A 139336-nucleotide genomic window follows, 5' to 3' on the forward strand; every position below is an offset into this window, starting at 1 on the left:
GACATTTTGCATGAATTAAAGAACAATATAATGAAGTTTTAATGAATACAAAGTCACAATTAATGTAAAATTTATATACAGCAAGCCAGAAGGGGAAGGAATTAAATAGTATTTTAAACCACAGGTTAGTGGCAGTTTGACAGCCCCTTTTTATCCTTTCCTATTGGGTGCTTGGGATTTTTATTATCACATCAGCATGGCCTGACTTGGTAAAGTAGAGAAAGTACCAGCACAGAAAGCTTTGGACTAAGTTAAACTTGGATTAAACCCATTAAAATGAGTAACAAACTAAGTTAAAATTTTCTTCATGACACCCAGTCAAAAGGAAAATAAAGACAGCAACAGCTGAGATATGTAATATATAATTATATATATAAAGAACTGATTCCTTTTAATTAACTCTTTATCAACGCTGAATGCATTCAACACAATTCTAAGTACAATAATATTTCACCCACAAAATTCAAATAGTGCAGGAGACACTGAATGCCAGAGGGTTGGTACAACTACTGCAACTGTACTTTATGAAAAACAAAACACTTGAGTGCTTCCATTTCACTGTTTCAGTAAGCTCAGTTTTTTAATTACAGTATTTTTTCCCTTTATAAACTGGAGGGTTACAGACCTAGAAAAGGGGTCTCTCACTTTCAACATGACATTTAGTACAAAAAGTTACAAAACCCATCAGCTTTTAATAAAGAAACACCCTGGAATTCCTCAGCTAACCTTTGAGCCAATAAGGGACTTCAACCAAGGAAGCAAAATATCTTCCTCAACTGTAATTATGTTAATCCACAGTAATGACAGTAAATTCCATGGAAATAACCTGGAGTTACCCCAGGAGTAAGGAGGGAAAAGCTCCCTTCACCTTCTGAGCCCCCAGAAGTCTCTCAGCCAACAGCTTAAAACAATGGAAGGCTACAGCACAAAATGAAGCAGCAATTACCCTCAAAGGTACCACGAGATATTTCAAGACTGAAATGATTCTGAGCCAAGTCAAATGGGTTTAGTGCATTATGATTTGGCTTTATAAAAACATCTTAATGCACATTACACACAGAACACTTGCATGGTTCAGGGGCAAGAGGTTAAAATCACTGTGCATCCCTTACAGGGGACAAACACAGGGATTGAAAAATGTTGCTAAAAATCCAGTTTAAAAAAAAAAAAAGAAAGCAAACATTTTATCAAAGAAATATTCTATCTGCAACTAGTGGTGCTCCCATTTGATGGGCTGCTGATGTAAAGCTAAGCAGAAAAGATGCACTCACACATATATAAAAATCAAAACAGGCAGGTTTCTCCTTCCAGGCTGGAAAAAACCTTCAAAATATATGGCATATTTAACCAATAAAAGGGAGCTAAGCTTTACCCAAGCCTTTCATAATGCACTTCATGAAATATTTTTTTCCTTTTAAAAGAACCACTGGTATTAAATAGAGCTTTTTTCTTTACATACAGTATTGGTATATACAAAACAAATACAGAACAAAGACAGACACAAAAAACCCCCAAACAAGTGTCTTTAATAGTCTTGAAGCTCAGGAATATTTTGGTACAGGTCCAAAGCCTCTGGGTTTGAGAAGGCTCCCCGCTGCTCAACTTGTTTCCCTGCAATTATTTGCTTCACAGCTACTTCCACTTTCTTCCCATTTACTGTATACTGAAAAACAAAACCAGCAAAGAAAAATTACATTTTTCATGCAGTGGCTTTATGAAAATATTAATGAAACCCCCCACCAATTCCAGAACTCTATCAAAACTTAGCAGAATGCCTTCTTTTTTCTTACACTTGAAGCACTTCCTTCTGAAAATCACTTGAAGAGTAGGTAGAACTCAGAGTTTGTGTCAGTTTATTACTCCTACTGGAAGTTCTGTGAGAACATGATCAATCTCCAATATAAAACAACAAAACCAGATCAGAATCATGGTATAAACACAAAAATATTTGGTTTTTATGTTGTGACACATCCAACGCTCAAACGATTTGTTTTTTTAAAGGGTGGGCTCAAAAAACAAAGCCCAACTGCACTGGGCTTTAGAAGAAAACCAGGATTTTCTCATCTGAAAAGGACAGTTTTTCTAAAAGGCTGAAGTACAATTGAGCTTAAAAATTGTGCTTTACAGTTTTCAAGACAAACCATAACAAAAACTGTAACCAACAGAGTTCATCTCCACTTGTGAATCACACAAATTCCATTACACTGTGTGCCAAAGTAAGGACACTGCAGAAAAATCCCCAATTCCTCTCTTAGCATCAGAGCACTTATTTCTGACACAGCAAGGAGGATCTGCTCCAGTGTGCCAGGAGCAGCCAAGGCCCATCTTGGGTGATCTCTGTTTTTAGGGAGGCTTTCTGAGCCCCTTCCTTGTGCTGGTACCACTGAGACATTTTCTGGGGTGGCAGCTTGGAAAAGCTGGCACACAAATCCCTCAAAGTTTTTGGCTGCTCTGGGAACAGGACTCCTCCTGCTTTACTGAATCTGCCAGGCTGCTCCTGGCCTCCAAAGCCACTGAACCTCCTGAGTTCCAGGCACCACCACTGATCACTGGAGATCGTCCAGAGCCTGGTAAAATCATCCTCAGCACACCCTTGCAATATTGTCTTGATAAAAAAAAACAAAACCAAACTTTTCCTTACAAGATCTGCTGAAGACATGTATAATTCTACCCTCCTGAGCCACCTTCATCTCTCTTCTCAACAACCAGCATCCTAATTTTCACAGGTACCCAGAAACCACAACAGCTCAGCAGCCTGCAAGGGAACTGCCCCCTTTAAAAAAAATAATAAATAAGGCTATTCAAAGTAAGTTAGTTCACTTTAATCAGTAAATCCTGGGGATGATGACCAGCATGTTTATCTGGTCTGGACAGAACTAGACAGACTCACAATATGGTTTAAACACTGAATGTCCTACTGAAACCATGTTTTGTGCTACTCAATCATCTCAGCACAGCTGTATTGTTTCTAACAAAATAGTAGATCAGGATCAGATTGTATTTTCAGAGAAGGATTCAAACATTTCCAAAAACACCAGAAAATAGGCAGTTTCACTTCCAAGCAAAACTTTTAAAAGAAAGATGGGTGACAGCTTTGATCCCTTTACCACTGGCAGATGTATCTGGAAGGTAATTAAAATTCACTTAATTCAGTCAATGTGTGACCTAATTAATGATCTAAGCAGGCTCTCCTGAGGGGCAGCCCATCCCAAACACCTCCCTGCTGTACTTTCAGGTGATTCACACAGCTCACAAGTTCAACACTCCACTCAGAAGCTGAGCTGCAGCCCAGAAAATGGGAGCTTCAGGGAATTTTACACTCCTGCAACAACACTTTGAGCCAAGGACTATCTGCCAACAGCATCCTGAAACAAAATATACTCAAGAGATCAGGACCAGATCTTTCTGTGGACCATACAGTATTCCTGAACACTACAGCATTTCCACATGGAAACCCTGACTGCAGGAAGGGGTACCACTATCAAATGATGGCTCTGAAGTATCAAGTCTCTCCTCTAGACATGCTCAAATCCGTGCAAATGGACCTGGGGAAACCACACTCTGCACCCCCATTCTGCTGCTCAGTCATTGAGGAGACTGTAACATCAGAGAGGGCTATAAAATAGACATTCCAACTAAAGAGCTCACACAGAGCTCCAGCAGAACAGCACCAAAAGACTGAGCATGCAGAACCTCCAGCTACACTGATTTCTGCCCCTGAACAAGCACAATAATTTCATTTTAATTACTGTTACAGCAAAGACAGTGATAGAGCTAGATTTAAGTGTCTAAACAGATGTGAAAGTGAAATGGTTTACAAAATGATCTTCTGGATTTGCTGAGTGCTCTCAGCATTCCCAAGAATGTCACTTGTAACAGGAACACAAAAGGAAAATATGCTTATGGACAGCCAGAAAAGCCACAGTTAAAAGAAAATATTAAAAAGGTAATTTAAGAGGTTTAAGTACATATTACTGAGAAAACTCAACCCATTTAAAAAACAAAAAAACAGGCTTAGCTGAAGAGATGAAAAGATGTTGCTAGGCAACATAGACAAACTATTTATAAAGCTCGAATACACTTTCGAGATGCTAAAATTTCCACGTATGTGGGTTTGAAGAGCAGTGACAACTGCTCCTTAATTGCTATTCAAGGTGACAAAGAAAACAGCAGGCAGCCTTTTCCCTGACATACCGGGATGCCTTTGGTTTCCAGGATGAGGCTGGGGACGTGCCTGGCGGAGAGCGCCACGCGGATCGCGTCCTGGATGCGCTTCACCAGGCTGCGGCTGAAGGCGTGGCTGGAGGCCATCTTCAGGAACAGGATCACCCTCTCCTCCCCGTCCTTGTTGTACTGGGGGACGCACAGGCTGTCAGACACCTCCTCAAAGGCTTCCACTGCAAATGGAATCCTTGTTAGAGCCGGGGTTTTTTGGGTTTTTTTTTTTTTTTGGGCCGAGCTTCGGGTTTTTGCGGTTGTACGGGAATGAGAAAGTCACCTCCCCTGCGTGGGTGAAGGGAAGCTCTGCCTGGGTTGTCCTGCACTGAGCTTCACCTCTGCCTGCTCCGCTGAAATTTCAGCTCTTATGTGACAGTGCCAGGTTTAAGGAGCATTCGGGTTCGCAACAAAAATTTACTATTACTTCTGGGATAGATGTGGTTTGACACTAAGCCATTTTCTCTGGCTTTCCCCACTGCAGCACAGACAGGAGACAAAGTCCTGCTGACACAAGAACAAGGAGGCAACAGGTCCTCGAGTCTCAGATCACCACCTTTGCAGGGACAGCTTCCCCACCCTGTCACAACACTCTTTGAAATACAAAGCACAAGCTCGAGAAGGTTTCTGAGTTCTAACACTTCTAATTATCAGGAAACGCACAATAAAAACAGTCAAGAGCTTACTTTTAGGGGAAGAAAAGCCTCACAGGTTAGGGAAAAAAGAAAAAACCTGCTCCATAAAAGGTTGCTTTTGTATATCCCAACAGGTCACCTCCTACCCTACAGATACTTCAGGAAAGCAGCCAGTTTTAAGTTTACAAAATCAACTTTTACCGATGCTAACACTCTGTACTGTCTCACTTGAAAAAAGCAAGTTTTTTTCTTTCTTAATCCTTCTAAACACCTTTGTAATGCTTAAATTTCAGATTTAAGGCAATGTCATAGCTGGAAGAGGTGGAAAGTTGATTTCATACCTATGTTATAGATTTCAGAACTTCCAAATCTTACTCCATTTGGATTTAATGTACCATCACTGGAAAAAAAAAAAAAACACAAAAAAAAGCATTAGAGTGTGATTACAGCTCAATCAAGAGGAAAAATTGATGCAATTAACTAAGTCTCTAGTGAAAGCAAAACCACATCAGAAACAGAATTTTAGGAGAATTTGAATCAAAAAGGCATTTTACTCACTAGACTCAATCTGTACAGTGACCAGCAACATTATTAACTCACTGAACTCTGTTTCAAACAGCAACTTGGAAATTCAAACAGTAAATTCAATTCCAATTGTAATCCAGTAAATCCAATTGTAATTCCAGTAATTCCAACTGTGATCCTGAATGTCTGATCACTGACACAACATACCTGACCTTCTGTAAGGAAATTTTGCTGTAAAACAAGGGGGTGGCAAAGGCAAGGCCACAAAACAAGTTCCCAATTCACCACCTCCAAACTCCTGAGACCATTATGAACCATAGAACACAAAACCAAGACCAGTACAGCTCATAAATACAGAAGTGGGGCAGAACCTCAAAACGAGCTCCCTTCTCCCAAATTCAGCTGCTCTGATTAATTTAAGGGTGGAAATCTACAATGTGGGATTCAATAAAATTACCAGGAAGCCAAGAAGGGTGACAGAATCATTTGCACTTTACTCCTAGGTGAAGACTGCAAATTTGAACACTTGTTTCCTCCAAACTCTCCCACCAGAACACTGTACCTGCGACCCAGCATGACAATTCCTCCAGTCTTGGGGTTAATTTTGCAGAAATCACCATGGGCCCAAACACCTGGCAGGGAATGACAAAGGTTAAGCAGCTGATTTCTCCACGCAGTCACAGCAGACATTGTGTAACTCAGCTGGCATTAACTGAGTGAAATACAACTGATGTACTCTGAGCAATGCCCCCAGCAGTGGAAGAAGTTTCCACATCCAAAAAACAGCAGCTGGAGATGCTGCTCCTAAAAAATCCCTGTCCCAGAGGCACCAGGGATTTTGGCATTGCTGTGCCACATCAGGAAAAGCCCTGGATGAACAGAGTCCTGCACAATTACTAAGAAAAGCCTCTGCTCCACAGGTGCCTGTTACTTTATTCTGCAGAAGGCTAAGGATGCAGAATATGCATGTCTGAGGCAAATTGTATTTAATATCTATTTAATCCTCACGCTAATGAGGTAGCAGGTCAGCACTGATCCCTTGGGACTGACTCCTGCAGGCAGGCAGGAGCAGCCTGGCAGAGGTGCAGCAGCACTCATTAACAGCTGATTGCTACCTGACCCATCCCATCTCACACCCAAGCTGTGCCAAGCAGTCTGTGCCTGCACTGCAGACTGGGACAGGCAGATCTGCCCAATGAGAGCAGCAGCAAAACTGGATGAGAGCTTTGCAGAGATCCTTACTGGGTTTATTTGGATCTCTGTTCAAAACAAAGCACGAGAAAACAGAGTGAGGTATTATGAAACACCGTGGAGTTCTCACCCTGGTGGGACTCAAAGCTGCACCTGTGGCTGTCACTGGGCAGCAGAAAAAAAATCCCTGGGCCTCCCCTTACAGTGTGCCTCATCCAAAGGCCTTCCTTACACACCTGGGAATTTGGAAAAATAAGCCTTTCTGTATTTGTTTCCATTCTCATCGTTCCAGAAGTGTGTGGGCTGACAGGGAATGGGCTTGGTGCAAACCAGCTCTCCACTTTCACCCCAAACTGGTTTTCCTGTTGGTAAAAAGAAAAAGGCATTTTCCACATTTCCTTTCTGTAGTAACAGAGTAACAAAGCAAAAATAACAGTAACAAACCAAAGAGCAACACTTATTGCTTGTTGTTAAAGACCATCCAGCTACGGTTTTATTAAGTGTGCACAGTGTTCTGAATCATAGTTACCTTCATCATTCCATGCTTCTACAGCCATTCCAAGATTTCTGGCCTGAATTTCTCCTTTGTAAACAGGAACCGTAACATTGTGACCCATAAAACATGAAATTATATCTGTTCCACCTGCAACAAAAGAAATCCATTTAGAATATACAGTATTTTCTGGGAAAAGCAAACCTGAAGACTACCTAGGAACTCTGGCACAGCCAACTGCCAACCTTTGCCAAAGGCTTCTGATCCACAGTAAGCAGAATAGAATAAATAGCATTATCTAGGATGTTGTGACTTTTATTAAAAGGTTTCCTTCCTTACTTTACATATCTTGTTATATGTGTATGCCTTTCATGCAAAACTATCCCTTAAGGCATAACTTCTCTTTTCAGTCTCTTTAATCTCATTTAAGGAAATTTCCATTTATAGGAGAGAGAAAATAAACAGGCCCTACTTTACAGAATTCAAATATTTACAGAATTACTTAGAAATGTTTTCTTGTTTGTTTTCATTAGTTTTAAGTGACCAGTCAAGGTATCCTACTACATTTATTTAGCTTTTATACCTTATCAGCATGGGAAGAGGGGAGCCAGGCCTTCAGGATGAACAGTTATCTTAAGAAAAATAGATACTGTCAAAGTGCTTACTTAACTGGAGTATTTATAGTCTTTCTAGGACTTCATGGAAGAGAATTAAGACACAAATCAATCATGTCAGCTTTTCTCAAAAATAGGCTTCTGCATTTGAGTCTATTAAAGACTGTAGTAGCAAGTTCTAGATTCAGTACTACTCTTGCTGAGCCCAGAGTCTGAGATAACTTCAGTAGCAGAAGAGTTGTATTTTTATAAAATCAAACTGAGTTTAAAAGCCCTTTGAAAAAGCCAGTCCTTGTTACAAAGCAAAATGAGGAGTGCTGTGGTGGACCTGACATGAGCAGAAGTTGCCTCAGCCAGCACTGCTCACAACAAACTACACAGCATGGGGGCTTGATATTTCTCTAATTATATAATCTACTAAAAAAAATCCGTCTGCAGTGCCAATTACTTGGCACAAAAGAACTGAAATGGGAACTCTCCAAGAGGTATTTTCTGCTAAAGTCAGCTATATGCAGAACAGTATGTTCTGTAGGTTAACAGACTCTTTGCTTGATCTCACCCTGCCACCCCTAAGGACAGCCAGTCAAAATAAATGATCATACTTAAAATCCAAAACATCCACCAAAAACACTTTGGAGTGCTTGAGTTCCATTATGGCACAGTGAATTATGCAGAAAAACCTCAGAACTAAAGACAGCTCATTCCAGTTTAACTACAACCAATCCCAAATGATCCAAAGGCTTAAGCTTCCCAAACAAGCAGGAAGGAACAGCACAGGCAATCAGAGAATTTACTGAGATGCTGCAGCACAGAAGCCTCACCTGAAATGGATCCCAGGAGGACACTGCTTTTTATGTGTTTGTAGACATACTCATAGCTTTGAGATTTGAGAGGTGATCCTGTCGACAGGATAGTGTGGAGTGTTTGGAGATTGTGTGTTTCACCTTTAAAAGGAGAAAAGCAACACAGGTTAAGGCAGCGTTTTTCTAAGTGTTTGGAACTATCTGTCATTACAATCCAGAATAATGACAAAGGACTGTGACAAGACAGGGAGCCAGAACCAGGAGAGGAAAGCTAGGAGGGAGGACAGAAGGGATTCACCAACTTTTTGAAGCTTACATGGTTTTAAATTTTTCTCTTCTAGCACAGCCAGCCACTTTGCACCAGTCCCAAGGATGGTGATCCTAGAGTGGAAAAAAAAAAAGTTTACTTGTTTTGCATATTTAAATATGCTAAGAGCCTAAAGACCTGCAATTCCCACTGCAGTGAGCAGAGACTGTTACACACTCTGTACGTGCATTAGACAAACAATGCAGCCTCTTAGAGCTTCCCAAGTGCAAAGCACATCCTTTTGAACTATCAAAATCAGTCAGATCAAACGTCATCTCTGCAGCTTTGAAACTTTTAACTCTATCTTTAAATATTAAGCAAAGCTTTCCCATCTCACAAAGACATTCATTTACATTTACAGGAATTTGTAACTGCACAACACTCCAAAGACATCACAAAATGTTATGATGTTTACTTTATTAATGGGCCATAGTTTTCCAAGAGTGCCTTGGTATAGTCTTCCACAGTAAAACTTTTTTTCAGGGCACAGTTTGACAAAAAAATTACTCTGGAACAGCAACCAGTGATTTTCTGGAGATACCTGTTCAGGTTCCAGTGGTGAAAGCCTGAGCTGCCCATGCCTACATGAACAGGAAGCTTGGCCCAACTGAACAATCCTGCCCTTGCAAAGCGTATTTAGAGCTCTTCAATGCAATACAATTAAAATTTGAAACAAAGACTGTTTCTTCCATCTGCCAATGGAATTGCCAGTTTAATGCTCCTGCTGACATTCAGGAAATCCTCTTGCCCGGCTTCTGCTAATTCATTTTACATTTCAGCAATAAACTCACTCAAGATGAAGAGGGAGATGAGGATAAGGGACACAGCCTGAGTGCACAGAGCACAGGCAACACCAGCAGAGCTTAAATAAGATTCTGCTAGGTTGGCTGTGACTCCAAAGGCAGGATGGGAGGTAGGGCACTGCTCCAGGCAAGAAGGGAATATTTCAAACACTGCCAAAAGGGGATCCCTTCCTTTGCAATGCTGGGGGAACATCCCCTCAGGTAGGAACAGGTTCCTTGCATAAACACATGAGCGCACACAAATTTATCAGGCACATGGGGAGGTCACACAGAATGGTTTGGACTGGAAAGAACCTTAAAAGGTCATCTGGTTCCAATCCCTGCCATGAGAAGGGAACCTCCCCCCCTAGATCCCCCAGCCCAGTGCTCTTCAGCTACCCTGTACACTGTTCATACCAACTATTTTTACTCTTGTGTAACATCTCACTTTGCTTCCATGCCTCAAACCAGTGCTTATTTTACATTAGAATACAAAATACTTCTCTATTTTAAGCTCTTTGACACTTCCTCTACAGCACATGTAGAGCCAAATCTCCCTTTATTTCCTTCCAAATGCTACATAACTGCATTTAGTCACCATCCACCAATTCCCCTGCACAGATCATTACTGGGTGACCACTTGAGTCGTTCTTGCCACGCAGGATGAGATATCCTGATGGCACCCTGAGAATATGCCCTCTGAAGGAAACTGTGGTGCATCTCCAGAGAATAAGGTAATCTTCACATGTTGGAGCCTTTTTTTTTTTAACATATTTAACATATGAGTGAGCTGGGAACAGACTGCATGATGAAGCAGCACCCAGATGGTCACCGCTTTTAGCGCCAGATTACAAAAGTGAGACATGCAGACACGTTTATCTTCACTTGTTTTTGGCATGTGGAAACAATGCTTAAAAATAAGATGGGTTGTTTCTCAATTCTCATTTTTTAGCCTGTTGTTCTATCAGGGTTTCTTGGGGGGGAGAATGAAGAATGGTTGAATTTTGTAGGTTTATTTTGTGCCTTTTTTTTTTTAATTTACTGGAAGCATTTTGACTTGGCATTAAGCTTCAGTTATAATAGCCAGAGACAAAATGTCAGTCTTTAAATATTACATGTCACAAAAGACAGTGAAGTTTAAATTATTAATCATGCAGAGTCAGAAAGTGAATCTTTTGTCATCCACTTTCCACCACAAACAATTTTAATTATCAATTAAAAATGACACTCATTTTACTGGTAATAAAATTTAAATTTACTCCTTACGTGCAGCTGGAAAAATAGCAAAGTTACAAAATAAATTTAAAAAATTGAAGTTTAACAAAGTGTGCAAAGCTAAATGAAATCACAGGGTTTTACAGCTGTTTATCTGCTACCTGCCATTTCTCTAAGCTTCAAGAAAGGGTGCTGTGAGCATTTTCAGGCACAAAAAAATGGCATGAAACAATTACTGAACAGCTTATCAGCATGAATTAGGCATTAAAGATTAAAAAGCAAAATATGAAAATATAAGCAGCCCTGCTGAGCCCTTCCAGACAATTTATGTCTTTAAGTCAAATTTCTATATTAAAATCTTAGGTTGAGCTGCTTGGAAAAAGAATTCTTATTTACTAAGTTCTGAGTGTGCTGAGAAATTACTCTTCAGATTGCTCCCAATTACTGCCTTTTGAAAAGGTTGCTCTTGAAAACTATTGAACCAAGAGTCTTTGTTTGCCTGCAATTCTAATACCTGACTCCAATTTGAAACAATCAGCTCTTTGTCTCTCCTCCTCTCTCAGAAATGTTTTAGTACAAATTTTTAAAAGCAGTTCCACCCAAGGCTGAGCCAAAAGATAAACTGCCTCATGCTGTGCATGAGTTCCTGACCAAGAGAACAGCACTTTTCAGTGAGGCTGCTTGGGTCAGTGTGACAGGAGCCACTGCCATCACCCTTTATTGAACCCTGGATACGTACCCTAGCCTGTCAGTCAGGTCCCAGAGCACATTTGGTGAAGGAATTAGAGGAGATCCATCATACAGGACCACTGAAGCTCCTGTAGCAAGTGCAGACACCAGCCAATTCCACATCATCCAGCCAATCTGGAGGAGAGAACACCCCTGTGAGTTTGTCACTGCCTGCAGTCCTGGCAGCCCCAGCACAGCCCCAGCAGTGCTGCCTGCTGGCACAGACACTTCACCTGATGCTTTTTTTTAAACTCTTTAAGACAATCCCTTGCAATAAAAGATTTTAACACACAAAGCGTACTTTTGGATTTGTATGAAAAGTTGTCCCACTTTTACAGAAAAAGCAGGAGCTACAGGCAACTCTAAAAGGATTCAGTGGTGCAGATCTTGGCAGAAGCTGGACCCAAGCATGATCCCTGCCCTTATGCAGGAGGTGCCACCTTCCCCTCCACTTCCTTGCCTACAGTTTCCTTGCTGTTAAACCCACACCACTGATTTTGTCTGATCATATCAGCAAGCAAGGCTGAAGCTCTGCTCATCCTCTCACCTGTCCCAGGCCTGCATCAGCTGCAGGCTCCTGATGGATGCTGATCTAACTGATCCTTACAAACACCTCATGAGATGGGGATTCCACACCTCCCTGCACACACAGCTTTGGAGCACGAGGCAGGAGACAGGACAACTGGGAGACAAGGCAATTACCATGATCCCTCCATGGAGATACTGCAAACTGACTAGTCGTGTTAAAATTCAGAGGAGAACTCATGAGGAAAGACACCAGCCTTCTCAAACTGCTGCAGTCACAGAAGGCTTAGGAATCATTTTTCTTCATCACAGCATTAGGGAAAACACCCCCCACCACATAACTGAACTCCACACAGATGAGGTTTATCCCCTTTCCTTTATCAAACTTAGAGCTGGGCAGCTTCTTTCCTCAAAACCAAAACAGAAACATAACAAATTCTCATCTTCAGCATGACCTAGCCCTGTGGGAAGGTGGAATCTGATTTGTAGGTGATATCGATGAGGCAGCTTGATCAATAACCCTAAGAGACTAAAAATCAATCCATTTTCTTCACCAGTTAGGTCAAAAACATTTAACATGGGTTTGACCTTTCATCAGAAAGGTCCCTGTTGCATTTTGTTATTTTACCCAATTTTTTTTTTTAACTCGGATGGGACAACCCCTTACAGTAAAAAAAAATTAACACACAAACAAGTATACTTGTGGATTTGTATGAAAAGTTGTCCCATCTTTACAGGAAATAGATGTTACAGTGTTTTTAAAAACCCCTCAAGCCCCACTTGCCGTTGTGTAGTACATAATGACATCATTGCTGCTCATGTTGCCATGAAGAATGTGTTCCTTCAGGTGCTGTATTAGGGTACCCTGCAAAAAGAGTGAAAGGAAAATAAAAGATCACATAAATGAAAAGCAAAATTCTGACAGCACAGTAAGACTTTAAAAAACACTAACACAATCAATAGCTTGCAGGATGTACTCCAGGATTACAGCAAGTATTTCTTTTAACTACAACTGAAGTAAATCCCAGGGCCTGTCTAACAGCAGCAGCAATTGCATTCTCTATTTTCTCACATAACTTTTCAGCCTCTCTCATTAGACCTCAGCAACTCCCACTACACATCACTTTCAATCCATGGAATAAACAACTCCCTTCCCTCCAACTCCACACAGCATCACAGTTGCAGAGTACTCCATGCAGACCCTAATTTTAACAGCAGGCTTTCAGCAGTCAGATTTTCAAGAGAAGCCCTTTGACAGATTCATTTTCAGTGTATTTGGGCAATAGGAGGAGTGAAGGACTGAGAGCTGCCATAAAATGCAGCAGCTGCTAAACATTAGCACCATGTGTCCAAATTATCTTATCTATTAACATCTAGGAGACAAAAGATCTGACAGTACAGATCTCTTGTAAACACTGGAGTGACTAGAAATGTGAAATGTCTCAGTGCTCACAGCATCAATATTAATAATGTCCTGAAATCTATTACTTCCTTTTGTTGGAAATGCTACTAAACCACCTTCCTGATCATCAGTAAAGCATAACTTGCTGGGATAAATAAATTTACAGACTACTTCATTAAGTCACTTCACTGCAGTGACAAATTAATGTAGCCAATGTTAAAATAAAAAATGGTTTTTGCGTTTATGCAAGGAGTCACAGTGAAACTATTAAGAGCCTCATGAGCATGAAACAAGATTTACACTGAAAGAAAACAGATTACAGATAAACATTCGAAATGAAAAAGGAGACTCATAAAACTGGCACACGCTTTGGGAGAAAAAGCAGAAAACATTAAATAAAAATAAAGGAGTAAATCTTATTTTCACTTCACTGCTCAAAGGAACCAGGTCTGAATTCACCTACTGCTGTTTGAACACCCTCAGCTGTCACAAGGCTGCCATCTAGCTACAGCTGCCATCTTATACAGCTGAGAACCACCCGAAAAACCGGGATTTGGAACCACTGTGTCAAACTGAACTGGGAAGGTTTGCCAAAAGAATTGCAGGTGTTGGTGTAATTACTGCATCTATAAGTGAAAGCACATTGTCCCTGCAGGAGATTCTGAAAGAGCCACACAGAACAACAAAATTAAAAGTCATATTCAATTCAGATAAATACTGGTTTTCTTTTTCCTTCGTTTAGTTTTTGCTACTTCAGTTTTGGAGCCAAAAGGGGATTTTAAACAATGGTTTTAGATACAGACTATGAACAATTTCCCTGCAAAACCTGGCACATCTCAGGCTGGAAACAAAAGGACTCTGGGAGTAGGCAGAGCTGCTCTAAACTCACAGCCCAAAACGCTCTCTCGAGTTAATTTATAGGACTCGTTTATTTCTAGGACTTTTATGATTCTCCAAATAAACCCCAAGCATTTATCACTTCACACTAGACCTGGCAGCTGATAAAACTCCCTGCTCTGCTGGTCCTCCTTGGGACCAGCCTAGGGCTGGTGAAGTGCTGAGCATCTGGAGTGTGAGAAAGCAGCAGGCACAGCTGCTGCTGAGCCCAGCACAGCCCAGGAGGGACCAGTGCTGAGCACCTGCACAGCTCAGAGAGCCAGGAGCAGCTCCTCAGGGCTGGCTCAGAGCAGCAGTGCTCTCCAGCAGAGTCTGAGCATCAAAGGGCCCCAGAGTGATTTTCCTGCAGCTACACGAGGAGTCTGCAGCAGTGCAAAGGTTTAAGCCCAAGCCTTGCAAGTCCTTGAGATGGACAGACATGAACTGAAGAGGATTTCAAAATTCTCTTCTTAGCTGGGAGCATGGAATAACTGGAAAGAGGCCTGATATGAATGAGGCAAGAAGAAGAATCGATGTTTTTAGGACTAAAAACATCTTTCTGCAGTATATACCCATAAAAGCAGTCAAACATGCAGCTTTGCTTCTAGGATCCCAAAACAAAACAATTCCTCTGAGCCAATGTTTCTTAAATGATCTCCCATGACCTGGCTTCATTTTCTTTATTTATGTATGCCATTTCACTGTGTAGCAAGAAAAGAGACCAGAAACATACTGCAGAATTAGATAAACTGAGCTGTGGATTCAAAATAAGCTGCCTATTGGCATCTAAAATCAGTACAGTAACAAACCAGCATTGGAACATACTATAAATAAGCAATAATTGAAATGTCTTCAAAATGTCATCTCTTCTTGCTGTTTTCACTACGAGAAAAACACTTGGTTTAAACTAAGGCTTAAGGAAAATAAAACAATGACAGAAGGATAATTCTGCCTTTTTTTTTAATCAAATCAATGCAAATCATCCTATTAATTCCAGTGGAAACAAGATTAAGCTTAGAACAAACAGATAAACCCAAAGAAGTGTGTAAAAGGCATCTAAAAATTTACTTGGATGGACTTTGAGTAGGCCCTATTCAAACAGGTCCCTAATTCAACAATTTGCTTTTCAGCCAGAGGTGTTAGCACCAGAAAAGAAATCATTCTCCACAGCTACAGAGCTGCTCAGTGGGACGAGAATCATCACAAACAACAGATCTTATTCACCCATCCATCCATCCATCCATCCCCTGCTCTCCTCCCCAGCAAGGATGAGTAGTCTGGACCTAAACTCTAAGGTAGTTCTGTACATGATTCAGCTGGAGGGCAGAGTTATGACTCAGGGCAAACTAACACAGGTAACATGGGAAGACAAAAAACTCTGCACAAGAAAAGTCCTATTGACTGATCTACAGGTATTTTTCATCTCTTCTGTTTATCACCCATCATCACAAAACACCAGTCCTGTTTTTGCTAATCTACCTCTGCAAGTATTTATCCAGTCTAAAGCCAGCACAGCTTCAAAACAGCTGTCAAACTTCAAAACACACCTCCTTTCTTCCTCACAAACACTGGATTTGTGTCCCAAAGGGACAATTTCATACATCATGTGCTGCCTGGTATGATCTCCTACTGACTGATAATACATAAAGCAGGGTTTACAGGCAGCAGGGGATTTGTCTGGGGGCAAATCCTTCAGTCCCAGCCATCAAAGAGAGGCAGGAAACACACACTGGAGGCACAGCAGCAAAGTATCCTGCCCTCAGGCCACCCAGCCCTGCAGGATGCTCATCCTGACTTGCAGAGCAAACAGCAGCAATGTGCAGTTGCATTTATACATATTGGTACCAGTGCTCTAGACATCACATCCTGCCTGCCTTAAATAGGGAACAAACTGCCTTTTATTAAGGATTATATTCAAGTTTCAACACTGCTGCAGTCTCTTCCTCTACTTTTAGAGCTTTAGAACATCAGAAGCAAGTGGAAAGCATGTGAGCAATGGTCATTCTGGCACCAATACCAGATATTATCTTTAGCCACAAGACACTGCCTCAAGCAGTTTCCATACAACACAAAACCTACACTCAAGGAGATTGTAGCTCTCTGGCTTCCTTCCTGAAAGGACTGATGAGGATGACATACTCTAAACCAATAAACAAAGTAATGTTCAAGGTAAAAATATCATCCAGATAAGAACTGCAAGCTCCCCATGGGCCTCAAGCTAACAATGTCCAAAAATCATTTGCAAACACCCAATTCAAGTTCTTTGGCTTTTCTTCAAGTATCAGTCAGGCCACTTCTACTGGTGCTTTTGTGAATGACACTTGCACTCAAAACACCTGGCATCTGAAAGGCCTCCACACACTGACTTCTAAACCAAAATATCTTGTATCCTTACCAATCCACACTTGCTTTCAGACAGCCACTAAGAAATAAAAAAGGTCCAGCGTCAAGTTACTGAAAAACTGTCAGCAATCAATTCTTCCTTAAAATACACCATGGTGTGATGCTGTTAAAGGAAAAATGTAAGCCAAGCAGTCAGGCAGAGCCAGTGCAGCTCCAGGAGGGAGGACATACCCCTGCTGAGTGAACCATGCATTTTGGTGCCCCTGTGGTGCCTGAGGAATACATGATAAAGAGAGGATGGCTGAAAGGCAGCTGCTCAAACTCCAGCTGGGGAGCCTGGTCTCCTTTCCCAGTGGCAAGGAAATCTTCTAAAAAGACACTGCATAAGGAGGAGAGGAAAAAAAAGGAACATTTCAAAACTTTCTGAAAGCATTATCTCAGCCCATGTGTAAGATGACCTCTGTACCCAATAGTGTTCCCATTACCTGTTTGGAATTTTAGAAATATCTATGGTTTCTCTTGAAGATACATATGGAATCACCACCACTTTTTTTAGGTCTGGAAGCCCTGGAAGAATGAAGAAAACAATTCTTTCCTACATTCAGTTACATCAGCAAAGTTTTTTTTTCCTGCCTGATTGAGTTGTACAGTGTAACACACTAAGTAACAGATATAATTCTGATGCACTGAGCACTGAAACCCCAGAGGACTGGATTGTTACCCAAGATGTAATTTACTCAATGCTGCCAGCCTTTTATGTGTAAATCTGCAAGCTTTAATGCTGTAATATCTCCCATTTATCTTCACCAGCACTTTGCTAGAGCTTAAAAACACCATCTCAGCCCCTGCTCCCACTGTTGGCTAATTTCTGATGATCTATTAAAGTTAAGCAAGCAGAAGACTGTTAGAATTACAGAAAAAAAAACCATCCAGCTTTCACCCAGATCTGTTCTGAAAACTTCAGTGACCACTGTGCCACTGTAAAGGAAGGAAGGACAGCAACAAGCAGTGGCAGTGCAGCCTCTGAGTGCTCACAGAAGCACAGACCAGGTGGGATGCAGTGAAATACCTTTTACTACCCTCAGCAGCTTTTCCAAGTGGTTGTGTTCTTTGCCGTTGTATATAACAGCTTCGACAGAGAAGATGAGCTTAGGCTGAATTTGGGAAAATCTGTCCAGTACACCCTAGGCATAAAGAGAAAAGTGTGTTAAAAAAATGAAATTAACTGCTACAGTAGGAAACTTCAGTGGGTGCTAAATGCAAGTTTCAAAACAAGCTAGGAATAAGGACAATAATTACCAGGAGAGTTGTTGAAAGACTGCCTGCTTGTCTTCCACTCACACAAGACCTCTGAAGAAGAGGTTTGTAACAATCTCTTTCATGACCCCCACACAGATCAACCAATGATAAAACCCCCACAGATCACAGAACATGCTTTAGGGAAGGGCCCAGCTCACAAAGTTCTAAACAGCTAAAAAAAAAAAAAAAAAAAATCACCTTGCAAGTCAGGTTAGACTTCTGTAAAGAGGACAAGCAGCTGTGATGTGAGCAGGAATGGTTGTCCATGAGGGTGCACAGAACTCCTGGCTGCACCTGCAGAAGGAGCTCCACGTGCCCCAAGCCCTCTGACAGCACCAGGGCTGGGGGGGACAAACACCAGTCTTGGGGGAGATGGATTTGTGTGCTGGGATGGCCCCCCACATGAACTGCAGCTTTGTTCTGCCACCATTAACAAAGCTAAACTCACCACTGGTTTTTAGTAAAATAAATTGATGCTGAACACACAGGCTACCAACAAAAGATAGCACAGCTCCTTCACAATCTCTGCAGCACAACACATTCAAAAGCTAAGTTGTCAGGTGTCTCCTCCAGCTTATACTGTGTTCAGGAGTTTACCACAGCTATCATCCTATTTGAGATTAAAACCCTTGTGGCATTTACTTTTTTCCCATGTACACTGCATGCAGCAGCCTACCAGAAATGGATCTTTTTGTATTCAACAGCAAGAAGCAAATCCTTTCAATAAAAGCTCTCAGCACACTGATGTTCAAACCTCTCTAGCTCCATTACTTGAAGCATTAAGAACTACAAGATTACACAATACTGTAAAATTGTCAGCTAAGTGTTCAAGAACAATCTCCTAAATCATGTTGCAGAAATCAGACTTGAGTCATCTGCTTATTCTTCCCAGCATTCTTTATTCCTCTGTTTTCTATTTTGCCCTCTACATTGCAGCCAAAATGAGAAACAAATTATTACCAAATCAGAAGATAAAAGCAAAAACATCACAATCAACTCATCTGTTACAAACTCCTCTCCAAGCTGGGCTGCTCAGCATTGCAAAAAAATCTGCTGCAAAAGGACAGGAGTCATGCCCTAGTGATTTCTCCATGCTGTCTCCTCAGCAAACCACAGGTAAGGTATAGGGACATGGCTAAATAAAATTGTATTAGCTGACAATGTCACTTAACAGATTTCCCTCCTGTTAAAGACATACTTCCATTTCCTTGTTCACATAAGACAACACAGCAACAATATACTGACATTCAAATTTATCCATTACTTTAAAACAAAAAAAAACCCACCAGAACCTGTTCTGGTAACAGAAGTAGTTTTCAAGAAGCCCCTAGTGTGTTACCTAACTAACCCAGAAACAGATTTCATTAGTACATTACAGTATTAATGCATCAAGTCAAATTCCCTGCTTCTTTGGTTTATCCTCACACCTTCTCCTTTGTAGCATTTCCAAGGAACAGACCAAGCAGCCACACATGTGCTGTGTGCATTTTTATCTGTGCACATACCCTCATGCTGAGTGCAGAGTGCACACACCCCTTTCCCATGCTGCCTGATGTTTAAAAATTAAGACCAAGGAGCACTAAGGGTACTCTAAAGAGAAGAATCACAGACTATGAAGAGAAGTGTGAATCAGAAGCAGAGATGACTCCAGTTCCCAGGTTCCTACCAAATCTGCTAACACACCCAGTTAGATTCATTAGCACTGGCAGGATCAAATCCCACAGGGCAGCCTGATATGATACAAAGGCAATACAAACAGATGGAACATGTAATTGCTACACTGGAACTTTAATCCAACCAGATGGCTCAGCAAGGAATTCCTTCCACAAAAAAAGCTCAGGTGTAGCAGACATGGCTCATTCTATTCCATGAGCCTCCAGCTCAGTCCAAAAAATTGTGCAGGGCCCCACAAATGGAGCAGCACTGAGCTCACCAAAGGCTCCTCACCCAGTTCTGGGAGCAGAGCTTCTTTATGAACTTATAAACCCAACCCTTTCTCATGCACAGGCCACCAGTTTCCCATTAATTTATGGAAATGGGTAACAGGGAGTAGAGAGATGAAGCAGCAGCTGCCAAGAGTGGCGTTGTGCGTGGGAGGCAGCTCAGTGGCTCTCTGACAGCAGACTTCCTCAAGGCTTGAAGCCTTTGGAGGGATGGCATTCAGAGCCTGCAGTGTGTAGGCAGCTCTGAGGAGTGACATTTCTGAGCTTCACAAAACACACACACAATTGGACTTCAAATGTTGAAAATGCTGCACTAATTCTCCAAGCACAAAAAGTCTTTGTTTGCATTAACAGGGCCAATGCAACTTCACAAATGGAGGAATAGCTTTTCCTCAGAATAGAAGCCAATGTCTCTGAGGGCCTCAGCTGATCTCCCTCAGGATTTTAGGATTTGAATTCACGCCAATACATGCTGCCAAAGGAAAATAAACAATATTGATGGCACTGCAGCTTCAAGGCCAAGCTTCATTAAAAAGCTATCACAAAAAACTACAAGCTGGGCACTGAAAACAACAGCACACCAACATGGATAGAAAACATACCAGTCCTTTGCAATGCAAGTAAAGTGAACAATCTTCCCCAGATAAGAGATTGAATCATATTGCACAGAAAATACTCCATACCATCATTTTCTGAGCAAGCAGAAAATATCTGTAGAACAGATTGATCATTACATGCTGTAATGATTTTTTTAATAATATTTTTCCCAATGATACACCCTCAAGTGTAAGAACATGGAATGCTGCTGCCCTCTAGTGCTAATCCAGAAATGATTATTCCATACATTTCCCCAGCCAAACACTGGGGTTAAACACCAAAATTGAGGGTTTTATCTAAAAAACATTTTTTCTCTGCACTGTGTAGTCAACAACATTGACTTTTTCATATGTAAATTTTTAGACAGAAGACAGGTTGAAAACCCCGCTTAGAAATTATTTAGATCTGTGCTAAAAACTCTGCAAAATAAGCAGAACATATTCCCAAAGCTTCCATGGCACAGCCATTTGGATGTCAATCTCACACACGTTTACTTCTACACTACAGAGAGTTAACCAGGATAGTGATGTTAGTATGAAATTACTCACTGTTGGCAAACACAGCCTTGTGGAAAAGACCAACCAGGGTGGTGCTGAGCTCACCCTGACAGGAGGCAAAGGATGGGACAACTTAGGCAAAGAAATTGGGGTGTGGAAACTGGTGTGGCTAAGCAGCCTAGGGCAGGGGTTGGGAAGAAGAGCCAAGACTCAGTTGCACTGCTGCTCACTTGCATATTTAATACAACGAAAGCTCACCAAGACCATGGAGTCCATCTGAAAATATCCCAACAGCGAGCGGCTAAAGCCACTCAAATCACCAAGCTGAAAATGAGCAGTGACAACTGGAAGCGAGTTGGGTTTGTGCAGTTCGTGGCAGCTGGAAAAGCTCCGGAGTGCTGGGCTGTGCCAGGAGGTGGCAGCAAGACTGAAGGGAACAGAACCCATCTGCCACCCGAATTTATCAGCCTCACATGGGGCTGGGACACAGCGAGGGCTGCTCTGCACTGAGGCTACTCACGTTGATGCCAAAGTCTGGGGATGTGGAACTCCAGATGGCACCGATGCTTGCAGCAGCCAGCATTGCTTCCACGGCGTGGATGCTGTTGGGCAGGTAACCTAGGGCACAGTGGAATGGTTAGAGATGGAACAACACACAGAAAAAATAAATCTACATAATATATACAGTAAACTGGTTTTAAAAATGTAAAATTCTAGACTGAAGCATCCTTCAAGGTTTCTTACGCAGTCCATGTCACACCTTGAAGCCAAATCAGTTACACAAGTAATTACTAATAAATCCATTTATAAAAACGTTTGTATCAGGGTTTTTATATACAGTATTACTCCCAATTTACAAATGTTCCTGCTTAAGCTTTTCAGAATAAGAGTGCAGCACACTGAAAAAAGTAACTGGGAGAGAAATCAGTGGACTGATCAGGATACACAAAGACTAAGAACACAGCAGCATGCAGGGGAATAGAACAAGACTGTAGGAACAGCCTTTAGAAAAGAACCAGTATCTGTAAGGAAAAATCATAAATAGCTCAAGAGCAGAAATTCAGCTTCACAAAGCTAAACATTGTCTGGTAGAAACTGCCAGAATTTTAAGCACAAACAAGCAAAACCAGTGTCTCAGCTGATAAGGGAGTAACAGAGTGGGACAAGCCCTGGAACATTCCCACACAAATGTGGCTCTTCAGGTTTCTCTCATTAGCTTGCAGCAAGATTTCAAGATTTAAATTCAATTTATCATGACATACAGAATAAATTAACGTCAAGAAAGTCAGGTTTTAGTTTCAGTGAGCCCAACTTGAGCAACTCTCCAGAAGGTGCTGGGTGGCCGAGTCTGACTCTGCCCTGCTCAGAATCCAGCTCACAAATGAAAATGTGCAACTGGAATTCACAAACTACACTGAGGTGGATCAAAGACCTGGAATTTCTGACCTTCCTTAAGCAACCAAAAAAGATGCCCAAGTACTTTTAAAAAGCACAGGATGGGCCTAATTGCAGTATTCTGACATTTAATTAGAATTCTACATATGAAGGCAAAACTTAAAAGGCAAAAATCCTTTCCAATCTGTTCAACAGCAGTTGAACACTGAGATCTTGAACTGCAGGTGCATCATGACTACCTACAGAGAGCAAACATTCACCAGTGCAAGGCACTTCCCAAAGAAGGATATTTATGGATGGACATTTCAGGACAGAAACTGAGACCACAGATCAATTTCTGCTATGTTAATATTACCAAGTAGGAAAGCACCAAGACGGATTTTTGTGAGGTTTTTCTACATTGCTCAGAAAAAAAATCCACCCTTTTTCAACTTCATAAAAAGTTAACTCGAAGTCTGAAACTGAGATTCTTCCTCATTCAAAAATGAGTGAAATCAGTTTCTTAAACAGGAGTGCCACTGCAGTTACTGAAAGCTGCTATGCTTTTGGGAGTAGTAACTTTTAAAACAGCATTATGACTTAAGCCAAACAACTTCTAGAAAACACATCACTGAATAAAAGCCTCATGCCATGTTAATAGATACATTACTCCCTAGAACTGCCTACAGCTTACAGTGGTTTGTTCAGTGAAGTTCTTAAGCACATAAAGTACAGCAAAAGCTCATGCCCATGAAAGTGTTATTTATTTTGCAATTTTTCCCTTGGGGTCAAGGTTTATACAAGGCACACTATCCCAAAATCTCAGTGATTTTTCTTGTAAGACAAATATTCCTCCCTAAATAATTTGAAATGTATGAACCAGAACAGACCAAAATGTAATTCTGTGTGACAAAAGCAGTTCTTTAATTGATGCCAACTATTTCCACTGAGCATTTCTTGCATGGGATCATCATGGGGCCAGAGGGCAAGGAAAAAAAGCTCTCTCCCAGTGTTTTGGAGCAGTTATTTTGCCACAGCTTACAAGCTTCAGTTCTGTTCTAAGCAATTCTCCTTTTTACCACAGAAAGCCCTCAAGCCAAGATCACAGCCTCTGCTGATTATTGTGAGCCAGACAATTAAATCATTACTTTCATTTGTCAGCTGGCTTTGAGGTGGTGGCTGAGTTTTGGAGGATACCAGCCAAAAGTGCCCGAAGGTACAAAACACACACAGCAGCTGACTCTGCATTTCTGTGCCTTCACCTGATCTTGCTGCTCTCTGGGATCTCAGATTTATCCCAACACCACCACAGATAAAAACACTGGTCTGTTCTGGCTGGAGATCCTCCAAACACAGCAGTGTAAGAACTCATGATCCTTTTCTCTCAACAGCTAAAGGACACCAACTATTTCTCCTGTCAGTCTTTCAGATTAAAACTGGATTCTCATTTAGAAGTAAGTAAAATCAATTTTTTCTTCTTTCCACATCTGAGATTCTCAGCTGATCTTAACAACTGCCATACATGTAAAGCTCCCTGCATTTGACTGTGCCCCTCGAGATCCCAGCCCACTCCAAAGGGCGCTCAGTGGGCCAGAACTGGAGAAACAGGAATGCTGCTGACAAAGAGGATGAAAAAGGCAACTTCTTTAGCTGGATTAACATCAGGCAGGAGTCACAGAGCAGTGACCTATGTACAAAAGCTCTGTATTATAGAGGAATAATGGTACTGTTCATTTAAATATTTATCATGTATTTAACTAGAGCCTCCATGTTCCTTGAGAGATTTCAGCTAAGGATCAAAACTAGGATTTGGCAGCAGGGGGAAGGCTACACAAGCTATTTCTCTGCATCTTTCTTTACCCCTTCCTTGAAGCTGGTAAGAAAGGTGGAAACTACCTTCTGTTGCCAGAAAGTAAAGGATCTTCCTCCTTTGGGTGAACTAGAAAGGAACTGAATAAAGGGCTCAAAACACAGGAGCTAGGAACTCATCAAGCAGGAACAGCAGAGTATGACACAAGGGTCCCAGCAGCACTCCTCCCGACTTATAAAAATATACAGAGGCTCCATAAAAATGGAGAAGTGAAAGCTTTACCTGACATAAAACCAGTGAAATCTCTAAGCAGGGTAAGTGGCATTTTAAAAACACTGTCTGGATTTTTTTTTTTTTAAGAGGCACTTACAGCCTGATCTTCTCAGGACTAAGTGCCTCAGCATTTTCTGTCAGTTGCTATTTGCTTAATCTAGCACACACCAAGATTACACTTCCATGTGTTCACTTACACTGCAGCACTTTACCAACAGAACAGGCAAAAACTGTAGTCCAAAAATCTGATATAATCATGCTGAAAACTATAGAAAAAGTCTGATTCTTCAGAGTGCTGAGAACACACTCCATGAAAGCACTTAATGCCTTCATAAAGTTTAAGAAAGATTTCCTCTTGGAAAAAGAGGCACCCAAACATTCAGTTATGTGCATGGAAGAAAAAATCAACAACTGAACTCGGACCCTGCACCAAAGGTTGTCTGAGCCTGGAAAGAACACATCAAGAAGAAGGAAAATAGGAAGCAGCAACTGAAATATCTTCTCAATGTCTTATATTTGAACTACACCAGCTCTCAAACTGCACAGATTTCAGAGACCAGACTCCCATTTCCCTTCTCAGCACTCCATACTCCTGCAGGACTTGCAAGTGGCCACCCTGCCTAACATGACTGTGGCCTGAAGCTATTAGAACCCCACTAATCTTCTTACAAAGCTAGCTTTAAAACCCACGTAAGCAACCAGGGCTAATACAGTGCTATAGATAAAATAGCTTTAGACAATGTAATTCATTGCTGTTTTGTTCAGGATGTTTTTGTGGGAACACATAGGGAAGATCAGATTGTTTTCAACTGTTGACTTGCAACAGTAAAGCTGGCTACAGGGATAAAGTAGAAGCAACCTATTCAGAGAGGAGAAACATCCTCCCAGTTGTATTTTATTCTTATTTTGGTCATTGTTATTTGCCAAAGAGATGGCCAGTGGGAGACCAGGAGTACCTCAGGTGTGGATCTGGGCAGCTTGCAGTAGGTGTTCTATGCCTCTTCCAACTGTTCAAGCATCACTGACAGTACTGCAAGACATCTTTAGGGGAAGAAATAAGTTCCACAACACATCTGCTTCAATTATGCTCACTATTAAGTGCTCTCAGTGATGGAAAGGGAAGACTGGAAAGAAATCAAGCTGAAAAAGTGCTGACACCACTGCCTGTCCACCCACACTCGCCCACCTCCAGCTTCAACATACCATTACTGTCATGATGCAACCATAAATTGCATTGAACAAACTAGGGGGTATGTTAAGTGTAATGAGAAGTTAAAGCAGTCTTGTCTTAGAGGCAGCAAAGCATGGAGATGAAATTCACAGGCAAACAACAGTAATAGTCTCATGTGTAATTCCAACAGCTCAGATTTTAAGAGAAAGTGTCAACAAAGGGTGTCAGAACCTGACAGGCTGACTACATGTTAGGCAGCTGTAATGAAGTTCATAGAATATCTCCTTTCTATTACAAAACTGATTCTGCAGAAGCAGTAGAAGCATGCCCTGTGTTACTACTAGGAGCCACAGTGAGAATTGCCTTTCCCTCTGCCATCTGCTCTAAATCTAGGGACAAGTTATATCCCCACGGATTCTGGCAAGTTCTGGAGAGCCTGATTTTTGACAGCACAAGTGTGTGTAGGACTCCAGCTTCCCCACCCAACACTTAACATCTCTTCCCCAGCTCAGCCTCTTTGGAAAGCTTCAACCTCTGACTGCAATGTTACAGTTGAGTTCTTCCAATGACTGCCAATATCCTCTGGCTTAGCAGAGAAATGTAGCAAAGAAGTTGAGACCCCACAGAAGTATCTAAAGTGAATTTATTAACACTTAAAATAAGTATCAACTAAGCCTTTTAATTTAAAGTAGACAAGCCAGCCACAAGAGCAAGAAAAATTCACAAGTCAGCAAGCCTGCAGTGTTAAACAAGACAGTCATTAACAAAAAGTAACTGTTACTAAAACTATAATAGCATTATTAGCAACACAGGCTACAGCTATAGTTCAAGACCATGTTTTCTCCAGCTACATTTTCCCTGCTGCTGCTGCTCAGGAAATGGTCAGCTACGAAAAAGACAGCATTAAGGTTGAAAATTGAGATAAAATAGAGCATCTCCATTCAGACAAACCTTCTCAACTTCACTGTATGGTTCATACCTAATGAAGAATTTACCTCTAATTCCATGTTAAAAAACAAGCCACCAGCTGTTAGAATTTCATGTTTGACTGCCAGTTCCACAGAGCATACTCATCCCATATCCAAGCAATGAGCTCCAAGTACATTTACATTTCCAAGTCATAGTTGTGGATTTAAATTGGGTTTTAAGACACAGGTTCAAGTTGGTAGCACGCAGAAAACAGTTTCATCACTGAGGGTTTGCATCATGTAAGAATTTACACACATTTATTTAGGGTAATGGCCCAGTGTTGCTCAAAGAACATGGGATTCCAGCAGTACAATGGCACAAACACCAGAACTGCCAGGTAGGAGCCAAGAAGCTTCAAGGATCTTGCAGTCCTGACTTGCATTACACTAACAAATTAAAGAGTATCACAGAGCACACAAAACAAGAGGTGAAGCAGCTCAGCTGGAAGATCAAACCCAGCAATTTAGAAATAAGTGTAACTCCTTTCCAAGCTGCTCACAGGTTCATATAGAAAAACACACACCACAGTCTCTTGACAGAGAATACTGCTGCAGAAATGCAGTGAGCTGCTGAAAGGGTTCTGTGATCTCTAATCTCTGCACTGGCGACTTGAAGAGTTATTGCTCACCAGCTGCTCACTGTCACCATTCTGGTGGGACAAGTTCTCTCCTCCAGACGTGCAGCTCACAGAGCACTGGGTCACCTGGGGCCACAGGGTCAGGAAGTGCCAGTGGCACCAGGACAGCCAACCTTGGGCCATCACCTCCTGCCCCACACAAATCTGCCAGACCTTGTGACTCAAGGCTCAGCTAGAGGTACAGCCTCCATCACCTTTGATTCCACAGAATGTTTCTGAAGCAGACCTTGGTGAATGAAACATTTTTTTTTTCCCCCCCTTGAGTGCTAGGGAACCAGCAGGCTAAGCCAGGTTCCTTCCCTCTAGAAATGCATTTCCTACAAATGTAAATACAGCAGCACAAGAGCCTTTTCTTTAGAATGTTTATGTGAAATTTTCTGTGAAATGCTATTTCACAGTCATGTTTCTGTATCTGACTACTCACTCACACATTTAAAAAAAATCTACTTCTTGTCCCTTAAAAAAATGACTCACCCACAACTCTGTCTCCTACTTTTACTCCCATCTTCCTCATGGCTGCAGCATACAAAGCTACAGCTTGTCTCAGTTCTTCAAAAGTAACTTTCAGGATTTCTTCTTTGCCTTCCCCTGAGGAAAGAAAATTAAAGTAATCAGTCAGAAATCAGGCATTGGTATATGAGTGTAGTACAAACAACTAAACCTAGAAGAACAGAAAGCAATTCTATGAGAACAGCTTCCACTAATATTTATATTTTTGCTTTTGAAGTTCTTCTTATGCTTCACCAAAACCACTCTTTTTAATGGGAATCAAGTATTAATCAGTGGTATTTGTTAGGAGGCATGAGGACATTTCTAAAGATAAACACGCTGCAGACACACAAACTATTCACTGGAGAAAGGGGTGCTCTCAAGGAGGACTCATGGTAAATAGATTGCACTCACTAAGGCTAATTTCTAACATGATAAAAAACCTCATTTTCCCTTTTTGCTCAGTTCTCATCAGGTCTAGGAAGCAGCACAAGCTGCCAAGTTCAGGTTTTATTACAGCAAGTCAGTGACTAGAAAATCATGCACACCCAGGCCTGACTTTGTGCTTTTGGAACATCAGCCTTTGCCAATGTAGCACAAAGCAAACAAACCAAACTGGGCTCCACTCACCTCAAAGATCTGCAGGGTGTTTTCCCTACCATACTGAATGTCAGGTGTTACATAAACTGTTCATAAATCACTCGTGAAACAAAACAAACCAACCTGAATGTTATGGAAGCACAAATCTGTCACCTTGAAGTCCCTTCCTCAGTGTGACTGCTGCAAGCATGTGGTCTGTCCTATTTCCAGTGTCCAGCACTGCTCATGAAGACACACATGCCAAGGATGCCACAGGAAAGGTGAGCTGCACACCCTGCTCCTTCCAGAATAGCTGCCCTCAGTCTGACTGCCTCAAGCAAGGAAGAGGATTTTTTGCTCTTTTGCCTGCTTAGACCTTCACACCATTAAATCTGGACTTACACAGAGCAAGGGAGCAGGTCATGATGCAAAATAACCCAAGTCCCTTTTACATGGAGTTCATAAACTGAGCAGGGACTGCCAACAGAGCCTGGGTTCCCACAGAACAACAGGAAATGAGACACTGATCTTGCTCCATGATTAAAGCCCCAGGAGAAGGGAATCAAAAAAAAAAAAAGGATTCACCATGGGAGCCAGTGACAAGTGATATTGTTTAAGAAAGTTACATTTACATTCCTACGCCCTGTGACATCCAGAGAGCTCCCACAGAATCATCCCCAGCAAACACAAAATTAACCCCCCAAACCACCACTCCAACCTAGCAGCAGGGAGATACCAAAAAATACTCTGACTTAAGAGGTCTTAAGAAGATTAAACACAGCAGAAGGTCAGGAAAGAAATGCAGGTAGAAGTCTGCTCACCAGAGAGGAGCCAATTGCTCACTCTAGCATTCATGCAGTAATCAGCTAGGAAATAACTTAGCTCCTTTTGCTATCACCCCCTGTGACTAATGTGACAAAGCAGTCTCTGATACACTCCGTGGCTTCCTAACAAAAGGACCTACAGAACAACCTAATCACATGTCAAACCGAGCAATTCACTGAATTGCTAATAATTCCTGGGATAATCTCAAGTGACAATATTTAACTCCACTTCCTCAAGTCTCATGTTTAGCTTTTAACATGAACAAATTAATCACGTCAATTCTCCATATGTTCAGAGTTGACTCATTAATCAATGTTTGGCTTTCAGGTGTTCCACAAGATGCACTCAACTACACTGACTTTTTTTCTCCACTAAATAATACATAAGAAGCTTTTCTAATGATCTCAAAAATCTAAAAGTGATGCCTCCAATTACTTAAAAACCAGCTTTGGGTTCCAAGCCTCATTTCCATCAGACTTCACCAGATCAATTCTTACTCCACCAAAACTGGGTCACAGATTTCACCAGTCTCTTTTACCTGGTACTTGATTTTAATATATATTAGATCAGAGAGGTCTCTTTCAATACTTCTAACCAGTGAAATGCAACTGGAAAGTATTTCTCCAGCAATGACCTTGCAGAAGGTGACTGCTGTCTCTCAGTTGTTTCAAAACAATTTGTTTTTAACTCAAACTGATTCCCATGCAGCTAAATTCAGAAAGTAAGTTTTTTAACACCAACAGAATCAACACAGAGTCCTGCACCATTTTCTCTACTAAGGAGCTGCAAGGCTTCATTGTTCATTGATAAGCCAATAAGAAGCATCACTGCTTGGGCAGTCCCATGATAAGGATTAGGTCCAGCAGCAGGGAAGCCCCAAATGCAGCTCCCTAAGGAAGCACTCACACTACTGCACAGAAACTAATCCCACCAGCAGACAAAAAAAACAACAGTCTCTTCTGTGTCTGATCATGACCTTCCTTAGGAGTGTACACAGATTTTACTAGGCTCAAATCTTCAGCGTAACAAAAATTAGACAGATTTAGTGCTCCAGAAAAGTTAAATACCAGGTCTTCCAGGCTTTCTGTGGTGCCAAAAGGAGGGTTAATCCCTGCCTAAACCCCATGTGGGTCTCAGTATTCCTAAAATAAGAAACACAAGAAAAAAATGGAAGGATATTATCAAGCTACAAAGCCAAAATACTTCCTGAAGGCAAGCAGCAGGTGAGTGTTTAGGACAAATGTAAACTAACACCTCAAATACTGAGTGATGTTAAACACAGCATGACCTCCACTACCTTAATGCAGCTGAGCACACTCTAAGAAAACTTCATTTAGTTTGCCAAGAATTTTCCAGATCTATATTTGCAGAGCATGTTCTGCTGGTGTTTCTTGGCAGAGCTGTATCACAGATTGTGCAGTGTTACTGACTCGATCACCCTTTTTTCTCCTCATCCAAACCAGTTTATTTCCATGTTTCATAAGGCCTAGTCCTGTGAGCAGCAAACAAATACAAGGCATTTATTTCCCTTACTTGCTGCGTACAGTGCAATCTTATCATTGTCCTTGTGCTTCAGGAGATTCTCTGCATAGTTCATCCGGCTGCCCTTGAACCACTCCGGGACATCTGCAATACTTTTGGATGTATCCACCACCTGAAAGAAATACATCAGTCATTCCTGGAGAACTGTAACAGAATTGCTTTTTACAGCATTGTACAGCAGTGAGCTCCAAGCTCTTTGCAGACTTTATTAGGCAAGAATCACTTCTCCCAGCTTGCAGATGGCAAGCAGATACTGATCCTGTAATTAGAGGCCTGGAAAGTTTAATTATTTGTCAACTGTCACAAGCAAAGACGTCATCACAAACAAAACCAGGGAAAGTTTCTTGCTGACAGTTCTACCTTTGGACCAGCCTTTAATACACAAATAAAACCAAACCATTGGGACTACACCCAGAGCAGGAGATCCCTCAGGAACACTGGGGGTTTGTCCCTGGGAACACCCCAAACAGGGACTGAGCTACAGCACACTTGAACTCTGTGCCAGGCCATACTGCCCAGCCTCCCTCTTTGGAAGTGAGCATCCACTCTTCCCCACCAACAGCAGGCACTACAACAATGGCAATTAAAAATAATTAATCATATAGTCAAATGTAACTGAAGAGCTCCAGCTTTTTCTTCAAGTTCTCAACTTACAGGCTTAACAGGACCCAAAACCTAATGAACCTGTATTAAGTAACTCCCCACTTAGGAATACGACATGCAAAGATTTGAGAAACTCAATTAAAAAAAACAAAAACACAGTCAGCTGGAATATCTTCCTCCATCTTGAACTAATAAAGCCTCAAAGTATTGAACTACCCCTTCCTAAGTCACAGTTAAGACTAATTTTAAGAACATTGATAGGTAAACTCCTTCCAAAATATCCCTCTGCTTAGTGATTCAGCTGCTCAGCAGCACACTTCTTTGGGAATCTTTAAATAGAAACTTTATTTTATAGTTGTGTTTTTGAAAGCTTCAGTTTATACCCTCAGGTTCTCTCTCATGGATTGCACATACATTACAGAAACAGCTTTCCTTCAGCCCAAGTGAAAGGCTCTTCTGAAAGCCAAGCAAGCCTCAAAATACATCCCATTCCAGAAAACCCAATGGTTTTGTGCTTCCAGAGCAGTGTATGTGTTACTGGAGGCAATCTTAAAATTAACTCTTAAGTTAAAACTCATGTAGAAGCGCACTACTGCATTATTTTATTCCTAATGTATTTTCTAAAAAAGGAATTCAGATTTCTTTGCTCCTAACAACTGGCAAGAACCGAGTTGTAACATTTATACTTTATCAACTCAGCCTGAACAAATGATTTTTATAATAACATACCTTACTGCAGCAATTAGAAGCTGCTCTTAAAACTGACTCATTTCTGACTTCCTCAGCTTGAAGAAAACTGAGCAGAATGTTTTCAACATTTTCCAGGACAAGATCCAACATAACTGTTTTTTCTGAAGTGGAAAAAATCCTTCACAGAGCCTGTAAGAACTGCACTAGCACAAGGAGCTGGACTCATATTCCATTATTTCCTCCCCAGGTAACACCTGTGACCCCAGTTACGCTCAGTCTTTGGCACTGGTACTTGGTCAGATGAACAAGCTGATCCCTCCCTTAGAGGCCCCACCACAGGACCAACAGGTGTCAGGTGCTTCTTATAGCAAAAAGAGAAATTCAGACACATCCCTCATTTAAAAACAGCTGCTTGTAAGCTGACATTCCAATGCCAGGGCTGCCCTGCCAGCACAGCTCTGCACACTGAAGTACCTCTGTTCATGTCCCAAGTGACACAGATGTCAACTGCTACACATCACATACTTAAAACCTTCACTAGGATTAAAGAAAATCCTGGCTGATTTTATTCTCTCTGCACAAGGTTTTATTGTTTTTCTTAGAATGACCTGTGGAAATAGAAGCTTGGGAACAAGAGAGTCAACTCTGTTCCATTAAAAATTTTATTTACTTCCAGCAGACAGCCAGAAGCAAGTTGTATGACACTTCAAATCAAATTTCTCAGCCCTCTAGCTACCACAGACCAGCTCAGTTACTCTGACAATTCCCAAAGTTTGAGCTAGCACCTACAGAAAATGTAAAATTTAAGAGTTTATAGTGCTCAGATCACACTCCAAAGCAGGCTAGCTCTTACACTCCTGCTGCATTCACTCTTCTGAAGGGTGGGTCACATTAAATAAGACACCTGAGCACACAGTCCCATGGCAGAAAGAACCACTTGATCTATCATATCAGTACAGAAATCAGCAGAACAGGAAAAGCCAAAAGAAGCTTACCAGTCCCCTCTACAGGGCTGCCAGTACTGAGGGCTCTGGGACACAGGGACTCCAGGTATTAAGACAAGTCCAGTCCTCCCTACTAAATCCCAGGAAGGTTGCACTGCAACAAGCTTTTCAAGTAATTAACCCAACATCTCCCTCAGATGGAAAACCACAGGATGATGGTGATATCCTACACCAGGACTGTCCAAGGGCTCCATTTGCAAGATCTGCAGAGTTACCTTTCTTCAAAGGAACTCCGTGGCACTGTCTGGTGCTCAACCACCACCATTCCTTCAGAGATATTTCAAGCCTACACCAGACTGCAGAGCTTCCATTACCAGTTCTACAAAGCCAGGGTCTAACAGGTGTGCTTATTAGGTAAGCTGACTCAGGGAAGGCAAACATGAACTTGACAGAACGCCAGCACTTACAAAACCAGGATGATATTCCACCAGCACAATCCTAAGGCAGCAGGCAGTGCATTGGCAGACTCCTCACAAGCAGCCAGGACTGACAAGGTGTGCAAGAGCACATGGCCATAAGGACACTACAGCAGAACTGCTCAGGACAACAAAACTCAAGGGTTTCACTGTCCTGAAGTATACCAGCAACAGAACATACACCAGGAAACTCATGACTAGACCAATTCCTCTTATCACTTGCCAGAGCTCTAAGAGGAGGTCAAAAGACTGAGTGTAACATCAGTTTATTTCCGCCTTGTGTGGCACTTGCTGGAAGATAAGCACTGAACTTACCTCATCGTAGAGGCGAGAGCAGACAATGTTACTGTACTTCCAGAACTCTGCCCAGAAGTCTGAGTAGGACTCCACTGACCACTGGTATAAATCATCATAGTTGGCTGGAAGGAAGAGATATGTGTCAGCATCATGCAGAGTATTACAGGGATCCACACAAGCTACAATTAGGGATAACCTGGGTAAAGAAAATTTGTGGCTAAAACAACCAGGAAGACAAATCTGACCACAGAGTTGATCATTTCTGCTCGAAGCAAGTGACTGTAGACCCTACCTGGACACCTGAACATATGGCATCACTTCACCTGATAGTGTTACAAGCCATTTGCCCCCACAGAGACAGTGACCTCTTCCAATAAGTCCCTGCAATATCTACACACAATCCCCTGCCATCAGTGCAACTGAAGATTAAACAAGTCCTGCTTGTTGACACTTGCTATCTATCAACATGATACTTTAACACAGCAAAAGATAAACAAAGCATCCTGACAAGGGACACTTGCTGTAAGGTCCCAGTCTGGGGCCAAAGGCCTCTGATAGCTGAGGGACACAGAGATTAGAGGCACTTGTTATCCAAGCCTGGTATCAACACCACTTTCACAGGAAACACAGCTGATTTCCAGTGAATATGAGATCTGGTACACTCAGCTCACCTTTTCATGAGGAAACAGCATGAATGAAGTCAAACAAGATGTTTACTAGCTAGACATTAAAAACATGGCCTGTCATTAAAACATGGAAATAAGCAGTTTAATTCTTACCTGATTGTGAGACAAATGGAGTAACCTGAAGCACGCATAACAAAGGCCACAGCTCAAACCAAATGCTGCAATCTAGTGTAAAACATTCTAGGTATGAAGAACTGAAGCCAATTCCTCATCCCAAGCTTGGATGTGACATTTCCTCATGAAGTCCACAATATCTGAAGCTGCGCCAGCAACCAATTAAATGTTTCTGCCATCAGTGACAGTAAGTTTCCTGCTCTGCCAACTGTTCCCTATGTGATGCTTCCAGCTAAACCCCTCAAAGGCATTTTCAGCAATTATCTCTGTTTTTTCAACCTCTTATCCAGCCAATTGCTGCAAAAGTCATCTTTGTAATCCCTCTTCTACAAGGAGGGCATCTTCCAGCTTTTTAAAACATTCAAAACCATGTCTGCACTGGTATTCACACTTAGCCACTACTTAACTGCTTCCTCACTCAGTCTGTCCCTTCCACATCTTATTCCCACATGAATCCTTCCTATCAAAGTGAGATAATCTCCTAGCTGTTATTGATAGACAAGGCAAAGTCTCTTCTCCGTAACAGATTTTATCTGCACATGGCCCAAATCCCAGCCTCTACACACCCTTTTTACACCCCAAAATTACTCATCACTATCTTCTACTCCCCACATCAGCTGCACAGAGATAAGACTTGACACAAGAAGAATTCAAGTCTCTACCTCCTCCTTCAAAACCCTCCTTCACCTGCCCCAAATCATTTGATACATGCAAGAAGCTAGAGGTCACTACTGATTTGGTTTCTTACAGCACAGTTTGTTGTGGTTTGTCTACACAGTTTGTTCCAAATAAGCTTCAGCACGCAAGTCCTTCAGGGCACAGGCCTGTTACTCAACAATCAAACACTGCATTTTGTTGCTACACTTCCAGGGCCCAGCAGAGTCATTATCTCAGGGGCTATACTGCCCTCAGCTCCCCTCAGAGTCTACATCTTAATGTTACAGACAGCATCCATTCTTTGTTGTGACCAGCACTCATGCTGCTGAGCACCAGTGCAAACCTAATGGAAGCTGACAGAAGCGTCTAGATATACACAGGAATCCACCTTCCAATAGAGAAAGCCAATTCCAAGTAGGATGAAAAGAATTCTAGTTGTTTTAGCTATAAACACAGGCAGCCCATCTGAAATTGCATTTGCTCTTTATCACATGTGTACCAGTTTCATCACTCCACTCAGGCGTTGCCTAAAACCCTGGATTAACTTGCTTCCTATCCAGCAGGAGAGTTAAGACACTACATACCTGGATTCCAATGGGAAATCACCAGCAGCCAAAATAATGACCTGGATTACCCACACAGTAATCGAGGCAAAGGAAATGTTTCCTAGACATGAACTACCAGAAGCACTATTGACACTACTACCACTCCAGAACGTGTCTGCTCACACCACTGACACCTGTCCTGGACTGACAGACTTCCAAGCCACTTGCAAGCACTACTTCTTTCACCCTTCATCACACAAATGATTACAGGAAAGCGACACAAGCAACTTGGTCCCCAGTACCTAAAGAGAAAAAGATAAAATGAACTGGTCAGAACTGAAGGGTTTGACCTCCACATGCACTGAAGTTCACCTGGTCCATGATCTAGCCGAGCCCACAGAGCCAGCACCACCAATTGCTGACAGCCTGGAGACATGACCTACAGCCCACAGTGATGGAAAAAACAACACTCTGAGTTGGAAAAACATTTAGACATCAAAACTCTACTCAAAGCAGGCTTCATATCAGACGCAACAGGTTGTTTCCAAGAACCACACGCCTCGTTGCAGCCATACAGGTATCTCTGAACAAGCACAACGCAGGGATCGCAGCTCAAGAGCCATGGCATATGCACAACAAAACCCCCTTACCAAGCTTATACATCACCGTTCACTTCCCAGCATACCTGACTATTACAAGACACACACTGTCCATAATGAAACGTGAGCATGACCATAACGCCACCCTCACCCCCTCTGCTGCTCAAGTATCGCGCTAAGGCACACACTCCCCTCAGCCATGGCGACAGCGATCCCGCCTGCCCGCATCCCTTTAAAACACCAAGTCACTCCCGTGCCGCAGGAGTGCCCGCACGCCGGGAGCCTCCGCAGGTAGCGCTGCCCGGGCTGACGGCCAGCCGCAGCAGCGGGCACAGATAAGGCTGTTTGCCTTTCACCATCGGTACGTACCTTCACACCAGCGGATGCTGCCCCGGAGGCCTCTGGCTCTAGCCCAAGCAGAGCATCCCGCCCGCAGCTCTGTGTCCCCCTGTCCCGGGCACCCACAGCCGAGCGGCACACGGACGGGTCTCACACCCGCCGCGGGCCCACGGCGAGGCCACCCCGGGGAGGCAGCGCCTGCCGGCCCCCACAGCCCGAGCACGGCCCCGGGAAGCGCCCGCCTGCCCCCGCCCAGCGCTCACCCAGGCGGAGCCCACAGCTGCCAGCCACGGCGGCGCGGAACCGGTCCATGTGAGTGTTGCGCTTCGTGTCGGGCTCCCACATCACCTGCGACTCCATAATCTCGGGCTCGCGGGACATGGCGGCGGTAGTGGAGCGAAGCGAGCACCGTCCGTCCCGCAGGCACGCTCGCAGCCCGGACCCGCACCGCTCCCGCCGCGCCCCGGGGCTGACTGCGGCCCCTCCTCCGTGCGCACGCTTTAAAGGCGCCGCCGATCGCATCACTCCGTACCCTTCCGCCGCAGAGAAAAGTTCGGGGTGGTGCGGCCTGCCCCGCCCGCCGAGGGGGCGGTGGGGACGGGGGGGACAGCGGGGACGGCCCGGGGACGGCCCGGGGAGCACCGGCACCGGGGGCGCGGGGAGGGCGCGGGAGGTGCGGGATGAATGGGGGAGCGGACACCCGGGAGCCGCCGCCCGGTCCCTGTCACCTCCAAAGGTCACCGCGTCGGCACCGGGAGGAACCATCGCTTCACGCTCTTCACCGCATCTCCGCAAAATCGCCGCCGCTCTATTTATTTTTTCTTTTCCCCAAGGAGGCCTGAAGAAGTACCGAAAAGTATCTTTGACCCAAAAATGAGGCAAGAAACGCGTTTCTCCCTGGACTCGCCATCCCAGCTGTGCTTGTGTAACGCTCCCAGCCTACACGGCTTGCACCTTGGATTAAAACTTCCTATTGCTGCTCTGCTTTCTAATGCTAGTGACCATCGAGATTTTGTAGCAATCGATTTCAGTCGGGATCTGGTGGTCAATAAAGCACTTAACGTGCAACTCACTGCTAGTCTGTGATCTTTAAGGGTCTTTTAGAAGCTAAATGACTCAACGATTCACTCACGGTGTATCCAAGATGCTTATGTAACTTATTTTCAAGGTCATGGGTTTGCTTCTAACTCATGGAAACCTCCAAAAATGGGAGTTTGATGGGAAATTATGCAGGCGTCCTGTATATGAAAGTAAAATATATGTAGTAGATTGTATACTTGCTCTATATGTCATTTAGATTTTTGTGCTACAAGAATACAACTCCTTTATTAAATATGAAAGCCATGGAAACGTGATTTAGACAATCAACGGTTTTTATTTGCCTCGAGACAGACTGTGAATCTGGAGTATTTTTAAATAACTCTCCCCAGAGCCTAAGGGACTCGGGGAGGTGGAGGTGGAACAGGGACACTGGGGACACGTTATCTGCCCGATGTGCCTCCCTCGCTTTGGCAGCGCTCAGAGGTCAGTGGAAGTGTGAAATCCATGGGCAGACACTGCCAAACACAGAGATAAGGGAGAAGGCAGGACGGCAGCTCCAGTGTCCGGGACCCAGAGGGTTCAATGGGCTTGGGATCCACAGCCCGTGGTGGCGAAACTGCCTGGAGAATGCATCTTCCTGCAATCTGCGCCAGAGAGAATTTCTACTGGTGTGCAGTGGATGTACCCAGGCAGGTTAACGCGCTCTTAGTGCCATAAACACCTCCACAACCCAAAAGGGGCAGGAGGGCTTTGCCCTCAGAGCTCCAGGCAGCCCCTCCGTACAATTTACCCCCAGGGATGAACAGCCTGCCCTGCTCTGGTGTGAGCTTTGGGACAGGTGGAGAATTACACCTGAGCAAACACCTGGTGGATGCCTTCTATGGTTGTGGCAGTCCTTGCAGGACTGGAAGCAAAGCAGAAATTTCTCATTTTTACTGAGACCACCCCATGTACCAAGGGAGTGACAGCTCAGGAGGGTGAGGCTGACCCCTGTGCTTAGGGGAGGCCACACCACGAGACCTGTGCCCAGTTCTGGGCCTCTCAGTTCATGAAGGACGTTGAGGTGCTGGAGAGAGACCAGAAAACGGAATGGAGCTGGGGAAGGGTCCGGAGGGGTGGAGGGAGCTGGAGAAGGGGCTCAGCCTGAGAAAAGGAGGCTCAGGGGAAACCTTATGGATCTGCACAACTCCCTGAGAGGAGGGGCAGTGAGGGAGGGTCGGGTTCTGCTCCCAGGCAACAGGGACAGGACACGATGACAGCGCCTTCAGCTGCGCCACGACAGGTTTAGGTTGGACATAAAAAAAAAAAATTCTTCCCAGAAAGAATAATTAGATACTTGAATGTACTTCCCAGCGAGGTGGTGGAATCACCGTCCCTGGCGGTGTTCAAGGAAAGGCACGGAGGGCTCTGCTCTGGATCACAGCGCGGTGCCGGGTCGCAGGCCGACGCTCGCAGCGGCCTTTCCCACCGGAGCGATGCCGCGACACCGAGCCCCGCCCGCCGCCGCCGCCGCCGCCGCCGCCGCCGCCGCCGCCGCCGCCGCCGCCGCCGCCGCCGCCGCCGCCGCCGCCGCCGCCGCCGCCGCGCCCCTCAGGGCCGGGCGGGCCCGCGCTGCGGACGGATCCCGCGCGGAGCACGGCGGCCCGCACGCCGCCGCCTCTGATTGGCTGCGGCGCGCCTGGCCCCACATCAGCCCAGAGCCCGCTCTCCTCGCGGCTGGCCCGACGGGGGAAGAGCCGACGCCAGCAGGGACCAATCGGAGCAAAGGTTTCTCAAGGCCCTCTTCCTGCCGACCAATGAGCGGCCGGATCAGGGGGAGGTGTGCCCAATCAGAGGAGCGCTCTCATGGCGCCGGGCGGGAGGGCCGGGGGTCCCTCCGGGGCTCCCCTCGGCGCTGAGGCGATGCCGAAATTGCCCGTTTTAGGATAAAAAAAGCACAGAACCGCGGAACCAGCTCGGCTGCAAAAGACGCCTGAGGTCATCGATTCCATCCTATGACTCAACACCACCCTGTCATGGCACTGAGCGCCTCGTGCAACCTTTCCTTAAACGCCTCCAGTCCACCACCTTCCTGAGCAGCCCATTCTAATGGGCTAAGGACTAAACCACCTTCTAATGGGTTTTAAGACTAAAACACCCCTTTCTGCGAAGTGTTTCCTCCTGAAAGCAGCAGCAAAACTGCCACTTTCTAGCACCCAAATCAACCTGCACTCCTAAAAAGAAAATGAGCAGCTAAATCACCAGAGAAGGGACCCAAAAATCCTCTCGCTGAGCTGAAAAAGTTGTAATTTAGAAAGGATTGACCCAGTTACAGCTCAGGGAGGAAGGGTAGGATGGTTTTGCTGATAAAACTGGGCTTTTAGGAAAGTCTGATAGCACTTTCTCACTTATTAGCAGCAGTTTTACTATTGCATCCTTATTTAAGAGGGGGTTATGCATCCATGTTCCCTGCTTTAATTCCAGTTTTCCCTTATCCAAACCAGTTTTTCCTTCTTTCAGAAGTGACTTTGGAAAAACGGCAAGTAAAAGAAGGAAACTTAAAGAAACCTTTAATGAGAAAACGGACATTAAAAGGACTGCAGTGACCACTGCAATTAGTTTGGATACTAGATTAGGATAGCCAGAGGAAAATAGCCTGAATAAGATTAACTGGAATTGTCCATTTTCAAATCTTTTTAAGCCCTGCCTTACGCCTGCTAATAGCAGTAATAGGGTAGAAATGAAATCATGTTTTCTGCCTCAGATTAGATTAGGGGCCACTCAAAAGATGCTTCAGAGCTGATGAGCAGCGATAATGCTGCTGATGGCACTACCCCGTTGTGGGCTGTGAGGTAACCTGGGGTCACCTGTAAGACTAAACTGACTGATGAAATGCCTGGATCTATGAGATAAAAGTTTTGTAATAATACCTCAGGGTGATCTCTGCAATACGCTGAGGCCTGACCATGATCCATTGAACCAACAACTGGATTAGGAAATTTAAAGATTTTGGAAAGTTTTGTTTAAAAAATCCTATATTCAGAACCTCGGCCAGCTGGTTAATGAGTCTGGATAAGAATAAGAAACTTCTGGCTCATTTGATGTCCATGATCTCTGCAACCTCTATATGGTGTCAGGGGTACAAGTAACCAGAATCAAAGGCGTTTTCAGAAAGGGAAAAAGAAATAAAAATAAAAGGAAAGGGGGGAAAAAAAGAAGAAAATAAACAGTGACAGTTAGCAAGAAAAATCTCATGGGGAGGACATTAAGGAAAAAAGGCCCAAAATTACAAAATGGTCATCAAGATATCAGCTGTGACAGGTTGAGGATGTGAGATGAAACAAAGACAGAAATGTAAGGGTCAGTGAGGTTAAGAACTGGTCCATGGTAACATCAGCCTGGCTTTCTTTAAGGCCATGACACTTTTTTGAGCATAATGATGATTTTAAAAGAGAGAACCCTGCGATCCGCTAAAACTTAGACACCTACAAGCCCCCAATTTTTTCTAAACACTGTTCCAATTGTTGTTAAATCCCTAACTCTGAGTAAGACAGCTTACAGAGCTTTTAGTGCAGATGAGGAAATAAGAGATCACTCATGCCTCCTCTGTACAGCGAGACCCTCACCAGAGGATCTTTCTAGAAACCTCCCAGCTCTCCTCATTAAGAAGTTTGGTGTGGCTGAGATCTGTGTTCCATGCCATGACGCAATGTATTCTTTGAGCAGAAGCTATTTCGTTTATTTAAACGAGGAGGGTGAAATACCACGTAATTTCATAAGAGCTGGGCATTTGGAGAGATAAATGTACCTGAAATAGGCTCGGTGAGACATTTCAGGACATCAATTAAATACCAGGAAGGTTTCCCAAATTATCCTGACCTCGTGCAAACGACAGCACTGACTGCTGGCCTTCTAAGGCAGCCACGACCACAGGTCTCTGGAATTCTGTGAAGAATGGATGGGAAGAAACAACAGGACCTTTGGAGGAGGGATTTTGACGGGATTCCGCCATGGGAATTCACACAGAGAAATAGGAACGTTCCCCAATTTGCACAAACAGGACCCCTTGGACCACAAACAGCACAAGGGAACACAGAGAAGGCCATGCCAGCTGGGAGCAAATCAAAGAATTATACCAGGCACAGAAAACAACACCCATGACAAGGGTTTTTCGTATCATGAGGCTCTTTACATGCAAGAAATGCCCCAGAAGCTGACATTTAGTGTGTGCTCAGAGTATAAGCACAATGTGGAATTGAGGGCAGATAACCAGAAACCTCATAAGAACCTCAAAACTACCTGTCATCAGTTACCAACCTGTTCTGGAAGAGGATGAGGCTTCAGACTACACACAGGTATCAACAGATCAGCAAATCTTAAATGAGAGCACCCTTTATAAATATGTGAAGCACCTATAGCCTGCTGAAATCAAATCCTAAGTACCTTCCTGGATGTGGGCCCAACCCTTCCAGGGCCAAATTGAAAGCAATGCTGAACGGTCTAGGCCGTTCTGCTAAATGTGAAAATAAGTGCTTTGGCCAGACTAAAACTGGGAAAAAGGCCATAACAGAGATGTCTATATGTTAAATGTCTACTCAGCTACCAGGCTTAGCTGAGCCGCATAGTTTAAACACCAATGGAGTATAAAAAAATCAGACTCTCCTCATGAGAGATGCTCCAAACCCCAAATGATCTGTGCTGGATCGTGCCCAGCAGCTCCTTATCTCTGTGTACTCAGGAGCCCCGAGCCGGGCACAGCTCTGGCCTGTGCAGGGCGGAGCAGAGAGGAAGGCTCTGCTCCCCGTTACCTCCACACCGTTCCCAATCCCGCCGTTTTCCCGTCATTTCCCCAAACCCTCGGTCTGTGCAGGGCGGAGCAGAGAGGAAGGCTCTGCTCCCCGTTACCTCCACACCGTTCCCAATCCCGCCGTTTTCCCGTCATTTCCCCAAACCCTCGGTCTGTGCAGGGCGGAGCAGAGAGGAAGGCTCTGCTCCCCGTTACCTCCACACCGTTCCCAATCCCGCCGTTTTCCCGTCATTTCCCCAAACCCTCGGTCTGCGCAGGGTGGAGCAGAGAGGAAGGCTCTGCTCCCCGTTACCTCCACACCGTTCCCAATCCCGCCGTTTTCCCGTCATTTCCCCAAACCCCGCGGCTCGGCGGGCGCCCCGCCCGTGCGGCTGCGGTGTCGGGGCGCGGCCTGCGGGCGGCGCTGCGGCGGCGGCGGGAGCGGCGGGGCGGCCATGGCGGCGGCGCGGCGGGTGCAGCTCCGGGGGCCGCTGCTGCTGCTGCTGCTGCTGCTGCTCCTGCTCGGCGCGGCGGGACCCGGCGCTGAGGCCGCGAGGAGCCGCGGGGCCGACCGCCAGAACAGCCTCCGCCGCGCCGCCAGCGGCCTTTACCAGGGCGTCAGCGGCCTCTTCGGCGAGGACAACGTGAGGGCCCTGCAGAAGGTGAGGCGCTGGTTGCCGCTCGCTTCACCCCCCCCCCCCCCCCCATCCTCCTCTCCATCTCCCCACGCTTCCTTCGCTTCTTCTCCTTCCTCTTCGGTGCTCTGACGGCGAACTGGCGGCTCTTGGGCCGCAGCCCCATCGCTGCCCGGTGCGGGGCTCGGTGCTGGAGCGGCCGTGGCCTCGTCCCGGTGTGAGGCGGTGGAGCGGCCGGAGCGCTGCTTTGGGGAGAAAAACGGGAGGCCAGGCTTGTAGCAGGCTGGGGGAAAAAAAAAAAAAGCAGCTAAATGCTTCAGTCGATGTGGTTTTAGGTGGGGGGAGATGGCCAGAGCCGCTCGCTGACGGCGAGGAGCCCTCCGGCTGAAATCCGGGGTGCCTGCATCAGCAGAGCATCCTGTGCTTTGGGGCCGTCGGAACTTGCAGGAGAGCAGGCGTGCGGGAGCTGTGCATTCCTCTATTCCTGCTTCCCTCAGGCAGCAAGACGAAATAATAAATTCTGTCGAATTGACCTCGGAGTACACCTGAGACATTTGCGTGTGGTGCTGGGGACATCTTTCAGTTGCTTGATAAAACGAATTCTTTGGTTTGCTGTACCAGTTGTTGGTAGTAGTGTTTTTTCTGAACTGCAAAACGATAGTAAAGCCAATAAAGTGCATTTTAAAATCCTGCCAACGTATACATTTACATGCCAAAATACCTACAGTAACGATAATTGCAGCGCATAAATTCATGATTCACGGAGTTTAAAAAAAAAAATCAGATTTACAATCTTTCCCATGGGGACTGTGAACAATCTACAATTCTTGCTTAATGAATTATAGTTCTACTCATGACAAATAAGTCTCAAAGTGTTACTTTGGGAATTGAGGATTTTTTTAATTTTCAATTTTATTTCTCAGTTTTTCTCAAGGTTGACAGAGAGGTTTGTGAATGGGGTGGATGTATTAATGGACACATTCTGGAGAATATGGACTGATTTGTTAGATGTTCTTGGAATTGATGGTAAGTGTGATGCCTGCTCACCCTTGAACTGTCTCAGCCTGTATCAGTGTTTACCAGCAAATGGGAAAACTATTGTATTTTATCATGCTTCTTAAACATCCATCAGTGGTGTCTCTCTCTGCTTCACATGGCTTTGATTTTCCTATTATTACCTTCAAACAAGAAGACTGAACCCCACCATTCCATTTTTGTGTGTGTATCTACAGGATGTGTATAGAATGAATTACAGGTCACAGTTGGCTCCTCGGTGTCACCATTAAATGGATTCACACAGCCAGGAACAGTGCAGGGGGATCAGTGAGGACTTGAGGAAGTAAAGATGCAGTTGAGAGCCTTTAGAATGTAGCTTTTACAAAGCAGGATCTGTAGCCCCAGTATGGATTTTGACCTCAGGCTTTACAGTGGTTTGTGTTTAAAGAGCCTTTAGCACCTTTCCTGGAGTGAATTCAGTTGAATCCTTCGAGCTGAGCCAGTGATTTGAAGAAGGTTCATCCAGAAATAGGTGAACCAGCTGTACCCCTTATTTTAGAAAGCACAGCACTACTGTGGGGCTTTGACCTTTTGGAGCTGTTCTGGTGCTTTTGCCCCGTGCCCACCCTCGTTAACATCCTGTGCATTTTCCTTTGTTTTTCAGCCTCCAACCTGACTCATTATTTCAGCCCAGCAGCGATTGCCAACAACCCCACCCGCGCCCTCCTGCTGATCGGTGCCATTTTACTGGCCTATTGGTTTTTATCTCTCTTCCTTGGATTCTTCTTCTATCTCCTGCACATGCTGTTTGGCCGCTTCTTCTGGATCGCCAGGGTGGCGCTGTTCACCCTGTCCTGTGTGTACATCCTGCAGAAGTACGAGGGTGACCCGGAGCACGCCGTGCTGCCCCTCTGCTTCGTCGTGGCCGTCTACTTCATGACGGGGCCGGTTGGATTTTACTGGAGAAGAAACAGCAACAGCAGCCTGGAGGAGAAGATGGACCACCTGGATAGTCAGATCAGACTGCTGAACATCCGTCTTTCCAGGGTCATTGAGAACCTGGACAGGGGCAGTGAGCAATGAACCAACCCCTGCTGACCACCGTACACCAGCTCCGGGAAATTCCTAAGCACTGTCTCACCCGAAGTTACAAAGCAACAAAACATCACATGGTAAAAAGTGTGCAAAGTTATAACTTTTCATCGTGTCTGAGACTAATTTATCTAGGTTAAACACGTTAGACTTCTAGGAGAAAGAAAAAAAAAAAAAAAAACATTTACAAAATTCAGCTGTATATTCCGAGTTTTATCCAGTACTAGAATTTTCTCAGTAGACAAACGCTTACTTTTACAAGCATTTAAAAACATCTTTTGTAAAGTTTTTATAAAAGCAAATTGAGTAGTCTTTCAGATATTGAAATTGAGTTAAACGTATGCAAATTTGACACTTTAACGGTTAAAAAGAAAAAAAAAAATCTTAAGCTACCAAGCACTTCCATTGAGAAGTAACTGCTGTGGGTCCATATTTTTTCTTCAGAGTTGTGAATGTTTTTGTGTTTTTGTTGGCTTATTTCATTGCCTTGAAGTTGCCTTTCATAGAGTATCAGATGAGGAATTTTCTGGTATCCAGGCCAAAAAATTCACACCATAGCTTTTAACAGGAGGTGGGGAATGAGGGAGAAGGAAGATCTGAAGTCCTTAAATGCCAGTCCAGTGTGAGGAAGCGCACGTGTGGCATTTCACCATTGCATTTCATCCCAAGAACTTAAATTTGTTAGTGTCTGGAAGGAAATCTGCTTAATAAATTGGCACAGAAGGAAGATGTAGTGTGACAAATTGTAATTCATATTCGATCTGCACAGTGAAGCATTTTCCAAGATTAAGTGCATAGACTAAAACATGATTTTTAATCTCAGGACCCACGTACTTTCTCAAAAAAGACAGCAGTTAAAACACGTGCTAATGTATTGTTGCTTAAAGCTTTCTCAGGACCAATAAGCGGCAATAAATTATCTTCAGGAAGATCTGGATTTTTTTCTAAAATTATAATAGTTTTATAGGAGCTTTTTGCTTGAAGTCTGTGTCCTCATTAGGATTTGGGCAAAGCGAGTCACCTTTAAGAGGAGGGTGCAGGAAACAGTTCTCTTTCAAAGCAGTGCAGCTTTGAAGCAGTTTTATTTTGCAGGATTTCTGTCTGAATTAAAACTAACGAGCTTGGTAGGGTATCAGTGGCTGTGCTGGTTTACTGAAACACAGTGGAACAAAGGTAACCTCAGGGAAAGAAGCCTGGAATGTGGTTTCACCTGAAAACAGCAGCATCCAAGGACACAGATGCGAGGAGGGAGGGGAAGCATCTACCCCATAGTGATGAATGAGCACAGTTCTGATACCACGAGGGGTAGGATGGAGCACAGCTGGAACACTCCATATTCCATAGGGTCCAAACGAACAACCACATCAAAAAGCGCAACAAAATTGGTCTGTGATGGGGCCTGGCTACAAAGCAAGGGAAGGAGGAGGAGGTTCCCCAGGTCCAGCTCCAGTGGGACAGGCTGAGCACAGCTTGTTCTTCCACTGGGCAAAGATTTTGTTGGATGTGATGCTTAACTGAATGTAACTGTGGGGCAAAGAATTGATTTTTCTCTTTATGCTGAAGTTTAATGTTCTTCTTGAAATGTGTGTGTTACTTGCCTAACCTCTTTGGGTCTGTTTGTGACATTTCCATGGGGGTTATTTTTAAATCCATGTTAATGGCCTTTACTCCTGGTGATCACTTTGGTTCAACACGGTTGAAGTTCATATGCACTTGGCACGGTTGGAATGCATTTTAATTTTTTATGTCACCTGTAAATCCCCCTGAACCCCAGTTATTAACAAGTACAATGTTTAGAGTTGTTAAATAACTGGTTATTGCAACTTAAAATCTTTCCTGTGAACAGATAGGTACTATGGCAACAATTAGTCCACTTTGTCAAGCTGAAAATGTAAATTACAGTAAATGCCTTTTTCCAGCTCATTTTCCATAGTATTACAGAGTCTTCCCTGTAAACTCAGTTCTCCTTATCTTTGTGCACAGAGGACTGGGCTAAAACACCAACCTGGACATTAGGAATTGACTAGTAAAGCATGTCAGGTCTTGATGTGTTTTGTCAGATTTGAGACCTGAGGACCAAAGTTTGCAAACCTTGCTCATGTCAGCAGCTCCATCGCCTTCTTAGGACAACGTGCATGGGTCAGTTTGCATAGATTGTATTTTATGTAATCCATATTTAACGTTGAAGTTAAAAATACTGAATCATTTATATATTAAGAGATGTCTATGGTAAAGATTTCTTTGAAAATATTATATAAAAGCTAATTTGGACTATAGTTTCTCCTTGTCTCAGTCTAATAATTTATCTTAGTTTTGTAAAACCAGCCCTCCTATATTAATACTCTTCATTTCGATCACCCTGCTGCTTGAAAAATTGTATTTTTATATTTACTTGCATCCCATGTATAGCAAAATGTTATGTGAAAAGCAGTATATATAAAATTGGGTATTTTTAATCAGTATTTTTCCCAGCACTCTGTTTTCACATTAGTCAAATTCAGAAGTAATGATTTTTTTAAAGCACAATCTAATCTTCAATATATATATATATATATCTATAAATATATACTTTAAAAATGCTCTGTATTTTTAAACATGCACTGTAGTGAAAGCGCTTTTGGGGACATGAATGTGGTATTGTACTTAATCTCTTTCAACTTTTGTAAATACCTTTTACAAGTATTTTCCATACCGGGCCATCTAGTTTATCCATGGAGGTTTTTTGCTGTTTTTTAGAAACCCATACCAGTGGCTGCACTGCTTTTTATTATCCCACAGAGCGTCCCAGAGATGGGCAGGACTCTGTGTCACCTGTGGACGAAGCAGGTGACACCTGCCCAAGGTGAGGGTGACAGGGACAACCCTCAGCAGGTGACACCTGCCCCAGGTGAGGGTGACAGGGACAACACTCATAGCTCCTGCTTTTTGCTGTGACTTGGTAGAGCGGGAGAGCCGCTCTGCCACAGGCGGGGCACAGGTGACAGGGGGACAGCCCCACCTGGCTGCTCCTGCGGGACGGATCTCGCTCCTGGACCTTCCTGCAGCCTCTGGAGAAGCCATCACTGCGCGTGTGGCTGGCACGAGCGCTGAGGATGGACGCTGGCATCCCGGGGAGCTCCCCGGGGTTCTGAGGGTTTCCACCTGCCTGCTCCGGGACCCGGCCGCTGGAAGTCGCGCCGTGTCCTCCCCGCTGTCGCGGAGCGGCCGCTGGGGACGCGCAGGCCTGTGGGTAACCCACGTGTCCTGTGGAACGTGACGCTTTCCCGGTGCTTTGGGTGTCAGAGTGCAGTGCACAAACCTGCTGTGGCTCAGTGCTGTACTTCTAGCGCGTCCTTCACTTCGTGATTTGCTTCTCAACACTCGTTGCGTCGTCGGTGTGGAAAATAGACCAGTATCAACCTTAGCTCTTCAGTGGTGTAGAAGTGTTTCAGTGTGGTTTGCCTCACATACTGATCCGTATTTGGCAGCTAATGGCGTTAAGTGACCATGAGTTCTCTTAGTCTGGGTTGGAAAATAAGAGGTTTTATTGTATCCGCATGTATTTTAAACTTTTTGGAGAATTCCATTGACCTGTGATGACAGCACATGTAAAAACTGATCTTTTCCTTTTATTCAGAAGCTATATTTGCTGTGGTAGCACTTGTTGTTGGCACTGATGGTAGTGATTTCACATCCTGTTTTGTACATCAGGTTTCATGATTACAGTGTTTAAGTTTGTACAATTGTTTATGTAAAAATGGTTTGGTCTGAAGAGATGCTGTGTGTTCACTTCTGATCCTAGACACTTACGAGATCCTAACGGTAATACTGTTAAGTAGTTACAGCTGTACCAGACTTAATTTTTACAGAGCTTTACATGCCTTTATTTATTCCTTTATCGGACCATCCAAACCATGTACTCCGTAGTTCAGTATTTGTAGACCAGTTTCACAAATCAACTTAAGGTATTGTGGCAGAGCTTCGAATAAACGTTTACTGAGACTTTGCACTGAGCTGCGAGTGCGTGGTGAGGCTGTGAGGGGTGGGGTGGGATCCGTGGGAAGGGGAAGGGGAAGGGGAAGGGGAAGGGGAAGGGGAAGGGGAAAGGAAAGGAAAGGAAAGGAAAGGAAAGGAAAGGAAAGGAAAGGAAAGGAAAGGAAAGGAAAGGAAAGGAAAGGAAAGGAAAGGAAAGGAAAGGAAAGGAAAGGAAAGGAAAGGAAAGGAAAGGAAAGGAAAGGAAAGGAAAGGAAAGGAAAGGAAAGGAAAGGAAAGGAAAGGAACTGGGATGGGATGGGATGGGATGGGATGGGATGGGATGGGATGGGATGGGATGGGATGGGATGGGATGGGATGGGATGGGATGGGATGGGATGGGATGGGATGGGATGGGATGGGATGGGATGGGATGGGGCGGGATGGGGCGGGATGGGGCGGGATGGGGCGGGATGGGGCGGGATGGGGCGGGATGGGGCGGGATGGGGCGGGATGGGGCGGGGCGGGGCGGGGCGGGGCGGAGGATCTCGATTCCCGCGGAACTTTCCCGCCCCTTTCCCGCCCTTTCCCCCTCTCTTTCCCCGCCCCTTTCCCGCCTTTTCTCGCGAGACCCTGCGTGCCCGGAAGTGGCGGCAGCGCGAGCAGCACGTGGGGCCGGGGCCGGTCGTGCCGTGTCCGTGTCCGTGTCCGTGTCCGTGTCCGTGTCCGTGTCCCCGTCACCGTCACCGTCACCGTCACCGTCACCGCCGCCATGGGCCGGGCGCGCCGCCGGCACAACTGGAAGGCGCGGCTGCCGCAGGGCCCCGCTCCGCCGCCCGCCGCTGCGCCGCTGGAGCTGCCGCTGGAGCTGGGAGGTGCGGCGGGACCGGCGCGGCTCTTCCCGCGGCCTCCGGTCATTCCTGACAGCTCGGGCCGCAGAGCTGCTGCGAGCCGAGTTGCTGTCGTGTCTTTGCTGTATTTTTATCGTGCTTTTATCGGAAGCGTTGTTATATTTAAAAGTGCCCAGGGAGGCGGTGGATTCACCGTCCCTGGATGTGCCGTGGTTGGATGATGATAATCCCCGAGGTTTTTTCCAGCCGAATTGATTCCCGCATTCTATGATCTCGTTTTGCATTAACAGCTCTGTTACAGCAGTCGCTGCCTCCAGGGAGTTCTGCAGTTGGGTCCCTTCTGAATCACGACACTCAGTGATTCCGTTATTTATTAAAGCGGCTACTAAACGTATTTCTTATGTTAAACGCTCGTTTTCTCAAATGTCACTTTAAAAAAAATGGTGTTCTTTATTCTATTTTTATTATTCCGAATTTAGTAATGCAATTTTTTTAGTATTAAAATTCACTGGTGCCCGGGTGAAGTAGGAAGCTGGGGAGTCACCTCAGGGCACACTGTGCCCTGACCCTGGGGAATTGAGTAAAAAGGCAAAAAATTGCATAATGTTGTTACATAAACCATGGAAAATCGCCCTCAGGGCTATAGAAAGCTCAGGGTTATTGAATCCCCAATTTCGAGGTCTTTTGCCCTTGCTGATGTTGCAGGATTTTTTTTTTTTTTTTTTTTTTTGGCTGGGCATGAGGGTTGTGCTTGTTTGAAACAGCTAAATCTGGCCTGGTGCTTGATAAGCCTGCTAAGCAGTGTGCTGAAAATAATCCACCTGGCACGAGTGAATAATCAAAGCCTTACCTTCAGATGGAGCAACGCTGAAGGGGATTGATGAAAGTAATGCCCTGGTCCTGCCAGCAAAAAAAGCAAAGAGGAAAAAAGTTGCGTGTGTTGTGCAACAGCAGAAGAAACCCCTGAGCAAGAAACAGAAGAAAAACCTGCAGAAAGTTTTGGAGCAGAAGGAAAAGAAAAAACAGGTATGATGCTGTGTCTGACAACAGCTTTGTGCTCTCCTCTTGAAATGCTGGTTTGAAGTTGTTGTGTGGAGAAGGGGGTGGTGATGAGGAGCTGTGAGGGATGTCACTGCCAGGGCATGTCTCAGGTGGGAGCTCCCGGGGGGGTGCAGGTGCTGAAGGTGATGGTACAGCAGCATCAGCCCCCCCTTTGCTGGGCACTGTGGCAAAGCTGCACCACCCGTGGGCTCCTGAGGGCAGCTCCCGTGGGGGAAGGCATTCCCTGCCCTCTCAGTGGGTCAGGTGTGGCAGGAACACGTCATTTCTGGGCCCAGGTTCCTGTTCTGAGCCAGTTCACAGGTGTTGTGGAGTACATCACTGGCAGTCAGTGAGGTTATTGCATTTTAAAAGCACTCTGTCCAGCAGGTGCTGTGAGCAGCTGAGGCCTGCAAGCCTCCATGCACCCCTCACATTGGCACGTCAGTGCTTCTGAAATGCTTTCTGTATGGAAATAAGAGCTTTTCTGTCTCTGTGAAACCTTTCCAGGCAAAATTCCCGGTCCTGTTAGTGTCTGAGTAATGGCTTTCACAAAGGAACTCTGGTTTTGGAGGGAGTTTAAAACTGTGGCTGCCTGACCTGCAGTGCCATATCCCATGGGAGGGATTTGAGGGGAGGCTCCCATTGCTCCAGGCCACATTCCAGTGCTTAATTCAAATCTATTTTCTTTGCTGCTGTTTTTAGGGTGCAGCTGAGCTGCTCACTGCAGTGATGCCAAGTCCCCATTTGTTTTTGCTCTGGTACAGGGTTGAAAAATCTTCACCAGGACTGACCCTGCAGCAGCAGGAAGGTTTTACAGCTGCACAGCAGGATTTGCCAGAGCACAGAACACACCTTGGAACGCTCAAATCTTAAAATGAAATCACTTCCTGGTCAAAACAAGCACTGATTTTGGTTGTTTTCCCCAAACAGAGAGCTGAGCTGCTGAGCAAGCTGAATGAGGTCCAGGCTTCTGAGGCAGAAATGAAACTCCTGTACACTACTTCCAAACTGGGGACTGGGGGGCGCATGTATCAGGCTAAAAGGTAAAGTGCTTTTTGGGTAGAACCCTTGCAATTGATGACTGTGTTTGAGCAGCAACATTCTGAGCTTTTCCTTGTTTGTTTTATTTTATTTTATTTTTTTCTTCTTGGTGCATACAGGTTCTTCAGAATGGGTGGAGTTAAATAATTTGCGTTTTATCTGATAATGTGATAGTTATTTTCTTGTAGGAGAGGATGTTAGTTAAAAGAACATACGGGGTGGGTGACACAATCTGCAGGCTTTTAGCAATTATGCTCAACTACAAAACTGGTGGATAAACATTTACTTATTTTCATGTACTGGAAGATGTCTACTGATGTCGACCAGAGTTGGTGGATTTATCATGAGATGGATTTATAGATTAAACTACAAAGATGCCTTCAGAAGAAATTAATAAATCCCAGGACAGAAAATGCATAGATATGAATCCATCAATTGGATCAGCAGTTTACCTGGCAGAGTTGTGAAAACCTCCAGGAGTGGAGATCCTGGTTTTTGGGAAGGGTATGTCTGGTTTGAGGTGCCAAAACACGGTTCACGTGTAGATGTTTTGTTTCCAGGGTGACACAGGAGCCAAGGACTGATGTCCCTGAAAAGATCAGGAGCATCAGCGGTGCAAACAAGAGAAGGCACAGCTCAGGTTCAGAATCAGAGCCTGAGGAAGAGCCCAGCAGCTCTGAGGAGGAGGAAGAGCAGAAACAGGACACTGAGAAGTCCTCAGCCAGTGCTGTGAATGCTGCTGAAAAGGCAGAGGGAGGAGTGGGGAAGGCAGGGGCTGAGCAGCCTCCAGCTGCTCCCAGTGCCCCAGCTGCCCAGGCTGCCCCCAGCAAGGCACCCTGCAAACCTGCAGTGTTTGTTCCTGTGGACAGGAGTCCTGAGATCCAGGTGAGACTCTGTGAACAGCACTGCTTACCAAAGGGGCTGGAGAGGATGGCAGCTCCAGCAGCTGGGTGCACTCAGGGTCCTTGTTCTGGCAGCTGCTGCAGTTACAGGACTGAGCTTTAAACCTGTCTGCTGCAGCAGCAGGGAAACTCAGTTTGGTTTAGGATATAAGCATTTGTCTTTAGTTTTGCATACAGAATCTATTAACTGTCCTTTGCTGGAATATCTCCTGAAGTCCCTTTAGCTCTCCTTTGTTTTGTATCTTATGCTGCATGGGTTTGTCCCATTTGTTGGGACAAACAGGAGAAGCAGGAGAAGAAACAGGAGAAACAGGAGAAGCTCTGCATGAGTCTTAGCAGATAAGAGTTGTGATACGAGTTTTCCCTTGAAGTGCTGCATTAAGAAACTCAAGGGATTCTGAAGTTTCACAAATTAAAGTGCAGGGCTTGCCCTCTGCTTTCTGGGAAGCTGCTCTGATGGCTCTGGCTCTCACACATGCTTGTGTGGTGTTAACTGGTTCAGAGCTTTCCCAGTCACAGGCTTGCAGAATTCCTTTGGGTGGGTTTTCTGGTCTGAGGAAGGTAACAGCTTTCAATCCCGAGGAAGGCAAGAAAGGAGTGAGAAACAGCACAACTAAAATATGTGTTTTACACTGTTTAGGAAGCAAGACTAAAGCTTCCAATCCTTGCTGAAGAGCAAGTGGTCATGGAAGCCATTAACGAGAATCCCATTGTGATCGTGTGTGGAGAGACAGGAAGCGGCAAAACCACACAAGTGCCTCAGTTCCTCTACGAAGCTGGATATGCCAGGTGGGAATTGGATTTTATATGCAGCAAATGGAATTGCAGAGACAGCATTTTAGGGAAAAAAACCCAACAAACTTTGCTGTAATCCCTGCATCTTCAGATCAATACAGATATAACAGAAGGGAATCCCAGAGCATTCCATCTGTGTTTTTATTCCAGCTCTAAGAGTGAGGCTGTGTGACTGATGCCACTTAATCTGGAGCCATTAGTGAGAAATCCTGTTGTCATTTTTTCAGGGCTGCTCCTCTGTTTAATTAAAACAACCCATCCTTTTCTTTTCCTCCCTCCTTAGCTCCAGTGGCAGCATTGGGATCACGGAGCCTCGGCGCGTGGCTGCCGTGTCCATGTCCCAGAGAGTTGCTAAGGAGATGAACCTGTCACACAGGTGAGCTTCAAAAAGGCTTCGCACCTTGCTGGAAGAGGTGGCACTGAGATGCTCTGGGAGTGACATTCTGATTTCTCCCCATGCTTTTTTCCTGTGGCTGCCCTGGTGTTTCCCCTCAGAGTGGTTTCGTATCAAATCCGGTATGAAGGGAATGTCACAGATGAAACACAGATCAAGTTCATGACAGATGGTGTGCTGCTCAAAGAGATTCAGAAGGTAAGTTGCTGTCCTCAGTGTTACAAAAAGGGAATTTTGTATAGCTGGGAAGAGAGGCCCGTGTGGATTTGTTGCCAGTCTTTCAAATCAGAATCCCTTTCAGCACCAGAGATTTATTTCATCTCTCCCCTTGGTGTTCCTGCCCAAGTCCCATAAACTTTAGGTTGTCTTGCTGGGCAAAAAAAGAGAGCAGGCAGAGACTCGAGAGCCAGGCTGCTTTGTGTAGGGTGATTGCATTAAACTGTGTGAGAAATACAGCTGTGCATGGGGGTCAGTGCTTGTGTAGCTGTGTCCTGACTCTGACATCCTTGGCTGAGGCCTCCTGTGGTGCAATCCATCTCTCTCCTCAGGACTTTCTGCTGTCAAAGTACAAAGTCATCATCATTGACGAGGCCCACGAGAGGAGCATGTACACAGATATCCTGATAGGGCTCCTGTCTCGCATCGTGCCCCTCCGTCAGAAGGTGAGGGGGCAGGACTTGGGTGCGCCAGGGAGGGGATGTTCCACACAGAGAGGCTCTGAGAGGTGTGCAATTCTGTTGCAGTAATAAGCATGCAGGACTCGGTTTCTTCATGCACAAAAAGCTAATTCTTTATTCACATAACTTAGAGGAAGTATTAGAAGGCGCCTTGTTAAACCTCCTTGGTGGACAATACACTGAAACTTGGTTTATTGGTTGGTAAAGGGTTTTTTTGCTTGTCCATTGCATCTTTCTATTCTTGGATAGTTTACATATTTAGTTCACTGGTTCCCATTTCTTTTTATTTGCAGGTACAAACAGTTCTCTTACCAGAATAGTTGTGCTGCTGTCATTGCTGTGATTTTTCACATGGGAAGTTACAAGCTGACTGTTAGCTTAGCTAAAGTAACAGGACCTAAACTATAAGGCCTTTATTTTATAATATCTCTACCTGTATACAACAGAATTCCATGGAAATAACACTGTTAACATATTTGTCTTTCTGTATGATTGAAGAGACACAGAGCCTCCACCAAGGGGGAGATGGTAAAGATCAGTACCAAGAGATGGCTTTTCAGGCAAAATCCAGTTCATCTGAGCCTTACAGTGCCACAGGACACATGTAGATAATTGAATACCAGGAGCCTGGGAGAAAGCAAGGTGTTTATTGTTGCACTGCCAGCAGCAGTGCTCCAGAGGAGATGTTTGGGGCACAGGGTGACAGGTTTGTGTCCCTGCAGAAAGGGCTGCCCCTGAAGCTGGTCATCATGTCAGCGACTCTGCGAGTGGAGGATTTCACTGACAACACCAGGCTGTTCTCTGTCAAACCTCCTGTCATCCAGGTACTGTTCCCCTCCCTGAAAGGGAGCTGAAAAAGCCCTTTGTAAAACCGGGTACAAAATAGGAGCACTCTAATCTTTCCAGTTGCTGCTGAAATCTTTCAGATAACGATTTTAAAATAGTCATTTTGTTTGGGCTATTGTTTCTTTTGGGACTTGGTGTTTTTCTTTCCACTTTTATCAGAAAACCGCGCTGGCAGAATCTGATGATCTTGAGGACCTCTTTAAGTTGTAGTTCAGGAGAGCTAGAAAGCCTCAGTGTGAGTTGATGATGTGAAGGGAGAAAAGCTTTGGTTTCTAGCATGGTTTAATGATGTTCAGAGCAGACACCACCAGTAATTTCTGTGGGCTTGGTGTTTTGTAGGGTACAAAACCCAAGAGATGAACAGAAATACAGGGTGAGCTTTTCAAGTTGTCCCATAAATGCTGTGATGGTTGTGTGGAGTTATGACAGCAACCAAACCCTTTATTGGTGTTTCCTCTCCAGGTAGATGCAAGGCAATTCCCTGTAACTGTTCATTTTAACAAGAAAACCCCCCTGGATGACTACAGTGGGGAGTGCTTCAGGAAGGTGTGTAAAATCCATCGGATGCTGCCTGCAGGTGAGATTACTTCACTGCTGAGAACCTCAAATTCCTCAAACTGAACATGTCTAAATTTTGTTGGTGGTGGGTTTTGAGGGTTTTTTCTGGTTTTGGTTGGTTGGGTTTTTGGTTTGTTGGGTTTTTTTTTCTTTATTTCCTTTTTTTTTTTTGTTTTTTTTTCTTGCAGGTGGGATTTTGGTGTTTTTAACAGGCCAGGCAGAAGTTCACTCTCTCTGTAGAAGATTAAGGAAAGCATTCCCATACCAAAAAAACAAAACTGCAGGTACTGCTCTAGAAACTTCAAATGTAAAACTTCAAATTCATCTCGTTGAGAAGCGAGCTTGCTTTGCATCTAAAAATGGGAACTTTTATTTTAAAACCACAAAAAGCAAGGTCTGGGGAAAGGGCTCATCGTGGGTGATTGTCATGACTGATGTTAAATGCTGTGCTGGTTTGAGTTTGGGAAAAGGTCCCTTCCAGTTCCCCTCTGCCTTCAGTGTGGCCATTTCCTTCTTCCACACTGTGCATCCCCAGAAAGGTGGCAGTGGGACCAGACTCCTCCCATAACCTTTCCCAAGAGGAAAGCATGTTTAGCTAACAGCTGCTCCACTGGCTGGTTTTTTTTTAGGAGGAGAGGATGACAAAGAAGACTCGGTGGAGGAAATCAGGAAATTTAAGAAATCGAGGAAGCGGAGGAAAGTTCTGGTAATGTGTGATGGGGAGAATTCCTCCAAGAGGCAGGAGGGGGCAGGAAGGTTGCAGTGCTGTGTAGCTGTGCCTCTCACCAGCTCTTCAGATTTACCTGAAGCCCTGCAGCCCACGGGTGTCCCCTCAGGAGTTCCAGCAGTGCTGCTCACACTGCTGCAGAGTGCTGGAACTCTGGCTGTTATGATTTAGATTGAGTACTGACCACTAAAACTTGCATGGAAGGAGTTCCAGACTTGCTGGCACCAGGGCTGCTCCTCATCTCACTGGTTGTTACCCAGAATTTGGACTGGTGCATCTGTTACCAAGGGTGGGGTTTGGCAGGAGATCCTGATGTTACAGATGCACTGATGGTTTGGGGGATACACTGATCCCTCTGTCACCTTCAGGTCTACAGGTCTTTGTTTTCAAAGCAATGCAAACTGCTCTCTGTGTCCCCCTCTTAATGTGTTGTTTTCATCTTTCCTCTCTTTTTCAGACACTCCCCAAAATTGATCTGAACAATTACTCTGTGGTACCAGTGGATGAAGGAGATGAGGACAGAGACATTGACAGTGATGATGATGCTGCAGGCTCTGATCTTGACCTGGATTTAGGAGATGGAGACTCAGAAGAAGGTTTGGCACATAGGAAAGAAAGAATCCCTGTCTGGTGTCCCCTGTGACACGAGTGACATGATTTGCTTGTCCTGTGCTGAGCTGCTGTGGCACCAGAGCAGCCCCATGGCATAGGAAAACTGTTAAGGTTTTCCAGCTCCAGTACCAGTTACTGGCACCAATTTGTACCCATTACTTTCCAGGTTTTAATGAAGTGGTGTTCGTGCTGATGGTGTTGGGGTTAATCCTGAAAGTCAGACTGAACAATGCTGGTTTGTTTCTCCACAGATGAGAAATCAGATTCATCCCTGCCCTTGTATGTGCTCCCACTCTATTCCTTGCTGGCACCAGAGAAACAGGAAAAGGTAAAGGTTTTATTGTCACAATGAGCAGAAGATCTTACAGATCTGTGTGATCACTGTCTGAAATCACAAGTGAGCTAAAATGCCCATCTTGCACTATCTGTCATCTTGAATGGCCCAGTGGGCAGATTGGGCTGGGATTGGGGCAGGCCTGGCTTGGCTGTGCTCTCCCTAATGTGCCACATCAGCAGGGTGGGAGAGATGATCAACGACAGCCCTGCAGGATCTCTGAATCCATCCTGGCCCTGGGCACGTTGAGGTGCTGATGCCAACAGGCAGCTTGAACAGATTCTTGTGTTCCCTCCAGCCTCAGTGTCCGAACACATCTCAGTGCTGGTGTGTGCTCCAGTGGAGCCCCTGTGGTCATTTCTGAGGCTTAATGCTGGACAAAGCTGGATGAGCTGGACAAAGTTTCAGAGCTGGAGAGACAGAGTTAGGAACTCCTGGGTTCCCCTTGTGCTGCCATCCCTTTGCAGCCCATCCAAGATGACTGTGTGTCCCCTTTTTGTGTCCCTGTCTTGTCCCTGCTGCTGGCACTGCCTCTCACACACCCACCTGTCTCTTGCAGGTGTTCAGGGCTCCTCCTCCTGGCACCAGGCTCTGCGTCGTGGCCACCAATGTGGCTGAAACCTCCCTGACCATCCCGGGCATCAAGTACGTGGTGGACTGTGGGAAGGTCAAGCAGCGTTTCTACGACAGGATCACGGGGGTTTCATCCTTCAGGATCACCTGGATCTCCCAGGCCTCGGCCAACCAGCGGGCAGGGAGGGCTGGGCGCACCGAGCCTGGCCACTGCTACAGGTCAGACCTGCTGGGCAGGGGGACGGGCAGCCCAGGTGTGGGGGACGGGCAGCCCAGGTGTGGGGGACGGGCAGCCCAGGTGTGGGGGACAGGCAGCCCCGGGTGTGGGGGGACAGGCAGCCCCGGGTGTGGGGGGGACAGGCAGCCCAGGTGTGGGGGACAGGCAGCCCAGGTGTGGGGGACAGGCAGCCCAGGTGTGGGGGGGACAGGCAGCCCAGGTGTGGGGGACGGGCAGCCCAGGTGTGGGGGGGACAGGCAGCCCAGGTGTGGGGGACGGGCAGCCCGGGGTGTGGGGGGGACGGGCAGCCCAGGTGTGGGGGGGGGGGGGACGGGCAGCCCAGGTGTGGGGGGGGGGGGGGACGGGCAGCCCAGGTGTGGGGGGGACGGGCAGCCCGGGGGTGTGGGGGACAGGCAGCCCAGGTGTGGGGGACAGGCAGCCCGGGGTGTGGGGGACACGGACAGCCCAGGTGTGGGGGGGGGGGGACGGGCAGCCCCGGGGTGTGGGGGACGGGCAGCCCCCGGGCTCTCAGTGGGCATTTGCCATCATCCCACTGCTGCTCAGAAAATTCTGGGGTTGCCTGCTCCACATTCCAGTGGGAGAGGTGAAGGCAGATGTGAACTGGCACTGGTGATGTTGGGTTGAGTTTGGCTTCTCAGGAGCCTTTCTCCTGCTGGAAACTCTCTATTTTCACCCTGGCCACACAAGATTTTTTTCACCGTGGTCAAACAAGATTTAACTCCAGGCCAAGTTAATTTGTTGTGAACAAGGCAAATGCCCCAACCTGCACATAATATGATTATGTAAATACCTATCCACAGCTGCCTTTTTTTTTCTTAATCCCTTGCTATTTTTTCCTGCTTATCTTATAAGTTAAGATTTCTTTTAAGAATCTGAATAACACCTCTGGTCCACTAGGTTATACTCTTCAGCTGTTTTCATGGACTTCGAGAAATTTTCTGCTCCAGAAATAACAAAGCGACCTGTGGAAGACTTGATTCTGCAAATGAAGGCATTAAATATAGAAAAGGTGAGTTGGAAAGGGCTTTGTACTACAGCACCCATTAAAGTGGTTGCCCTTAGGAGCCAGAAACCAACAGAAATGTATTTTATTGTTGGTGCTTGAAGCTGTGCCTTATTAGAGAAATTAAGATCCTGAGAGTCCATTTTGGTTCTGCACATTGCAGAAGCTGCTCTGAATTCCTCTAGGCCTTAAGAGGCATGTTTGTTCAAGCAGTAAATGCTTTCTTATATTCTTGGATGTTGAAAAGCCTCCCTGTCTAAACAGGGTCTGTGTTCTGGAGATACTGGAGAACTTTCAGAACGCACAACACTTAAATTTAGACCTTAAAGGAGCCTGGCCTAGGCGGTGCCTGCAGTCAGGGGCAGCTGAGGGTGATTCTGGTATTCCTGTTTCCTCATGTTTTTGTTCCAAGCATTTCCTGCCATTATGTGTGCTTTCCTTTCACTCCTGGCAAACATCCTAAATGTTTTGCTTTGGTCCACGTAGTCAAGAGTGAAGCATTTCACTTCCTTCCAGAGCTCCTTGCTGCATTCAGACTGTTTTCCAGTGGGTGCTGTGGCAGTGTTGGACTGAGGAGCTATTCTCTTGTTTCCCTAGGTAATCAACTTCCCATTCCCAACACCACCTCCCACGGAAGCACTGGCAGCAGCTGAGGAGTTGCTGATAGCCCTGGGTGCCTTAAAGGAGCCCCCTGTGACAGGAAGGTACTGCCTGTGGTCCCAAATAATTTCCTGCCCTGCTGAGCCTCTGGGCTCTGCTGCCCTCCTGCCTCCTCTTCCTCCTCAGCACTCACATCCAGGGCACCTCTGGCACAGAAACTGGCATCAGCTCAGTCTCTGGTTGTTTCACTGCCTCTGGCTGTGTTTGGGCAGGTAAACACTGCATGGGAACCTCATGCAGGGCTGGTGGGAGCTGTGTTAGGAAGAGGAATCCTTCCCCCCCTTCCAGCCTTTGGGACCAGCGCATACAAAACCTGAGAAAAGCATATCAAATGAGTTGGGCTGCCAGAACCAGGAGCACAGACTCATTCTAACTCCAAGTTACTTAATTGCATGAGGTCTCTTTCCCCTCCCCAGGCTGAAGCAGCAGCTGGCAGCAAAGCTGAGCTGCCCCATCAGCCCCCTGGGCAGGGTCATGGCCACTTTTCCTGTGGCCCCCCGTTATGCCAAGATGTTGGCATTGAGCAAGCAGCACAACTGCCTGCCCTACACCATCACCATCGTGTCTGCCATGACTGTCAGGGAGCTGTTTGAGGAGTTTGACAGGTGAGTGGCTGAGCCTGGCATTGTCCCTGTCACAGCCCTGCCTCTCACACCCTCTGTCTGTGGGCACGGCACTCACTGTGCTCTTCTGGGTTTCTTTTTCAGGCCAGCAGTGAGTGAGGAGGAGGCAGCCCAGCTGAAGGGGAGGAGAGCCAGGTTTTCACAGATGCAGAAGGTCTGGGCTGGGCAGGGGCCGATGCAGAAGCTTGGGGACCTCATGGTGATGCTAGGTACAGATTCCCTGTGCCATTCCCTTCATCCTGTTCTGCTGTCACCCTGAGCCCTCATCCTGGCACAGCCACAGGCTCCCTTGTGCTGTAGGACTGAGTTCAGCAGGGTTTTCCAGGCTGCTCCCTGAGCAGCCTCCCCCTTCCCAGTGCCCAGAGGAAACCCTGAAATGCACACCTTGCCTGGGACAGTACTGTCCCAGCATGGGTTTAATTAGCAGAACTGATCATCTCCTGCCTGTCCACTCCCAGGAGCAGTGGGGGCCTGTGAATACGCTGGGTGCACCCCAAAGTTCTGTGAGCAGAGCGGGCTGCGGTACAAAGCCATGCTGGAAATCCGGCGCCTGAGAGGGCAGCTGACCACAGCAGGTGAGTGGGGCTGGGGAGGAGCTGCTCAGTTTGTTCTCTTCTGGGGGATGGCACATCCACAGAGCTGATTTTTCTCCTCTTGCATCTTCTCTCACCTGGTTTTCCCCGCAGTGAACTCTGTCTGCACGGACGCTGGGCTCTATGTTGACCCAAAGATGAAGCCCCCGACAGAAGCTCAAGTGACCTACCTGAGGCAGATTGTGCTGGCAGGGCTGGGGGATCACGTTGCCCGAAGGGTTCAGGCAGAGGAGATGCTGGATGACAAGTGGAAGAATGCTTACAAGGTGAACAGCTTGGCTGGGCTCAGTTCCTCCTCCCCTGCATGGCAGAAAGATGCTCCTGTGCGAAGCCCAGGTTTCTGGCTGGGTGCAGCACTCAGGATGCCTGTGCTGGCTTCCTGCAACTTCCCTCTATGGAATTTGAGTTTGCAGTGTTGCCATTTGCTGGCGTTCACGTGGGAAATGTTATAAAAGAGCTGAGAAGCATCATTAGTTCATTTTATTGAGTGCTTGGTGTTTCCAGAGAAGGTGAAGCAGAAAATGATGGGGTTATTAAAAACCTCCACACTTAGGGAAAGCTCACAAATGTGCATCTGAGAGAGACTGGAAAGAGATACGGTGAATAAATTGAATGGTCAGTAACTGGTCTTACTCTGCTTCAATCTTTGTGCCTCCTTGCAGACTGCACTCCTGGAGGACCCAGTGTTCATCCACCCCAGCTCAGTCCTCTTCAAAGAACTCCCAGAGTTTGTGGTGTATCAAGAAATCGTGGAGACTGCAAAGCTGTACATGAAAGGTGAGTGCTGTGGGGCAGCTTGTGCTGCAGCCCTGGTGAGGAGCTCAGAAATGCACAGTGTTTCCCCTCTGTGCTGGCTGAGTGCTCTCCTTACTGAGTGGTTGTGACTCCTGGGATTTGGATCCTTAAGGCTTCCTGGATCTGGATCAGGAGATAAATTGGCTTTTTTTAAATTTATCTGGCAGAATTGGCTAGAGCAAAGCTCAGCTTCTGAAACGTCTGCTTTGCCCCAGCTCTGCCAACCACAGCGGCCTGCTGCTGATCTCTGAACAGATTTTTTTACAACCTAAAAAGCTTGACTTGAGAAATGAGGGACAAGTAAATCGGTGGAGATGAAATCCTCACCGTGCCCTGTACCTGTGGGGCTGCCAGTGAGCTGACAGCAAACCTGTGCTCTGTTGTTTTCCCTCCTCAGGTGTGTCTGCAGTGGAACCAGAGTGGATCCCTGCCCTGCTGCCACCTTACTGCCACTTTGGGAAGCCTCTGGAGAGCCCTCCTCCCTCCTACTGCCCTGCAACAGGCAGAGTTCGCTGCCACAGACCCAGTGTCTTCTGTGAGTGTCACTCTGGAGTGCTGCTCTGTAGCTCCTGTGATGCTGCTTTAACAAAGCAGTCACAGCACCAGGAAGGTCAAGCTCTGCTTTGGGCTGCCCAAAGAGCTCAGCAATGGTTTGAGCACTTCCATGGGGTCTGCAGCATTTAAATATTGCCATTTCCCATTGAGATGGGCACTTGATGGAGCCCCCCTGTGAAGGCTGGGTGGGGCTGGGAGTGTCCTCCTCACTTCTCTTGGCACCTGTGTTGTCCCTGGAGATGTGGGACCTCCTCCCTGGAGATGTGCTCTCCTCAGGGAACATGGAGGAGACCTGGGCTGCTCTTTGTTTCCAGACCGTGTGGGCTGGCAGCTCCCTGCTGTGGAGGTTGATTATCCTGCAGGAATTGATCGCTTCAAACACTTTGCCAGGTTCCTGCTGGAAGGAAAGGTGAGTGTGTTCTAGCTGCATCACTTCCCTGATGGTATCAGTAAGTTTTTAGCCCAATTTTTGGAGGAGATGAGCCTTACGGGTTCATTTTTTTTGTGTCTTCCCATTCTTCATCACTTGCTGGTGGATGGAAGAGTTTGTTGTGGTTGATGAGGTGGGGAAGGTATTTTTAAACACAAAAAAGCATGAAAAATCAGCATTTCCTTGAAAGACACCCCCAAATCTAAGTCCTGTTTTTGCAAAGTAAAGAAGGCTAATGTCTTTGTCCACCCTGAGACAGAAGAATTGTCCAACAAGCCAGTCAGGACAAGATTTATGGACACATGGGTAAGAGGAAGATGGTGATGGAGAATATGACTTGGAAATTTGTAGTAGCACAAGTTCACTGATGGTTGTTCTCATATAACAATTAATTACCTCATTCATTGTATAATTGTAACAAATCTTCCAGGTCATTAAAAAGCTGAGTTCTTATAGCCAGTGCCTGCTGTCCAGTCCTCTCATAATGCTCAAGACATGGTCCAAGTAAGTTGTTAAAAACAAGCTTCAGGTCTCCACCAAACACTTTTCACTTCCTTTCTAAATTTAAAAAATTGAATCCTGAGAAGGGTGTTGGAGGTTGTGATTTTGGCTGTAGCTGCAGGACGAGGAAAATGAGTTTTATCACCAATGAAAGTGGTGTCCCAGGAGAGTTGTTGGTGGTGAAGGCAGTGCAGGACATGCAGCCTGCTGGCCACTGCTGGCCACTGCTGGCCACTGAGCTCTGCTCAGGTGCTCCTCACCCCTGTGAGGAGTGACCCTTGCTGCCCTCCCTGCTTTGCTTTGGAATTTGGCTGCTTACTTTGCCTTTATTTCTTTTCAAAAACATCTTTCCAACAGACAGTGGGGGTTTTTTAATGGGTTTCTGGGTTTTTTTAATGACATTTATAGGCCTGAGACCCTTCAAAAGGGAGCTGTTGTTCCCTTTCTCTCCCCTCATTTTCTCATTTACCAAAATGAACTTTCTCAGGGTCTGCTCTGCCTTTCCCTGGGTGCAAGGATTTGGGAGGGCTTTGTTAACAGTGACAGATGTTATCTGAGGAGTGTTTTCCTGTTTTAGTCAATTCAGAGCCCAGCATGGCACCTGGGAACTCCTTTTTGTTTTACCTCCAGTTCTGCAGCTGCAGAAGAGACACAAGAGCAACCTGCTGCTACTTTTAACCACAAGAAGTTGTGGTGGGGGGGAGAAGAAAATAATTGTAGTTAATTTTCTTCAGCCAGTGGCACATTTCTGTATGCAGAGGTTGTGTGTTTATATATCTGTATTTTAGCCTTTTCAAAAGATGCAGAGTTCCTAAAGGTAAGCTGGATGCTCTAGCTCTGTTAGACTGTGCTAATGAACATTGTTTTATTGAACCATCTCATTGATTCAGACTTCAGCCCAGGACAGAAGCCCTCCTGCAGGCCCTAGTTAAAGAAAATTGTGATAATCGTGATGCTTTGCTGGCTGCATGGAAGAAAAACCCTAAATGTAAGTGTTCTGCTTGCCTAATTATCAGTCATATCACTGGAGTACCTCGAGCACTGTTGGATTATAATTTCAAAAAGTTGATTATTTCATTTGTTAAGCTCCAAATACTTCCTGTTCTCTAACCAGAAGCAGTAGTGCCCTGTGTTTAGTTCTTGTGAAAAGTGACAGAAAACAATGTTTATTTGTATTCTAGGATTTTCTTTCCTGTAGTTATAACCACGGTTAAAATGTATTACATTATGCTGGTACTGTCCATGGATATATTGAAGTTTTTTACCTGGTAAAATGGATTTTCTTCAATATTGGGTGCCAGATGAACTAAGAATTCTTTCCCAGAAGCAGCAGCAAAGTGCTGCAGTGATGGCTCACAGAAATTCCTGTGGCTGCTGTCACCTGTGCATGGAAGCATCCAAGCTCCAGCACTGGGCTGCTGGTCCTGGCTCCCCGTGGGCTGATCCCACAGGAGAGCATTTTTCCAGCAGAATTCTGTAACTGCTCCTCTTCCCTTGCAGATCTGCTCGCAGCCTATTGCCAGTGGATCCCCGAGGCCATGCACCAGGAACTCGCCCTCAAGTGGCCACCAGTAGCCCTGTGACTCCTGTTGTTGATGGATTCCTTTCCTCAAGCTGTTTTGAGAGCTTTCCAAGGGTTTCCTTGGAAATCTGAACCAGATGGACTCACCAACTGTAGCAATACCTTTTTGAAAGCAAACCAGGTGTTGTTCTGTTTTCCCAAAAGTCTTGCCAGCTGTTTGGCTGGTATTTCATAATATTAATGTTTGGATAATTTTATCCATTGTATTTTGTGGATTTATTTTTTTTTACCTGAAGTTTTCTCTTTGGACTATATTAGTCATATGAATTTTAATAAATATGTAAAGTTCTTGGTCTGGATGGGAGAAGTGTTTGCTGTGTGGGATGCTGCAGTGAGCAGAATATCAGAGCCTCACAGATGCAGACAGCACCTGGGCAGCAGCTCAGGCCAGGAAGCACAAAAATGAGGAAACTCATGGATTGAGAGAGGAATGGTTTAATTAATGAAGGGAACAAGCTTGAGCTTACCTTCCCCTTCACCTGGTCGTTTTGAGTCTTGGTAAAGCCAGTGCTCTCCCTGTGCTAAGGGGCTGCTGCTTGTGCCACTGCTGCAGGAGCGAGGCTGGGCAGGGACACTCCTGTCCCTGGTCTGAAGGGGAGGGGGGCAGCCCCCCTCCCTGGCTCTGTGTCTGTAATTCCCACTGCTCCCAGGACACGAGGAAGCGTTAAAAACATCTAAAGCTGAAGAAACAGCAGCTTTAGAGTTGGAGCCCCAGATGTAGATTTTGGATTTAGAATAAAAGCAGCCCCTTGCACTGTTGTGTTTTCAATTAAAGCCCGGGGTTTGGGAGGAACGGGGGAGCAAGGAGGGTGCTGGGGGCTCTTGGCAGGGCTCCTTTCTTTAGCAGGAATTGCAGCACAAGTCTGCAAACTCTGCTGAGGGGGTAGAGGAAAGAAAAACAATACGCAGCGTATTGGGAAATTTCGGCTCCTCTCGAAAATAGGACAGGAAAAAATAAAAACCACCGCTTCTGCGGGGGCAAAGGGGAAAGAGAATAAAAAGTGGAGATGCCGGGGATTGAACCCGGGGCCTCATACATGCAAAGCATGCGCTCTACCACTGAGCTACATCCCCTACCTGGTAGAGCTGTTGCAGATGATAAATACAACTCTAGCGGCAGCCGCGGGCCTGGCCTGGTGCTGACATTGCCGTGACATTGCGGTGACATTGCGGTCACCCTGCGCCCGCGCTGGCCCCAGCAAAGCGGGAAGGCGACAACTCCGCCAGGGATGGATCGTAACCTCATAGGGAAACGTAGGAGAGCGGTTCATGTGCCTGTCCTCGTTAGTATAGTGGTGAGTATCCCCGCCTGTCACGCGGGAGACCGGGGTTCGATTCCCCGACGGGGAGGTGACAATGATTTTTGTCGCTGAATGTCATTTTTTATGGGTGGCCCCGCGCAGGGTTTGTTGTGACGCTGCCTTGGAACTCCCCACTGCGGAGGGGCGGGACAAAACCGGCAGAACTCCGTTTTGTGCCGGGAGAGGGGAGCGGGGCCCGCCGCGCACGCCGGGGTGAGCTCGGAACACCCCTCGGGTGCCGGTACCTGGGGGCTCCCTGGGTTCCTCGGGGTGCAGATCCCCGCGGCAAGGCGCGAATGCCGGGAGGCGGCGGAACCGGCCGGGGAAGCCGCCGGGGGAACGGGAGCGGGGGCGCGGGGCGGGGTCGTATCTACGGCCAGAGAGGGGGCTCTCACCCGCCGAAATAGCTCAGTTGGGAGAGCGTTAGACTGAAGATCTAAAGGTCCCTGGTTCGATCCCGGGTTTCGGCAGAGGGGGATGTCTTTTTGTTTCGGTAGAAGTTTATTATTTTTTTTTCCCCCCTTACCGTCAAGAGGGTTCCTTTTTCCGCCGAGCGGAGCGGGGCGGCGGGGGGGGGGGGGGGGGGGCTGCTGTCCCTGCGTCGGGTGGCTGAGCCGGTGCCAGTTCGTCCGCTTCCGTGTGCGGGATTTTTGCGTCAGGAACCGCTCCCCGAAGAACGGCGGGGATGGAGCGAATCCTGCGGGCATGGCCTGACCCGCGGAGGACGCTGCACCAGCCGTCCTCGTTAGTATAGTGGTGAGTATCCCCGCCTGTCACGCGGGAGACCGGGGTTCGATTCCCCGACGGGGAGGTTTTTTCAACTTTTTCTTTTACCTTCAATCTTTTTTTTTTTTTTTCTTTCCGCATGGATTTTTCTGATTTCCGACTGAACAAAACCATTCGGTTTTGCGTGTGCGAACCAGCACGTTCGTGCGTTCGTGAGAGCTCCCTGAGGATGGCGCCAGGCTCCGTACACAGCAGAGCTCAGCCGGCTCTGTCGGGACCGGGGCCAGCGCACCGTGGACCTGACCGGTGTGAAGGAGGAGCGGCGCGGGCAGGGGATGTAGCTCAGCGGTAGAGCGCATGCTTTGCATGTATGAGGTCCCGGGTTCAATCCCCGGCATCTCCACCTGGGTCCTGCTTTTTTTTTTTTTTAACCCCTTTTTTTTGGTGATGTTTTATCCGCTTGAAGTACTGCTTTTACCGCCTTTTTGATGTTTTATCCACTTTAAGTACTGCTCTTTTACCCCCTTTTCGGTGATGTGTTATCCGCTTAAAGCACTGCTCTTTTACCGGCTTTTTGGCAATGTTTCATCCAGTCAGTCACCACATCCCATTAAACAGCAGCAAACTGACCCTGCGCCCAAAGTGGGCCCACAGTGGCACTTTCCAGTGGCAAAAATTTTTTGTTTGTGCTTTTTTCTTTTTGTTTTTCCATTTGGTTCTCCTCAGGCCTGTGCAAACGCGCATGGCTTTTGTGTCCCATCTGTGCACTAAGGGACACAGGAGGCCCAAAAAAGGACAAAGCACCAAACCCCAAAATGCAGGGGAGGACAGTGGCCACTCATCCCAGGCTGACACTGCCACACGGTGCAGCCACGCAGAGCCTGAATCAGCTCTGATCCACACAACTCAGTGGCAGCTGTTCTGTCTCACTGCCTGGCTGCCAACAGCAGCAGGAGCTGACTGCTGACAAATGCAAAGTGACATTTCCTGCCACAGCAGCTGAAAAGCTCCTTGTGCTATTTATTTACTCATCTTACTCCCGGGTGTTATTTTGAGACAGTGTTTGGCTACAGCACTGGTAAGTGTGAAAATCTCTGTTGTAAATTACTCCCTGTATGTCCCCGTCTGTATTTCTGGAATGTGTCCTGCAGGTGAATGGAAGAGACAATTTGTAGTAACAGACTTTTTGTCACAAAATACTTCCCCATGTGCCTTTCTGATGATTTCCTGACCAGTCCTAAGTGCTCACCTTGTAACTAAAAGAACAAGCTTATCGTTCTTGTTCACTTTCTGCTAAGACCTAAACCTGGAAGGCTTCTGTGGTTTTTGATGTTTCTACACTCCCAATGCACAGTGTCGCCTACCGAGTACTGAGAAGTTGTTTTGTTGTGGTGTTGTTTTTTTTTTTTCATTTAAATGACCCAAGTGTTTGAGATTATTATCACTGCAGTGAGTGTTAATACAACACAAAGCAGCAGAGGCTGAAGAGCTTCCCAGAGCATTCCCCTTCTGTAACAGCTCCATGTGTCAGGCAGACACAGGCACTTTTCCTCAAACCACAAAGCTGTTGCTGGACCTCTGCTCCTTTCCTGCTGGTGAGCAGCCCTGGGTGTCATCAGTGTCCTTTCTATTTTCCTTGGGCGCTGCCAAATGAAGGATTCTGTAGGCAGATTGAAGGGAATGGCACTGCCCGAATCCTGCAGATAAAGCTGCATTCTGTTCCCAGCTGTTGCCTGGAATTGCTGTGCAGTTTGAGTAGGATGGTGCAGGAGTTGGCTGTCAGCGTGCAGCAGAGGTCTGTCAGGAGGTGCTCCTTGAGAACAGAATAAGATATAGGCATTATTATTATTTCTGATTTCACCTCTGAGTTACAAATCCATTAGAGCTCAGATGCATACTCCTTTATGTGTGCACACACACACACACACACTCATTGATTAGCTCTCAGCCAGACCTTATTCTCTTTATCCATCCGCCTTTTTTTGAACCTCACGTCCCCTCTCCAGGCTCCCTCATCTCCATCCCCAGGCAGGAGCACCCTTTTCCCGGGATGGTCCCTGCCCTTCCAGGTGCCCCAGCATCACCACAGGAGCCAGACACCTCCTCTGCCCTGTCCCTTATCCCAGGGGTGCGATGGCACCGAGGCTGTGGGATAAATAAAACTGCTCCGGCTGTGCCGGGCGGGTGACACACATTACCCTGCCCCACCACATGCGGAGGCCTCTCACATAGAAATAACACTCGAGGCTTCCCTCAGGATAAAGCAACGAGCTCCTTCCCTCAGGAACCCCCTCACGGTGAGATCGCGGCCAGAGCCGCCCCTCGCCCTGCCCCAGGGGTGGAAGCTAAGGAGGTATTTTTCAAGCAGGGGCACAACTGCAGGGTTTAAACACCTAAACGCAATGAAAAGCCCCGATACTAAACTTTTACACGCGGCTACGTCTCCAAGCTGGGGGTCACTAAGATGGGTCAGCCACGGCCCCGCTCCGGCAACTCCAGACCGGGTTTTCCCGCCGCTCCGGACGCGCAGCTCGCCGTCCCGCGCGCGGCAGCCACAGCACAGCCGCGCGCGGCGCCAATCCTTCCGCGCCGCCCCGCCGCTCTCTCTTCTCACCCGCGCAGGACAGCGAAGCCGCGCGGCGCGAGGAAAATAGTGCGCAGCGGAGTGATCCGAACGCCGGGGCGGAGCACCGGAGGCCATATAAGTACCGAGCGGGGGGGATGCGTGGCGCAGTTGGTGCTGGGTGAGGTTTGTGGTGTCGGGTTAGCCGAGCAGTGCCGCGGTGAGAGCTCGGCGGGGAGAGGGCCTAGATAGGGGCCGGACGTGTGGGCGGGCGGGAGGGAGGGGTGTGTGCGCTGAGGAGATGCGGCTGTGGGTGACGGCAGGTAGTGATGGCGGGCGGAGGGCCGGGACGTTGCCTTCCCTTTTCAACGGCAGCACCGCACGGCGGTGGCGGGGAAGGGCGAGCGGCCACCGATAAAATGGCGGCGGCGCAGGCGCAGCGGCGCTTCAAGGCGGTGGCGGGTGCACGCGCCTTGGCGGGAAGGGGAAGCGGGTGGGCGGGCGGGGCTTGTGCTGTGACGTCACGGGCGGCGCGCGGCCCTGGGTACGGGGAGTGGGAACAGTCCCTGAAGCCGGGCGCGTTTTCCCTCTTCCAGGGAAAAATGCAGATCTTCGTCAAGACTCTGACGGGCAAGACCATCACCCTTGAGGTCGAGCCCAGTGACACCATTGAGAATGTCAAAGCCAAGATCCAGGACAAGGAAGGCATCCCTCCTGACCAGCAGAGGTTGATCTTTGCTGGCAAGCAGCTGGAAGATGGCCGTACCCTCTCTGACTACAACATCCAGAAAGAATCCACTCTTCACCTGGTGCTGCGCCTCAGGGGTGGGATGCAGATCTTTGTGAAGACCCTGACAGGCAAGACCATCACCCTTGAGGTCGAGCCCAGTGACACCATTGAGAATGTCAAGGCCAAAATCCAAGACAAGGAAGGCATCCCTCCTGACCAGCAGAGGTTGATCTTTGCTGGCAAGCAGCTGGAAGATGGCCGTACCCTCTCTGACTACAACATCCAGAAAGAATCTACCCTGCATCTCGTGCTGCGCCTCAGGGGTGGGATGCAGATCTTTGTGAAGACCCTGACAGGCAAGACCATCACCCTTGAGGTCGAGCCCAGTGACACCATTGAGAATGTCAAGGCCAAAATCCAAGACAAGGAAGGCATTCCCCCAGACCAGCAGAGGCTGATCTTTGCTGGCAAGCAGCTGGAAGATGGCCGTACCCTCTCTGACTACAACATCCAGAAGGAGTCAACTCTGCACCTTGTCCTGCGCCTGCGGGGTGGTAACTGAGCCAGCAGGTTGTTGCTTCCAAATAAAAGGTTCCCTGCACTTGTTCATTCCAATAAAGCTGTTGCATCCATAGAAGTTTGTGTCCCAAGTTGCATGAGCAGCAGTTCATGACATTGCCTGACTCCAGCTCTCTAATAAACAATAATTACGTAGTTTCCACAGACAAAGGAGTTGCAAAACTGCCTTATGCAAGGCTTCCACAGGCCTGATGGTTGTAGCTAATCCCTCAGCCGTGGTTATCCTGGGGTTGTATAAGTGTTCTGATACCTGGCCACAGCTCAGCGCCCGCCTGCAGATGTTGTGCAGCTGGGGGCGTTGTGTAAGCAGGGATATGCAAGGGGAAGCTGTAGGTGCTCCTGAGTCGGAAGGCTTTGAAACAGCTCTTGGTTGCCCAGCAACTGCCCTTATTTTGGGGTTAGTGGAGAAACAGCAGAAGAGTGATCCTGCAGCTCTGTCACAGGCTGGGGTAACAGGATGTCACTGCTTGTCCTGCAGCCCTTGGGCTTCAAAAGTGGGGTGGGAAGTGCAGATATCATCAGTTACAGGGTGGACTTGTTTTCTTGTTTTTTTTTTATTTTTTTTTTTTTGTCAAGCTTAATGGCGTAAAGCAAGTAGTAATTTCAGATGTACTTACTGGAAATCTGAATATGTGCTTTGTTGCAGCTGTGCCCCAAGTGGAAATGCTACTGAGCTGAGCTGTCACCGAGCAGTTTCCTGTATGCTGTAGAAGCCCTGGCAAAAGGGAAGTTCCCACTGAAGTATTTGTGGTGGAGGGGCTGATGAGGAATTAACCATGGCTGTGCTGGGTGTGTGGAGAGGGAAAAGGGAGAGTAAAACAGAAATGCCCTTTGCAGGAGTGGTGATACAGGGTCACCTGGGGAAGGGGATGTGGAGGGAGCTGAATGATGATCTCGGCTGGTGACTGGCTCCAGGGGGACACCAAGGGACACTGCCCGGGTGGGATAGCAGGGTGAGACTCGAGCAACGCCAGTTGCTTTTAGCAGTGGGCCTGTGAGGAGCACCAAGATCTGTGCTGTGCTGGTGGAAGCATTTGAATGCTAAGAAGCTAAATCCTGTGTGGGTGGGAGCTGGTGCTGTGCCATCCTGGACATCCTGCCCTCTCCCACGGGAGTGCCCCGGGCTCTGCCCACACTGCTCTGGTTCCCGGTTCCTGAGCTGAATCCCAACAACTGCAATGAACAGTTTGTTTTTGTGTGGGCTTTCTGTCCTCTTGGGACATCAGAATTTACAAACTGAGCATCTCTTCAGCAGGACTCCTTAAACACAGGTGTCTGCTCAGTCCAGGGAAGGGTGTCACTGAACCAGAGAGCATGTGGTTCTGATTTGAAGGCAGCCTGACTACCACCAGGGGAGACCTGCAGGAGGACATGGGCTGTTTGATGAATGTCAAAAGCTTCCACAAATGACTTCAGAGCTGTGTTTTAAGCAATCCTTTAATTTTCAATGTCTCAGTAAAAAACCTTTACCAATGGCATATTTAAAAACCACAATGCTGAACAAATCTGTAATGGCCTGGAGCAGGCTGCAGCCAGGCAGAGCAGGAAGCCTGGAGGAAAAAACCCATGCTGTGGTGTCCTGAGCTGGGTCAACCTCTGCTGACCACAAAGGGAATGCATGAAGTTGTGTCAGGAGGATTAGAATGGGTGTTAGGGAAAAGTTCTTCCCAGAGAGGGTGGGCTGAACCTGTCCTGGGGCAATGGTCACAGCACCAAGCCTCCCACAGCTCAAGATGAGTTTGGACACTCTCAGGCACATGGTGGGATTTTGGAGCTGTTCTGTACAGGTTTTTGACTTGATCTTAGTGGGTCCCTTCCAGCCCAGGATGTTTTATGGTTCTGTGAGCTCTGCAGGTCCCTTTGCTGGATGTGAGGAACCTCAAGGCTCACAGTGGCAGTGCCAACACTTCAGAGGCAGCACCCGTGAGCAGAGACCACAGCTGGGGTGGGATCAACCACAGGACAGCAAAATTTGATGAGAACAGCAAAGCATGTCATAAACTTTAAGGTTGTGTTTTGTTCTAACCATGGCAGAACATGCTGTTCCCAGAGATCTCATGGGTGTATTGTTCCACAGCGCCTCAGGGAATCTCCTGGATTTTACTGGGGTTTACTGGGATTTGAAGAAAAATTCATTTCACAGCATTTCTTTTTAAAGCAATGTTTTCAAAAGTAAAAGAAAACACAACACCTACATTGTGCTGTTCTGAAGGCATTGCTGCTGAGAGAGGTCACAGCAGAGACCAGCCAGGATTGAACAGAGACGTTGGTTAATTGATCTGGTAATTAAACAGAGGCAACCATCAGGGTAAAAAGTTTAGAATAAAAACAAAAAAAAAAGACACAATTAAGTGTAAAGATACAAAAGTTCCACCGAGTTGGGGGCCATGGCAAGAGGCAGGTCCTGTGCTGTGCTGGGCCCTGCCTGGTGGCAGCCATGAGACTTGTGTCTCATGGTGCAGAACAGCGTGTGGCAGGTGGAAGCACTCCAGTTTCCAGATGTGTTAGCTCAGCTGGGACAATGGGATGTTGCACCTGATTGATATAAAACAGGCTGTCACAAACTGGACTCTGTTTTCTGCTGCATTCTAGATGCTTCTCGGGATGAGTCTTCACGAGGCTTTTATTCAGGACCACGTTCAGATGCACAAGATAGACAAAAGACACAGTTTCTTGGAAAAAAACAGAGTTTGGTTAAATGGAAAAACGGAGGCAGGGGATGGATATTTACTCCTCAGGCACGACATAAATATATATATACGTATGAATACGAACAGGTTTATGTATTTTTGGTCTAGCATGTAGGGACAGAACAAGAAGGAATGGCTTCAAACAAAAAAATACCCCTAGATTTAGATTAGATATTAGGAAAAAAAATCTTTACTGTGGGGATGGTGAGGTACAGGAACAGATTTCTCAGAAAAGCTATGGATGTCCCATCCCTGGAAGTGTCCAAGGCCAGGCTGGACGGGGCTTGGAGCAACCCGGGATAGGGGAAGGTGTCCAGGTGTCCCTGCCACGGCACGGAGTGGAGCGAGACGATCTTTACGGTCCCTTCCAACGCAAACTCATTCTATTCTACCACCGCATGGCTGAGCGATATTTCACCCATTTCTGTACCTCCTTTCTCCCTGTATTTGACCGATTTCCCCGTTTTTCCGCGGGCGCACACGTCTTTACACCGACCACGCTCCCCCTCCCCTTCCCGGCGGGCCCGGGGGCGGGGCCTTCCGTCACTAACCCCGCCCAGTCCGCTGGGGCCACGCCCCCGACCGGGCCGGGCCGGGCCGGGCCGCGGGGCCATAAAGCGACCGAGGCGGCGGTGCCCACTCCCGGTACCGGTCCCGGTTCGCTCCCGGCTCCGCCCCGCCATGGCCGTGGCCCGGCGCAGGCTGTCCGTGGGGCTGGGGCTGGCCGGGGTGGGCTGCGCGCTCCTGGGGGGCTGCCTGCTGCTGCTGGGGCCCGTCATCATCAGGCAGCAGGTCATCAAGGTCAGCGGGGCTGGGGGGAGCGCGGCGCGGGATGCGGGAGCGGGATGCGATGGGAGGCAGGCGGTGCGGGCTCGGTGCAGGGGCCGAGCGGGGTGCGGTGGAGCCCGTGTGCGGTGCGGGGCTCGGTTCGGTGCGGTGGAGCCCGTGTGCGGTGCGGGGGCTCGCTGCGGTGGCTGGAGCGGTGCGGGGCTCGTTTCTCTCCGGAGTTCGGTGCGGTGCGGTGGCTGGAGTGGTGCGGGGCTCGGTTCGGTGCGGTGCGGGGGCTGGAGCGATGCGGGGCTCGGTTCGGTGCGGGGGCTGGAGCGGAGCGGTGCGGGTGCTGGAGCGATGCGGGGCTCGGTGCGGTGCGGAGGCTGGACCGGAGCGGTGCGGGTGCTGGAGCGATGCGGGGCTCGGTTCGGTGCGGGGGCTGGACCGGAGCGGTGCGGGTGCTGGAGCGATGCGGGGCTCGGTGCGGTGCGGAGGCTGGAGCGGAGGGGTGCGGGGCTCGTTTCTCTCCGGGGCTCGGTTCGGTGCGGGGCTCGGTGCGGTGCGGGGGCTGGAGCGGAGCGGTGCGGGGCTCGGTGCGCTGCGGGCTGGGGTGCGGGCACGTTCGCCTTGTGCAGCAGAGCTGAGCGCTGTTGGTGGCAATGTCGCTGCTGCAGCTCCGAGCAGCCTCAGGCTCTTACTCTGGGCAAATCTATCCTTGGCGACAGCAAATTTGCCCGGAGCGAGTGGCATAAATATCCGTGTTTAACGAGGGCTCTTGGCATCGCCGGGGATGCAGGGCTTGGCTGAGCATCACACTGAGCCCCAACACTTCCTCCCTTCCCTCCTGCCTCTACCTGCAGCACCAGTTTTTCCTTTTGTAAATAGCAGAGCAGACTGCCCGGGCTCACACGTGCTCTGGTGAGATGCTTTCACTGCCGGAGACAGGATGATGTGCAGGAGAGCTCCAGAGAAACCTTGTGCGTGGAGCAGCCTCCAAGTCATCCTCTCTCCTAGACTGAAAGCCTGAGGAGCTGCTTCTCTGAAGATCTGTTTTATCCACAGGAGAGCTCCTGAGGCTGGAGAGGGTTTGTCGCCAAAATCTGAGGAGGCTGTGGATGGAGTTGTTGGTCTGTTCAGTTCCTGCTGCACAGTTTTATGAACCAGCACTCCTGCCCCTGCTGCTGGGACACCAGTTCTCCTGCTGTAATGTAGAGCTCATCCCCACATTTAGCCAAACCTTTTTCTCCCTGTCCAAAGCAGATGTGCTCCCTGCCTTGGCCTTTCTCCAAGCTTCCACCTACCCAGGTCAGCCCCTGAAAATTTGCTTCTGATGAAAGAGGTTGAACAAACACCTCATAGCCAATGGCTGGTGTTGCGTGTCGTGCAGAGTCTCTGCCGAAAATGACCTACTTTAAATATACCCCTTGGAAGTGCTGCTGGCTGGGCAGAGCCAGACAGTCCTGTAGATTAAAGGGCAGAAAATCTTTATTCAATTTCGGGATGTCAGGAACTGCAAATAAAAGGCTGAATGACCCCTGCGGAAGAGAAATAGCACTTTTTGTGGAAAAAAACCTTTCTGCCCTCTTTTTTAGCTAATCCTGATTCTTTCAACCTAATTAGCTAAGTCCTAGTAATTTGTAATGAGAACAGAAGATGAGGAAAAGATCAACCCTCGTTTCTTCTCCCTTCACCTCAAACCCTTGGTCTCCCCATCTTCAACATGACACAAAATTGCCCTGAGCTCGTATATTTTCCATTTCCATTAAGCCAAATAATTGAGTGATGATGGGTGATGAGAAACACTCAGGCCCTTACTGAAACTCCTGGGCTGGTCTTCAGAGTAGTGTGGGTAAGAGGGTCTTGGGGGACTGGGGTTGGGCTGGTAAAGGCTGGTTTGCCCACCTGGCTTCCTGAGCTTTGTCAGGATGGTGTACCCTGATGGAAAAGCACTTAGTTACAGAGAGGGATACCTTTGGCTGAAATCTGCAGGGAAGCAGGGAGCTTGGAGCCTGTCTCCTGCCCGATCTGCCCTGGGCTGCTTGTGGAGTTTGCCCTATAAAACCTGGGGAATATTGCTTTTCTGGAAGCATCTGGAATGCCACAGGTCTGCCTAAGGTATGAGCTTGCACACAGTGAGGCTGCATCAGCTCATCCCTGTGCCACCCATGGCTGCTCCTCTTGGGACCTCTGATGCTGTCCTGGGTGGCAGGGGCTGGGAGCAGGCGACAGCCCAGTCCTTGATGGAGCAGGGTGAGGAGGAGGCTGCTGAGAGGATGTGGAGGGTGAGGTCTGGCTGACACCCGGTTTAATTGCTCCTCCCAGTCTGCAGGGGAAACCTCATGTCTTAGTTTTACTGAGCAGGGTGCCTCCCTCCTGGAGAAGCAGGATTTGGGTGCTGCGGTGGAGCTGCTGCTCTGCTGGCTCCATCTCGAGCCCATGGGCTCTAACCAGTTCCTTTCAGTTCCTCGGGATCAAAGATCAGCCTGGTCAGGAGGGGTCAAACATCCCAGTGACCCTTTGCAACCCATCTGGTTGGCAAATACTCTGGTTTTATTTCAGACATGTGACCATGTTTGTTTTGACCTAAAGTGGCTCGATTTTAAGGCTACCCCATTGTGGGGATCTTAGCAGTGGAGTACCTTGAGCTGCTGTGCCCAGGTGGGAGGGATCTGGGAAAGGGAGCTGGGCTGTAGCTCCATTTGGCTGGGTACTTATTATAAAAAATCCATATGCAACAGGTGGTTAAGGGAGTGCAAAGCAGAACAAGCAATTAAAGGAAAGGAGGTGTTCTTGATCGTAATCAATTCGACACTTGGGAATCAGGATTGTAAAGCAAACAAAATAAAAAATAGTTATATTACTGCTTCTTTGCCATTAAATCCTCGAGGCTGGCAAAATCAGAGGAGCGTGGGGGCGTGGAAGTGGTGGTGGGAAGGGTTTGCTAGGTTAGATGGATTACACAGCATTGTGGAGATGTCTTCCCAGGGGTAGGGCTTGGATGAGGGGCTTGCAGGGGCCTGCTGCTCACAGGCAGCTCAGCCTTGCCATGAAATGTCTCAACAAAGATGAGGAGTTATGGGGAAACCTCTGGCACCTCAACTCCCTGTGTCAGCAGATGTGTCCAGTCAGACTGAGCAGCACAAATCCCCCTCCTGCTGGTGGATCAACCCCACTTCCATAAGCTGACTGGGTTACCTAAGCAAGGAGAAGGATTTGTGCTTCCAGAAGGAAAGATTATGGTGGACCACATCCAAAGTAAATGTTCAAGAAGGAACAAGCTCTTGCTCCTCCTGTGGCACCTGGGAGGCAGGGAGGGAGAGGAGGCAGGTGTGCCCATGTGCCAGCTCCTGAGTTGAGGAGGGCTTAAGTTGTCTTTGAGCTCCTGCAGGCATTTCCCAGCACACAGGACAATGATATGGGAGCACGATTGTGCCTTGCCTTTGACCTGCCTCATGATCAGCTGTGAGTCAATGCAGGCTGGCAGCTGAGAAGAGACAGAGGTGTCCTGGGCTATGCTGTTGGGACACAGCTAGGTTGCCATCCCAGTTCTCCATCTTCTTTTTGGGAATCTAGTGTGCTCTCCCTGCTGGTACCCACACAGTTTTGAGGATAGCTGTGCCACCTCTCCTTGCTTGCTTTTAGCTGTGTGGAGCTGCCAAACCCATGAGTAAAGGCCTTTGGGACAGGGGTTTTTTCCTGCCAGACAAGTAAAACATGCAGAGTAGTGAATAATTCAGAGCCAAGTCTCCAGCATATCAAAACACTCAAAGCCCTGTGGGTAAGATTAGAAAAGTTAAGCCTGGATAAATAAGCCAGCAGACATCCTGTGGCATAAACCTGATGCTTCTGCACACACAGAAGTGCTCACTGTCGATCCAGCTGGGTTTCAGTCTGCCACTGAACACACACCTGGATCCTCTGGAGAGCTTCTGTTCTAACTGCCACCTTCAGCTGTGACTCACATTGAGCTGAGGGTGGATGTGTTCATCTGCAGCCACAGAGCCCAAAAGTTGTGCCTTCTTATTTTTTCTCCTTACAGAACGTCAGGATCAACCCCAGCAGCATCTCCTTCCAAATGTGGAAAGACATCCCTGTTCCTTTCTACTTGTCAGTGCATTTCTTTGAAGTGCTGAACCCCAAGCAGGTCCTGCAGGGAGCCAAGCCAGTGCTGAACCAGCGTGGACCCTACGTGTACAGGTCAGGTACCACTTGTGGTCCAGCTTGGCATGAACCTGACCACTGTGCTGCCTGCCAGGCTCCTGGCTGGCTCCTCTGGCAGGAGCACATGGCGTCAGCCAGGCTTGGTGAGAGCCTAGGGGCACTGGGTTTTGAAGTGACCCAAATCTGCTCTAGTTGCCCTGATCTTGCTAAAGACACATGCAGGAGCTCTGGTCTTATTGAGGCAGTGAGATTGGTGGATGCCCCACTGAGCTTTGGAGCAAAATCTTTTTCTGGGGCCTGTTGGATAGGCAGACCTGGGCTGATAAGGTCCACACATGGGTATGAGGTGTGGTGGTGGGTGACCCTGTCTTCTGAGTGCTCTTTTATCTTCACTGTGCATTTAAGAGCCCAGCTCTTGAGCTGAAGTCACCTCAATACCAACCTTCATGGGTCAGCCTAAGACCTTGTGAGACCCAGAATGTGCCTAACATGAGTGTTCTGGTCATGGAAACCAGTATGGAGAACAAGCATGGAGCACTAACACTGGGCCAGACCCACACACAGCAGGGCTGGGTCTGTTTGCCATGGCTGAGGATGGTGGCTTCAACCCAGGTGCTTCTCAGCATCTGAAAGGGTAGGTGGTGATTGATGTCGAGTTGCGTGTGTGAACTTCCCCATAAACAGTGATCTTCAGAATATTAGTGCCTACAGTGGTGAGGTTGAATCAGCAGCCTAAGAGAGCTCATGTGGGAAGATTACTGGCTAATCCAAAGCTGCTGGAGCAGTGTGCAGGGAAGCCTGCAGGATGTATGTGCCCTTGTTTCCCCTGGCCTTGCCACATCCCCCATGTGGGTTCTGTATGTTGCCATCACATCGCTCTCTTGGCTGGGGGAAAAGCTGCACTCACTCTAAATAAGAATAAACAAAGGGGCAAAGCTTATTAGTGTCCTTGTGTTCCTGCTGAGTGAGATTAGTGCCCTTCCCTAATGTGGGCTGTAAAACAGAGGCTCCACAGTGAAGGACTTTGTTTTTGCTGGTGAGCTGAGCTTCAGTTCCTGCAGGAGCAGTGACAGGCTTGTGATGTTGGGGACAGCCTCGCACTGCTGCAGAGCACTCCATGAGGCTGGGGCTGCCCCTGTGGCCTGGGCTGAAGTCCAGCAGCACTGGGCAGTGTGCAGAACACTGATGAAGACCCGAGGAGCAGGGGGGCCACGATGCCATGTGGAGGGTCAGGCTGCCCTGAACCCAGGAGCCATCGGAGAGCTTGGGAGCAAACCCGTGTGGGCTCACTGGTGGAACATGTGGCATCTTGACTGGTCCTCTCCTGTTTGCAGGTTGTTTTGGTGTGTGGGTTGCTGTGGCTCTGCGTATCTGGGCACCTCCCTGATGTGGCTGGGCTTTTCAGTGGTTGTAGGTGAAGCTACAGAGGAGATCTATGCTTTCCTTTTAAGTTTCTTGGGTATTGAGTTGGGAAGAAACACTGTGACTGCAAGAATCCAACCTGTCAGGGATGCCTGGGCTGCTCTGTCCTCCTGCCAGATCCTAACCCTGGCTGGGTGGGAGGTTTCTATCTCTTCCCACACTGCCTCCCCAGCTGGCCCATGACTCCTCGCTGGCTTTGGTCTCCCCCAGCAGCAAGCCCTGGCCTGTGCAGCCCATTCTTGCTCCATAGGCTGCAGGGACTCTGCCAAGGATGGTTGCCATGATTTCCCCTCTCTTTGCAGGGAGTACAGGTATAAGACAAATATCACGTTCCATGACAATGATACCGTTTCTTACCTGGAGTACAGGAACCTTTTCTTCCAGCCACACTTGTCCAGTGGCACAGAAGAGGAGTACGTTGTTGTGCCAAACATTTTGATGATGGTAAGTGCTTGTTGCCTGGATGGGTTCCACCTTCTGAGCTTGAGGGGGGGATGGTGATGCCCAGCATTGAATCACTGCATTACTGGATCACTTACTTTTCTTGTAAGGTTTAAGGCTGATCAAGCAATGAGGTGGTTAAGCTTATATAATGCAATTTTATGCTCTGTGGATATTAATTGCTTGTTAGGCTGCTGCTGTTCCAAAACCAAAGTGTGCAGAGCAGCTGGTGTTGAGTCTGCAACCTTATCTGAGCATCCTGTGGGGAAATCAAGCCTGTGAGCCCTCAACTGCCTTCTTCCCCAGATGGGAATAAATGAAGAACCTCAGTCTGTCCAGAGAATTGCTCTGGGGCTATAGATGGAAGCAGCAGAATGATTTTGGTTAGCACCAAAAATGCTGCTTCTTTGGTAAAGAGGGGTCTCTCATCACAGGGGTTTGTTTTCTTTCTCAGGGAGCAGCTGTGATGATGGAAAAACTGCCAAATTTTTTGAAGATTTTATTGAGTGGAGCCCTGGCTGGCCTGAAACAGGAAGCATTCATGAACCGGACAGTGAGGGAGATCATGTGGGGGTATGAGGACCCCCTTATAGATGCCATAAATATGATTGTTCCTGGCCTGATCCCTTTCAAGGGGAAGTTTGGATTATTCGTAGATGTAAGTAAAGTGGTGGTTGGGAATGCTAAAATCCCAGCAATGCTGATCTTGGGGGTAGCTCAGACACTCAGCTAAGTAGAAGCTGAGTAGCTGCCAGACTGTGAGACACCCCTAGAGCTGATGGGGCACCCAGAGTCAGTAATGTGTTGCAGCCTTGCTGTGTGCAGTAAATGAAACAGTAATTCCTTCTCCCTGCAGTTTAACAACTCCAATTCAGGACTGTTCACAGTAAACACAGGTATGAAGAACATCAGTGAAGTTCACATGGTGGATTCATGGAATGGGCTAAAGAAGGTGAGTGTCTGGCAGTAAACCTTGAATAATGGGGAATGTCTGATTTAAAGCAGGGTAAGCTGAAAGCTCTAGGTGCTGTTGTATGTGGGTCAGGTTTGAAAACAAGTTTCTACAGGACTTCAAGTGCTGCAATTTCTGTTCCAGCAAGTTGCCAGGAGGCAGCCATGTGGCAAGGGGCTTTTCAGGAAGCATTAAATTCATCTCCTCGTGGGTTTCACTTGCGCTCCCTTGCAGTGCTGTTGGAGCTGATTGCTCTAATGGTTGAAGTCTCAGGCTCCTGTGGCTTGTGTTGAAGGTGTTAAATAATCTTGTCAAAGCATGCTTTACTCTTCCTTTGTGGAATTCTGCTCCTGACTAAAATCAGCTGAATGTAGACACCAGCCTCTGGGGGCAGGTGGATTTAGTCCATTAATTGGGTAGATGTTTGGCTCACAGAACCATGAAGGATGGAAAATATGCTAAAGATGGGGAAGATCTTGGATGCTGCTCTGGAAGCAGTGTGGGGTGGTGGACATTCCATGCAGGGGCGAAAGCTGACTCCAGCAAGCTCATCCTTCTGAGTTCTTCTCTCTACACCTGTCCCACAGGTGAACTACTGGCGGAGCAGCCAGTGCAACATGATCAATGGGACAGCAGGGGAGATGTGGCCACCCTTCATGTCCCCAACCTCCCTGGAGTTCTACAGCCCTGATGCCTGCAGGTGAGGCCACAGCTGCCAGCCTGTCCCCATGCAGGTGGCAGGACATGCTGCTCCCATCCTGGGCACACAGAGGGCTCTCAGGATTTGCTTCTGTAGTTAAACTTCAGCTGCAGTTCAGGTTTGCATTATCTCTGAGCTTAGTTGTATCATTATCAGCATCTTGTGGTGTCCATAAATACCTTCCAGATCACTGGAGATGTCCACCTTGCCCATGTTTAATCAGTATAAAATAACCAGATGAACCAGATGTGGTTATCTAATGTAGATAAGATGTGGGCACTTAGAAGGAGAAGTGAGGGTTGTCAGAGGGAAATGCAACTGCAGTTCTGTAACTGCAGAACTCTTTCAGCTGACTAAACCTTTGGAGAAATGATGTCGGGGGGAAATGAGTGCCACCATTTCCAGGCTCTCTCTTTCTTCCTTTTTTTTTTTTTTTTTTTTTTTTTAATCTCCTTCTGCTTATGTAAGACACCCTGACCTCAGCTGATCACACAGGGGTTAAAGTACCCCACAGAGCCAGCCTGTGTGCCTATGCCTGAGGCTGGAAGGAGGGGAAGCAGGCACAAAACCCCTGTCCCTAGCTTGGGGAAGATAGTGATAATTCCAGCTTTGTAGATAGTGCTGCAAAACAAGCAAGTGTTCATGTTGAATAGAGAACAGTGACCTCTTCAGTGAACAAACAGACAGCTGGGCTGAGCAATAGCACAGGGATTCCTCTACACAAGGCACATCAGCAAACACCAAAATGACCCAGAACCAGGAGTTTACAGGGAAGTTTACCTGTAACCAATGTTTAAACACATAAACACATGCTGTAAAACTACAGAAACCTCTGGAGCAGAGCATGCTTCCAGGTAAGGCTTCCAGTGAAATGAAGGAAACCAAGCTTGGTTTCTTGTTGGCACAGGAGGTTCCTGCCACACAGAACTGTGGGTAAGTGGCTTAGCTTTTCAGACAGTGCTGTGTCTTCTCCCCAAACCTCTCCTGCCTCTGTCTACACAGAGTCACAAACATTTGGTAGGCTAAGAGCAGGCAGGGCCCATGTCCTGTGCTCTGTGCACATAAAGTGCAGCTGATGCTGAGAGGCAGCTACCAAGTTTTATCCTGGTCTTGTGCTGCAGCAACCTCTGCCTCCTTGCTGGAAGGTGAGCAGAGCCAAGAGGCACACGTGTGACTGCTGAACATGCCCTGAATCCCCCATCCTTGGTCCCAGCATCAGAAGGCCTCTGTAGCAATGAGCATGTCCTGGGAGCCCACTGTGACCCAGTTACCCATTCTGTGATTCTCTGATCCCTGCAAGCCTCATTCTAGTGTGAAGAGAGCAAATTTTTGTCCTGGAAACTTGCATCAAACCTGGCCAGCAATGTTGCAGCACAACATCAATAGCCTCTAGTAGCAAGAAAAAAAACCAAAACTTGCTGTGTCAAGTAGGGAAATTTTCCATTCCCCTGGCAGTCTGCTGCTGGAGTTGGCCTGTGAAAGAGATTTATCCAGTGTCCGTGCCCTGTAACGGAGCACCACAGAGCCAAGGCTTGCATAAAGTGGGTATTATCTCTTGGAGAGCAGCCCTGGGGATTACTACGTGCCTTTAAATCTCACCTGGATAGAGCAAACAGACTTATAAGCCTGTGGTTTCTTTCCCTAACTAGTCCTGACCAACCCTTTAGAAGTGCTTGAAAGATGGAAAGCAAAAGGCTTAAATACTCATTCCCCATTCCCCAAAGCACTGCTCTGAGGGTTTATCTTGATCTCAAAGTCTAAGTTACATTGCAACTGCATCTTATCCAACCAAGATAAGAACCCTCTTCTGGGCTGGGAACCTATTGGCTAATCCTGATCCTTTTCCACTGAAACCCTTCCAGATCCATGACACTGGTGTACGAGCAGTCTGGGAAGTTCAAGGGTGTGCCCACCTATCGCTTCGTGGCACCGAAAACCCTCTTTGCCAATGGCACAGACTATCCACCCAACGAGGGCTTCTGCCCCTGCATGCAGTCTGGCATCCAGAACGTCAGCACCTGCAGGCTCAGTAAGTCCTTTTCATCCCTGAGCTCTCCTTAATGGAGCTATATTAAATTTGAGATGCAATACAAGCTTGGCTGTCTGGAAAAAGCAGCTCTAGTGCCTGCTGGGATGTTGAAAAATACTGGTGGGCTCTGTTTGCACTCCCAGCAGTGAGGGATAGAGGGAAAACCCTTGTGCCTGAAGTTCCTTCAGTGCCCAGCCTTATGACAGCCTGGCATTTGTGGGAATGCCCAAGGATACAGTGGGAGCATGGCATCCCCTGGGCTGGTGGGAGGAGCAAGGAAGAGGCAGCCCACACAACTGCCAAATGAAGTGTTAACTTTGGACACTGAGTGTGTCTAACAGGTCCAGACTGAGTGCCCTAACTTGAGCAGGGATTTACCCCAGAGCATTGTGGCTGCATGCTTGTGGGAGAGAGTCCTTAACCCTCCCAGATCAATGGAACAACCTGCAGGCAGGGAAGGGAGGGAGGTTGCTGGTTGGGAGGAGAAAATATAAAAACCTGCTCAGAACAAGTACTGCAAGGGCTTAAAAACCTCAAAAAAAACCAGTTCTTAGTTGGGTGTGGAAAAGCTTAAGATGTCTTTAATCTCATGCAGATGCACCGATGTTCATTTCCCACCCTCACTTCTACAACGCCGACCCGTCCCTGGTGAATGCAGTCGAAGGCCTGCACCCCAGCAAGGACCAGCACGGGCTTTTCCTCGATGTGCACCCCGTGAGTGAGCCCACCAGGGTCCTCCCTCACCCCAGGGACCAGCCCAGGATGGGGGGGACCCTGCCATCAGCTGCGTGGTGGCAGCACTCTGCTCTCGTGGCACTGATTCGAGCAGGTTCCATAGTGCAAAGACTGGCGAGGGCACGTCCAGATAAAAATGTCAAAGCCATAAACTAATTGAATAATTAGCCTGGCTTCTAGAGAATTGCAGGACTAATTATAAGCATAATTGTTTCGATAAACAGAGTGCAGTTCTTTCCAGTGACTCAGGCCTATAACACCAGGAGGTGTATCTGGCAGCAGCCCAGCTATGCCCCAAATCTGCAAATGCACATTGCCATGAGAACTGGCTGGCAAAGTCTGAAGACCATGCTGTGGCTCAAGCTGGCACCTCCATTTCTGGGCTGCCTTCTTCCACTCTCTCAACCTCCCCATCTGGAGCTGACTGCTTTTGTGCTGTGTTGCTGCTGTGTTCCACCCCTCACGTGTGAAGTCACCGCTCCAGAGGGGATGATTTGGGGTGTTCTGAGGTATCATTGTTCCAGCTGCTGATGGGAAAGGGACTTTGGGATTTTCCACTCACAGCCTGCGTTGTGCGTGATCAGTTTTTCTAAATGTTCAGTGATGTTTGCTCAAGCAAAAAAACCTATTTATCCATGAGGCAAGGTAAACTGTGTCTTATCTAGACGTGGGGTTCTGACTGCTTTTCTTATCACAGTTATGAAAATCTAATTAAGTTTATTACAGTATCAAACATCTACTGATAGCAGTACAGTTAACTATATTTTTATCTAGCTGCAGGCTGCTGACTACAAACGGGGACAGTCCAACAAAAATTCTCTGCTTGTAAAAATTGCTTTCTCATGACTCAGCAGTTTTGCAACACGTCTTAATGGGTGTCAACAAGACCTGCTTTGAAGTGTGATATTTTCCTGGTTTGGGAATGTTGCTGGACAGGGTCTGTTGGTCCCAAGAAGTCACTTGGAAGTTACTGATGAACTGGCTGCTCTCTTCCTCTACAGATGACAGGCATCCCCATGAATTGCTCCATCAAGCTCCAGCTGAACCTGTACATAAAGCAGGTGTCTGGTATAATGTAAGTGGTCACCTCCTAGAAATGTCCATCTGCCTTCCCTGAGCAGGGAGTTCTGCTGATGCTGAGCTTGCTGCAGAGTTTGCTCTCCCCAAAGATGAAGCAGCTTTACCATGACCATTTGTCCTGTTGCTGGAGCCAGCTGGCTCCTGCTGTAACGTGAGCCATTCCAGTGGCCACAAGTTCCATCCTGTAGCAGTGCAGAGTGGCTGTCTGTTTGCTCAGCTGGGGCAGTGTCCCTGTCCCTGACCAGGCAGCTGAGGGATGGACTGTTCCTCCTGGTGAGGCAGGAGCTGTTCACCTACACTGCTCTGCCTCTCAGGAGTTACCTGCAATATGGAGAGGCAAAACTCACTCTGGCTGCAGGGTAGAGAATGAAGCCTGTGTCCCAAAGACACTTCCAGCTCTATGAAAGCAAACAGGACCAAACTGTGGTGTTCTGTAACCAAACTGCGTGGTGCCAGATGTTAAATACCAACAAGGGTGGCAGTGTGCTCTTGCTGCTTGGGCTGAGGGGTGAACACCTGCAGACAGCCCCCATGGTGCCATCCAGGTGGCTGAGACATGAACTTTAGCACTCTGGTTCACTGGGTTTCCTCTCCCTGGAGCCCAGGTTTGGGATGGCACTTACTGCTGTCCTGGGGCAGTTAAGCCCCCATGGAAGCACAAGCTCTGCTCTTGCATGAAAAGCACCTGGTCCTCCAAGGTGGGAGCAGCAGGGATTGCCACCTCCTTGGGCTGGATTCCTGGCCAGTGTCAGTCTCTCAGATGTGCCCCCTTAGGAAGAATTATGGTGCTAATTGTGACCTGATCAGCCGTAAACCTAAGTGCATATTTCTCTTTTAATTTTCTCCCCCCCAGTCAAACAGGGAAGATTAAGCCAGTGGTCCTGCCGCTGCTGTGGTTTGCAGAGGTGAGCTGTCTTCCTCAGCTTCATTCTGCACAGCTTCTCCTGCTTCCCCATCACCCAGTGCTGGGGAAACTCCACTTTGGATAAAGCTTTAAGCCTGACAGACTAATTAAGCACCAACAGAAGGCTTTTCAGTACTTGGCTATGCCATTAATCCCTCTGAGCTGAACAAACCCTGCACTATACTTGGTAAATCTCTGGCTCTGCCCTAGATGTGGGGTTAAATAGGGCCTTGGGCAGAGCTGCCAGCATCCCTGTCCTCATGTAGGCCAGGGCGTGCAGCCTCCACTCCAGCTGTGGGTGCATGTCCAGCTGACTCCTGCTATTCAGTAAAAGCTTTTAGCCTGACTGACTCTTGCAAAAATTCCCCAATTTATGCTGGGAGGTGGTGGGCAAAGGAATCGTTCAGCTGGTCTGTCTCAGCCCTGGGTGGGAGGGAAATGCCACTGACAGCTCTGCTTTTTTTGAGCAGAGTGGATCCATCGAAGGCTCAGTCCTAAAGCAGTTTTACACCAACCTGGTGCTGCTCCCGTCGGTGCTGGACTACCTGCAGTACATCTTCCTTGGGCTGAGTGTCCCACTCATTATTTCAGCAGCTGTGCTCATGGCAGTGAGTAAGGTAAGAATCTGCAGGTGCCTGATGGGAAGAGCTGCCAGTCAAATCAGACTCAATCAGACAATGTAGTTTGGGCTGACAATCTAACACATCTGAGGAAACACTGGCTGATGCCACCAACAATCTCCTAATGGTGCCAGCAGATAGCAGCAGGACTTCCTTGGCCATCTAGAAATTGGGCTGCAGATAGATAACATGAAGCATTTCTGGCATTTTTGGTGCACAGCAGTGATGAAAGTGGCTTCCTGGAGGAGGAGGTATTTCTCAGCTCACCCAGCTAATGAAGAAACAATCCTAGTTTATCAACCCAGCCTCCATAGAAGGCAGCAGCAGGTCTGTACACAGATCTGCATCTCTGCAGTGTCCCAGCATTTTTGCAGTCAGAACAGAGCCTTCTCCAGAGGATGGAGCTATCTGAACACAGCCTGTTAAGTGAAATGCAGTTGCTGTGTTCTTGCAGAGGAGGCACAGCCACTGTGTCTGCTTCTCAGCCCAGCACAGATTCTGTATTTCCTTGAAACGCAGGTGATTTCATTGCAGACTGCTCCAAAGAGCTCTGAAAGTGAAACCCTCTGGGCTTACTGAGAAGTGAAGACCTTTGAAGCCCGCTGGGAGCTGGCAGCTGGGCTGTGGGGCAGGCAGTGGGGTGAGGCTGAGCTGAGCTGGCAGGACTGAATATAAAACAGCCAAAACACTCAGTGGAGATGTGTGGCTGTGGCTGCACAGTGATCTGGTAACACTAAGCTTTCTATCAGCTTTAGTTCTGGAAGAAGAGATCCAAGTTCCTAGCCTAACCCTGTATCAAAGGAAGCTGACTGAGCTTTGCACTGCAGTCAGGTGGCTTAGGCTGGCTCTAAAGCTGCAGAGCTGAAGAGGCTGCCTGTGGGGATAAAAGGCAGTGCTTGGGATGAGAGCAGACTGAGGGGAAGCCTGTGTGAGGGGCTGCCTTTGCTCAGCTGCTTCCTGCCCTTCCTGAAACACCGATGCAAACCCACCTTAAATAGTGCCAGGGTTCTCAGAGCATCACGTAATTGGATTTTAACCAAGTCTGCAATTACTTAAGTGACTTAAACACATGATCCCAAATCCCCTTGTTCCTCCACGCACTTCCCTGCAGGGTGGGAGTGATGCTATGGCCCAGCATGGAGCCCAGAGCTCACCACCAAACCCGTTCTGTGCTCCCAGGATGGTCCTGCTCCCCTTCAGCACATGTGAGTGGTTGCTGGCCCATAGACTGCGATCTGCTACATGACCCCAGGGGCTCTGAAAAAGGGCTGGGCAGCTATTCCTAACACCTTATGCAGCCCTGAGCTGGCATTTCTTCACTCTGCTTTGTGCAATTCTTAATTCCTGGTATCAAAGAGATTTAACCATGCTAGAAAGGGTTAGGGGAAAAAAAAAAAAAAGCTGGATTTTAAACTCATTCAAGCCAACTGAATATCTGCTTGTGAAATATCCCAAACCCAGGCATAAGCCAGCTGTGTTTCTGTGCTCAGCCAAAAGAGTCATGAAGTGTTAGAACTAAAAATCAATGGCAGGAAGTGCCTGACTACCTGGAAAGTGATTAAAAAGCCTCAGTGACCTTACAAATCTCTAAGAAAGCTGTACAACAACACATGAATGTCTCCTCCTAATGAGTAGATAAGAGGTTGTAAACTGGAAGACAGCGATTTGCAGCCAAGGTGTGTTCCTCATTTGATTGAAGTGTTGCTGATCTAGCCCTGATTGCTTAATCGTGCACAGTTCTGCCTCCCGAAGGCACAGGCACGTCAGAGGGGACGCTGAGCAGAGGGGACATTGTCCTCACCTTCACGTGTCTGCCAGTGTGCAGGTCTCCCTGAGCCCAGCTCCTCCCTCAGGTGTCTGCTGTGCCTCTGGCTTCTGGAGGGAGCAGTGTGCTCTGGAGCCAGTGCAGATGAGTGAAACTCTTAAATCTTAGTCTAGTTTATAGTGGAGCCAGTTTGAAATGCATCTGTTGGACTCGCAGCTCTAAAAAATTCCATCATCTATACAGGTGTAAAATACCCCAGATGTTGTAGCTCTCTGCCATTGTGGCCTAAAGCCTATGTGGGGACACTTTCAAAAGGCAAACAGACCATTTTAAAACTGGCTTGACACTGGAAAAAAAAATCTTAAATAGGACTTAGTTTAATCGAAATTTCAAAAATCTTTATTAATAACTAGATTCTAGTTAAATGATGATTTTTTTTTTTTCCCCCCCGAATCTCCTCCAAAAATTGGAACGCTCATGAAATTCATGTCCTAGTGCACCATAAACTAGACTGATTGTCTTCTAGGAAAAATGCTCTTTATTTTGGAGTAGCAATAAAAAGAGCTCAGACAGTAATAAGGCAAACCAGGCCACCTCTGCCAAAAAGCTGCCTCCGGTTAAGGGGACGGTGTTGCGGGAAGCCAGACTGTAGGTGGGTACCCAGTCAAGGTAACAAGCTTTTCTCTCATCCTGATTTGATTAAACTTCACTTAAAACCAATCAAAATGAAACGTTTGCTGTCCACATCTCCCAGACATGCCCTCCTGGCAAAGTTTTGATGGAATGGTGTTGTCTCATGGCTTTATTTGGGGCAATTTAGGTGTTTTAACACTAGCATTTAACCAGGTTGCAAGGACATGCTCTTATTGTTTCTCCTGGTGTACCTGATCTACAGCCCTAATAATGTCAGCAGAGACTGGGGGGAAAAGTAGGATTGGTGTGAGGAAATATTTTTCTTGCCTATTTTTTCCCCCCTTTCTCTGAGTGTTTGAGTTCCAGAGGTAAGTTTTTCAAATGGGTAAAAACTTGTGGGGTAACAGAGATCAGTCCACTGGTGGGTGTCACCCCTCCCCTGCATGCAGGGAGCCTCAACAGAGAGGCCTTCAGGTGGGAATTGCTGATGTATAAAATATCTGGGTTTGTATTACAGGAACACAAAATCACTGAGTCGTTGAGGTTGAAGGGACCTCTGGAGGTCATCTATCCCAATCCCTCTGCTCAAGCAGAGTCACCTAGCTCAGCACCATGTCCAGATGTCTCTTAATGTCTTCAGGAATGGAGATTCCCCAGGGCACCCTGTTCCTGTTTTTACAATTTTCACAGGAAAAAAAAGAAAAAAAAAAAAGGAAAAAAATAGTGTTTCTTAATGCCCAGATGGAATCCCCTGTGTTGAAGTGCCCCTTTGCTCTTGTCCTGTCCCTGGACACCACCAAGAGGAACCTGGCTCTGTACTTACACCCTCCCTTCACAAACTTGTTTTCAGGGGTAAGGTCCCCCTGAGCCTTCTCTTCTCAAGGCTGAACGCTCCCAGTTCTCTCAGCCTCTGCTCACATAAGAGACAGTCCAGTCCCAAAATCACTTTAGTGCTCCTTTGCTGGACTCTTCCCAGTAGCTCCATCTCTCTTGTCCTGGGAAGCCCAGAACCGAACCCAGTACTCCATGCATGGCCTCACCAGTGATGAGCAGAGGGCAAGGATCACTCCAGGACCTGCTGGAAACACTCCCAGTGCAGCCCAGGACCCAGCTGGCTGCCTTTGCTGCCCTGCCACGCTGCTGGCTCACCTTCAGCTCCCTGTGCCCAAGACCCTCAGGTCCTTTTCTGCCATGCTGCTGCAGAGCTGGGTGACCTTTAGTGTGTACTGGTGTGTGGGGTTGTTCATCCTGAGTGAAGGACCTTGTACATCCTCTTGTTTAACCTCGTGAGGGTCCTTCCAGACCCCCTGAGGTCCCTCTGGTGTACCAGCCACTTCTCCCAGTTTTTACAGATCATTAATAAAGATGTTAAACAGGCCTGGACCCAGTATTGACCCCTGGTGTACATTGATGGTTACTGGCCTCCAACTCAACTCTCTGGGCCTGCTGTTCAGCCAGTTTTTAGTCCACCTCACTGCCTGCTCATCCAATCCCTACTTCATCAGCTTCCCTGTAAGGTTTTTGTGGTAGATGGTGTCAAAATCCTGGAGTCCAGGTAGACAATATCCACAGTTCTCCCCTGACCTACCACTCCAGTCATTTCATCACAGATGATCAAGCACCATTTCCCCTTGATGAAGCCCAGTGACTACACTTGATGATTTAATTATCCTTCATGTACCTGGAGGTGGTTTCTAGAATTAGTTTTTCCATCACTTTCTCGAGGATGAAGGGAGGCTGACTGCTCTGTAGCTCCTGAGCTCTTCCTTCTTTATCTCTTCCAAGACAGAAGTGACATTTGATTTCCTTCAGTCTTTGGGCCAGGACTGGTCAAAGACACCAGGGAATGGCCTTGCTGTGACCTGAGCCCACTCATCCCGTCTTGGTCCGTGGATTTGTGCATGTCTTGGTTCCTTAAGTATTCTCTGACCTCATCCTCTTCCATCAATGGTGCATCTTCCTTGTTCCAGACTTTCCCCTGGTTTCTGGGGTCCCTTGCCTCGTTCAGCTCTAGACCCTCATGGTTCCCTCCTCTTTCTTTTGTCACCTGGGTACTTAGGGAAACCTTCATTGTCTCTGACATCCTTGGCTGGATTCAGTTCCAGTTGGGTCTTTGCTTTCCTACCTTCATCCCTGCATGCTGGGAGAGTTCCCTGTGTTGCTGCCAGGTTACCTGTCCCTGCTCCCACCTTCCATATGTCTCCTTTCTGCATTTGTGGTTGGAGCTCCTGGTTCATCCATGTTGCCCTGCTGGCATTTTTTCCTGCCTTGGGATGCTTGTTAGGGTGGACTACTCTTGAACTTGGAGGAGGGGACCCTTAAATATTAACCATCTTTTTTTGCCTTGACTGCATCCCCTAAGGTCTGTAGACACTTTTAGACTCATTAAGGTTGAAAATTCCTCCAAGATCCAAGTACCACTGTGCCCAAAGAGACTCCAGGTGTTCCTGGTGGTATCACTGGTGCTCACACTGGAGCAGCAATGGGCAATAGTCAAAGGGTTAGACAAACCTCACAGTCCCTCCACAGCACCCCAGTGCACAATCCCAGCAAGCAGAAGGCTCTGGGTAAGGGGCAGGTTGGTGTCTCTGTCCCCAGCAGCAGGAAGGGACCCACTCCTGTCACCTGCTGCTTCCTCCTGAGGTTCTTGCATTGATTATGGTCAGGGCCCACGTGGTCTGTTCAAAGGTGTATCTGGCTCCTGCTCAGCTTTGAGGGTGGCGAACCCGTTCTGTAGGTGTAGGTGTGTTTAGGTGAGGAGGAGCTGTGTTGGTGCCAGAAGGCACCAGCTTCCACCCTTCCCCAGAGGCTGCACCTACCATAGTCCTAGGAATGAGTGCTGCCTGTGCATGCTGCAGCTGGTGCCTGGGGGTCTGAGCTCTCCTGTCCCTCTCCCCTCCATCTCAGACGGGTGCAGCACTGACAGTCCCCGGCTCCTGCACACATCTCCTCAGGCTGGGTATTCCTGTGGTGTTGCAGCAATGGAAATAACAAAACAACCTCATTTCTGATAGGGGTACAAAAAGCAGGTACAAAAATCTTTAATTTAAGGAAAGTGTCTTTGGCCACTGAAAGAGGCTTGGGGTGTGCATGCCCTGGGTGGGGACACTGGGTGTGGCCAGGCTGTGACCTCTGTCCCTCCCTTGCAGAGAATCGAGGCTGAGAAGAGCCCCTGTGCCCCTGCCAGGCAGAGCAAAGCTCCCCCCTCCTCCGAGACCACGCCGCTGCTGCACGACACCGACACCCCGAGCCAGGACGATGCTGAGGCCTGAGCTGCCTGCCCTGGCACGCTTCCTTCCCCAGGGACACAATTCCCACTGGGATACACTTCCCACAGGGACACGCTCCCCAGGGACACAGCCACGCTGCAGGTGACACCTGCTTCAGATCCCCAGAGCTCTCTGGAAGGTGAAGCCCTGGACAGCTCAGAGGAGACCTTGCACAGCTGTGGGATTGTCCTGCTGCTCGGCATTCCTGCTCATCCAGAGATCTCTACACAATGTTCCCTTGTCCCCAAGGGCCAGCCTGAGCTAGGGCCCTTCTCTCCGGTGGAATGAAGATGGTTGCTGACTGATCTGAGAAGTTATTTGCAATTTAAAACTGCCTATTGCTAGGGATAAAAGGCACTTTAATGGGAGTCTTTAAAATAAATGAGGTTTGTATAGGTAGCACTGATGGGATTTAGTGATCTTTTTAAAAGCCACTGTTCATCTCACCAAATGGGGCGAGCTGTCCTGGAGCCACTCACAGTTTTACTGCCACTTGATGTAACTGGACTACACTGCAAATCATTTCTGGGTGCTGTCACTTCAGTGATGTCTCTTCCCACAGTACCTGGAACCTGCCTGGGGTTGCTCCATCCTTTGCATGTGTTGGAGAGTAGTGGTGACTTTTAAAGCCCCAGTTCTGTGCCATGACCTTGTGCTCCACAGCGATTCCAGCTCACAGCCCTGTTATTTAATCTGTGCTGGCTGTAGGTGACTGTGTGAGATGAGCCTTGGCAAAAGCTCCGTGGTACATCTGAGCTGTCACTGAGCTCCTGGCAGTTGTCCCTGCTACCTGCTCAGCCATCCAGGATCAGCTCTTCTGGCTGTGGCCATGGGCACTGGGAGGCTGTCAGGGGCTCTGGTCACACTGCCTGACCACGGGAGGGGGGAAGCTGGACCCTGTCCTTGCGTGCTAATGAAGGTATTTGTGCTTTTCAGAAGGAGGAATATGTGCAATCATCAAAGTAACAATGGCCTTATGTAGGGTTTGATTAAAGCATTACAGATTTCTGAAATGACGTGTCGGGTGACCTGGGGGATGGGTGGTCTTGGGTCACACTTCCATGGGAAGGAACCCCAAAGCCCAGGAATATTTCTAAATTACTAGTCTGTAGGTGTCTACCACACCTGCCTTGCCCACTTCCAGCCAGGAGCTTGGGAAAACCAAAAGGGCCAGTGCTGGAATATCTGGAAAGGATGAGACAGAGGTGGGGAATCTCTGCTCTGGCTTGGATCAGAGGACTTGTTGCACTGTGTGTGACACGGATGCCCATGAGGTCTGGAAACCTTTGTCCATGTGACTTTCTAGTGGGGTAAACAATACTTTTCTCTTACACCTCCTTCCTCTTACCGGGCAGGAAGAGCACAGGACCTAAACCCAGTTCTTCCTGGGCCAGTGCATTCCTTGCTGGCCATATCCCAGTCCTGCAGTGACATAGACTGCCTGACCGTGGAAACAGCCACGACAGAGCCCCGACAGCAGGGAAAGGTGGCACTTTGGTCCGTGGGCTGAACTCCCTTCCATGTCTGAAGTGTGTCTTGCAGGTACGACGGCATCGGCCAAGTCCCTTCTTGTGGCCACTACTGCTGAGTTATCTGCATGGCACGAATCCCCTCTGAGAGTGATCCTTAAACTGCAGCTGTGAACTCGCTCGGGCCTTGAGTCCGCATGTATCCATCGGCAAACAGCAGCTCCCAGCCTCGTGCAGCGGCGATGGAGCCGGGAGTGGGGCAGAGGCTCTGGGACACCAGAGGGTGCAGCAGCAAAAACCACACGTGGGCTCCCTCTGAGAGGCTTGAACGATGTTACGGTGCTAATTGTAGTTGGACGAGTGAACACAAATAAAACACGGGAATACCGCTCTGAGCACAAGTCTTGGCGCATGGCTTTTGTTTGTTTGTTTGTTTCGTTTTTTTGTTTTGTTTTGGGGTTTTTTTTGTGGTTTTGCAGGAGAACGCGTTCTAAGAGCGCGTCACTCTCGGCAGCGCTGCTGCCGTGCGGCCGCACGAGGGCGCTGTGGGGCCGCGGACACTGCGGGAGCGGGGGGGACAGAGGGACAGAGGGACAGAGGGACAGAGTGTGAGACCCTGGGGGACAGAGGGACAGAGTGTGAGACCCTGGGGGACAGAGTGTGAGACCCTGGGGGACAGAGGGACAGAGTGAGACCCTGGGAGACAGAGGGACAGAGTGTGAGACCCTGGGGGACAGAGGGACAGAGGGACAGAGTGTGAGACCCTGGGGGACAGAGGGACAGAGGGACAGAGGGACAGAGTGTGAGACCCTGGGGGACAGAGGGACAGAGTGTGAGACCCTGGGGGACAGAGTGTGAGACCCTGGGGGACAGAGGGACAGAGGGACAGAGTGTGAGACCCTGGGGGACAGAGGGACAGAGTGAGACCCTGGGGGACAGAGGGACAGAGTGTGAGACCCTGGGGGACAGAGTGTGAGACCCTGGGGGACAGAGGGACAGAGTGAGACCCTGGGAGACAGAGGGACAGAGTGTGAGACCCTGGGGGACAGAGGGACAGAGGGACAGAGTGTGAGACCCTGGGGGACAGAGGGACAGAGGGACAGAGGGACAGAGTGTGAGACCCTGGGGGACAGAGGGACAGAGTGTGAGACCCTGGGGGACAGAGTGTGAGACCCTGGGGGACAGAGGGACAGAGGGACAGAGTGTGAGACCCTGGGGGACAGAGGGACAGAGTGAGACCCTGGGGGACAGAGGGACAGAGTGTGAGACCCTGGGGGACAGAGTGTGAGACCCTGGGGGACAGAGGGACAGAGTGAGACCCTGGGGGACAGAGGGACAGAGTGTGAGACCCTGGGGGACAGAGGGACAGAGTGAGACCCTGGGGGACAGAGAGACAGAGGGACAGAGTGTGAGACCCTGGGGGACAGGGGGACCCAGGCACAGTCAGAGATCCTGGGCACTGCTGCCCCTCACTCCTGCTGTGCGTCTGTCTGTCTGTCTGTCCATCAGCACACAGCGCTCCCGTTGTTTTCCTCCTGTACTTCAGTCACCTTGTTGGCTGCTCGTGAATTTTCCAAGTGGTTTTAAAATGCTTCTCACAACCCCGAGTCCTTCCCTGGCCCTGACTCGCTCTCCCCTGCCAATTCCCTTCGTACAGCGCGTTCAGGGCTGTCACAGCCCCTGGTGCAACACCCTCCCTCCCCTGGGCCAGGCCAGGTTGAAGTCATTCACCCTCTCCTGAGGATTTTAATTGGCCCCTACAGGCTCAGTTATCATCACAACAATCTCAATTTAGTGTTTGGAGCTGCAGCCTGCACACCCGGCCTGACACAGCCACGGGAAATGAAGGAGTCATCTCCATCCACGAGGTGCTCCATCACCAAGGGGGAACTGTCAGGGCTTGGTATCTACTTCCCCTCCAGAGACTCCACTGCCTCCTCTGCAAGAGAGAAAAGAGATAACACAACCCTCTCTTTCCACACTGGGAGTAGGGTGCTCTCATAAACGCAGCACAGGGGCTTTTCCCATTCCCTGTATCCATCTCCATCCCACCTTTCCTAAAGCACCCCCAGCCAGACCATCTTCTGCAGCTGCAGGGGTGAGGGGACAGTTTAGACCCTCCTACACCAGGAGCAATCTCTGTGTTATCCCCTTCACCTGTGCCTCATTGCTCCCAGGTGTTTCTCTTTAGCTGTGCTGGGTTAAAACTGCCAGTTAAAGGCAGTTAAACTCTGATTTGAGTTCTAGCAAGCCTCTGCTCTGGAGAGTGCTTGCTCTGCTCCTTGTTGCACCTATGTCAGTTCCTGAGTTCTGGTTCTGGGCTCCTGCACACAAGGCTCCTCCAACAGCAACCAACTCCTCCAGTGGTGCAGGGTGGTGAGTGAGAGTGGTGCTGGGGTGGCTGTGGGCAAATGCATCTCTTGGGGTAAAGTTCTGGCTTTTGCTGCTTAAAACAATCTGAGAAACAAACACAGAGAGTAATGTGGAGCTGTTGCAGTTATAGGGGTAGTGTTGTTGGGGTTTGATGTGAAAATGTTTTTCTTCCTGGAAGTTATATCCCTGCAGTGTGGGACTGCAGGACCCAAAATCCGGGCAAGAGATGCCTGGAGGAGATGAAGTGACTCGTGGTACCTGGTTTCTCTTGTATTTGGCCCCAATGCACCTCTCTGTCTGGAAGAAAATTGCTGGAGGGAAGACAGGCAGCTGCTGTGGTTTTGGAGGAGAGCCTGGGCACTGTGTGATTTGCTGTGCTCCTTTGCTGGTTGGGTTTAATCCCATTTCAGGCAGGGCTCTGTGGTGCAGGATTTAGGCCCTGGGTGGGTATTTGCAGCTTAAACCCATCACCTTTCTGTGTGCAGCTTGGGGCTCAGCCTGTGCCCTGCTCCCCAGGCTGTGTGTGGGGCTCTGTGCTGGTTTAGTCTCTCTCTCAGGGTGACACAGAGCTGAGGTGCTGCAGTGCTGGCACGGGCAGTGCCCGGCAGCCTGGCCCGGAGCTGCCCTGTGTGCTTGGCCAGCTCAGCTCTGCACACCTTGGCTGTCACCCAGCCTGCCCAGGAGGTGCCCAAGGCAGCAGAGAGCTCTGCCCGTGTCCCTTCCCTGGCAGCACGGCACGGGGACAGTGCTGGGTGTCCCCAGCATCACCCCCCTGCCCTGGGTATCCCCTCCCCTCCTGGGAAAGTGCCGAGTCCCACGCTGGCTGTGTTTTTGTGGTAGAGAGCAAGTCCAGGCTCTGTCGGGCTTGGCAGCCAAGCCTCGGGTCTTAAGGGCGTGTTGGATGTTGGTGTTAAACTTCACGGTGCTTAATGCCTCATTGGAAGAGTGTGACTCGGTGTCCTTCTACCTCCTGCTCGTGAGGATGCAGGAGCTTAATTTTAATTTTTTTTACACTTTTTTTTCTTTTGCCTTGCTAGTTACCAGAGTCACGCCTGCACCATTACTGGGAATAAGCCTCTCTGTGTACAAGCTCCTCTACCTAGGGCTGCCAGAAATTCTCCTGCCCTTCAAAAAGGGAAACAAAGCCCCCCCTCCACCCCGGTGCTTCTTGCTTGTTGCTTTTACTGAGGTGCCTCTGTGTCCTGGCAGTGAGAGCCACAGGCTCAGCCCGTGGCACAGAGCATCACTTTGGGATGCTCCATCCTTGCTGCTGTGGGCACAGGGCTTCCCAAGGCACCCTGGTGCCACTTTCTCATGGCTGCTCATGTGCCAAACCCCTGCTCTGATGGGTTAAACCAGACCCCAGCCCCACATGGAGTCCCTGTTTCCCTTCCCCATGCTGTGTGCCCACTCTGCAGCAGGGAGATCCCACTGAAATCCAAGCCTCTGGTGATGTGCAGCCAGCTCAGAGCCACACTCCCTGTCTTTGGTGGCTCCCTGGGAGCACGATTTTTCTGAAGGAAGAGGAACAATTCCTAAAAAGGAGCAGTCAGATGGAAAATTGATACCAAATGTTGCAATCAGTCCCTTGAGGAACAAGGTTTGATCCCTCCACCCGTGGTTCCTGGGGGTTAGGACAGAGGAACACAATGTTACTTTAGAGGAATTTCTCTTTTAAAAGAAAGCTTATTGTTTTCCTCCTTTTGTAAGTTCCTAATTTTCCCAGATATGAACTGGTTTGAGATTTAATGCTGATGGTACGAGATGCTGTTTTAGATACCTGTGGTGTCTGCAGGATGAGGGGGGCCTGAGAGCTGTGCCTGGCCCTTCTCTAGTTGTTTTTTTTTTTTTTTTTTTTTGGGTTCTGCAGGACCAGGGGCCATCCCGAGCAGCTGATTCCAGCTCAGGTGCTCTGCCAGCCCCACAGGGCTGTTATCCTCAGGTGGAGACAATCTTCCTCAGGCAGCAGCCCAAGGTTGCCTGCCTGGTTCCCAGCCTGGTGATCCTTCCCATCCTCGCTGTCTGCCCCTGTGGATGTTGCTGCTGAGTGTTCCTGGGGGTATCCAGCTGCATTTCTGGGCTTAATAACATTGTCTGTAGCATTGTTAAAAACCCTACCTCCCTAGGTGTCCCAGCTGCTTTCTGTCTTTTCCATCTGGACTGGTTCCTGGACCAGTTCCTGGAGGAAATTGCCTCCTGAGCAACCCCACAGACAGGAGGCTTCACCTCTTGTGGGTCACAGTGTCCCAGTGTTGAGCACCAGGCACTGCTCAGGCCTGGGAGGGAGCTGAGCTTTGTAGCTGAGCTTCCAGGGAAGGAATTTCCAGCAACTACAGATCCATCCCCAAAGACAGCATTTCACGGAATTACCCTCTCCCCCCTTGCTGCAGACTTCCTCTGCTTTTCCAAGTAAGTCTCTGGCTTGGGACCATTTTTGTAGTAACTGGAGCAGAGCAGATCCATGGGAACATCCGGGGCTGGAAGTTGGTGTTTTCCAGGTTCACAGCCCGTGGCTCTTATCTGCATTAAATGTCCCCAGTTCTGACACTGAGCCTCTCTCTGTCAGCTGTCTCCCTTGGGAACACTGTTTCCACAACTCTGGATGCCACGAGGAGCTGGAAAAACCACCTTTAGTGATGACAAAAATAAACGGTGATTAGTTTTTTTTTTCTTAGTGTTAGTTGTTTTTTGGTTTTGTTTTTTTTTTTTTTTTGAGCACTGCTTTAGCAAACAGTGATTTCTGGTGTTGGTAACTCGGTCCCCTCCCTCAGGCAGGGCTGCTCCAGGTCCAGATGTGCAGAGCATCCTGGAGGGATGCAGGGGGGGGGATCCCCTGTGGGTAACCAAGCAGCTTCTCTGCCCCCAGAGACCAAGGGGCAGTCCTGAGCTGCCAGAGAGCTCCTGGCTGTGCTTCTCCCCTTTTCAGAACACGCTCTGTTTACAAAGTTAATTTTCATGCCCTGATGGGAATAGTTTGGGGGCTCTGGAGGTGACCCCTCTCCCTGGCAGCCAGAGCTGAGGGCAGGGATCACATTCCTCCTCCCCACCTGAATTCACTCAGTGAATTCAGTGCACTCAGTGTCCTGGGGGGTGCAGCCCTGGAGACACACCCTGTGGATTTTCTATTGCTCATAAATACTCCCCTGTCCTCCTCGGTGCCCCTAGCAAATAAATTATCTGAAGCTACATTTCCCTATTTCAAAGCCTTGTTGAAAGAAACCAGAGGGTTTAGCAGCCCTGGCTGGCTGGAGTGGTTCACATACCATCCACCCATTTGCATTTGATCTACTTCATCCTGTGTTAAGTAATCCTTGAGAGCACAGTGGGCTGCAGGCTCTCTTCGTGCCTGTAAATCACTGGGACATGTCACAGGCTGTAAATGAGCAGGGTGAGAGTATGTCCCACCCCTTCATGTGATCCAAAACCTCCCCCTGCCCCAGAAAAATCATCCTTGTAAAATCAGAACTGCAGCTGGCTGGTTTGGGATGACCATAGGTGGTGGGGCAGGAGTGTGCCTGGCCCCCTGGGTGTGTTTCCATGTGGGACTGGAGCAGGATGCTCACTTCAAGGGATGGGTTTGGTGTCTTCCAGCTGCCTGGGTGTGCCTTGGTGCTCTGGGTGCTCCCAGCTTACCCCAGAACCTCCCTGAGCCCCCCCATTACCTGGGGCTGCCTTGTAGCATCTTCTGCACCTCTTGCCCTACTCAGTTTGCTTTCCATCCCTGGAATTTCCTGGGACAGAGCAGGAACTCTGCTTCCCCCCAGCCCCTGCTGGTCAACAGGGCTTTAAGCCATGGAACCTGTGTGGTGGCAGAAATCCCTTTTGCAGCCAGGCTGTGGCTCCCTCCCTTGTAATAAATCAAAGATTATTTCCCCTCTTCCCCATCGCCTCCCCTCAAAGGTTGCTATTGCTCAGCTGTGGCCTGACTTTAATTACAAATTAAGAGCAGCCAAGCGGGCACTAGGTGCTGTTAATTGGCTTTCCAGGAAAGGTTTCACAGGGAAAGCTGGAGGCACCAGGGATTGATCTGCTTGGTTCCTTGTATGCAGTTGCTCATCCTGGTGTGAGCCCTGGGCCGGGTCCCAAATTCAGCACTCTGGGTGTCATTTGCCCAAAAACTGCTGCCAGGCTCCAAGGTCCCTTTCCCCTGCTAGTTGATGCCTCAGGGGCTCAGAGCCTCCCCTGCCTGCACTGGGATGGATTTTTTTAGCTGCTGAGAACAAATTCCAGGGGAAGATGCTGAAATAAAGCAGATGGGATGATGGTGGAGGTCAGAGCGAGGAGAGGATGCACTGCCAGGCATCATGTGATGAAAACATACTTACTGCTCCAGCAGCTGTCAAAACCCAAACACATGAGGCAAGGTGCCCAAGGAGTGTGCAGGGATCTCATTTACCTGGTAATTAATGGAAATCGTGAAACAAATCAACACGTGCTCCCTGCGGAGAGCTTCACGCTCTGGTTTCCAGCTGCCGATGGAGAGAGCTGGGCATGAGTGAATTGTGAGAGCAGCGAGTGGGGCTGAGACAGGGCTCTGTCCCCAGCTCTGTGTCCCTGAGAGAGCCCCCAGGTTGTCTGAGGATGTCCTTCCTTACCTGCCAGCGCGTGGCTGTGGCAGAGCGGCCGCTCCCTGTGCGTGTTTAGGGCGCTGCTGATTGCTGTGCCCCGAGCGCTGTGTGCCACTCTCAGCGCTGTCTGGGGGCTAGGAATGAAGATGTTATCATGAGCCACATCCCCCCCCCGCTCTGATCCTGCTCGGCTGAACGTGTCACAGCTGATTTTATCGGCCCAAACCCTCCTGCCACCTCTGGCCCGTGCCAGCCCCGCACCTGCCCAGGTGATTCCTGCTGGAGAGAAACCTCATCCCACTGTTTTGTTTTTTTTTTTCCTTGAGACTTGATTAATTCGGCTCAATTTGAATATTAAAAAAGCTATTTTCTTGGCTTCCCCCCCCCCCCGCTTCCACAGCAGCAGTGTGCTGTGCAGGGCTCTTGGACAGGAGCAGGGATGCTCGCTGTGCTTCAGGGATTTTTAGGCAGAGCTTTGGTTCCTTGCCTTCTTGGTTATTCACTTCTTTGCAAAAGGGTTTTGCAAAACAAAGTCTTTAAAACAATTAATGCCAATCAGGGTCGCTGACATGGGCTGAGCCCTGCAAGGCAGTGTCCAGGCTTTGCCTGCTCCTGGGGGCTTCTGAGGGGGAAAATAACCCTAAAATAGCACAGGTGAGCACATAACTCACCTCGTTATACCCCTGCCAGTAGTTATCAACTGGCAGAATGCCTGAAGCATAAGGTTTGTGATCCCTTCCAAAAATTGCATCTGAATGTTAAGTGACATATAGTAAATGCCAAATCCCTTTTGAATCTTGCTAAAAATCCCCGTTTAAAATATGCAAGCGACCTTTCTCTCTTTCTGAAAAGCTCTCTGCGTCTGGAAATTTAAAAAAAAAAAAAAGAAAAAAAAGAGAAACCAGACCAGCAATCTCTTGCTGCTGGATAAAAACATGGGTTTTTTTGAGATTGTGGGATGGGGCACAGCTTCCCTGGCTGCAGCAGAGCTGGGTCAGGGTCCCCTGTGCAGGCTGGACTGGAGCAGATCATTGAACTGCTGTAATAAACCTCTCTAGATAGCCTGACAGGAGAAACTACAGGAACTCTGCCTGAGGAATCGGTGGGCTCCTGCTCTCTTTGGTATCCCTCACATTATAATTAAGAGATAATGTCAATAGAATAAAACATTGTCTCAGGATAATGGTCTCCCACTGCTACAGGCCCGTCAAGGTGAAGTCAAATCATTTATCAGAAATGAACGTTGAGGCGAGTCTGGGATGTTTGTTTTCACAGCAAGAGGCATTAATCCTGGAACAACAAATATTCCAGTGCTTTTATTTCTGCTGTGCCTGGTGATTGATGCCAGTGCATCATCCTGCCTGAGAGCCAGGGTGGCTGAGCGATGGGCTCTCCTGCCAGCTGTATTGACCAGGGGGGTTTTGACTCGTTGAAATAGATAACTGTAAATCCAGGAGTGCTGGAGTGTGAGAGCGTGCATCACAACGTGGGAATTTTCCTTCCAAAGGTGTGCAGAGCTGTACATGGGCTGGCTCTGCCTGGCCAGGGAGGGCTGCTCCTTCATTTACAGTGCAGAGCTGATCTCAGAGCCTGCTCCCAGCCCAGTTTCCACTGCTTTAGAGGGTTTTGGGGTCCCCTTCTGAGCAGTAGGGCTGAGCAGCTCACTGGCTTTATGCATTTATTGAAATACTGCTGAGTATAAAAATTCACAACCTCCTCAGAGACATGGGGAATGTTTATGGATCCAGGTCCTTCAGCAGAGGCTGGGGCAGCCTCAGCCCCATCCCTGGCACCCACAAAGGGCTGGGAAAACCTCTGCTGTCTGCCACAGCCCCTGCTGCAATTGCTGCTGCTGCTCTGGGCTGGGGAGGGGAGCAGCCTCTCCTCCCATCCTCAGTTTGCATTGGGAGAAACGGAGGTCCACTCTTGAAACTGAAATATGTGTAAGTGGCAATTAGACTTGAAATCAAGTCCTGGGAGGCTGTACAGAAACTCTTTCAGGTTTGTTTTTTTTTTTCCCCTCCTGGATTTGTTAGTGGAGAGAATTACGCATCCAGCAAACATTTTGGGCTGGAGAGGAGAACAAGTGCTTTGTACTGTCTCCAAATGCCAAATCTGTTTTTCTGAGGCAGTGCTGGTACCTCCTGCACAGAAGCTGCCTGTTGGCAGGAGCACAGCCAGGTCTGTGAGACCTGACAGGGGACAGTCCCTTCTGCCAATATGCTCTCCGAAATGTTGTGCCTTTTGCAGGAGAGGCAGAGTCATTAGGCTGCAGCAAAACTCTTGCATACACAGGGTGGTCCCAGAAGAACTAATTGGAGGTGATTTAGGCTCTTTATATACTCTTAAACTTACTGTAAACTTAAGTTATATACCCTTAAATGATGGATTCCTTGCACTACCCTGAAGGGATCCAAGCCCCGTGGCAGCAGGCTGTGTCCAGATGAGCAATTTGCTCAATTTATTGGTGCTGTGATTCCTCCAGTGCAGCATTTTGCAGCTTGGGTCAGGACAAGGACTGGGCTGCACGTGGACTTTTGGGTGCAGATTCTGCCTTTTGAAGCTCTGGGTGGTCCTGGTCTCCCTGCAGAGTGGGGGAGCTGCTCCTTCCCAATGACTCCCAGATGTGTCTGACCACCTCAGATGAGCTGGGCAGGGCCAGTGCATCCTGCTGGGGGCATGGTGGGGGCAGCTCAGACAGCACAGGGGCACGTTTTGGTCAGGTTTTTACTATTTTCTCTCCTTTGCTGCCTGTAGGAAGGGACAGGGGCCATGAAAATACTCCTTTTTGAAGAGGTGGAATGTTTTGGAGCATTCCAAACTGGATTGTGCTGCCCAGCACAGGACGGACCCAGTCTTAAGAAGGGGTTTTTTTTTTTAAGTTGGATTCTTCAACTGAGAATGCCAAATCCATGTGTTTGCAAGAGGGTAGTAGAGGTAGAACTGGTTCTCTATATGGGACTGAGGACATTGAATCAGGAGCTTATAACTACAATTACACTTGTGTGGCATTGGGCACATTAATTAAAAGGGAAGAAACTCTGCATCTGTGTTAAAGCTGGCTAAACTGGTGTTAAACTCTGAGACATGGAGCTCCAGCTTGTTTGGAAAGGAATTAATTTCTATCACCATCTCGCCCTCAGAGAGGCTAAACCCAAATGGGAGGTGGGCACTGGAGAACAGAACCAGAGGGAAGCCTTGCCCACCCAGCCTGAGGCATAAGGAGCTCCTGCAGCATGGCCAGATGGTGATTTAGCCAGGAAATGATTCGTGCCCAGGGAGGGATGCTCAGGGCAGCCTGAGCAGCCCATGCTGGGCAGTGAAGGAGCACAGTTGCTGCCAGGGTCTGTGTGTGCAGTGCTGTGCCTGCTGCAAGCACCAATAAAGACGTCGAGCTGCTGCGTGTGGGGAAATAAATCACAGAGTTGTTTTCCTGCCCACAGTACCAAGGTGTCTTCTGTGCAGGGCGAGGGGGAGCCAGGGGAGGGGCAGGCAGCGATTTCTGTGCTGTGCTGGGAGTGAGGGCAGCTGGTGCCACCCACACCAGGCACTGCTGCTTGCTGCCCCTTCCCGTGGGTTGTGCCAGTGGCCACTGGCCTGATCCACCCGGGGACTTGGGATGTGGCCACCAGCTCACCTTGGTGGGTTGCCATCGCTGTGGCCTCAGGGTGGGAAGCAGCAGCAGCAGCAGCTGCTCTCACCTGTGTCCCCTCACCTTCACCCTGTGCAGTGGGAGGGCATGACCATAAGATATTGCCACGGCCTGATAGTGGGCAAGGAGTAAAAGAAGAGGTGGAAAACTTCAAATGATGAAGTGCTTTGAGGCAGACCTTTGCTGTCAGTGTGAAGCAGCAAGCCCTGATTTAAACAACCCCTCCAGTACCTGACCTACACCGAACAAATCCATTTACAGTGTCTTGTTTCTCCTCCCTGTTTAACTACCAGAGTTCAGAGACAATTCCTTAAATGTTAATGGTGAAGGAATTTGGAAGCTTTCCCAGAGCTGCTAGGGGAGCCGTGCGGGAATATGTCTGCTGTGCTGGTGCAGTTCAATTTCCTGCAGAACATCAGGCAGGCTGTTCTCACCTACTGCTTCGTAATTAAAGTGCTGAAAGACCATCACTCTCTGAGATTTGCTCAGATTCACCCCCTGATCAGGGCCAGCTCTGTGCTTACCTGCAAGAAGGACAGGTTGCAAAATACCTATGGATCAGTCCCAGCCGTGCTGTCATCATGCTTCTGCTGTCCCAGAGCTTGGATGGGGCTGGGCACTGACTGATGAACCCCACAGTCCCAATCTGCATCCCTTGTGCTGCCATCCATGGGCACCAAGCTGAGGTTTGACCTCCGGGGGACAAGCTGAAGGTTTGCCCCCATCCCTCAAACAGCTCATCCACAGGGCTCAGCATCAGGATTGTGGCAGGGGACAGCCTTCCACGGTGGCTGTGTGTGACTCGGACCAGCAGACTAAGTTTGGGTCATGCCCAGGAGTGTCAGAACTTCTCAAGACCCTTTCCCAGAGGAGTGTAGCTGGTTCGGTTTCATCAAAGCTGAGCTCAGGGTGGTGCCCCTGGGCATGTGTCGGGCTCAGAGGTCATTTTCTCACTGCTTCCTGCACTGGGATGGTGTCAATGGAAGTGCATCAAATCCCTGGGGCTGGAGGGCACAGTGTGGAGTCCCACACTGGGTGTGCAAAATTTCTTCATCAATCCCCTGCTCACAGCAAAGGGGTGGCTGTACCTGGAGGACCCCTCATGCCAGAGCTGCTGAGGGGTGTCCTGGCAGGTCAGCAGTGCTTCCCATCTGTGAGAGATGGGGACAAATCTGGTTTGGGGGCAGGGAGAGCCAGCTGATGGCACCAGGGGAAGGAGCTCACCCTGGACATTGCTGGGGAAAACAAGGGCTTTTAAAGGAGCCAGGAGCACTGAGCTGGGGTGTCCTCCAGCTCTTTTGTCTCTAAACTTGGATCTGACTCTTTCCACCATCTCGTTAGGAACAAGTGTTTGGCCCAAGTCTCATGGCAAATTTTGACATTTCAAAAATTGATGCCTTTTTCTGCTCATAACTTAAGCTGCCTAGTTTATCAGAGACATATGGAAAGTTTATTACATTCTTATTACAGATCCAGCCAAGTGAGCTGACTAATGAATGTGATTTTATTTATTTATTTATTTTTCAAGTTAGGACTTGGCATGGAAGGCCTCCTCCAAAAGGGATAGCCTTGGCTCGAGAAATAAATCCCCAGAAGTTTGTTATTTGTTTTTTGGTTTTTTTTTCTTTTTTTTTTTTTTTTTTTTTTTTTTTTCTTCCTCCCCCCGTCCTAATTGTTCAGCTTGGCAAAAGCCACAGCATGTGTGATTTGGGGGGGTGGAAAGTGAGGCACGGGAGGAAATCAGGACCTTGAAGGAGAATTATTATGTTGCCCCGTGACAATCCCAGCAGCATCTGGCAGTGTGGGATCCTTGATGCTCCTGCTCCGTGTTGTGGGCAGGGAGCATGGATGGGTTGCCAGGATAAATTGTGCAAATTCACGGCGACCCAAGAGTTGTTTTGCTTAGAAAAACTCGGGGTTTATTAAAAAGGAGTTAGGGGTGCTACTGTCCTTGGAGGCCTGGAACAGCTGGGGCTGTGAGGGTGCAAACCCGTGTGTGGATTTTGGCAGCTGAGGGAAGTGTGAAACTCCTTGGAGGCTGCTTTGGGTGAGCTCAGCTGGGTGGAAACACAGTCCTGGGCTGGCAGTGCTGCAGACCCCACTGCTGGGGACCCTCCTGTACCCCCCACCCTGACCTGGACACTGCCCATGTGCAGCTCTGCCCCTGTTTTTAGGTTGAAATCAGCGTGTTTCTGTTCTGTGTTGTGCTTGGAGAGGCTGCTTCTCTTATCCTGAGCATCTTCCCTCCCTTTCAGTGCCAGGAGTCCCCAGAGGATGCAACCTGCACATCTTCAGAGCTGATGCTGCACTTTCACATTTTCCAGCACAAACTTGTGCTCAGAACACGCTCCATCCCTTCCAGTGGTGCCTTGGTAACTTGAGGGCAGATCTCCCTGGGTTTTAACAGCTGTGGGCACAAATTTTAGTTTTTCCCTGGTAGGAACCGCTCGTTTTGGCCTTGGGCTCGTTTGATTTGTGAATTTGGTGGGTCATAACTGCTTGTTGGCTTTCCACTCCTCACATCATCATCCTGTGCCTTCCCTGTGCTGTTCCCTGGTTTATGGTGCCCGCTGGGACGATGACAGCAGCACTGCAGAATGCAGGCTTTGGCTGGGCTCTTGTACTTTTACTGCCTTGCATAATGCAGAGATCTCCAGCCCAGCTCCCAGGCTCGTCCTGCATTGCAGCTCAGGTTTCCTGGCTCCTTCCATCACCTCATCTGGTGGTGGTGGTGGCCTTTTCCACTCCCCATCTGCCCCCTTCACAGCTCTCTGCTGCTCTCCTACCATCTATAGACAAAATCTCTTCCTCTGACTCGCTGCTTGGTGCTTTCCTCTCTTTAGGCTGCTGACTTTGGCACAATTCCCCCTTGCTGTACATGCTGCAGGGGGTAGCACACATGGAGCACTTCTCTGGGAGATAGTTTTCTTTGCAGCATACCAGGAATCAGCCTTTGCTGGTTTTGTTTTTGTTTTTGGTGGTTTTTTTCTTGTTTGTTTTGGTTTTTCTCCCGTTTACTCCTACACCTACATCCTGCTTTTGTGAGACACGAGAGGTGTGTTTCCCTGTGGAGCTTGGTAAACCAGCTCTCCTCGAGGCTCTGCTTCTTCCCTGGGTCTCTTTGGAGAGACTTTTGGGGCTTTGGGTGTGTTTGTAGGTCTTGGCAGAGCAGGAACTTCCCTGCAAGGCTGCTGGGCGAGGAGGGGGGAATGTTACACCCCGTTATCCCTTTCTCCTTGTGCTCTGCTCCTCATCCCTGCTCCTCCTCTATGGCACAGTGCATCCTTCAGCTTGGATCCTCACACCACCGGCCATCTGGTGTGTTTTAGCCATACAAAGAGCCATTGTTTGCTCCGGAATCCGTGTTCTGGCGAGGTAGCTCTGCTGCTGGAGCACTCCCTGGGCTTTGCCAAGGGTCCTTCTGCTCTGCTGGCAAGTGCAGGTGCCTTTGGAGCGGCACAGCTTGGGTTTTCTCTTCTTGCTTTTCCTTGTCGAATCTCAGCCCTGAAGTTTCCCACAGTGAGATGTGCCCCTTTGCTTTGTCAGGGATGGGACCTGGGGCTGATGCCTGACTGTCTTTCAGTGGGAGCAGTGTTCTGAGCTTTGGGCTCAAAATGTCTTTTTTTTTTTTTTTTTTTTTTTTTTTAGTATTTAATCTGTTAATGTCCTTTAGGATCAAATCCTCAGCGTCAGGGTTTCAGTTTAAAATTCACATCCCTTGGGATGCTCTATGGACAGGAAAGCAGAGGGTTAAAAGCAGAGCCCTGCTGCCAGCTGGGGACACTGGTGCATGACAAATGTGCCTTTTTTTTTTTTTTTTTTTTTTTTTTTTTTTTTTTTTTTTTTTTTTGCGTTTCCCTCTGCAAATGAGCCCATAGTCAGCCTAATTTCGGAGAGAGCAGCCTCTGAACCCGAGTGACTCAGAGGAGCTCGTTCCGTGTCTGGCGGGGCTGCCGCAGCCTCGCGGGTTTAATTTGTAAATGCTGACACATGGCATTTCCTCACCGTCTCGTTGGGAAGGGCGGTGTGTCTGCCGGCACTTCCAATTTGTCACTGTCAGCACCGGCCCCATCTCCTGCTCGTCTCTGAAATGCCTTCTGATCGGTGCCGAGGCAGTTATCGGCATATAATTTATCATTTAATATTACCAGAAGGGTTTCTTCTGCAAACATCCCAGAAATTATTACCCTGGTGATGTTTGGTAGCTTTTCCTTTCACCTGCAAAAAACCTCCTGGCATCTGCTTGCTGCTCTGCCGTAGTGCTGGGGAGAAAAAACTGCCCTTGATGTGATGTCTCCTTCACCAAAAAAAGCCTCGATTAACACCTGGCTGAGGCTGCCTGAGTGCAGCAGCTCCCTGTGCCTGTGCTCTTGAAGAAGATTTTGCATTAGGGACTGTTTCAGGACTGCACCATTGACATCTCTCATCAGGCAGCTGGGGAAAATGATTGCCCAGACCTTATTCCTTTAAGTGGAAAAGGATTTGGGGGTGTGAATAAAGGAATAAAGGCCACCGTGGTGCCTGGGCACTCCCGGGATGGTGAGAGATGCCGGTTCTGGGATGCTGAGCCCCCAGGAACAGAGGATTTTCTGCATTATCACAGTGATGGCAGCTTGTTCTTGCAGAGGTGTTGTTTGGCACTCGGGGAAGGCAAATCTGCCCCCAAAGGCTGGCACAGAGAGAGGGCAGAAGGCTCTTGGGCTGCTGCCCTGGTTCAGAGCCCTCTGGTGCAGCAGAAAGGGCTCATCCTGATGGTTCCCAGCTCCTGCTGCTGCTCACCAGGACCCAGATGCACCACGAGGCAGGAGCTGACCTGTGCAGAACTTTCCCCAACTCGCAGCCAAAGGTGGGCTGTGGGAGCCACTTTGGGGACTAAAGCACACAGAAATCTCTCTGCACGTCCCTCGGGCAGGGGTTCGTGTTGCCCCAGCACAGCCCCTCCACTCAGGCTTGTTTTGGCTGCTGGTCCCTCCATCTCCTCCCAGCCTTGGTCAGTCCCAGCTCTGCCCGGTGTCCTGGCTCACACAGGTCAGCTTTCCTTGGAAGCTGGCTCATGGTTTTATAGTTCTGCTGTATTAGAGACATGAAAGTGATTTTTGTTGTTGCTGGTTTATGAGCCAGACTTCAAAGAATGCAATTACCCAGGCAGGGCGAAGACCTGCTGGTATCTCATGGAAATCTGTGGAAAACCACTTCCCTTCAGAGCTCATTCCACAGCGAGGCTGTACTTCTGTTATTTTCATTGCATTTGCAGATTTCGGAGAGAGATGGCAGTCAGACAAGGTCTTTGGTGACTGTGGTTAATTGTTCCTCGGCTGGGCATCCTCACCCCCCGTGACATTACAGCTGGGTGATGGTTTAGGGTTGGAGAGCATGAACTTACAGGAGACAGAAGAGCCACTGCTGGGGAATCATCTCAGAAAAGAGCAAAATGGCTGGAAAAGGGATGTTTTTACCTGCAAAAGCTGGGCAGTGTTCCTGCTGCAGGCAGATCTTGTTGTATCCACAGTTCTCTCCCTCTCTGCATTGCCAGGGAAAGGTGCCAGCTCCCCATCCTGCCCTGTGCAGCTGAACGTGGCAGGGAACCCTGCCTGAAACACAGGCAGTGCTCGTGGTGGGTGTGGGGCTGGTTCCCATCAGGAAGTGTCCAGGATCAATGACATCTTCGTAATTCTTTTAATTGCAGCAGGATTGGGCTCTCAAGTGTCACAGCTCAAAAGCCAGATTTCCTTGTGATCCCTGAGCTTCCTAACCAAGATTCTCCCTTAAAAATTCCCAAAAGTAAACTCTGGGCACGGGGCAGCTTCCCAAAAGCAGATGGATCTCTCCCTCCTGGCTTCGTTCTGCTCCTTCCCAAGCCTGTAGGTGTGGGGATCTGAGCCCTTTATCATCTCCTGTACACCAGGAAATTTTCTAAGTGTCTGAGAAGACCCTGAGGCTATATAAAAGTTCAGCTCGTGATTCATTTCCTTCCTATTCAGGGATAGGCTAATTTGAGAGTATGTGCTAAACATTAATTACCTTCCTTGACATGGCTTCCTAGTCAGGCATCCTTTCCCAGATGACTTTCTGCTCACTCAGGTCCAAGGCCATAAAAGCTTCCCTATTAGGAAAGGAAATATTTTACATCAGGTTTATACTGTATGCCTGAGGTCATCAGAAGTACAGATCCAGTGGCAGAAATACACACTGAGCTCTCCTTCCTGCATGAAAAATGAATCAATAACTCATCAATTTAAATTAAAATGTCTGCCTTGCAAAATGCCTCAGAGTGCTAATATTTGTAGCCCCCGTGTTTTGCAGTGGTGATTGGAAATCCACTGTCCCTGTAGCACGTGCAGGGATCCATCTCTGCTAACAGCATGTGATTGCTGACACCCAGGAAAAAGCCTGCCTTCCCTTCCCCTGGAAGGATCCAGCAAGGTGAACTTTTGGAAATTGCTTCTCCCGGCACATGAATTATGTATCGAACAGGTGGCAGTCAATATATCTGACTTCTTCATGAGGTAATTAAGAATAAATGTGGGAATTGAGGCAGAACTGTTGCCCTGTGCAGGAGGGGACTGGAGCAGTGCATAGCCAGCTCTTGGGGGAAGGGGAGGGGATGCTGCAGGGATGCAGGGAAAGCACAGCTCAGGGGAACTCTGATGGTCCTTCTGGTGCCTGATCCCTTCACTGGTCCAAGCTGCTGTTTGCATCCCCATCTGCCTGCCCCCAGTGGGGATATCCTGCCTTTCCCTGAATTCATTGGCTTATTTGCTGCTCTGGTGTACCTGTGTGTGCTGCCTGGATGCTGGAATGATCCCGAATCCAGCTATCCAAGCCTGGATGGGGTTATTGTCCCCAGAGTGCTGGGTTTGGAGTGGCAAGGAGGATGGCTCCTTTAGTGCTGTCTCGGTTATCTTGGGATAGCATTAACTTACATTTAAAAAATCCAAGCATTCCTCTCTGCTCAAATTTCTTCTTGTGAGCTAATTGAAAAGTAGCTGTATTAGTGAACACATCCGTGGTCATTAGCAAACAGTTAAGTAACTAATTTTAAAGATTTATGGTGTTGGTAGCAGGTAAATTACAGTCTTCAGAGAGTTTTCTTGCAAATGAGCTGAAAATAAGGTTTGTTCTAGCCTCGGGGGAGCATAAAGGAAACACATTTAATGACCACAAATTGTATGTGCTGATAGTCTCAATAAGATATTTAATGCCTACTTGAAATTTTAGCAGTTGGAAAAGCACAACAGCCTTAACAGCATGGGTGGGTTACATGTCCTCTCCCTCCCTGGCTGGTAGCTCCAGGATCTGCCATCTCCAGGTGATCCACAGGGCCCTGGGGGAAGGATTTCCCCCCTCTTACCTGGTTAGGGCAAAGTTGTGATGCATTAAAACTAAATGTTGGCCTTTTGTTTTCCAGCTTTGGTTATAAAAACCTGCAGGTCTCCAACCGTGACACGGATTACGGTCTCGGTTTTGCAGCTAAAATAATGTTTAGGTTGGCAAGGGAAGCCCTGAGCGTGCTTGCAGGGGAGGGACACTGCTGCACTTGCTGGAAACTGCTCTGCTCTTAATTCCTGCCCTGGGCAGCCCTCAGTGGCCACACTGGCAGTCACTGCAGTGCTGCCCAGGCTTGGGGCTGTGGGTCAGGCTGGGATGGCTGGCAGGAGGTGGCAATGGGACCTCCTCTGCATCTCCTCCCTCCCAGCTTGGTGGCAGGGAATGTTGAGAGCTGCCCAGAGCTGAAACCCACACATGGGCTCTTAAATCCCCAGCTCTGATTTTTTTTTTTTTCTTCCTCCCCCAAAAAATCCATGAGTGAATAAGAAGAGCACTGAGGCAAATAATGAACAGCTCTGGGTCCAGAGAAGCCAGAGATGGTCCTAAATGATTGAAGAAGGCAATTTCCCTAAAGGAGCTGCAGGCCCCTGGAAGTGATTAGTGCCTGAGCAGAAATGCATCACTTAGCTCCTATTATTTAAACATAAGATACTTGAGCAAGCACACAGAATGTTGTTTGCTGTAAATTCTTTCCCTCATTTGAAGGAGCTGTTATTTACACATGCGAGTGCTGGCAGTGTGTGTGGGAGCTCCTGGACCCACATGGAATATAAATGACCGAGTTTCTCCTTGGCTCCATCTGAGGGCTATCTTCCCTGCATGTTAACTGTTAATTATAGGTTACATTTATATCATTAAAGTTTATCTGCAGTCCTTTCCTTCCCCCTGTTAAATCACTAATGCATCTTGCACGGCTTAATTCCCTCGGCTTCCCTTCCTTGTCTGTGCAGGCAGATGTTAAAGAGGAATGCCCATGGTAATGGGAGCAGGACTGGGCTGTGCTGGGATCATGGAATCCAGATGGTCTGGATTGAGATGGGCCTTAAAAATTAAGTTCCAGCCACCTGCCATGGACAGGGATGGCACTCACTAGACCAGGATGCTCAAAGCCCTGTCCAACCCAGCCTCAAACACTTCCAGGGAATTTGGGGGATGACCCAGTGTAGCTAAACACCTGGTGGGACATGGCTCTGATGCTTTTGTCTCATTGCCTGCCAAAAGCACCAAGGGGAAATGCTGAAAAGTAGAGATGCTCTGGTGCCGTGGGTGATAAAATCCTTCTGCAAGGCACAGGTGAGGGGCTTTGATGGGAGCTGGGAAAGCTCTTGCTTTCCCTCTCCTTAATGAAGAGGCGTTTCCTAGGTCTGGGATGGTACCTGACTGTGGCAGATTATTCAATGAGCATCTCGTTCACCGGGGAAGATGCCTCAGGGCTCAGGGGACGCTCAGCTCAGCTGTGAGCAGGCAGGGCTCCTCTCTCTCCCCCAGCTGCAATTAAGCTCTTGTCAGCCTGGAGCTGCTGGGTGTTTTGGGGAGATGGACGCCAGTCCCTCGGCACCTCGGCTGCTGCTTAAACAATTTGTATTTCTACTCCCCATTAATTGATGTAAGCCCTGGCAGGGGCTGCTTCCCACCCTCCTGGGACAGGGTGGCCTGCGGGAGGCTCGTCCAAATGCTGAATCTTCTTTTTCCAGGGGAATAAAAAAATGCTTTTCATGCCTTTTTTTTTTTTTTTTTTTTTTGGGTGCCTGGTTTTTGGTGTATCCTAAGAGCTGTGTTTCTGCAGAGGTCTGAGGGTTAGTGTGCTCCCCGATATTGGCATGGATTTGGGGTGTCAGGGGCTTGGCCCCAATCATGTCCTTGTAGCAGGACAGATCCTAAAGCTGTGGGAAGCCAGGGATTCATCACTTGGCTCTCTATTTGTATGGTGCCTGTTTATCTTGACCTGCAAACAAGGTTTTCCTGGCTTTAGAAAACATGTCTGTTCACCCTGTCTCCTTTTCTTTGCTCGTGATGGATTTCTGCCATGCCTCAAAACCTGTTCACATAAAAAACATTAAAGGGAGCAAATTATTTAAGAGCTGGGAGCATGGGTGGGTGAGGCAGCTGAAGGCCAGATATGTGGGTTTTGGCCATTAAGCTGCATATCATGCTTAATATAGCAGGTGATATCTTCAGTCTCCCCACAGGCTTCGTGTAAGAGCCAAGAAACAGAAACTGGAAACTGGTTCTTGTGAAGAACCTCTCTTAGTTTTACTAGCTGCTGCCTTTAAGTGGGTTCCTTTAATATGTGCCCTGAGTTCTGTGGGTATTTGCTGGAGGAGCTGCTCCCATTGCAGATGGGTCCAGGGGAGATGGCAGTCACCAGGCAGATGCTGCTTCTCCTTTCTCCCACACCTGGCCAGGTGACAGGAGCTCTGGGACACCCCACGTGTTCTTCGAGGGCTCCTCCATGGGCTGCAAGTGCTGTCTTGATGTTCCCTCATCCCTAGGATATAGTCAGAGCACCAGATGTTGGTAAAGGTCTTATGATCATTACAGGTTTAAAAAAAAAATGAACCTCACCTTCCGAACCCTGCTTTTTTAGGTATCCCCTTACCTCTCCTTGGCTCTGACTCTGGGCTGAGCCAGAGGGGCACTGACCTGTTGGGTCCCCAGAAGCCAAAGGGCTGGGCTTTGGCTATTCACAAGTATTTCAAGATGTTTGTGAGAGCAGAGAGCCCTGGGGTGACTCTGTTGGGAGGGAGCTGTGACAGCCCGTGATGGTCCTGTGTGGGTACAGAGGGGCCATGGGGGACGTGGAACAAAACCCCAGCAGGACCCTGCAGAGATCTCCTGAGGCAAACAGCTCAGCCCTGCAAATCTTCAGGTCCTGCTAACATTTTTGCTGCTGAAGTGATCATAAAAACTTCAGGCAAGTGTTTCTATGTGTAAATAAACATAGAGACAGCTCTGTCCCAGGAACAGGCTGACCAGGGAGCTCTGCCTGGCTGTCTGTGTGTGCTGACCCTTCAGAGGCTAATTCTTACACTACAGAAATCCTGTTCCTACAGCTTGTAACTCCTCCAAGTGTTTCAGCACTGAGGTCTGCCGAGAACTCCGTGCATTGTCACTTCAGCACGTTTCCTCCACCCATAATTCCATCTATGATTGCACCTGGGTGCCGGGGTTGTTTAAAATATTCCTGCTTGGCACACGTGTGTTGCAGCCTGGGAGATGGGAAAGCTGCAGAGATGATGGCAATGCAGCAGGAGATGTGTGAAGCGGCGACAGGAAACCTAACGTGTCAACCTCAGATTTTCCATCCAGAGCCATGCTTGGGGCTTTTCCAGCCCTTGCTAATGTTTCCTTAACCATCTGCAAGGCCTGGATTCAGCCCCTGCCTTCCTCCTTCATCCTTAGCTGATGTCTTTATTAGGGAATGCATGAGCTCAGAGGTATCCTCTCAAATCCAGCTCTCTGGCTCTTCTCACCAGTTTTTTCCCTCCATTTGGAAAAGGGAGAGAGGCTGGAGGGCTCCTGCTTCAGTTTGTACCTCACCACACCTTTGGATCTGTGCCTAAAAGCCCACAAGTTCTTTTCCCCATCACAAGCTTTTCCCTTATTCAGAGCAAGCTTTTAACCCTAGGGCTGTGCCTCGTGGTGCCTGGGATGCTCCAGTGTCCATTCAGGATTATTTACACCCTTACCTCATGTGGGGTGCCAAGGTAGTTATTTTTCTTAGGAATTCAGAGCAAAAACTCCCCCAAAGAGCCAATTACCCCAATTTATACCACACTGCTCCAAGCCAGGCTGGGATCACTTAAACCAGCCCCAATCATTTTAAGATCCTTCACAGGCTTAGGCACTTTTTTCCATCCCAGAGCAGTCCCTGCTGGATCCAGGTTCTGGATCTGATGCACAAATCATCCCTGCTCCAATCCTGCCTGCTGCCTTCCACAGCCATGTCTCAGAAATCATGGCATTCTCTGATTTTTGTGGTTACAATTTTTTTTGGCCAAAGTGCCCAGGACTCAAAGGGTTTTCCCTGGGCCAGGAGCTCTGCTGGCTCTCCCACTGCTGCTCTGCATCACTGAGTCCTGTAGCTGCAGCCCTTAAATAGGTTTATTTGCAGCATTAATAGATTTGTTTTTTGATTGTTTGTTATTGTTGCTCTCAGGAAATCATGAAATTTGGTGATTGAAGCAGCTGAGTGAGGAGCTGGAGGAAGTAAGAGTCCAAAAAGATATTAAAAGGTGGTGGTGGGAGCAGCTCCAGCACGGATACATGGATAAAGCAAAGCCCCAGAGAGACAGACAGGAATTTCCTTTGTGCAGTTTAGAGCAGGAGCTGGCCCCTCTGCTTTTTAAATCATTTTATCGTGGAAATGAAAATTCGCAATCCCACAAGGTACAAGTGTGGGGGGAGGAAGAGAAGGAGGCTGCTGGTGCCAGGAGAGGCCACGGCGAGGGGCAGCCCTCCCTGGGGAGGAGGATGGGGGGGTTGAGGAGGGGTTGAGGGGTTCAGGAGCAGGGCAGGGTCCGGCTGGGGTGACCCTGAGTGGGGCAGGATCCAGCCCTGCAAGATTCTGCACGGCAGCTCTGAGAGCATCTCCGCTTCCCAGGAATTTTCAGGTTGCTTTTCTCCTTTTCCCCAGAAGCTGTGCCTTCCCTTGCCATCATCAATCAATCATTTGGGCTGGGCATGGGAACTTTATCTTCGTTTTATCCCTTGGAGAAGGTGTCACAGCTGCAGTGTTAGTGCAGGAACATTGCCTTCTGCTGCCAGCTCTCACTGCTGCAAGAGGCTCCGTATTTTTCTCAATTTCCTGAGATTTTCTGAGGCTGTGTTGGGAATTGCAGGAGCTGCTTTGAGGCACGGGTAGCCGTGTTCACCAAACCAAGTCTGTGTTTGGGGTTTGGCAGCTTTGAAGTCTGGTCATTTCCTCTCAGTATTTAAAAGGGGTGTATAAGAAACAGGGAGAGCAGCTTTTTAAATGGGTGGGTAATGAGGAGTGGTTTTAAAGTAGGAGGGAAGATTTATATTAGATGTTAAGAAGAAATTCTTTATTTAGAGGGTGGTGCCCAGAGCAGCTGGGGTTGCTCCATCCCTGGCAGTGTCCAAAGCCAGGTTGGACAGGGCTTGGAGCAAGTTGGGATAGTGGAAGGTGCCCTTGCCCATGGATGGGGTGGGACAAGGTGAATTTTAAGGTCCCTTCCAATCCAAACCATTCAACATTTTTATGACATGCACCTCAGATGGAACCCAAAACTCCCAGGACCTGGCATTTGATGTCTCTTTCATTCCCCATCTTTGTGTCAGTGCTCAACCCCCCTGTGAGAGAATGAATCATAAATCTGCTTCTCCCCAGAATGATGCTCCTAAACGGAGCCTTGTGTCCCATCCCCGGGCACTCCCTGCACAATCCCACAGACAGCTGTGGAGCCTCTCCATGACAATTCCTCTGTGTCACCCCTGCTTTTCAATCCTCCTAATTCTCCAGCAGAGGCGTGCCTGTGTATTAGCTCAACACGTCGCTGGTGTAATATCCGTGATGCTGATTAAATTAAAGAAAGGTTTCCACTAAAACTGGGATTTGATTATATGTGTTAATCCCCTTTTCCCCCCCAGAGATGTGGTGGGTGCTCTCCTGCTGTGCAAGGCTTTTCCCAACACGTGGTGGAAGTGACTGGGGAATTAAAGTGACAAGAAAAGATGCTGTACCCTTTGGTTAGTCAGGAAAAAGGAACTTTTTTTTTTTTTTTCTTCTAGACAGGAAAATCCACTTTATACTTGTCTCTGGTCTTCAATTTAACAAGATTTTGCTCATTTATCTCTTCAGAAAGAAATGATCCTGTGGGAAATATTTGTTGTGCTGGCTCCTCCATGGTGCTGAGAGCACAGATGAAGCAAAACAATAGTGAGATTTTTTTGTTGTTGTTGTTTGTTGTTGTTGTTGCTGTTTTGGAAGGCCTGGGGATTTCTTTATTCATGGGCAGGGCCACACTGGTCCAGGATGCTGATGTGTGAGCTCCTGTCCTGCACCCATGTAGTGGCATCAAGCTGGGTTTTGCTGCATGGAGCAGAGGGAAAACAAAACCCAAAGGTTTGCCTCGATCCACTCTCTCAAGGGGAGTTTCCATCCATGCCCCATGCCTAGGAAGCAGCACTAAAGGGTTTTCAAGCACTTTGAGAGCTCCTGTTAAAAGGTGCTATCAAAATGAAAAATGTGATTTTCTCAGAGAGGCCCCACCTGTGACTCATCCATCTCCATTAGAGCAGAGACTCAGAGTGAGTTATGGGAAGTCCTTGTTAACCTCAGGGGATTTTTTTTTTTCCCTAATTTTGGGGGTGTTTTTTCTTTCTGGGCAGGTCTACCAGGGGATTCTCTGGAAAAAAAAAAAATCTCAATGTTAATATGGTGCAGCATTTATTAAAAGGAAATATTTTGCACTTCAAAGCATCTATCAAAGGCATGAATTTGAAAACAAGTAAAACCCCTTTATCTTACCAAAATAATCTTGTCAATGCATTATCTGCCTGTGATGGGTAGCCAAATTTGAAACTGGGTTCTCACCAGCATGGTTGTTTCCATCCCCAGTCAAGGAAAGAGATAAGCTAGCTCTAAAAAAATACCCAATCTAATAAAAAGTCAACATTTAGTTTGGCCTCACAAATGGGAACCTCTCTCTTCTGCAAGACCACTTGCTCCCCAAGACACTGCTGAGCTCAGGGAGATTTTATTTTTTTCTTTTTTTTAAGCTCATTTTTAGGCTTCTTTCCCAGCAGAGAGCAGGATCTGTCACCAGAGCATTGCTGGGGAGCTCTGGGGCTGCTCAAACCCATCCTGAGCCATTGCTGCAGGTACAGGAGAAGCAGAGGCTGTGCTGGTCACCTCGAGAGGGATGGGGCATGGGACAGCATCTCCTTGGGACTTTCTGCTCTGGCCCCAGAGTTATTTAATTGATGGCTTTGGAATGCTTTTCTTTAGTCTTTGAAGCTCTTGTGGCAGGGTATTGGATTAAAGCAGGGTTTTGCCAAATCAGCACAGTTTCCTGACAGCCCAGAAAGAGTTCTTGCTTTTTTTTCTGCCCGTTAGAAAGAAAGTATTATTATTTTCTTCAGGGGATGGGGGGGGGGGGGGGGGGAATCTATAAATTTCTGAGTTTTATCTGAAGCTTGAAAACACAAAATTTGTCCTTTCTGGTGGTTGTAATGAAAAGTTTAATTTGGGGGGCAGGGAAAAGTCACATCCCTGTGCTGCTGGCGTGGGTTACCTTGGGACAGACTCACACCATATTCCATACCAAGAGGATGGAAATCCTGGCCTGGAAACCCTCCCCATGTCCCCCTGACACCCTGGCGTGTCCTAAGACCCTGTATTTAACTCCAGAGCCCTCTTAGGCTAAGTAAGAGCCCTTTTCTAGGGAATGGGAAAAGTTAAACATGTTGTTGGGTTTACAAGGAGTCATTAAATATTTGCTGCTGGGCTGTGATGGGTTCCCATTCTGTTTCTAGCTTGCTGTCAGGGCTGTTTAAAGGGATATAAATAAGCCTGGAGGGGCTCTGGGGCCACAGTGGCCCAGCCCTGCTGGGGATAAGCCCCCTGGCTTTGAACTTTTGGAGGGATTTTGTCTCCCCAGGTTTCTGTTTCTCCCCTGCCATAGAGACCTGGCTGATAAAGCAATAACTCAGCTTTATTGATTATGTCAAAGGCAGTAATTCAAGAAAGCTATTTAAATTCACAAGAGGAAGCTATCGCAATTATAAGTGTCTGCAGCAGATTATTAATCATTTTTGTTATGGCTATCAAGCCAGGAGACAGACATTTTCTGTAAGGCTTACGTGAACACCAGCTTTTCAGTAATGACTTGGGTTTTGCTCTCTTATTGGTTCATAATGCTGAATAAAAAATAAGCAAACTGCTTTTTTTTTCCCTAAATCGATGTGTGTAAAGCATTAAAGCACATTGCTGTAGGAGTGGGTGAATTTCCAGTGGTTTAAATACATATTTTGTTTAATCCAGCCAAATACCAACACCAGCTTTGTGCTCCCTTTCCCTTTTCTGCGGAGTTATTCCCAAAATAACACAGAGACTTGGAGCAAAGCAAGGTGGACGCATCCCTGGAAGTGCTCAAAAACCATACAGATGTGTGCTCAGGGTTATGGTTTAGTGATGGACTTGAGGATCCTGGAGGTCTTTTCCAATTTTAATGTTTCCAATCCCAGTAAGTCATGTGAGAAGGAAGGTGTTGTGTCACTGGAAAGCTGTGCTGGTTTTCTGGATGGATCCAGGGGGGTGGAGAAGGGCTGAGCTGGCTCTGGTGTCTCTGTGGTGCTTTTGGGGGATGCTGGTGCAGGCAGTGCCCTGTTCCCCCCAGCTGGAGCTGGGTTATGCCCCCTCCCCATCTCCTCACTCAGGCTCTGCCCCTGATGGATGTTTTTGGGGCTGGCTCAGCTCTCCTGTGAATATCCAGCTCTTCCAGCCAGGGAAAATGGGCTTTTTACACCAGTCCTGAAAATTACTACTTACCTTTGGCTACCAGTGAGCCCTAGAGCTGAGAACAGCAGCAGGTTGAAGCTGGGCAGCCTTGGCTGAGGGCCAGTTCCCGTTTATGCTGTGGGCAGGTTTTTTCTTTTTCAGCAAGGCAGTTAAGCAGAACATTCCTCTATAAAAAGCTGCAAAAGAGATCAGAGCCGCTCTCCCTCTCATCTTCCATCTCCTCTGCTTAGTGACCTAGAACTAAATGTTTTATTATTAGAAGAAGAAAATTGTAATATATATATATATATATATTCAAGGCAGGTCTTTGATAGAGCTTCTTGGGGAAGGGCAGGATGAGAGGTGACGCGTGCATGAGTCACTTGATGAAGAGGATGAGGGGCTCAGAGCATCCTCTCCAGTGGATAAAGAGGTGTGAGGTCCCTCTAAGCACAGTCAGCTCCCTGCTCTCACCTGCTGAGCTGGGGCTTGGAAGGAGCAGCCTTGGTTTGGGAAGGCAAGGGGCTCTGCAGAGTGGAGAACTCCCTGGAACCAGCTCTGGGTTTACTGTGGATATCTGAGGAGAGCCCAGGTTTTGATCATTTGTCCCTTGTTAAAGCAGAATGGTGGGGTGGGGGCTGCAGGACAGTCAGGGACCTCCTGTCCTCCAAAATGCAGCAGTGTACCCTCTTGGCACAATTCCTTCCCTCAAAGTTGTGCTGGTTTTGATTAAATACCTCATCAAACATTTATTTTGCCTGAAAGGAAGCTTTTGTTCTTGTTCTGGGGCCTTTTGGTTATAAAAACTTCAGCCAAAATCACTTAATTCAAAATGTACTTTTTTTTCCTGCTCTGCTTGTCTGGGAGCTGCTCCGAGGTGCAGAACAGGGTGTCTGCAGGGATAGCACAGCCTGGATTTGCCACCTGGGAGGGAGACAGGGCTTAGGGGGAAGCAACAGCTCTTCTGGACCCCAAAAATGCCTCCAGCAGCAAGAACTCCTCTAGAATCATAGAATATCTCAAGCTGCAAAGATCATTGAGACCAACTCAGTGGTGAGCAAGGATTTTTCCTTTTGGGTCTAATTTACTATCAGAATGGGGAAAAAAAAAGTGATTAATAAAGCGTTCACATCAGGTCACTAAAGGGTGCGTGGCCAAGAGTGAAAAAAAAAAAAAGAGGGTTTAGTTTAAACCAAAGGTATTTTTTTGTGAAGATGCTCTTGTGGCTGACAGCCACAGCATCCCCACAGACAGGCAGGGCTTTGTCCTTCTCTCTTCCACCAATATCAGTTACTCCATGGGTGAGAAGTGGGCCCTTCCCCAGGCTCTGCCTCTGAATACTCATGTACCTTCAGGGAGCTAAAAATGGCAGTGTAGAGGCGAGATGTTCCTCGCCTTGCTGAGCACAGGGGTTTTATTTTCACTCTAACATATCAGCTATAAACAGCTATTAGAGATTCTCCTGCAAGAGTCCAAAATGCTTTGGGTTCTGTCCCAGTCATGGAGTGTCAGAATAGAAATCATTAATGTTGTGATAGCAAATGACGGGGAGAGAGTTTGTTTGTTTTTTGTTTTTTTTTTCCTGGGGGAATTGCCCTGGAAATATATTTTGATGAGGAGTTGGTGCTGGCATGTCCTGGCAGGTTGTGCTGTGGTGAATTCTCATGTTTTTCCATCTTTCCTATCCTAATTTTCTAAGGAAACCTTTTTTTTATTTTTGGTTGTTCCCAAGAGGCATTTCCTAACAAGGTTTCATCCAGGTGCAGAGGGATGCAGGGTATTGTTTATTAAGCTGTCAGTGGAGATGGAGAGAGGAGCATCTGCTAAAAACTGCTGCTCCTTTGAAATACTTTTTCTGTCCTAAAACGTGACTATCTCTTCAATAAACTGACTTGCTTTCTTGTGGCCTGGGTTTTGGTTGGTCGGTTCATCTTTCTTTGTCCTTTTACACCTTTTAGTACAGACAGGGATGGGTTGCACAAGCAGGAAGGAAGCCAGGCTGAAAAAGTGCTGTAATTCCCCCTTTCCCTTTTGTAATGGTGGTGGAGCTAATAGCCAGAGCCTCTGCTTTGCAAGCAAACATCTCAGAGCTGATGGATGCTGCCATTTCACTCTGCATCACTTGCATCGTGTTTTTATTTGTGCTATACAACCTCTCCCTGCCATTAGCACCAATGTTTTTAGGTCTCATTTTCACATCAGTTTTGCTGTTCTGGCTCCCAAAAGCAGCGATGTTTTTGGCTCCTGCTCAGGGCTGCTGTCTCAGAGGAGCAGCCATCCTGCTGGGATGTGCAGATGGACGGGTGGCACTGCCAGCCCTGGCACTGAGGGTGACATGGGAACAGCTGAGGTCAGAGTTTGCAGTGTCTCAAAGGATCTGCAAGTCAGATGCTCTCAATGGACTGGGCACCAACTGCGTTTTTCTTTGTGTCTCATGTGAGACAAGGTCTTGTGTACAGGCTCTGCTGTGCTAGTTCTTAAGATGTTAAAAAAAAAAAAAGAAGAAGAAAGAAACCACAACCAAACCAACCAGAAAATTTACAGCAAACAACCCCCGAACAGTCTGTTCGAGCTGGAAATCTTCACCACTTGCTTGATGTGACCTTCTTGGCTGTGGGGAATGGAAAGCAGTTTTGTGTTTCTCGTGAATAGCATCTCGTAGGACAGCAGGAGCTGTGGAGGGAGAGCATCCCCCAGAGCAGCCCAGGGGTAACCCTGCTCCACACAACCAAATTCCTGCTGGGCACCGTTCCCACCTGGCACTGCTGGCACATCCCCTGCAGCACTTTGGAGTCCTGGGCATGGAATTTGGCAATTCTGCTGGTCAGGGCATCTGTGTGTCATTGGAGGGGTGTATTCAGCCAGAAGGATCAGAAGGAAACATGTACATTTGTGGGGGTACACCCCATGGTTGTGGGAGACTTTCTGGTGAACGTGGAGGGGCAAATTGAGGCAACAATGTCCTGCTATTATTGGGAACTGAGAGATGCCCAGAGAACACCCAGCTTTCAGACCTGGTGTGTTTTCCCTGTTCCTGCTCTCTCTGCCTTTGAGGAACAATGGGAAAGGTGTAAAAAGAGTAGATAGCTCTTTAATCTGAGAAATGTTAGAAATGTCTTGTGTTTTGTGGGTTTAATGAAAAGAACACATTCCTTCCCTGCCCTCTTTAGCTCTCAGCTTGTTCTCTATGTCTGCAGCCCCTGTAAATCTGCCTGTACACTGAATCCTCAAACCTGTGCAAAGCACACTTGTCCGGGAGAGCAGATTGGATCAGCACAGGGACAAAAACCAGGGGGATTTACCCCAAGATGAATGGCTGGGCTCCATAGCCCAATCTGGTATTTTTATTGCTCTCCTGAAGCTCCAGCAGCATCATAGGTCTGAGGAGGGAGCAGGACAGAGCATCCCAGGTACATCAGATGGCCGGAGAGGTTTCAGGGGAGATGTGTAGCCAAAATTGCGCCTCAAGCCACCCCAGGCCTGTCCCCAGGGCTGTGTTCCTGCGGGTGCAGCAGCACAGGGCGCTTTCCCTTTGGCAAAGCGACAGGGTAATTAATTTTAGGGCCATTGTGCTGCAGTGGCAGGCGCTGATTTATAGCCCAGGGAACAGCTTCTGGTTCAAAGTGCACATCCGTTGTGTTAATGCTCCATGATCTTTACCCCCGTGAGGAAATGGCAGAGAATGAGGAGATTATTGCCACCAGACTGGGCTCCCGGTATTACCATGATAAAGCAGATGAAGGGTGGGTGGTGCATACAGAGCAGTTCCCTGCCCTGCATCCCAGCCCAGTGGTTTCCCCAAGGATGGAACTGGTGTTGGTCACACACAGTCCCTGCATCCAGCTGCTGCTTGGGCCCTTTTTGCTGCTGGGTTTGGTTTGGTGGTTTTTTTGTTTGGTTTTGTTTTTCTTTTTTTTTTTTCCCCTCCCCATCCATTTTTGTCTATGAATTGTGCTGCTAAAAGGCACCTTAGAAAAGGTGTGTGATGGGACAGGTCAGGGGAGGAAATCCTGGTAATTGCCTGGGATCAGGGGTTTCCAAATCCTTTTCCCAAAGAAAAGTCCTGGAGGGGCAGGTGGATGAAGAGTGGGTGTGTGAGGCATTGCCAATTCCTGGGCATCTCCTGCCAGGAGCCACCCCAACCCTCATCTTCTCAGCTCAGCAGCTTTTTTGGAAACTGTTTTTCCATGTGCAGTCTGTGAGCTGGGCAAGTCATTCCCCTGGCAGGAAAAGCATCTCCTTTCACTGGATCGATTTCCTGCTGTTTTCTGGGAGTGATTTCATCCCTGAGCTCTGGTGAGGCAGGCAGGCAGTGCTGGGCTCCTGGGAGCATCCCTCCATCTGCACCAAGCCTGTCTCCCCTTCCCTGTCGCCAAGAACTGACTGATTCCAGGCCCACCAAACCTTTGGAGGGTTTGGCTTTTCCCCCCCGTTCTGAGGATGCTTTTTTGCTTTTTGCAAAGTGGCACTTGGGCAGGGAGAAATGCTGCGTTCCCTCTTAGGACCTGCCGCAGCAGTCTGGGAGAAGGATGGTGATGTCAGGTCTGTAGGGAAGGTCTTTTTTTGGAAACACTCATCAATCCCTGTCTGAGATTTCCTTTGGGAAAATTTGTGGCTGCACTGGCGTGATTCAAGGTAATTTACCTCAGGGATCAGCTCAGATCCTGGGTTGCTTCAGCTGGGCTTGGCTCAAACACAGAATATATGGAACAGGAGGGATCTGCACGCTGCTGGGGTTTTTAGGTGTTATTCTAATACTAATAATTAATACAGTGATGTGTATAATCCTGTACACGGAGTGTTGAAGCGTTCCCTAAAGCTTCTTTGCATCATAAAACTCCTAATCAAATACAGAATAGATCCCTGCCCTCTCCATAGCTTTAATCCTACTTCTCTTCCAGAACTAAACAGCTTTAAATTCCTCAGTCCCATGTGTATTCAGCTGCAGAGGCAAAAACTTTGCCATTTTTAAATCCTCCCTTAGTGCCAGACCAAAATCTCTGCAAACACAGACTCCGTAATCCTCACTAATTTATCAAAGGTGCTCCTGAATGCTGATTTTCCTGTGCTGTGCTCTGGATCAGAATTACAATTGATTGACTATAAAATGATAATTATACACTGGGAGCTTTGCATTGTGTAAACACCTTAAATTGATTCTCCTGCCCTGCCAATGGGGAAATTCTTTCCATCACGTGCTGAGTCTATCTGAGATCGAAATGATTCTGCCTTTTTACAAACTTTCCTACCATGTATGGATTTTCTTGTTTAAAGCAGGCAGCGAGCGTGCTTTCTCCTCCCTGCTGGGCTGCTGCTGCTGGAGTGGCAGAGTCTCCCTGGAAACAGCTCGAGGAAATGGAGATTTTCCAAGGGCTGGGGGTGAAAAATTAGGTCCCTGTGAGGACTCAAGGCTCCAGGTGTGACAGATAAAACAGGGCAGAATAGGGTAAGATAGTTCAGTTGGAAGGGACCTACAACAACCATCTGCAGTATTGCACATCCCTTTGGAGGTCCTGGCTCATCCAGGGATGCCTTCCCCAGGGATTCCCTGCTTTTCCTCCAGACTCCCATTTCCTGTGGACATAGGTCTACCCTGCACTGAATTAGCGATTTCCGCTGCAGAAAGAGGCTCTTAACTTCAGACATTTTGGGCAAGGTTTGTTTTACATTAATGTTCTGCCTATAAAAAGAGTCCCACAACCATAGTGGCGAAGGGGGAAAGCCACTCTTGGATTTTGTGGCACATCTGTATTCTTAGTCTCCTGCAATCTGTTTTTTGACTTTAGCGTTATTTCCCATATTTCAGGGAGGGCTCACTCTGTGAAAGGCATCAAGAAGCATCCCCAGACAGCCAAACCATCTGGAAAACCTTGGAGGGAGCTGCCTTGAAAACAAACTTCCCTTCCCATCCTCCCTTTGGCTGCCCTGCCAAAGAGAGCAGGCACAGAGCTGCTGGGCCACTCCACAGCTCCTCCATCCTGGCTGGGGGGCAGGAGAGGCTTTTCCCCTTCCCCTAATGGGATGTTAATGCCCCGCAGGGAGCACCAGGCAGCTAAATCAATCTTGCAACGACATAATTTATTTTAACGCACGTGTTCCACAGCCTTTACTGCCTGCTCAGTGGGTGCACGTGGTGCAGGAGGATGCTGGGGTGTGGGGGGACCCTGGAAGGCACCGGGGCAGCAGAGCCAGGACTGGTGCACAGTTAATGCCCCAAAGCCCAGTGTGACCTCGCTGGCAGGCAAATAAAAGCGAGGGCAGGCTCCCTTCTCCTCGCCCTCTCTGTTTGCTCCGGGCTGGTGCCCATCTGTCTGTGTCAGAGGTGGGAGCTGGGGGGGATGGAGGATGATCCTTGGGGGTGGATGTTGCTGTTCCAAAGCCCCTCGTGTGCTCAGCAGACACTTCATCCTACACTGAGGGGGATGTAGGGGAGGACACCACATCCCACTGCCACGGGGAAGAGCAGTGGCTGCAGTTTAGAAACACAGGGCCAGAGGGAGAGAAAATTAAGAAGGGGAGATGGAGAGGCAATTAAATCTGTCTTATCTGCTGTCCCTAGGGGTTTGCACTTGCCTTGGGCTGCCCCGAAGGTGGCATCAGGAGAATCCTGGTGGTTTGCTCAGCCTGGAGGGGAGGACCACATGGTGAGGACCTCCAGACTTCTTCAAGATGAATTGTGTCTTTTTTAAGCACTGCACATGTCCTGAGGTGGTTTCTGACTTTGCTGTCGGTGGGTAAATAAAGCCAAACTTCCTGGGCATGGGAAGCTGTTGGGGCAGGCAGGGACATCCCTGAGAGCACCAGCACAGTGCTGGAACAGCAGCTCCTGGAAATGCTCAAACTGGTTTTCCCCTAAGAGCATCCCCTTATGCTCCTGAATTTTTGGAAATCTCTTCAGTTTTTCCCTTAAGTATTTATTGGATGTCTTCCTTTTTATTTTTTTAAAGCTTCTTCATCCAAATTCTTTGCTCTGTTATTCCCCTGAGGATCATGTTTGCATTTGGCAGGGAGGGAGCTGGCTTGGTTAAACATAGGCCTTGGTGAAGTGAAGCCAGAGGGATTTCAGAGCTCTCTGTACCTCTCTCTCTGCTGTTCAAAATCCTCTTCCTTTCTGTCTTACCCATGTAGGAGGCTGGGTACACACAAATCCTGGCATCCTGCTGGCTGGCAATGGCTCTGCTCCTGGCGTTTTCCTTGCAGGAGTCAGGCAAGGGCTGCAGGGCTGTGCTTTGGTATTTATTGAGGGTGCAAACAGCCCCACACTTCTGCTCAGCTGTGGGCTCTGGAACAGGCAGATGGCTCCCATTTAGTGGTTTTGTTAGCTGGAGGAAGGATATCACTTTTTAGCCAGGATGTTTTTGTCTGTGTCACTTTGGAGCCCCTAATCCATGCCTGTCCCATCCTCTGCTTTCCCTGTGACTGCTGCAAAAGCTCCTTGAGCTGCTCTGGGGAGAGCAGGGGGCAAACAGCCCCAGTTCCTCAAACTGGGGCTCCCAGTTCCTCCTCTCATGCTGAGAGGAGCATAGTGAGCAGCTTGGAGATTAGGGGAGGAATGTGAAGAATTTAGGATGAGCTGACAGAACCTAAACCCTGGTGGTGGCTGGCACTGCCAGGGCTCCCTGTGCCAGCTGGGATCCTCAGGGCTCTGTGCTGGCAGAGCTCTGAGCAGGGCACCAAGGGGCTCATGTCCTCTCCCCTTCTCCAGGATTGCAGTGGTGTTCCAGGGTGCAGGTCTTGGTGAGACTTCAAGAAATCCCATAAAGAAAAAACCCATTCAAGAAAACCCATCATGAAGCTGGGTTAATGAGGGAAGCTGTGCTTGTGCTTCATTAAATGTGTGGCCAGACTCTCTTGCTGCATCTCTTTCCCTCCTCTGCCTCCCCTCTGGGGTGGCGCTGAGCCCCTCTAATCACACCAGACCCAGGCAATGATCTCATCTGTGTCACAAGCTAAGTTGTCTTTATTCCCATTACCACAGCTCCTGCCTTCCCTTCATGGGCAGGCGTGGCTGGAGCAGCAGCTCCTGCCAGGGCTGAGGGGCTCTTTCTCTTCGGGCTGTGTTGGGTGTCCCAAAGCCCAGGGACCTGGTTCTGCACCACAGGGATGGGACCTGGGCGCCCCAGCACTGCATTAAGGGACCCGTTTCATCCCTGAGCTGTGTTTAAATTCAACTTCATTAAGGCCAAGGCATTAATGAAGGAGCAGGTTTCCCAGAGAAGCTGTGGTTGCCCCATCCCTGGAAGTGTTCTGACCTGGCATTTTTTCTCAAGTCAACGTGTTCTCAACGATCATCATGGCTGTAGTGAAAACAGTGATTTATGTCCGCAGCCCTTTTTATTGTTACAGGGAGTTTCAATGTGTGGCAGGTCTGGTTTTCCTTTCACCTCCTTCGAATGACTAATTTTGAGCACATCTGGTGTCCCTGCTACAGACCAATGATTCATAAGGACAGTAGCACAGGGGGAGCAGGGGGAGAGGAGCAGGATTGGTGCTTCCAAGGGGAGGCTGCTGGGTGAGTCACGGCAAACCACGAGGCAGGATGCAGCACGCTGGGCTGGGCACTCCCGGGGAAAAACCAGTGACGTGAAGGTGCAGGAGGCTCAGCCTGTCCCAGCAACCTTGGCAGCCTCAGGGAGCAGGGGAGCTCCAGCCTTTGCTCCTTCTTGAGCCATTTATTCAACGGGGTAACAGCTGGAAACACTCCTGGGGTGCTATGGATGGGTGTTTTAATCACCTTTTGGGAAAGGGTTTCCATCCCTACAAGCTGCCTAACTCTAGTGTTGGTGCTGTCAGTGTGAGGTGCCTGCAGGAATTCCTTTGTCCCGCCAGGGTTTGGGCACGACTTTCAGGGAGCAATTTTGGTGACCTGGCCGTGCCAGAACTGCTCAGGTGCCACCAGCAGGCAGGGGCTGTGTTGCTCTGGTGTGGGTTTTGCAAGGGCTGCTCAGGCATTGTTCACCACCCGAGCTCTGCGGCAAATTAAGAACAAAAATAGGTTTTTCTGTTCATTTATCCTGACCGAAACATTAGAGAAAAGGGACAGAGTGCAGGGGGGGTGTCCAGCAGCACAGAGCTGGAGGCACAGCACCGAGGAGGTGGTGACATGACACAGCCAGCCCCAAATCACAGACACCCAACACCCCAGTAAAGGAGATCCCATCGAGTGGGTATGAAATGCTTTGGTGCCATGAAGTGCTTCTGAACCTGTTGTCTAATTCCCCACCCTGGGAGTGAGAGAACCAGGAGGGTTCCAGCACCTCTGGGAGGGGGGACAGACCCATACCAGAGTGGGAAGAACAGCTGCACATCCCTGATTCCAGCTTTCTGTCACAACCTGGCTTCCACAGGCAGATAACTCCCACCTTGCCGAGCTGAGCAATGTCGTAAGCCTTTTGGGCTCAGGGTGGTTGTGGTGGGGATGAATTTGGCCCAGAGATTCCTGTTCAGCTGCATTGAGTTACTGGCCATCTGGCTGTAATCCACAGCTTCTCCAAGCCCATATGGGAGGCAATGTTTTTTTTCGCTGTGTATGTTATATTTCCCAGAACGTATGGCCCATACATTTAAAATATTTGAGCGCTGCCTCCTGCACTAGCAGATAATCTGGAGCTGTGACACCAGAGATTTCTTTGGAGGAGAATTTATTTCCCGGTGTTTTAGGCAGCTTTAAAACATGATCCTGGGAAGGGAGTGTTTGGCTTTGTGCCCAGTGCCCCAGCCGGGCAGCAGAGGGGCCAGCAGTGCAGGCACTGCCTATGCCTGCTCTCCGATGCCAGTGCTCTAATGATAATCACATTCTTTTTATACCCTTGGTCCATTTGCAATGATCTGGGGACCTCAGTTCCTGCCTGTTTGCAACATGCTTCCCCCCTGGATTAAACAGGGAGGTAGCACTAAGCACTGAGCCCAGGGTCGGCCCAGCCTGGGCTAAGGGGGCTCCTTCTCCATCCAACACACGAGGCACAGCTTCTCTGCACTCTGCAGCCCCATATCCCTGTGCCCTGAAACCAAACTGTTCCCCTCCTGGGTCAGGCACTGCCAGGGTTGCTTGAGGCAGGGTTGGGGTGTTTTATCTGTCTGTTTTGCAGCTGATGTGGCAGAACACCCTGAGCATCATTCTCTGGAAGGCAATAGCTCCAGACAAGGCTCTGATAAAGACCAAGCATTTAAAAATATGTTCGTGGCATAGTTTTCTACCCAAAATACGTGGTGGTGCACTATGCAGCTGAAGTGTAAGTGAATGATATCATATTACTTTGAATATATGGACAGCTTAGCTTATGAAATGTATAACTCATCCGGTATATGGAAAACCAATACATCTTCCATATGGGCAACAAATCAGAGATGATGATCCCTGGGGAAAAAAATGACCATGCTGTATTGAGCATTTTGACTTGGAGTAGACACAAGTTTTCATTCCTGCTTCATGACTAAATTTCCTAAGCTGAACAGTCAAATAAAATGATCTCATTCCCTCTCTGTGCCATGGCACAGCTTTGCTGTGAGCTGGAGCTGGAGCAGGCTGGGTTCCAGCTGTAGGGGTCAGGGGGAGCACTGCCACCAGCCCCTGGGTTGTGTTTGGTCAAGGACAAAGCTTTGCTGGTGGCTCAGTGCTGCCTTTGTGGCCCCTCTGACCACGCTGGGGCTGCCAGGGTGAGCCAGCTCCGAGAGCCAAGGGTTTGCTGCTGGTGATGGGGAAAGCTGAACTCCCACAAAACTGCTGAGCCCTTCCCTGAGGCTGCCATTCCCTGAACAATTGGAGGTGCTGCAGGGTGCTGGCCATGCCCCACTGACCACTCCCAGTATCCCAAGGTCTGTGGCCACTCGGACACCGTCCCTCCCCCTGGTACCGGCGTGTAGATATGTCAAGCTCAGGAGATGATCTTGTTATGGGAAGATTATGCTAATGAAATGTTTCCTGAGATCAAACTCATTTTGTGTTCAAAAGCATTAAAATAAATGGCTTCTAATTGAATCTTATAAACGGTCCCCTCCTGATAATGAGCTGCTATTAATTATAATTGAAGGAAGGCAGAACATAAACACAGCAGCAGCGTGGGGGGAGGTGATGGCATGCTGGGGGCAGCTCTGTGCTGCTCCCTCTGTCTGGGAAGGGTCCTGACCTTCCCCTCCATCCCCCCCACACTGCTGGGACTGTGGTCCCTGGGGTGATGCACGGGGACTTGGCCAGGGTCATCTCCATGTGCCTGGGGACATCCCAGGGAACCCTCTTTGGGTCTCTGAAGAAGAGGGAGATCAAATGTGTGCACTGAGCTGTATGTGCCATCCTGCAGCCTTTAAATTCGCAGTCCTTTATTACGACTATGATTGTTATTATCCTTTTTTCCTTTCCAAAGGCCCAGGTCCCTGCCAGGCACAGCGTGTGCTGTCCAGCCAGGGTGACCTCATATGCTTCGAAGCACAAAATGGGCATCTGAGCTCAACCAAAGAAAATTTACAGGAATTCATCTGTCAACAGGGACGTTTCCATTTCATAAGTGCTCAGTTTGAGATCACATTAGTCCTTCAATTATTTATATGCTGAAATTGTACAACTTCTCCGTTCAGGTCTAAAAAAAGAAGCAAGTGTCTTTTGCTTTCCTTCCACCTGAGCTTGTGAGCTGAAACTTAGCAGGAACACGGCAGGCACCCCTGCAGGGTGCTGGAGGTGACAGCCTCAGCAGGGTTGGGGCACTGTGAATTTGGGCTGAGCAGAAAATCCCACCCACCAAGGATGCTCAGCCTTTGTCTGCTCCTTGCAGTAAGGATGCTCCAGGGAGGGTGGAAACAGGCCCTGGGGCATCCTTGGCACCTTCCTCTTGGTTTTTTTTCCCACTTTGTTGTCTATTTAAAGCACTGTTCCCTCCAGCATGCCTCTTCCCACACGGTTGTCCAGCACAGGGATGGTGGGTGGGCAGCACAGTCCAGGCTGGGATTTGCTCTACCCGCCCGGCTCATGCCCCCAGCACTCTCTCCAGAGTCACAAATGGCCTTTGCTTTTATGTCTCATCTGCTTGAAGGGATTAAAAGGGAATAATTAAATAGCCAGCAATACAGTCATCGATAAAATTGCACTGGTAATGATGGGAAAAAAGTACCAGCAGGAGGAGAAGACAAAGCTGGGCTGGGCTGTGCACAGCGAGGGAGGGCTCCAGAGCCTCTGTTCTTGGGCAGAAATCATTAAAGCGGAGCAGGCTGTGCCCGAGGAGCTGCTCGTCCCCCGGGCACGCCTGGTGTCCGTGCACTCGGCTGCTGTGCCTGAAATCAGTGAGAACCACTCGGATTTCCCAACCGGAGCAAGCCTGGCTATTAGACAGCACTGATGCTGTGTTTAAAAATGTGTTCATATCGTGGAGTCGAGGGGAAAGAGAGGAAAATTCCTTGGGGAAGGGGGGTGGCTGTGTCCCCCACCTTGCTGTGCCTGTTGCTGGCAGCATCGAGTCCTGGGTGTCCTGCACATCAGATGTGGAGGGAGAGGGGGTCCCAAACTCCCCCATTTCAGCAGCAAGGCCTGCAGACAAACCCCCCCTCTCCATGGTGGGGAAAGAGTTAATCCAGCACAGGGGATGCCCTGTTATGTATATGTGTTATGTATGTTATGTTGTATATGTTAGATATCTTATGTTATATACGTTGATATGTGATATATATGTTGTGATATGTGCGATATATGTTGTTATACATGTTGTATATATGCCGGCTATAAGTCAGGATGGGCACGGGCTGGAGGACCAGGGAGCTCTGGGTGAGATTTCAGAGGTCAGCCCCGTGCTGCTGTGGGTTGAATTTTGCTGTCCCAGCACTGCTTTAAACCCACTACAAACTTCTCTTCGGAGTCTGTTCATAAAACGGAACAAACTCTGTGAACCCATTGGTACTTTCTGGGTACTTTCCTGTTCCACACAACAGCCCGTGATTATTTTCCCGGCAGTGGGAGGGATGGTGCATCGTCGCTGTGCTGGGGTTTGGGGTGAAACCCGACTTTCTGGGGCACAGCGACGGGGGAAGCTGCTGAGGCAGCTCTCGCATTTGTCTCTGGGTTAGTAGGGATTTCCCTGCTGTGTTACAGCTGGGAAAGCCAGCACTAATGTGCTAATTAGATTTAACACCCGAGCTAGGAACGTGGCAAATTAGCCAAAACATCAGAGTGCTAACCCCGCAGTGGGACTGGGTTTCTGCATCCTTCCCTGGAGTGACCCAGGAGCAGGGCATGGATCACCGGCACAATCCCAAGGTGTCGTGGTGCACATTAAACCTATTGCTCCGCTTTCGACACCTCCTGATGCAAATCCCTCCGTGGGGATGCAGCTCTCCATCCTGAATCCATCTCCCTTGCTGCATGAGCACGGATGGGGAGAGGAGGGCAGGAGCTTGTGCCTGTCACACGGATCCCATCGTGGATATTCCATAGGGAAAATCACTGCAGAGATTCCCACCCAGCTCCCGGAGCTGCTCCAGCTCCCGGGTGGGAAGTGTGGAGACCCCACCCCAGCAGCACAAACAGGAGACAGGGAAGGGGTTTTTTTTTAAGCAGCACAAAAAATCCTGCCATGCACTGAATCAGCTGCTCGCTTCAACAAGATGTGGCAGGGACGGTAATTGTATGTTGAGTGCTCTCTGGTTGATTAAGAACATATTTATTGAAGTTTATCTACTGTAATATGTATAAGTCTCTTATTAGATAATTGCTAAACCTCAAACACCTGTTTAACAGATCATATATATACCCCATTACATAGCTGTTAAACCACACTGGTTTTAATTCATCAAATGCGAATGTGAAATCCATTCTAAATTAAATTCATTTTGAGGCACTTTAAAGGAAACGTTCCCTGCTTCCCTTCTACAAAGGGGATAAGAGCACCATATTTCCTGACAGCTACGATGTTTCAGGACAGCTCTGTTCTCCAAGTGTCTTTATTTTTTTGGGCGAGCAACTCAGTGGAGATGTGCTAAAACTGCTCTCAAGTCTTTTCCTTAAGAAAACAAAATTAAAGAAGTGTGATGTTAAACCCAGGGATGCCATCACTGCTGCTGTGTGCAGATGTCTGGGGGAGGGAAAGGGAAGGGGAAAGGTGGTGGGTCTGTGGGCAGGCTGTGTGAGGATGGGGTTTGTTAAACTGAGGTGTTTTGCTTGGCTCTATTGACTTTTTGCTCCAAATCAACAATTTCCTATTTCAGCCTTTTGCTGATACACATCCCTGTGAGGGCACCAGTGCAGGGCAGCCAGAGCCCCTTGTCCATCCCACCTGAGGATTATCCCTGAGCTTTTATTCGGTGCTTTAGAGCTCTTAATTCCTCCATCCAGCCCTGCTCCCCTGGAAGCTGAGCAGGACAGCACTCCCACCTGCCCCATCAGGGTGAATCCCTTTCCCCATGGCTCTGTGTGCAATGAGACGTCTGTGCTCAGGCAGAGATGATCCTTTGTTTTCTTCTTTCTTTATTGAATTGTCCCGTGGGGGAATCGCTGAGTGCCCTTCATTTTGTGATGCAGAACTGGTGTTGACACGCTGCTTTATTAGATGAGTAAGGGTAAAGCCTTGGAGACGCTATTTAAATAAGGGAGAAATCTCACTGCCGGGATGGGAATGAACAAATACTCACTGCTGGGAACCCATTTATTTCCATCCCAGTCATGAAAAATTCTGCCAAGGTGGTTATTTGTACATGTCTGCAGCAAACTGGGCTGAGGAGCTGCAAAGCTTCCATCCCACTGTGGACACATCCCTCCGTGGTCCTTTGAGGCATGTCACAGCAAGATGTTGAGTGACATTTATGACCAACATCAGGCTGCAGCCTCATGACATGAGTGGGTGGTGCTCTTCACCTGCTCTTCCTTTTTTTTGGAGCAGGCAGTTCCCCCTGTGGTTGCTGAGGGCAGGGCCAGCTGCGCTGGCTCAGGGGCTCAGCAGAGCTGGGTGTGGGTGCAAGAAGGGGCTGGAGGCTGGGGAACCCCTGCCCAGTGTCACCAGTGCTGCCTTTCTGATCTCAGCTCATCCCTGGGGTTTCTGCCCTCAGTCCCTCCTCCCCTGCCAGCTCCACGGGCAGCGAGAGGCCGGGCTGGTACCCAGCTCTGCTGCAGCCCCTGTGCACTCATCCAAGGCTTTGGATGCTTTATCAAGTGTTTCAGCTCCAAAGCCAACATAAATCACACTGTTGGCAGGCTCTGCCTTTCTGTCTCTGCTGTTATTTTCTGTTCATGATAAAACAATGTGGAAAGGAAGCACGCAGGCCAAGAGGAGGAGGAGAAGAAACAAGATCCCTTATCTAATGCGTGCCTGAGCTGCTCAAATGTTTCTGTATCAGCAATTATTTTGCCTGGCTTTGGGTTTTCACAAAGCTCTTGAGTCTCACAAATGCAGTCTGAGATCACGCTGGCAAAACACAGACCCAAATTCTTCCCCCGTGTCTGACTGTAGCCTTTAGAGGAGACCCGTGGAGCATCTCACGTGCACGACACCAGCGAGGAAATGAGCTGGGAGAGAGGATTTGCTGGGATCTGGGGAGGTACTGAGCATCTCCAGCTCTGCCCCAGAGCTCCTAACGCTGGCTGGAGTCATAAAAAACTGGGAAGGATCAGGCACCTTGAGGTTCCTGCTGGGTGTGGAGTGTATTCCATGCAAACAACTGGAAATGCACAATATATGAGGGCATTGCATTGTGTGGAGGCTTGCAAAGTGAAAAACCATTATTGGGATGGTTTCTGTACACAACCCATGGCTGGTAGCCCAGTGTAGAGCACAAGCTTATGAATTTCTCACTAAGAAGAAAGAAAAGGGGAAAAACGCTTCACTATTAATGGGAAAGGAATAGTATCTCTTCATCTATGTCTAAAAACACCTTGAGAGTTGTAGATATTTGCTACAGTCCAGCTAAAGCAATATCCAGTGCTCAGAAAAGCAATATTCCCAAGCTCTGCTCTAGCTCTCGTGTTGATTTTGATATTTTTAATATTGCATCCAGACAACAGAGCCTGTCAACCACCACGTGAAGTGTTCATTTAACTAAGCCAATTTAAAATGTGTAGCAATTATGAAGAGATGGGCTCAGATGACTCAATTTGTCTCAAGTGTTTTCTAGCTGAACTTAATAATATTGGAGATGTGAGAGAAATTGGAAAAAAAATTCACCCTCTGTGTTCAATTCTTTTGAGAAGTCGAAATACCTAATTCACTCTGGCAAATGATAAATGTTCCTCCCCTCTTCTAATTACATCTTGCCTTAGTCACAGCGGTCTCTAGTAAATCTCCTTTTGAGACTATACACATCACATACCATCCTTGGTGAAAAGGGAAAAAAAAAAAGGGAAGAAAGGAAAAGTTCTTGATTAGAATTTTTTTTTTTTAAAGAGCAATTCATTGTGCTCCCAGGATCTGCAATTGGCTTTTCATGTTGCTCACCCCCTTCACTGGCACTACTCTTTCATGTGTCGCGTCCTAAAAAACCCTGAAGTTTGACTTAAAAAAGAGGAGTGGTGGAAGGAGTGTGGAAGCTGTTGGGTGGGTGTCCCTGTGGGGAGCTTTATAGGCACAGATGGGAGGGACAGCATGTGCCCACACATTGATTTTTGTGGTGGTGGTGGTTTAAATGCTGGGACAAATAAGCATTTCCACACCTAGAAGATGCACTTTGCTCACAAGGCTTGGTTCACTGTCGGTGCAGTTGTTCTCCCTTATTTGAAATAGTTGCTGGTTCAAGACACATTAAATTTCAATGCAATTTCCCCAATTAACAGGAAATTGAAATTATTCAGCCAATAAATATTCCAGTGTAAGAGCCATTTTTGGCTCACTGGTTGTGCTGCCAGGAGGGAACCTGAAGCTCTGATGGCCAAGCCCTCCCCGTGGGCAGCCCCAGCACCTGCACATCTGCCTGCAAAAACTCTCCCATTTGCATTGATTTCAAATTGCTTTGGGCTAAAATGTCCTTTATCGATGTCGTGTATCTTCCTAATCTCTCACTTGTCCAGAGATAGTCTCCATTATCCAGTGGTTGCAGATTTTTCCAGCTAACATGCTGTTTTTAAAACGTTTGAGTGGTTTCATTGCCTTGAGAGAGTGGGAGGTGGGTTTGCCACGAGGGCAGCCCCACACAGAGATGAACCTGCAGGGGAAACAGAGATGGATTTATTTCATTTTCCCATCCAAAGCCAGACCTAAGGCTCACGGGTGGAGCACCCAAAGAGACTCTGGAGAGGCGGGGTGGGATCCCCTCTATGGGGCTTCCAGCCACATGCTTTTGGTCTGACCTTTTTTTGAGTGTGGCTGAAATAGTAGCTGTATTTCATCTCCAGGGTGTTGCCTGGAATGGCAAAAATTAACTGGAAGCTGGGATTTACAGCTGGATTTAACAGCAGCTTTTTGGGGAATGGCTCCAGTGGGTGTCCATAAAACCAGCTGGTGCTGGGGGCAGGGAGAGGAATGCCAGGCTGAGCCAGGAAAGTCTGCCAGGTGTCCAGTTGGGATTTTTCTGGACTGGAAAATGTTCCCTGCCCTCACTGTAGGCTCTGAGCCTCAGGGGCACTTCTGTTTGTACCCATGGGTGGCAGTTTGGGCACATCAGAGGAGCTGCCAGCACCAAAATGGCTCTTTCTGCTTTTGGAGTAAAATATTTGGTAAAATAGGAAATAGGGACATAATGAGTCCAAAGGCTTTTCTTGGTGGGAACAGCTTTAAACCTCCTAACAGGGTCTGAGAAGGAAATGCTGATGGATGCTTGGTTTCTGAACTGCTGCCCACCCTCTTCCAGCTCTCCTCCTCCTGCCTCTGGAACTAGGAACAGCTAGCAGTTCCTCCAGGAGGGAGAAGAGAGGGATAACAGCCCTTTGGTGGTACTTGGCATACCTGCCCCGGGGCCATGCAGGGTGAGCCTCAGCCACACGACAAAAGGGGCTCTGTGTTTCCCAACCCACCCTGGCACAGCCAGCTCCGATCTGGAGACAGACTGAAGAGAGGTTTGGAAATCTGCTTAGAAGTCTGGCTCGTTAATA

General features: G+C 48.1%; 5 protein-coding genes and 5 non-coding genes across 18 annotated transcripts; 8 read left to right on the forward strand and 2 right to left on the reverse strand.

Moving 5' to 3' along the window:
• Positions 1-462: 462 nt before the first annotated feature.
• AACS (acetoacetyl-CoA synthetase) lies at positions 463-36991 on the reverse strand. 4 transcript variants are annotated; one of them, XM_062504236.1, is made up of 18 exons: positions 36874-36991; positions 33689-33792; positions 30652-30772; positions 27700-27813; positions 21512-21609; positions 17725-17839; positions 17141-17222; positions 16887-17034; positions 12819-12899; positions 11520-11644; positions 8793-8857; positions 8495-8617; positions 7096-7209; positions 6803-6928; positions 5938-6007; positions 5192-5250; positions 4195-4397; positions 463-1663 (listed from the first exon to the last, which is right to left on the reverse strand). In XM_062504236.1, exons 1-18 carry the CDS (start codon positions 36989-36991, stop codon positions 1526-1528), a joined length of 2004 nt encoding a protein of 667 aa, XP_062360220.1. In that variant the 3' UTR covers positions 463-1525. The 4 variants fall into 4 exon arrangements, with proteins under 4 accessions (XP_062360220.1, XP_062360221.1, XP_062360223.1 ...); XM_062504237.1 differs by lacking the exon at positions 8495-8617; XM_062504239.1 differs by lacking the exon at positions 4195-4397.
• Positions 36992-42871: 5880 nt separating this feature from the next.
• Positions 42872-45670, forward strand: BRI3BP (BRI3 binding protein). Its single transcript, XM_062504361.1, has 3 exons — positions 42872-43078; positions 43975-44077; positions 44712-45670. Exons 1-3 carry the CDS (start codon positions 42872-42874, stop codon positions 45128-45130), a joined length of 729 nt encoding a protein of 242 aa, XP_062360345.1. The 3' UTR covers positions 45131-45670.
• A 4192-nt stretch (positions 45671-49862) lies between these two features.
• On the forward strand, positions 49863-65643 carry DHX37 (DEAH-box helicase 37). Its single transcript, XM_062504302.1, has 27 exons — positions 49863-49965; positions 50798-50967; positions 51913-52025; positions 52584-52908; positions 53566-53714; positions 54004-54096; positions 54216-54312; positions 54663-54776; positions 55514-55615; positions 56100-56214; positions 56384-56479; positions 56825-56901; positions 57380-57518; positions 57786-57862; positions 58428-58660; positions 59577-59688; positions 60280-60386; positions 60759-60947; positions 61050-61174; positions 61424-61540; positions 61652-61824; positions 62221-62335; positions 62751-62888; positions 63223-63317; positions 63769-63842; positions 64730-64827; positions 65340-65643. The coding sequence occupies exons 1-27, from the start codon at positions 49863-49865 to the stop codon at positions 65420-65422; spliced, it is 3429 nt and encodes a 1142-aa protein (XP_062360286.1). The 3' UTR covers positions 65423-65643.
• Positions 65644-66423: 780 nt separating this feature from the next.
• On the reverse strand, positions 66424-66495 carry TRNAA-UGC (transfer RNA alanine (anticodon UGC)). Its single transcript has one exon. It is a non-coding gene; the product is annotated as a tRNA-Ala (tRNA).
• A 204-nt stretch (positions 66496-66699) lies between these two features.
• TRNAD-GUC (transfer RNA aspartic acid (anticodon GUC)) lies at positions 66700-66771 on the forward strand. The gene has a single exon. It is a non-coding gene; the product is annotated as a tRNA-Asp (tRNA).
• Positions 66772-67119: 348 nt separating this feature from the next.
• Positions 67120-67192, forward strand: TRNAF-GAA (transfer RNA phenylalanine (anticodon GAA)). The gene has a single exon. It is a non-coding gene; the product is annotated as a tRNA-Phe (tRNA).
• A 269-nt stretch (positions 67193-67461) lies between these two features.
• TRNAD-GUC (transfer RNA aspartic acid (anticodon GUC)) lies at positions 67462-67533 on the forward strand. Its single transcript has one exon. It is a non-coding gene; the product is annotated as a tRNA-Asp (tRNA).
• A 246-nt stretch (positions 67534-67779) lies between these two features.
• TRNAA-UGC (transfer RNA alanine (anticodon UGC)) lies at positions 67780-67851 on the forward strand. The gene has a single exon. It is a non-coding gene; the product is annotated as a tRNA-Ala (tRNA).
• Positions 67852-70061: 2210 nt separating this feature from the next.
• On the forward strand, positions 70062-71368 carry LOC134050800 (polyubiquitin-B). Of its 3 annotated transcripts, none has more exons than XM_062504155.1 (2): positions 70062-70153; positions 70608-71368. In XM_062504155.1, exon 2 carries the CDS (start codon positions 70614-70616, stop codon positions 71301-71303), a length of 690 nt encoding a protein of 229 aa, XP_062360139.1. In that variant the 5' UTR covers positions 70062-70153; positions 70608-70613; the 3' UTR covers positions 71304-71368. The 3 variants fall into 3 exon arrangements, with proteins under 3 accessions (XP_062360139.1, XP_062360138.1, XP_062360136.1); XM_062504154.1 differs by having other exon boundaries at positions 70134-70192; XM_062504152.1 differs by lacking the exon at positions 70062-70153 and adding an exon at positions 70165-70231.
• A 3323-nt stretch (positions 71369-74691) lies between these two features.
• SCARB1 (scavenger receptor class B member 1) lies at positions 74692-94180 on the forward strand. Of its 4 annotated transcripts, XM_062504217.1 has the most exons (13): positions 74692-74811; positions 78821-78978; positions 80667-80808; positions 81260-81463; positions 81662-81757; positions 82345-82457; positions 84320-84486; positions 85082-85200; positions 86223-86296; positions 87155-87206; positions 87676-87777; positions 88291-88344; positions 90117-90242. In XM_062504217.1, exons 1-13 carry the CDS (start codon positions 74692-74694, stop codon positions 90240-90242), a joined length of 1527 nt encoding a protein of 508 aa, XP_062360201.1. The 4 variants fall into 4 exon arrangements, with proteins under 4 accessions (XP_062360201.1, XP_062360199.1, XP_062360200.1 ...); XM_062504215.1 differs by lacking the exons at positions 88291-88344; positions 90117-90242 and adding an exon at positions 93373-94180 and having other exon boundaries at positions 87676-87822; XM_062504216.1 differs by lacking the exon at positions 88291-88344 and having other exon boundaries at positions 87676-87822.
• The last annotated feature ends 45156 nt before the right edge of the window (positions 94181-139336 follow it).

The sequence above is a fragment of the Cinclus cinclus genome, chromosome 17 (assembly GCF_963662255.1).
Source record: "Cinclus cinclus chromosome 17, bCinCin1.1, whole genome shotgun sequence".
Lineage (NCBI taxonomy): Eukaryota > Metazoa > Chordata > Aves > Passeriformes > Cinclidae > Cinclus > Cinclus cinclus.

Excerpts from the sequence above, each read along its gene's own strand:
- AACS (XM_062504236.1), bottom strand. The coding sequence starts at position 36,991 with ATGTCCCGCGAGCCCGAGATTATGGAGTCGCAGGTGATGTGGGAGCCC. Across the intron at positions 8,618-8,792 it reads AGAGAAAAATTTAAAACCAT|GTGAAACACACAATCTCCAA; the intron begins GTAAGCTTCAAA and ends CTCCTTTTAAAG. Across the intron at positions 6,008-6,802 it reads TTATTTTTCCAAATTCCCAG|GTGTTTGGGCCCATGGTGAT; the intron begins GTGTGTAAGGAA and ends ATTCCCTGCCAG.
- BRI3BP (XM_062504361.1), top strand. The coding sequence starts at position 42,872 with ATGGCGGCGGCGCGGCGGGTGCAGCTCCGGGGGCCGCTGCTGCTGCTG. Across the intron at positions 43,079-43,974 it reads ACGTGAGGGCCCTGCAGAAG|TTTTTCTCAAGGTTGACAGA; the intron begins GTGAGGCGCTGG and ends TTTATTTCTCAG. Across the intron at positions 44,078-44,711 it reads AGATGTTCTTGGAATTGATG|CCTCCAACCTGACTCATTAT; the intron begins GTAAGTGTGATG and ends TTTGTTTTTCAG.
- DHX37 (XM_062504302.1), top strand. The coding sequence starts at position 49,863 with ATGGGCCGGGCGCGCCGCCGGCACAACTGGAAGGCGCGGCTGCCGCAG. Across the intron at positions 56,480-56,824 it reads CCAAAAAAACAAAACTGCAG|GAGGAGAGGATGACAAAGAA; the intron begins GTACTGCTCTAG and ends GTTTTTTTTTAG. Across the intron at positions 64,828-65,339 it reads ATGGAAGAAAAACCCTAAAT|ATCTGCTCGCAGCCTATTGC; the intron begins GTAAGTGTTCTG and ends CTTCCCTTGCAG.
- LOC134050800 (XM_062504155.1), top strand. The coding sequence starts at position 70,614 with ATGCAGATCTTCGTCAAGACTCTGACGGGCAAGACCATCACCCTTGAG.
- SCARB1 (XM_062504217.1), top strand. The coding sequence starts at position 74,692 with ATGGCCGTGGCCCGGCGCAGGCTGTCCGTGGGGCTGGGGCTGGCCGGG. Across the intron at positions 85,201-86,222 it reads TTTTCCTCGATGTGCACCCC|ATGACAGGCATCCCCATGAA; the intron begins GTGAGTGAGCCC and ends CTTCCTCTACAG. Across the intron at positions 87,778-88,290 it reads ACATCTTCCTTGGGCTGAGT|CCACTGTGTCTGCTTCTCAG; the intron begins GTCCCACTCATT and ends GAGGAGGCACAG.